At 45.0% G+C, this 144179-nt stretch overlaps 3 protein-coding genes across 3 annotated transcripts in view; 2 read left to right on the top strand and 1 right to left on the bottom strand.

Moving 5' to 3' along the window:
* TXNRD3 (thioredoxin reductase 3) overlaps nucleotides 1–12475 on the top strand; it is an 18226-nt gene extending 5751 nt beyond the window's left edge. The window contains exons 2-16 of the mRNA XM_080350809.1: nucleotides 1035–1095; nucleotides 2455–2564; nucleotides 2748–2861; nucleotides 3702–3774; nucleotides 4189–4308; nucleotides 4677–4819; nucleotides 6235–6350; nucleotides 6447–6672; nucleotides 6919–7011; nucleotides 7465–7541; nucleotides 8412–8568; nucleotides 8767–8874; nucleotides 9684–9779; nucleotides 10888–11022; nucleotides 11307–12475. Of these exons, the coding sequence (XP_080206935.1) occupies nucleotides 1035–1095; nucleotides 2455–2564; nucleotides 2748–2861; nucleotides 3702–3774; nucleotides 4189–4308; nucleotides 4677–4819; nucleotides 6235–6350; nucleotides 6447–6672; nucleotides 6919–7011; nucleotides 7465–7541; nucleotides 8412–8568; nucleotides 8767–8874; nucleotides 9684–9779; nucleotides 10888–11022; nucleotides 11307–11369 (1692 nt within the window). The 3' untranslated portion in view covers nucleotides 11370–12475. The remainder of the gene's footprint in view (nucleotides 1–1034; nucleotides 1096–2454; nucleotides 2565–2747; nucleotides 2862–3701; nucleotides 3775–4188; nucleotides 4309–4676; nucleotides 4820–6234; nucleotides 6351–6446; nucleotides 6673–6918; nucleotides 7012–7464; nucleotides 7542–8411; nucleotides 8569–8766; nucleotides 8875–9683; nucleotides 9780–10887; nucleotides 11023–11306) is intronic.
* Nucleotides 12476–71346: 58871 nt separating this feature from the next.
* On the top strand, nucleotides 71347–97590 carry CHST13 (carbohydrate sulfotransferase 13; the record flags this gene model as incomplete). Its single annotated transcript, XM_080350753.1, has 3 exons — nucleotides 71347–71446; nucleotides 94528–94610; nucleotides 96745–97590. Exons 1-3 carry the CDS (start codon nucleotides 71353–71355, stop codon nucleotides 97588–97590), a joined length of 1023 nt encoding a protein of 340 aa, XP_080206879.1. The 5' UTR covers nucleotides 71347–71352.
* A 7747-nt stretch (nucleotides 97591–105337) lies between these two features.
* SLC41A3 (solute carrier family 41 member 3) lies at nucleotides 105338–129379 on the bottom strand (the record flags this gene model as incomplete). The annotated part of the gene is made up of 10 exons (XM_080350780.1): nucleotides 105338–105523; nucleotides 107866–108014; nucleotides 108809–108943; nucleotides 110728–110807; nucleotides 111525–111669; nucleotides 114287–114433; nucleotides 116505–116649; nucleotides 117426–117497; nucleotides 118346–118453; nucleotides 129089–129379. The coding sequence occupies 10 exons, from the start codon at nucleotides 129377–129379 to the stop codon at nucleotides 105338–105340; spliced, it is 1458 nt and encodes a 485-aa protein (XP_080206906.1).
* Between the last annotated feature and the right edge of the window lie 14800 nt (nucleotides 129380–144179).

Genomic DNA, 144179 nt, shown 5'->3' with positions numbered 1-144179 from the left:
ACACTCTCAATATTTCACAAGCAAGATATGACTGATTTAGTAAAACAATGGCAAACAAGTTAGAACCACTCCTACCTGATCCTGGAGGCTGAGGCAGATGTTGTTAAACAGCAAACCAAAAATTAGAGCTGGGAAAAAAAAAAAAAGGCAAGAGATCATTTAGTCTTGTCCACTGGCTCAGAGTAGGAGAAGTTGTAGTTCAGGTACTTTTGACATGTACTTGGAAGCCGTTCACTGATGAAGATTGTCGTCTGCCTCTTCCAGTGTCCCGTTATTAGGAAAAGATTTTCCTGAAGTCTCATCTCAATCTCTTGTTGCAGTTCAAGAGTGTTAGTTCTTATTCCATCCACCACTTCTCTTTTTCCTTGAGGTAGTCAATTACTTATTTAAAGTTATTTTTTCCCCATCTTTATGTTCAACCCAACTCATTGACTCCTTATAGTAACTGTCTGCTTGTTCTAAAACTTTTCTGAAGCACAGCAACCAAAAGTGAAGGCAGGACTGGTAGGCATGAGCTGTTGTACTGCTGAGGACATGTGGACAGTATTACCCTTTCTGCAGCTTTTTATAATGCCTTTTTTTTTTTTTTTGCATTTGTTTTGCATATTATTCTTTATTCTTTTTCTGTTTCTTTTTTTAGTACTGTCAAGGAATCTGGCTGCAACTTTATGTTCTCAATGTTTTTCCATATGACAGTTACTCTCATTGCTTTTGGTATCTGTTGGGGATGGAGAAATCTGCAGCTAAGCAAACTGTATATAGAAACTTAAGAAGATGAAATTTGTACTGGAAGGCAGCTATGGTGTGGAATGCTTAATCTGAATGCTGTTAAATAGCCTGGTTTTAAGTGAGGAACATACAAAACATACAACTAGTGCCAAACTTTACCAAAGGCATGTAGAGCTAGACCCTCAAAGTGTAATAACTTAGACTTAAAAGTTACCTCTGTTTGTCCAACAAACAAGTTTTCCCCTGAGCTGTATGTCAGATCTTGTGAAAGCTTTGCACTGGCATTGTGTCCGTTTCTGTTGTAGGTGAAAGAACTCTTCCGTTCCATGCGTGTGGAGTACTATGCTTTGGAACTTGATGTAACTGGTAAGTAGAAAAAGAGAAAATCTATCACATGCTGCTTAATGTAACTAAAAATGGGCAACCATGCATGACTCTTCAAGCTGTCTTGAGCTAACTGGAGGATATAAACACAATTAAAATCAATTTTAATATATTCAGAGATAAAAGAAATTAGGCTTCAATGTGGATTTTAATACAGGATGTGTTTTTAATATAACTGAAGGTTTTTACTCTTTCTGTACAAATCATCAACTGGTAGAGGATGTGAGATCTGATTTCTCTCTGAGGAGCTCTGTCTTTTGGGGAAAAAACATGGTGTTTTTTCTACCACCTCAGGTTATTTTGTGGCTTTAAATGAATTGTTAATGTTTGACTTGGTATGTGGGTGACCTTCTTAGGGAAAGTTGCTGAGTCACTGGAAGGGTAAATTCCAGTACCTTGACTATTGCTAGTTTAAGGCTTTTATTTTTATAAAGCCCTACCTGCTTTAGTTTTAATGCTTGTCTAGTGCCTTATGTGTGTATGTACATGATGCATATAGTTTTTAATGAAGTTTTAAGAACAAGTAGTTCCTACCATAATTATTATTAACCTCTTAATTGCACTGTTGATAAACTACTGATTCTATATTATCAATTATTTTCTGTACAAAACTTCGTTACAAACGCTTTTTTGAAGTATTGGTGCTTAAGCAGTGCTTGGAAAAATGTGCTTATGTATTGGTCCAAAGCATCTCTTCTTATTTTTACTTTTATAAAAAAGTTGTTATACTGTGACCTCATTATAGCCCAAGATATGCTAAGTACAATGCACAGGCATTTTTTTCTGGAATTAGTCCTAATAAAGAAAGTATTTCCCTTACAATTGCTCTGATTATTGATACTAAATATGTATGTTATTGGAGTAAAAAGATTTAAGTCAAAATGACTACCATAAATTCTCATACCCACATTTACTGCTCAACAACTGTGAGATTCAAATTGAGCCAATGTGATTCAGATGACTGTGCACTTACATACTCCAAAACAAGTCTGTCTGATCTCGTGTGATACCTGCAAAGATTTTTTTTGTAGTAGTAGTAGTACCATGTGACACTCAGGAAGAGACTGATAAGAATTCAGGAAACACAGAGACTAAACTGTCTTCAACTTCACTCTGTCCTGTAGAATTATAGTGTGAAGCACCAATTTATCCTCTGGATTTAAGTGTGCTCTTTTGAGAAGTAGATTTTGAAGGCTTATGTTCAGGAAGTCTATAAATGAGATGCTTACAATTTTCTTGGCAAGCCTACAGTATATTACAGTCCAAACCTTAAATACTTCAGGTTGTTTTAAATCTCCCTTGAAAATTGTTCTGTAACATAACTGTTTGTTTTGTTCTTAGATGATGGACCCAGTATTCAGCAAGTCTTAGCAGAGCTAACTAATCAGAGGACAGTGCCTAATGTATTTGTGAATGGAATACATGTAGGTGGCTGTGATGCAACTTACAAGGTAACTTTTCTTTAAAAATCGGCTGAAAGTAGACAAGACTACTGAGTAAATTTGCTGTTTGCTCATAATTAAATTTTGTGTGACCTGGTAGACTGGGTGATCTAGGTCAAAAAAGGCAACATCATTCTGTTTTTGTTTGCTCAGAAATGTGTATGATAATTCGATTTTTTTTTCTTTTAATAGGCTTATCAGGATGGATCACTGCAGAAACTTCTTGGGGACAGCAAAGATGTAGAACCCTATGATTATGATCTCATTATTATTGGTGGTGGCTCAGGTGGACTTGCATGTTCCAAGGTATGACGTGAAAATTGCATTAAAGAACAGGTTGTACGTGAAACTTCTTAAAAATTAGTGTCTGTATTAACCACAATAGTATAAATCAGTCTATATTTTGATGATTATTGCTGTTCAACTTGTTAATTAATGACTCAGTAGTGGTCTAGTAATGTGCTCACTCAAGAGATCATGGTTTGTGTGCATTAGTTTCTAGCCAATGCCCATTCAGGTCTTGATCCTAATAATAGGTTTTCGGTTCCTGGCTGAGGGCAGAACCAAAAGTTTAAGTATCTCTTCTCATATGTAGTAGGCAGGCACTTTAACACTTCCAAACAGTAATCTGGAAAACCTAAAAGCTACTCTTGAAGTACTTCTGGCTGTGGAAGATTCAGGATCACAAGTCATCTAAAATGAAGTGCTTTCAGCTGTTGTCTCAAGGAATGGACTCACTTTTTAGTTCTCTTTCTAGTGTCTTTTTTAGAAATGGTGGTAGAGCTTGTGTACCTGTTACACAAATAGCTGTTTTTCACAGTGCCTCAGGACCTAAGATGCAGATTCAATTTTCTGTAATACCTGAGGGATTTGAACCCACACTTCACACCTCTCAGCCAGGTATCCTAACCATCAGTTTATGGTTTGGTCATGATAATGTTATTCTTGACAGCCTTGGCAATTGCTGTACAATGATAGTTAAGCATGCAACTTTCACTAGATACATACAAGAGAGGCAGGAGAAGATGACATAGTACTCACCCTTCTCATATAGCATATTGTATATTGTGAGCGTAAATGAGCACACAGGCTTTCTTGGTCAGGCAAATGCTCAGTAATGCTGACTCATCTCTCTGTATTTTATAGGAAGCTGCTACCTTGGGAAAGAAAGTAATGGTGTTAGATTACGTTGTTCCAACGCCTCTTGGAACCTCATGGGGTAAGTTCTGTTAACTTGTATTTTATGATGTTTGAGTTGTTGAGATACATATTGAGTTGTTAGATACTATGGATTTGTGTTCTTAGAAATTGTGGCTGAATTCCCATAATTCTAGGACATGGGATAACAAAGGAGTTGTTTTTCTTGGCTTTTCTGGACAGTTATTTCTGTGCATTGCTAACTCTCAGTTATTTGTCAAATGTTATTCTAGTTCTGTTCACTCTTAAATCATGTCCGGGTAATATGTGTATGTGTGTGTGTGTTTGCATTCTCATGTGTTGGGGTTTTTTGGAGGGACTTTTAGTTCTTCTACTTCTCTTTCATGGACGAATGATCTAGGCTACCTCTAGGACAGTGTGACTATGTGGCTATGCATGCCTCACACAGGTAATAACATGGTTCTTTCCATCTTAGGCCTTGGTGGCACATGTGTAAATGTAGGTTGCATTCCTAAGAAGCTAATGCATCAAGCAGCACTTCTGGGTCAGGCGCTCCAAGACTCGAGGAAATACGGGTGGCAGTATGAAGAACAAGGTTAGTGAGACCACAGACCAAAACGTTGTACAGATGAGACTGAGCTTAAGATCGTTCTGATACTTCGGACATAGTAAACTAGAGGGAGAGGTCAGTCGTTTTCTTGGGTGAATCAGAAGGCGTCCTCCTCTTTTGAGTCACAGAAACCCTTAGGATTGAAAGCTAATTGTGTTTTGTTCCCTATATCATCTGAATTAAATGAAAGATCTTCATATAGTAACAAGTTAGGTAAAGATTAATATGTATCCTCACTACTGATGATAATGATGTTTTCTTAGCATGATATGCAATGAATAAGGCTTTAATTTTTCTTTAAGGGTTCATTGCATTTTGATTTCCTTAATTATTAAAATAATGTCTTGTTTCAGTTAAACACAACTGGGAGGTCATGGTAGAGGCGATTCAAAACTACATTGGTTCTTTAAACTGGGGATATCGAGTGTCTTTAAGAGAGAAGTCTGTGACATACCTCAATTCTTATGGAGAATTCATTGAACCACACAAAATTAAGGTATGTGCTGTGTTTAAAACATTTTGTTGGGGGGGGAAAACTCATGTTCTAAAATGACCTCTTAAAATCCCACAAGGAAAGGGCTTCATCTTGACATTGCCAAATTCAGTCAACTGAAATTAAGAACTCATTTGTGAAATAAGTTATTCGTTGAGATTATAATTGTACTTTAGTACATGCCACAGTGTTTGCAGCCTTAGTAATTGTTATGTAAGACTAATGTGGATATCTGTAAACTTAAGTCTTGCTTGGATAGAGTAAGGTGATCTCAGTTGGTAACTTCATGACTGAGGTCAGCAGTCTGAGTCATGAGGGGGAGACAAAAAGAAAAGCTTCAGCTGTACGATTTTGCTGCTTGGAAAATCTTCATACTGAAGCATAAAAAGCATTGAAATTAAATTCAGATTAAGCACTTGCGTAACAGCACTGCTAGAACCTTATGCTGTATCAGCATAAGAATTAAACTGTCAGTTTTGCAAGACGAAACATGTGCTGCTAGTCTTGCTTTAAATTATCATATTGCAGCAGGGTTAACTTAGAAGAACTGCATATTCACACAACTGTTTGGTTCGGTGGGTGTAGTTGTCTGTTTTCAATATCAGTTTATGAAGGCTGAACTACATGTGTTTCAAGAAACTCACACTGAAACAAAAGTAGTACACTCAACTTGCCTCATCTACCAGCTATTCTAGTGTCCAGGTATGCAGGTCAGCCACTTAAGTGTCCTTAGTCTATAAATGAAGTATAACAGAAACTTTGAGCAGGAGGTTGGACGAGATGACCTCTTGAGAGCCCTGGATTACTTGATGACTATCAGAAGGAAGTTTCCCTTCTTCTGTGTTGGGAAATAACTAAAGAGCAAGAATAAAGGCTGGATTTTGAGAGAGACACATGGGCAAAATGAAATTACCCAAGACCAAGGTGCTCTAGATGTCAAATTAGTTTGAATTCATTTAAGGATGGGTCTGAGGCTCTCTGAAATCATGTAGATACTTTTTGGTTTTAATTTCTACATTAGTCTAAGAACCACTTGATGTTATTTTGTCACTAGCATTGTGTTTGCCACTTACTGGAAGTGGAAGGCAAAGGAGCCTTAATTTGTTGTGGCTTTTTACAGTTTGAAAGTTGAACGATCCAATCTAAACGAGTTGTTGAAATGAGCAGGATTCAAAGAATAAATGTTTTTAAGTGCTCTAACTAATGTGAGAAAAGCCTGGTAGTTTGTGGTTTAAACTTTTTATTCTTCAGTGACCCATATGACTTCTCTGAATGCATTAGTTCTTGTTTGAAACTGCTTGTTCTTGATTCTTAAATATATCCAACGTATTTAAGGGGAGCGCTACGTAACTTTTAAAAGTTCACCTTAAAACATGTACTTATGATAAAGACTTTTTTAACTGTGTTTATATAAACAGGCAACTAACAGGAAAGGACAAGTAACCTATCACACAGCAGAGACTTTTGTCCTGGCAACAGGAGAGAGGCCTAGATATCTGGGTATCCCTGGAGATAAAGAATACTGCATTACAAGGTGAGATGAAAAGGTGTAATAGGCTGACTTTTATCTGCTGTAGTGTAACAAACTTGTGTTGAAAGAACCTTGTAACTTACACTTCTTTCCTTTTAGTGATGACCTCTTCTCCCTGCCTTACTGCCCTGGCAAAACTCTGGTTGTGGGTGCTTCCTACGTGGCTCTAGAGTGTGCCGGATTTCTCGCTGGTCTGGGTCTAGATGTCACAGTGATGGTGCGTTCCATCCTCCTTCGGGGCTTTGACCAAGAAATGGCAGAAAAAGTAGGTGCTCACATGGAAACACACGGTGTAAAGTTCATCAAGAAGTTTGTACCTGTTCAGGCAAGTCCTTTCTTTGTTTCTTCTCTCCTTGCAAAATTACTTTAAACAGCACATGCAGAATGTACGTGCTCTCTGGGAAGGCTTTGGGGTCTGTACAAGAACAAATGTTTAATGAGATTAAGCTTTGTTTTTTGGTGTGGGTTTTTTTTACTGCTGAATGATAGATGAGTAGATCCAGGTTTGAAGTGACTGTGTAAGCGATCTCTGCTTCTTAAGGTTTTTCTAAGCATTTAAATATGTATGCAGGTTGAACAGCTGGAGGAAGGCATGCCAGGAAGACTCAAAGTGACAGCAAAGTCTACCGAGGGACCAGAAATCCATGAAGAAGAATATAACACTGTAAGCATTTCTTGATTTGAAATAATTGAATATAGCAGCACATGGAAATGTATTAAAATACTTTAAAAGTTATTCAGGAAAAAGGTAAAGGGAAGTCTTGCTTGAAAATTTGTTGCCATAAATTACTGGCAGAAAAAAATACATGAAAATTCAATATTCATGTTCAGTTGAGCCCTGTCAGCAGAATGGGTGAAACTTTACATGCCTGGAATTTAGTTCATGTGAACAGTGGTTTTGCTTTGATTTTTGTTCTGATATTAGTATTTTGCTGTTTGTTGCATCTCTGAAATAAGTTGCACATGAAGGAGCCTGAACTGTTGGTGGCTCTTTCAAAAAAAAGTCACTTCAGTTGCATGCTTCACCATTTTTTCAGAAAAAAAGACCAAAGGAAGTGTTACGCTGCTTATACTTTCCTCACATAAAATTATTGCATTTAATTTTGGATTTTTTTAGGTTTTGATAGCTGTTGGTCGTGATGCATGTACCAGAAATATTGGCTTAGATACAATTGGTGTCAAAATCAATGAGAAGTGAGTATTGCTCAACTCCCTTAGACCATGGAATGTGATGATATTTTTTAACCTCTTTAACAGTACCTAATGATACTGTTCCTTTTTTTTTTTTTAAATAATAACTTTCATAACTGGCAATTATGTGAACCTTTACTCAAATCCAGGACAGAATAGGTTTTAAAGTTGTCCATTAACTTTAATATGTATTTCATAAAAGAACTGTTCTGAATTATACCTACATGTTGGCCACTGTGCTTAAGGAATAGATTTCATATATTCACCTCATTTGCTTAGAAACTGCAGTTTAATATTGTTAAATTAAATGTTTTATTCAGCTCCTGTGGCAAGTTAATCTAGGGATTTAAAGAGGCAGCAAACTACTCACTTCTTACACATTTAACTTGTTCTTGTTTCTCCCTGGTGTCAGTGCAGAACTGGTGCAAAGGAAAAGGCAGGATTATGTTGTTCAAAAGAAAGCTACTGCAACCTGATTTTAATTTTTCTAATAACTTACTAAGCCAACTTACTTAAACGTGTGAATGATATTGCAGCTCTTTTTCCCCATAAGGGAAAATGTACGTTGCAAGCTGTATAATAGTAAAATAAAAGGTCGTAAGTCTAAAGATGTCTGAGTAACTTCATTGTGATCAAACACGTACTGTTGCTCAGGTCAAATCTGGCCCACTGAATAACAACTTCAGCCACAAGTCAGAGTTTGCTCTGAAGAGCTTGCAGGTGAAGTAGAAAAGGCATAAGCATATTTAATAAAATGTGCTCTGTAGTTAGAATTACATCTTTCTAGCAGAAATTCTCCCCTCTGTTTTTTGCTGAGCTCTGAGGAAGGTTATCGTACTGAACTCTCTTCTCTATTTTCTGTTTGTTTGAAAGGAATGGGAAAGTACCTGTAAACGATGAAGAGCAAACCAATGTGCCTTATGTTTATGCTATTGGGGATATATTGGAAGGAAAGCTCGAACTTACTCCAGTTGCTATTCAAGCAGGGAAGCTACTAGCCCGCAGGCTTTATGGTGGTAGTTCCACAAAGGTAAAGCTATAAGAACACAATTTCAACTTATTTCTGTTTTTTGCCTCAAAATCGCAATAGCACGAATTGATTTGTCCACTTGACTGTGGGCACTGCAAATGTTTTGTTAAAAAAAAAAATGTGCTTATACAGCTTTTCGTGTTATATACTGTATAGAAGTTGCATAGTCTAAATATAAATTTTGGTTTTTATTTTTAGTGTGACTATATCAATGTACCAACGACAGTGTTTACTCCTTTAGAGTATGGCTGCTGTGGGTTACCTGAAGAAAAAGCCATAGAAGAATATGGAAAGCAAAATCTGGAGGTGAGAGCACTCAAGACTTGTTCAACTTGTAGCTTGAAAATGTTGTTTTTTCTTGGCCTTGCCACTTTGCACTCAAAGCATAGCGTTAAAACGACATTACAAGGTTAACTGGGCAGGTCTTTGATCGTGGAAGTGCTGTCATCTGGTTAACAAGGTATTGGACTCCCAGAAATCTTCAGGAGGCCAAACGCGGGTTGCAGAACTATAGGTGTTTGTTGTCATGGATTAAAAGACTCATTACTGAAGTATATCAAACTCCTGTGGTGAACTGTCTATTTTCTGCTTATTCACTGTACTTGAATTCAGAATGAATTTCCTCCTGACCTTTTCTTGCGGCTATAGGAGTGTCGGGCATCACTTCCCTCTTTTATGGTTATTTCTGGCTTCTGCACTTCTCTAAAGGGTTTCATTAAAGCTGTTTGCATGCCTTGTGTTTAACTCCCTGCATCTTTCACACACACTGGGCATTTAGCTTCTGCAGTTAAATGTTTTGCAGAGTAGGTTTAAATGAAAAATAGCAATCAGATTTGTACTACTGAAGCACATCTCTTCCTGAAAGTATGATCTTAAAGGCTGTTTCTTATAGTTGTTGCTGTTTTAATCAAGGATTTGAGTCAAGTCATCCTTTACTGACTTTTGGAGGATGGATTGCTTGGGCTGGGGAGAGCAAAAGTCACTGTCTTGTTGAGTGTATGTTACAAAAATCTAGTGACTTAAAGGTCAAACCACCTATTTGTAAAGACATTGAGATTTGAATTGTGTCTGATTCAGTCAAATTCTGATGCTTTTTTTTCTTGTCATCCTCCCAGGTTTATCACAGTTTGTTCTGGCCACTTGAATGGACAGTACCAGGCAGAGATAACAATACTTGTTATGCAAAGATTATCTGCAATAAACGTGACAATGTAAGTAGCAAGCTGGAATGGATATGCTGGGTTTATTCTCGGAATTTCTTTTTAGACCAGCCAAAAGACTAGTATCTTTTATTTGGCCTGCCTGTGGCCAGCTTTACCTGTTCTGTGAACAGAAGTAGTTGTTTTAAGAAGTCTAATGAATTTGGAGAGAGCTGACTGTTTTGTTTTGATGTAACAGCTGTTTGAGCAAGTGGTACCTTTATACATTACGAAACATCATCCTGAGTTCAAATTTAAGGACAGATTTGTGAAGCAATTTGAGGTTTTTCTTCCAGGTGGATTTTGAGTAGCTGTACTATCTGTTGTCTTGCTTTAGGTTTTTGGACCTTGTTTTTGCCCTTTGCAGAGTGCAGAGTTTTCCGTGTTTAGTAGAAACTTGGAAAACATGTGGTCGGTCCTAGAAAATTCAGTAATGAGAATTTTTAGTCATCAGTAAAAATCAATGCAAATGTTGTCCAGTATTCTTCCCCAAAACCATCTGGGAGAAGAGACAAACAAAGAAAGATTTTTGGTGCTTAAAATTACTTCAGAGAGAAGCAATGTTATGATGAAACAGTGTTAAGCTAAGAGAAGGAAGCAAGCTTACTCTTTTCCTTACTGGCCCACCTAAGCTTTCTCAAAGACTACGGAAAGGCTCAAAGTTCTGCTTTTATTGGAGCCTTACTGGGTAGGAAAAGAAAACAAACAACACACACAGTGGAAGGAGGGACTTTATTTAGATTTCTGTGTGAAAGTGATTTTTTTTCTGGGATGCTGGGGAAGAATGTAAGGTAAACAGGGATTTAAATCACTGTTATTATGAGGAATTTGTATGCTATCTTGCAAATGACGGCCAGACTTGGCCTAGGACATCTGAAAGTATGGGAACATCCTGCAAAAATGTTTTAAAATGTTCTTTTACTCCTCTTGGTAAGCCAATTAATGAAACAAATTGAAACAAATCACACTGCTGTCTTTGGAGTAGTTTGTTTTTTTTAAAGACTCTGCTATTGACTTGCTTGTATAACATAAAATTTGTAGCGTAGTGGGAGTTACATACTAGAGCTTTTGGTAAACTTTACCTAGTACCAATTCCTGCTTTTTCTCACCTGTCTTAAAGAATCGCGTGATAGGATTTCATGTTCTTGGACCTAATGCTGGTGAAGTTACCCAAGGTTTTGCTGCTGCAATAAAATGTGGTCTCACCAAAGAATTACTTGATGAAACAATTGGTATCCATCCAACTTGTGGAGAGGTAAGGAGGGGACAACTTCATTTAAAACTTGCTTTTTTTTTTTACTTAGATGCAGGGAAAGAATACTACATTGTATTGCATGAGATATATTCAGTATTTGTTTAATTTCTAACCACAAGATACTAACGTGTAGTAGAAAATGTGTTAATTGTGCACTCCAACTTATTTTCCATTGTAACAGTTCAGAGAAATCTAGTGTTGTTACTTTACAAGAGGAGAGCAATAGTGACATGGATGAAAATACAGAGCAAGAGTAAATGAGCTGTTGTTTTGGTGTCTTACAGGTGTTCACTACAATGGATATTACAAAAGCTTCGGGACAAGACATCAGTCAAAGGGGCTGCTGAGGTTAAACCTGCTGCTTTACATGTTTTCATGTTGTGCACGCTTGGTTCTGTGGGAACCCTAATACATCCAGCTGCTTTGCAGCAAAATAAACCTCCGCATCAGTGCCACTGCATGTAGTGCAGCTGGGAGTGGTGCCTTGGTGAGGCTTCCTCAGTAAGTAGCGTTGCAAATGGAAACAGTAATACAGCAGGGAAATCTTGAACTGTAAATTCTGACTTTGCTTGGACTCAGCACTACGGTGCTTTTTTGACGTTCTGGCTCGGAACCTTATTTTGAGGTGAGCTATGACTGATGGCTGCCATGCAAGGTTGGGAGATCTCTTCATCCGGTCAATGGCTGAACTCCTCCTGAAGGAAATTCTTACATTGCACAAATTAAAGCTAATGCTTCTTGGCTCCATTGTTTTGTACAAATGCCTGAGATAGAGGACAAATGTGTAATTGAATGATTCTTGTCAGCAGTTTACAGTTGACTGATTTATCTTTTTTGATGCATTTTGTTTTACTTAATTGTATATTAATTTGAAGCAAGATGGCACAAATAGGATACAGTGTTGAGCACTGTGGTTCAAGCACTTGTCTCTCACCTCAACTAGTCTAAAACGTCAAAGAAATCTAAGACATGCATAGTTGTGTGATGTCAGGTGATACCATGTCTTTAAGATGAAAAATTCAGCTGTGGGCATCTTAGGGGTCAGGGTTGAAGAGCCTAAGTGGAAGACCTTGTCAATTTGCTCTTACTGTTTATATTCAGTGTTAATAATAGTCTCAAATCCGGTCTCAGCTCTGTAATGTGAAACAACACAACCCAGAAATGTCTGTACTCTCCTGTGGAGTATTGAGGTCTTAGAGGAGCAGGGTCTGAGAGGGATCTGTCCCACTAATACAGCAGGTGCCTACCCGTGATGGTAATAAGCGTTGTATAGAATTTCTCTTTGCAGCATGTGTTGCAGCAGAGAAGGATGACTCGGTGTGCTGTCATGCTTTGTGTAGCGTTGTGTACAGTCAGTACTCTGAAGCTTTCTTCCACCCCAGCATTCTCTGGGAGAGCTGTGCTTAAACTTGGCTTAGTTTTGTCCAAAGAGATGTTTTGAAAGACTCTTCTGAACATTGTATGATAGTAAATGAACAGTTTTTAACTATTTAATCTATGATGTACCATGGAATTTGAAGCTCAATAAACAATGTGTACAACACTTTGTGGTGTCTGACCTCGTGGCTTTATAGGCTGCAATTGAAAATTCACAGTTGCTCACTGAATCTGCTTTCAGCTGAAGATCTGTTTTTTTCTAGATCACTAATAATTATGGCATGATGTATCTAGACTGTAGCACTTGAAACAGTGGATAAACAGCAAAACTGTGTGGTTTTTCGGCTTATTGGTGAAATTTATACTTTCCAGGTCTAGGAGTAGTTATGATTATATTTACTGTAGACTTAGAAAACACTTAAGCCATCTACTAATTTGATGATTTCCACTTAGCATGAATTTTAATTGTATGTTGAGCACTGTAACCTGTCTTGAGTAACACTAGCAGCCAGGTGGCCTGTGTAAGAACTGTGGGGGCAAGTCTGAAACAATAGGGGCAGCTGAATATCCCATACTAAGCCTTGAAATGCCAGAATAAGACATGAAATATTTTTTCCTGTATAACCATACTATTTAATGCTTCAGATTCTCGCTGTTCCCCTTGGAGTGGCTTTTGACAAAGACTTGAAGTGTTTGCCTTTCTTCAACACATCTCAAATACTGGACAAAAACTCAAAGTTGTTTAGCTTTTATGGTTTTTTTTTCTCTAAACTGGAATTCTTTCATGTTGAAATCTGTGTGTGTCGAGCCTTCTCCAAATATTGGCAAGGGAAAAATTCCTGGATGTGCCTCAGAAGAGGTGGGAACAGCAGGGGAAGGAAAGGTCAAGTGTTTTAACTAAAAATAAACAGTGTGTCTAATGAAGCGAACCACTTTATTTGTGGATTTGCAGCACTATCTAATCTATTCTCAAGGTTTTAATTCAAGTAAATGAAGAGACAAGAACTCCTTAAATGAGCTTTATAATTGGCAGTACACAGTGAGTGTGTGTTATGCGAGTGTGTGATTGAACATCTTCAGCTCCATTAAAGTCTATGAACTCAGTTTAGAGCTGAGTTGTGTAGTTCTAGCGCTGCCTCTAAAAATAGCAACCATCCTTCAAGATAATTTCATTTCATGACAAAAATAGGAGCAATCCTGTGCTCTAAAGTGTTACAGTGACAAGGTGTTTGGGAGGCAGTCCTGATTGCTTGTTAACTGGAAGGCAGGACAGAAAATACCCTTTGTTTGTTTTGCAGAGCCTGTATCACTGGTCCCCTGGCGGCTTCTACTTCCTTTTGGACCAGCAAATACAACTTCGTCATGTTTGTGCCTGTATTGTGGTGCTTCCTCTGCAAAGGGAGATATTATCAGATTACCAAAACCAGTATGTGTGTCTGCAGCAGATGTATCTGGGTAGGGAAGAAAAGGACTGTCTTATTTAGAGATTCAAGTAGAGATAGCAGAGTTTGGAGGGGTTTTTTAAGCTATATTACTTTCTACTAAATTTTCTTTAAATAACTTGCCATTTTTATGATGCTTACAGTCTAAACATGCTGGTGGTGAAAATCTAAAGTTTACCTTTGATTTCTAAATAGGAAAAGTTGTCTTAAAAGAAAAAATCTTGAAATATTTCATTCATAATAAACTAAGTGTAGCTACATGTAAGTTGTAACTAAGTGGGCTGAGAACTGAGGTTTTCTGAACCTAAGAGTGTCTGGGCAAGAAACTCCCTTTAAGTAGCACTTCCAGTTTGCTTTTCACAGAGGCTGATGGTTGTGGGTAGATGCTGGCGTGGTTCACCAGCTTCTTGCCTCGTAAAAGTGTGACTCTGGGAAACCTGGCACTGACTTGCTGCCGTAATCTTCCCTTTGACATGCTCTGACTTGGGGCTTGCACGGTGTGCGTGGGTGGAGGGCAATTCAGAGCACTCCTGGGGTCTGAACTGTTGCAGATGGTGATTGAGTAGAAGTCATGGGTTGGCACTGTGCATCAGCAGGGTTAGGGAGCCCGTGCTGGCAAAGGTTGGGTGGAAGGAGGAGGAATGGTTGGGGGTTGGAAGGATTCGTTTAATTGGGGATTTTTCACCTACTGCTCTTTCTTTTTCTCCTTCACCTCAAGCAGGAAGAAAAATCATGGTAGAGCCTCTACCACCCTGTGGTTAAAACTGTATGCTGGGGTTATTTCACCCAGGTTTGTTGCCAGGTAATGTGTGCTCCTTCCATCCCATCGTTTCTGGGTGTAGGCAGTGATACCAGCGAGTGGACCGGGAAGCAAAGATTTTACTCTGCACTGTGCCCTCTATTTGCCGGCAGAACTTCCCTTGGCATGATTCACTCCGTTCCTCTACCTGTTTAACCCCCTTGACAAAGATTACTGCCTACCCTGCAGGATATCGTATCTGCCTAGTCTGTCTCCCCAGAAGGGGAGACCCCATACTTTCCATGGAGCAAACACCTCTACAAAACTCCCCTAATTATCTTCCCCTTCCTCTGGCACTTTCCATGCTTTTAATTGCAGCTGTCTTCTCCCCATTGCATTTCTAGTGCTCTTGAATGTTAATTTTATTGACCTTTGACAATCCCCTCCCTCCTGCCAGCCAAGGAACATGCTTTAGAAGGATTATTCCTCTTGAAGGTGATTAAAAGTGCTCCTTGATTGGCATCTCCCTAACATTCAAGGTCTCTGGGCCAGGGAGGTGGAGAAAAAAAACCCTTGGGAAACGGGCCAACTGCCTCCCACATTGGATGAAGCAACATGAACAGCCCCTTCCCTTCAGGCTCAGGTTTGTCTCTCCCCTTCAGTAAAGCAGTTGAGTTTCTAAATTAGGAAGCCTAAGATTCTGCTATTCATGTGTTCACGTCTGATTTAGTTCACATTTAATTTAATTCACGTTCTTCAGGTGCTTAAGTTCACCCCACTGACCCTGACCTCAATCAGGAGGAAATGCACACTTTGAAAACGTGTTTGTGTCTTGTCCTGGGCTTTTCTTATCTGGGCAGTGACAGTAAATGTTAGAACTTTGCTTTGTCTTGCACCTGCGGTGTGACTTCGGTGGTTACTTAACCTCTCTGAGGATAAGCACATATTGCATGAGAGGATTAGTAGCTGTTTGCACAGCATTTTAGAGTTATAAAATGAGATGTGTAATGTCACTGATGTGATGTGTTCGCGGATCTGTTTCTGGCTGATCACCAGCAGTTGTGTTCGGTCTTGTTGGGGGCCCTGTGAGAAACCAAATTCCTAGACTTCCCTGGTCTAGTTCTTATAAAAACAGTGAGGTAGGTTAACCTTGGCTGGCCAGGTGCCCACCAAGCTGCTCCTCAGCAGGACAAGGGAAGAAACTACAACAAAAATAGCTCATGGGTTGAGATAAGGACAGGGAGACCACTCACCAGTTACTGTCACTGGCTCAACTTGAAGAAAAACAATTTAACTCTTTGCCCATTGATAGTAGAGTAAGATGGTGAGAAATAAAAACAAAACTAAACCCACCTTCTTCCCCAGCTTAACTTTTCAGCTTTTTTGAGATTTAGTAACTGAAGGAAATGGAAGCAAGGAGGGCAAACCATAAGGCAAAGAATTGATTTAAATGCAGCTGTCATACAAAGCCTTTTGACTAGTCTCAGGAAGCCAGCAATACAATATGCAGCAGAGATGGGTTGGGTTTAGCTCTGGTCAGCATTGGGGCCTTTTAAACACAGTCTTAGTGGAGGAATTAGTGGAATTGCCCATTGCTGCCTCCTCTGGGGGAGGTGACTCCATGGGCTGAGTTACGGAGGGCTCACCCTGCTGCTTTTTCATTGCTTCTGTGCCGTAAGTAGATGATTAATGCCCTCATGATCAGAATAGATTTTCCAGTTAGCCCTAAAAATAGTTAACACACAGGTAAAAGCTTAATGATTTTCAAAGTGAAATCTAAAAATGTCAAGGTAAGTCTTACGCTAAATTGTTTTTTTATTCTTGTGGTTTCCTAAGTCATCTTTTATTAGAGTGATGATACTTTAAATGTATTCATTAATTATTACAACATGAAATATTTCACCTTTAATTTGAGGAGTTCTTACCTACTGGGAAGGAAACTAAGTCTAATACTCTTCATTGTTGATTTGTGTAACACTAAAATCACATCCCAGTTAGTTTTATGTCTTTGGAAAGAGAATGTTTCCAAATAATCAGGGAATATGAGGACTTGCCTAGGAAATCCACAGGATGTTACTATCTGAAGGACAGAATGTGTGTTTAAAATAGTGTTACAGCTTTCGGAGAGCTGTGGCTCAGATTAGATTATTTGGTTTCAAAGATCAAGTAAAAATTCTTAGGCAATTTTGTGCACTACAGCTATTTTTTGTGTGGTGATTTCAGAATATCACAGTGTACTCTGAGCCCTTTGGAATTCAGGAAGATGGGATAAATTATTAATGGAGGCATAAACAAGTTCTATTGCCATTATAGAAGGGTGTCAGGCCTTCTAAACCATTCTTTTACATATTCTGCTGTAGTTTGCACAGATCTGATCTTACCTGTGTTATTTTTAAATAAAATACAATTTGCACACCTGAACGTCTGTTGTACGAGCACAGCTTGCTGGCAGCATATTGAAACTTAGTGGTTTTTATTGAATGCCACATCTGCTATGAAAGCACAGGGAATACACTATTTCAGCTCGTTTCCACCTATTCTTTCTGTGCCTATTCATCATACTCTGGTTTTCTTCCAAGGACCCTGAAATGGGTATGTGCTAGTGTCCATGGGTCGCACTTTTCCATTTACCTCACATTGTTGAGGCAATGACACCATTTTACTGAGCTCCCATTCTTTTAGATTGATCTGCTTTAATTCTAAATGTATAATAACTGGAGCAGTGCCTGCTGTCATGGGCCAGATCATCACTGTATTCAGCTTCTCAAGAGTATCTGGGCAGAGGGACCTGTGTTGGAATCAATGATTCTCAGTCCATTTGTCTTCCCTCTAATTTTCAGATGTAAAGCTCCTGTGAGTATATGAGTACATGAAGCCAAACTGATATATGATGTTGACTTCTTATGAATATGGATGTTGCTAGAACCAGTCCTTCAGCTCCAGCTGCTGAACGGGTCAGATTCTTCTCCTTTGTATATTAACATTTGACCTTGCAAAAGTGCTGTTACAAAAGGACATCCAAGGTTCATGTTCTGGGACAATCGTGAGGTACAGAGCTGAGGCAGCAAAGGCATCTGGCTGCTCAAAAAATTGAACTTAGCGTGCCCTAACTTGAATATGTTTGTATTTTTCAATTATCTTCTCAAATGCTTATAATAAGGTGTCAATATTTTTAATTGCCTGTTATCTCCCACGAGTCTCTCCCATAAACTGATGCCTCTCAGATGTCTGAGGGAAAGTGTTCCTGATAAACTCAGGCTGGCCCAGACTTTGCATTTGCTAATAAGCAGGAACATCTGGTTGTTACTGCCTATATGAATGCTAAACACTTCATGATTTTGTTATGCTCTTCATCAGGAAAAGGAGTGTTGGACATTTTTAAGACTTCTTTAGAGGTTTAAAAAGCCAACATCAGCTTCTAATTTATTTTTTGTTTGTAATTACAAAAATTGTTTCCTTTATCTGGTGATTGGTCATCTTGATGTTCTCAGGAAAACAACTAGATGGAAGTATTCTTCATCTGCCTTGAGAATTAGCTCCTGTAATTTGATATTATTATTAAGAAGGATAAAATCCTGGAATAAAAAGGGCTGTTTGTATATGTCACAGGCATACATACACCTCCTTTTCCACCCAAATACTACTTTTTATGTTTATCTTTGAATCCTTGCATGGGGCAGTGAGATGATATCAACAGACACAATGCAGAAGTTCTACAGGTGCTGCTGAAGAGGTGAAACATTTGGTTGAATTTCAAGTGTCAGGAGGTGATTCATTAATGGAAAAATATTTATATAATGAACTAGTGAATTTCAGCATTAAAGGGGATATTTTTTTGAGGTGCTGTGACTCCTACAGTCAGATTTGGGTGCAAATGGGTTTTTATTAGACTCTGACCCCACTAAGTGTTTGGTGTCAAAGTGCCAGCAAGGTCTCCTGCCCTTCGTGAAGAACCTTGCTGTACTTGTTCATTTCTCCTAATCCCATGAAGGTTCACTTCTGGGTTTGTGTGGGCAGCGTCCTCTGGTCTCACAGCATCTTTCATTTCTGAAACCAAAGGAAAAAACCCTATTTCATTCAGATAAAACAGGAGTTTTCAGTGTGCTGCTCTTTTAAAGCTGCTCCTGTTCCAAATTTGGGAAAGAAAAATATTCCTTTTGTGGATGAAACACTTATTCACAGGCTCATTTTCATTAAGTGTTAGCAGAGCAGAACAATGTTTGGCTGAACAGAGATAATAAAAAGAAACCTAAATGTTTCATGTGATATATACAGTTAGAATCTGCAGTCTTTTAAGATTAATACATTATCTGGCTCCATGGCAAAGACTGGAGGCTTCTCCTACCCATGAATTCTAGCAGTAATATTCATTGGAGACAAGCAAGCAACACCAAAGCTGCATCCTACCCATCATTTAATCATTACTGCTGCTTTACTGATACAAAAGTTCGGTATAAAGAGGGGTCTCTCCCACTAAAAGACCTCCACATTAATTTGTGACTACTTGTGCTGAAGCTAAGATATGCAATGGGCTTTCCACAATAACAACAAAACAGTGGAGTAGAGGAGCTTGTATCTTATTTGCAGTGTATCTTTTTGGCAGTAAAAACAAAACTCTTCCCTTTCTGAAGCATATGTAACTCATAAAATCTGAAAATTGCTTTGAAGCATTGGCTAAGTACAGACCCATACTGTGTAATTGACTTTTTCAAGAAACCTCTGCATCATGTGCTTTAAGGTATGTACTAAGTGATTTAATAGGATGTGTCATTTTTAATTACTGTGGAAGAGCATTCATAAGTCTAAAAATGCAAGTCATGTCCTCATGGCATTACCGCTTCTAAAAGCGTTTTTATGTAACCTGCAGGAACTAGCACAGTAATTTTTTTATCCTCTAAGTGCATGGTAGTTTTACATTTTTGTGATCTGCAGGATGAGTTCAGTACATGATTCAAGGTAAATTAGCCTTAACTGAGCTCTCAGAAAAACTGCTGCCAGTTTCTGAGCTTAAATGGTCTAAAATTAGCTCATCCAGCTCTACAATACATCACTGTCTTTGGAGCGTTCCAGTTCTGTCCACTCTCTTAATATCATCTAATGCAGTATAGTCTGTAGTAACAAGAGAGGAAAAAGCCATGTCATTGTAATTGCCCCATCCATCCCACAGCTGCATCAGATTCCAGTGCCCAGCTGTAGCAAATAGTTGATTTTGGGGTTTTTTTTCCTGATCTTGAGTTCTCAGCAAATTATTAGAGTTTAAAAATGACACAAGAACTTCTTTATAGGAGAAGATGATTCGCTTTGAAAAAGTGTCATGTGCAGTTTGATCTGCAGTCTATCGTAACTGACGTTAGCTACCTCTGACAGTTGATTTCATCATTTTCTTTGCTGTGTCTGTGCTTTAGCCCCAGGCAGTGGAAGAATACTGATGTCTGACAGAGGAGAATCTGTTCTTGTTGCAGCATCCAAGCATTTGAAGGGTTTTATCCTATTCAGGGTTTGTCACCAATCCAGTCCACACAGCACAGGTGGCAAATCCAGCAGAGTGGCAGCACTGGGAGCTGCCAACAGGTTTGTGGATTTAATGGGAATTGCAAAACACTGAAACATCCTGTTCCAGAAAGGGACCTAACGCAGGTGCGGTTGGGTAGAGCTCTGAAATTTTGCATGGGTAGTAGATATGTCAAAGAAATGAAATGCATGAGAAAGATCTCACCAAATTAAGTTCTTAGCACTCATGAGAAGAAGTTCCAACTCTGGTCATCTTCAATGAGATTTGGTCTTTCATCATCTGTGACACTTCCATCCATGTTTGAAAGTTTCCAATAATTTCCAGGACTTGAAAACGTATAAAGTGTAGGCTGCTACCTGTGTAAGTGTCAGTTGGGGCAAGTTTTTAGCATCACGTGCATCAAAGCATTCCCTCTGTACTCAGACAAGATGCTGCAGCCCACCATCAGCCTGCTGTACAATAACCTCCATGGAACAATTCACTTCAGATACTGTGGGACTTCAGACCCTACACAGCAAGGTACTGCTTTTACTTCTGCCCTTGCTTGTTCCAAGTTCTGCCTTTAGTTACTGATGTGTCCTGTTCAGCTGTCCCTTTTTCTTATGTTGTTGATAGAGGAAAAACTAGTAATATTGATTTCTAGCTGAAACCAGGTTAGATGATTGTGTGGGTGTGTGGATATGTGAATGTAGATAATAACATGTATCTATATTGGTGCCTTACAGATTTTGGTGACTTCTGGTTGCAGCATCAGTATTGGTCCTCTTCCTTCTATAGAACCAAAAACCTAGAGGAGCCACAGAAAAGAAAACAGGAAGAGACTTCTGAAGTTGATTTGGTGCATCTTCATTTAAGGTAGGCACAAGTATCCTGAAAATGGTCTTGCTTGACCTATGTTTGGCCTTGAAAAGCTTCTGCTTCTGTTATTGATTTTATTTAAGCATGTATTGTAGGAAAGAGATTAGAAAAAGTTGCTAAGTAGAAGGAAGTAAGAAGTTTGAAGACATTGAAGGAGCATGTGGTAGAACAGGAGAAAGGGCTGCATTGCTGCTCTAATTCTGGCCAGGGAAGCAGTACTTCTGCTCGTGTGCTCAATGAGTTGCACAGTTTGCAGGTAAAGCATCAGCAGAGCAGTGAGCAGGTGTCATTTGTCCATAATGCCAAGGATTAGCTTGGATTAGCACTCCGGGGATGTTTGGTGCCAGGGTGCCTTGGCCAGCTGGTGTGCAGACACTGGGGATGGTGAGGTGATCCGCTCTGTTGCTTGTGCCTCTACACATGGTTCTTTCCCCCCACCCCTTTTTTTTTTTCCTTCACAGTATCAAACCTATAGATCAAGAGCTGGAGCGCTGAGCACCAGCCTGTCTTTCAAAGTCCAGTTTTCCCTTCAAAAAGCTGTTGTTCCTGTGCTTTGGCAAAGTACCTTCAGGAGTGCTACCAAGCAGGTAGAGGAGCACCTGATGTGTTATGGAATATCTAACCTATCCAACTGCATCTTTCATTCCCAAGGAACCAAAGGCATTCCACCAGTGTACAAACTTCTTTTTTAACGAACCATCAGAGGTAAAGAAACCTCTATCTCCTCCCCAGAGAATAAGTTGCCAGAGCAAACCAGAGCAGGTTGTTCTGCTCTCTCTGGTTCTCATAGTTCTGTTCCTGAGGTTCTGATATGCATCTGTGGGTGGCAGAATCGGAGTCAAATCCCTTTTCCACTGATTCAGAGAACAGACTGGAACCAGGAGCTGGCAGAAAAAAACCCTCACCAGTACATTTTTCAGTAATACAAGCTGTAGACTTCTCTAAGTCTTTCTAGGTAGAATTATTATCTATTTTCAACTTCGTTGTAGAATACTTCTATCATTACCAGGCCAGACTGAGAGAATAAGATGGTTTTTAATCTAGACATTAGGAATCAGGAAGCCTGACTCCATTCTTGACTAGCTTTGTAATGTTAGTCTTTTCACTTGCTTTTTTTTTTTTTCAGATTTTTAAATACAAGTGTTTTGACTCAGGTCAAATACCGTATTGAAGCCTGCTTAGGTGTCTGTCCCAAATCCTTGCTGAATATGGAGTTATTGACTAACATTTTAATGAAAGATAGGCAGGAGAGGGTAAGTAATCTAGGGTTTTGATGACCTGTGTGTCCTTAGTGAATTTTAGTAAGCTACTATTCTTCTGTGGTCAAAAACCTAAACTCTAATGTGAATCTAGCAAAAGTTAGGTAGGAAAGAAATAATGCAGCTGCTCAAATAGAAGAAACCAAAGGTGAATACTTGTAGCTTTGCCTTAGGAATAAAGTGGCAGAAAGTAGTAAAAGCTGTTTGGGAGTAGCATTTTAGAGGCAGTTTTGTTGTTCTAACTTCTACAGTAAATTAAAAACAAATATTATTAAAGTGTGGCTCTGTTACAATGCGCAATTAGTGAGATCTGCGCTTACTTCTCAGTAACTACTATATCTGCTAGATGTATTAATAAAAGGCATGCAGATTCAATCGTGGATTGTTAAATCTGACCAGTGTAGCTTGCAATGCATTGGGCACCAAGAGAAAATCCTGCTGGACCGATTTCATGCTGTAATCTTATCACGGCCATTCTCACTGCAATTCATACTCTGCCCTCAATAATAACCGTGCAGCACGACAAGTCTCAGAGGGTATGTAAAGGTGCATTAGAGGGCAATGGGGTTTAGCTCTGCATCTGAAAACTGCTTAAGAATTGTATTGATGGGAAGTGAGAAATTACAGAATATAAACTGGATTCTGTCAGAGCTGTAATGCTGTTTATAAGAAAAGCTTATTAAATCATCTGTTTTCACTAAAATGAGTGTGTAGAAGTGGATTGCAAGTACAGGGCAGATCTATTTCGTGGATTGTCATTTCTTTTTAGTAGTGGCTTGTTTTAAAATGTACTGCACAAGGCTCTACCTGTGAATTTCCTCTTCAGACACACCATTGATTTAAATATATTCCCCCAGAAAATGGTGAGAGAACTACCTATGTAGCAATAAAAAATAAATCCAGGATAATTCTTCCTTCTTATACACATGTACTCGTACGCATTTGTACTCATACATTCGGAGGTGTAATAATCCCTATTCAGTTGTCAGAGCTACTGGGAGGCTAGTCGTGGCCCCAGGCAGAGATTAAGGGGCAAGTGCATGGAATGACTCAGTGTGTTATCTAATGTGGATTTGTGGGGTCTCCGTGGGGCCCCAAGTAATTGTTATCTGACCCTTCCCTCTGCCGGAGATGGTATTAAATCCACAATCGATAAAGGAAGTTGCACCACAGCTTCAAATGAATAATGCAGCAATTTTGCAGCACTGCGTAGCTGTCGAGAACCACCAATTTGTTATGATCCAGTAGGTGAGCAGACGTTCCCGCGCTGCGTGGTGTTCTCACACGCTTGGCTGTGTGCACAGCTCCAGTTCACCTAAGTTTACTACATCCTCATGATGAGCTGAAGGTTGGAATTACTATGACTCTGCTGACTTACACATGGCTCTGGATGAATGGGTGTGACCCTGTTGGCATCCGAAAGGTAATGGGAGTTGCCTTGTGCAATCTGTGGGATCGTTGCGTGTGAAGAACTTTTTATAATATTCAAACCAAGAAGTCAGCCTGGAGAGGGCTGATCTCTTCAGGCATCGGGAAGCGCTTGCTTTCTGGTGCTGAGTACTCCTGAGCTGTGCTGTAGTAGGAGTCTGAGGTCTGAACATGAGTTATAGTCACAATTACTGACACTCAATTTCCCGGAGAAGTTTATGGAGAGAGAGAGAGAAAATCAGTGTCACAGGAAGAGTATGAGCATGCAGGAAATGAAGTGTCTGCCCAAAAGTTGTACTGAAGTTCGTAACAGAGCATAAAATTAAAACACTGAGGTGGAACTGAGGAGACTTTAACTAAAGCAAGATGCACATTTTTCAACTAAATTAGCAGTCAGTAAGAGATGTGGGCTTATCGAAACAACCATTTCCTAGGGGCATAGCGGCTGTATGGAAGTCTGTCAGGAAAAATCCTAAAATCCAAGATGGATTTCATCCAGGACGTGTGAAATGTGAGTTTACATTTTTGCTTTTCCTCTTTCAGACTGGGTGCTTGAATCGTGTTTCCTCATCCCAAATGGTGGAGAATTTTGGCCTTTCGCTGTTTCCAGGCACTGGCCGCATCACCTTTGCTTTTTAAAGGGACACACAAGTATCTTTGGAGTCATTGGGTTAATAAGGTAAAAATCCTTCCTTCTTCACCTTAACAACTCACACTCCTTTAAACACATAAATGAAAGAGTTTCATTGCACATGCTGCTTGTATTAGGAGAAAAAAAATCTATGCTTTGATGGCTAAAAATCATCTGTAATTAAGGCTAAATTTACTCATAGCCAATTTATTAGACTTATTTGTTCCTCTGAGAAGAATGTCTGTTCGATTTTTCTTTCCTCTCTCTGGTTTGCTGACCGTGGCAATGTTATATATTGTTATTAATGATAATAATACATGACAACGCTTCACTCGAGGCATGAGTAGACATCAGTGTGAAACCAAACCATCAAGCCAAAAAGGGTTTCAGGCATTTACCCAGCTCTCTATTGTTCTTTCTTGTGTGTTGTGTTGTTTTCCTCCTTGTTTTGTTTAAGTATTGAGTGTCCCAGGACTTGCAGTTTGTCTGCTGAGTCCGTTCCTACCCCAATGCTGTACCCAGTAGACCAGGCCGTGATTTTTATAGGGAAAAACACCTGACATAATGAAAGATCACTAAGTCCCTCCATTTGCGGTTCATCTAGTATCTCTGGAAATGCACAAAGACCGTGGCATTCTCTAACAACCGAAATACAAGAAGAGCTTTTCCCTGAGAAGGCATTCAGGCTATTTCAGTCAAAAACAACAACAAAAATTACACTTGGATTACATGGTTTCTGCCAAATGGAAAGTCTTAAGTGGTTAAATAACATTCTCCTCTAAAATGGGCTTATTACCATTATTAAAGGATTCTTGTGAAGGTTTTGCTGAACATTTCCAGTTTACCAGGTGATCAGCAGCAAGGGTTTTGAGGTTCATGGCTGCGTGTTTGGATGAAGTAATCGATGGATTACTGCTTAGTCTTTTCTAGGCAGATTCAAGGCCACTTTAATTGGAACCACAGCAGCCCAGAGCCAAAGCTGATACCTGGACCACCTTACCCTACTTCATCTGGATTCAGTACCAGCCTGCCCATGGCTATTGGGCTCCTTCAACTTGTCTGCAAAAGGGCTGGTGACACACAACACTGCAATACCTTGTATGAAGGAGGAGGAATTACACCACCACCCTTCTGGGACTCCTGGCTGTCAGCTAATATTCAGAAATACTTTAACTGCAGCAGGAATAAATGCACATCTGGGATTCTGAGAACGCTACTTTAATAATGATCCCATCTTCGTAAGTCCTTGAAGAGCTGAAGCTTTTTGGGCAGCTGTCAAATGCAGGTAATAAATAGTTGTTTAGTGCTTTGAAAATATACAAAGCAAAGCAAATGCTAAACACCGGTGACATTCTGGTACTCAAGTCACAAGACTGCCTAGAGAACTGCCAGTGAATTATAGTATATAAATACATAAGAGATAATTATAGTCTATAATTACCAACAGGAATTATTTAGGGTGGAACAAGGCAGGGCTTCCTAGGAGTAAATAGGTGGATTTAAGGAGAGGAGAAAACTTCCTTGAGAGAGAACTTCTGAAACTAACACATTTGACCAGAGAAATAGTGACTATATGGGAAGAAAAACTTCTGTATTAGCTGGCAACAAGTTAAATTTCCTAATTCTGGCATGGAAAGGATACCAAATAATTCCTAGAGCCACTGCATCCAAGGGCCAAATGTAGTGTTTCTAGTTGGAGATGCAGGCCACTTCTCAGTAATGGTTTTGCTCTTTGTAATACTTTAAGTCACTTAGACATCTGCAAGAAGTTTAGTGATGCATGAGGTGGGGAAAGGTTCGGTATTTAGGAACAGGCCCAGCTGCATTTCCAAGCCAGATTTCTCCATGCACAACAGCGTCAGAAGTTTGTTATCAAGCAAGTACATTACACTAATTTCTTTTATTTGTCCTCCTTATTGCTTTATTAGCAATTTCAGGACAATCTGTTTCAAACTAATTTTACCATTTTGCTGGATTAGCGATAGAACCATTATAATAAATCAGCTCAGGACATGGAAACGCTTGTGGTTTGATCTCCATTTGCACCTGGTGAGTGGATGCACAGTGGATGTACAGAAGCACTAGGGCTGTAGAAAAAATATAGCAACATCTGAACAGAAGGCATCCCTTATCTTCATGAGTTCCCTTAATTAGCTTGGCAGAGAATTAAATTGCATTCTCTGTGGAAAGAAGTTTCTGCTCGTTTATTCTTTGTTTTCTGAATCCTACTGAAGTCATACCATTTATGTAAATGTGGATTATTTTTTTCCCCTGAAGAGTCTTGAAGTGTTTAAGCTTAACGCAGGATGAGAGACGGGTCAGTGAGTTAAGAGGTTATTCCTGGGGAGAGGGAAGAATGTTTTTGTCTGTGACAACACAAATTCTGTATTTTATAATGAAGGAAAGAAGGTGGAGAAGGAGGCAAGAGACAATGAAAAAGAGAAGTGCGAGGATCATAGAACAGAAGGGGAAAAGCACAATGGTACATAAGGCCAGAGAAACAAGGTGCTAAATTCTAAATGGTAGAAAATGGCAAGTTGGACACAAACATATCTGCTCCTGGACAAGACAGTAAATTGGACATTGGTGCAAAAGAGAAGCGTTAAATCATCGTGTGCAGGATTGCAATGGAAAAGCGACCAAAGCACAGGCTGCCCCTGAGGGTGCGTAACCTGCAGAGGATAAAGACACAACTTGGGTTCCAATGGTCACATTCAGGTTAGTGATTCACTTGGTTCTCTTTTACAAAGTCACCTTAGAGCCACCTTTAAGTCCTTTGAATGTGATTGACAATGACTCTATTTGCTTTTTCCTTCTTGTAGACTGTGAAACTTTAATCAAAATTACTCTCAATATAATAAGTTTGCAAAAGCTGAATTCTTAATGGTTTTTTTTTCCCCAACACTTTTACAATCTGATCAATCTTTAATAATGAGAGCCAGCTGCAAAAAAATACCATTTTCTATTCAGACAATGCAATTTCATCAAAAATGAATCATCTTAAGTGAATACATTGATTTAGATTAAATTTGATGGGAAAATATAAAAATGAATAATTTTCCCTTATTTCTTTCTGGCTATGTTGAAATATTTTATATTGGCATTTTATTACTTTCATTTCAACTTCTATGATATTTACACTATTTTGATATGCCTATACTATTGCACATAAGAGTTCCAGTGCTTCCAACTCCGCATGTTTTTTATTTGCACTGAAAATAAATGTCAAAAAGTTGGAATTTCCCGCGGGATGAGAATTCCGCTTTCTGTTTACAATACAATGTGAAAAGAAATACGGTGCTCCAGAGTAAGTCTGACCTTAGGTCTAGAATGCCACTCAATCTAATATATGCATCAGAACTGTGTTATAAGATTTCAGAATGATCTATGCCAATCATATTTTCATTATTTCCTCACCAATATTGCCAGTGGTAATTCCTTGTGTGTTAATGCATTTTTTCTATCCGTCTAGATGCAACTTATATGAAATAAGCTACAAAGGAGTCTCCTTGGACCACGGTTTCCTGTTATTAAGAATTGTTCAGATATTTCATCTTTTTTGCTGAATTAAGTCCAGTGCTGATCGATGTATGATTTGGATAATCTCTAATATTGTCATTGACATTGATTTTACAAAATGTTCTGCAGTGTTGATGAGTTTTCAATCCACGTGGAGATAATTGCAAATATCCTTAGTACTTGCTCATAAAATACGATCTGAAAGCAGTCAATGAGATGGTGAGACTTTCTTTAAAACACCGGAATCAGTTAAAGTATTAGTAAGGGATTTCTTTGTTAAGCATATAACCAATCTACGTGTAAGAAAGACGGCTTCAGCTTGTATCGAGGAAGTAATTAATACATTAGCTGAAAGTTAACCTATGCAAATGGTGTTTGTGAAGGGAAACCAAACGCATTCAAAGTTGGTTCATCAGAAATATGCTGATATAAAATGTATTGATTTGATACTTTGTCTGTTGCAGAGAAACTTATGCAAACCCTGTGCAGAACCCTCTCGGAAACTTCCTATGGGAGGTGAACTTCTTGATTGAAATATCAAAGTTTAGCTGTCTTAATTGAGGTCAGAATACCCCATCTTAAAGATGTGGGTTTTGGTCTCTTAATAAGCTTCTCTCAAAACATTGGCAAGGATGGCAGGTAAGAGCCTTAAATTTTCGTATACATCAGTAGTCCTGCTGCATTCTCCTATATCTACCTGTTCTTCTGCTTATATTAATAGGATACACACGGAAACCAGCGGTGCAATGAATGTAAGCAGGCTGATACAAAGGAGAGATGGTAACCAGAGCTTCCATAATGTGCTGTACTACACTTTCTAAACCTAAAGCAACACACAGGGTAAATAATTTTGTTATCGGCAGAATCTGCTGGTGATCTGAAAAACAGGCTTTTTCTCGTTAGTTTCTCAAATACGGATTTAAGTTGCGTTTGCTGATGCCCGCTGGGGGGCACGTGCCTGCTGGAAGCTTCCAGAGCACCTTGTGCATCTTATTCCACCAGAAATGCTGTATTGAATCTGTTTGTAGAAACCCTGAGGGGAAAATGCTGATTAAAGCCTCTGAAGTTCTATCAGAAGCTATGCAGAAAAATAGCGTAAGTTTTTTGCCGCTTCTGTCATCTAATACAAAGTCAAACCTAAAAATGTTAAATGTATCTGTTTTTCTCTAATCAGAGCAGTCTTACCCTGTTTCTGTCTGCAGAGTAGCTGGCCTGCCTTCCAACAAAGAGCAATTATCGCTGAAAAACAATGTTTTTGGCCTTTTCTGGGCACAGGTTTTGTGTTCTACTCTTTATTTTGAATATTGCTTGCTTTGGACAACTCCATCATCTCTCTCCTCTATTCTTCCCCGCTGAGTGTGCTGGACTGAGCTGGATCCTGATCATGGCTGGTAAGAGTCAGGTCCGTTCTGCATTACGGATGCCATTAGACGATGGGATTTTGTGGGAACCCGCTCCTGGAAAATGTATTTACTAGATTACAAACGTGTTATCTTAGATTTTGTGCTATCTGACAGACTGATCCCGTAGTAAAAACACTGCAGGAAAGTCGGTTGGTAAAGATTTTGTGCTGTCAGCTTTTAATATCCTTAGTATTTCTTTTTCTAAGCAGAATATAGTAATATATGTTGCTGGTTTTCAGATGCAATATTTGAAAATGTTTTCAAGAAATTAAAAAACCATCTCTCACAAAAACCCAACGTGCCTTTAAATCCAGCTCATGCACTTTGTTTCACACAGAGCAAAATTTTGCAGCTAATATGAGCACATTTACTCATCTGGGGCTGTTTGCCAAACTGAACCATCCATTACATGACACACCATTGTATAGACAATCCGTGTTTGAACTGGCGTTTTGAGATTCCCCTTTGGGTTCTGTAAACAGAGACTTAACTGATGGTTTCAATGTTGTTTTCTTTGTCAGGAAGAGTTTAAAGCCCATCCTCTGCTGGGACGTGTCCCTCCTAATTGCGGCAGAGTTGTGTTGTCAATGTCATTGTCATGTGGCTGATGATTGTGGCAGCATTTTCAATGACAAGCTCTGTGCAAGGCAGAGAAGAAAAGCCCCTGCCCTCTGGAACCTGCTGTAGAAACAGATAAATGGATGTTGAGTATATAACCAGTGAGGCAGATCTTGCAGAGTAGTCATTTGTGGTTTCTAGAGGAAAGAATCTGCCTTGTAGGCTGATGGAATTACAGGTAAGGAGGTGGAGGATGCACCTAATGAAGGCAAAACCAGAGACATATGAGATGGACTGATGAGCATAAAGATGTGAACAGACAAATTCTGAGGCAGAGCATGTGGGTAAATATAACAGATACCTCATAGGCAGGCAGGGCAGAGACATAATGAGCTGGATTTGCTGCCAAAGATGGGAGGACGGGAGAGAAATTTGGGTCTGATTGCTGGTGGCTGGGCAGGGAGCGATTGGGACAGGGCGGTAATTATGCTCTTTGCAGAGAATTGCAAGCGTGGGATGGGGTTTGCTGAGAAAGTTGTGGGAAAAAAACAATGAAAACAACCAAAGGACAGACAAATATTTTAGCCACAAAATTCTGAAGGAATATTAGGCAGTTTAGAAAAAAATGTGGACAAAAAAACAAAAGGACGTGAGAATTACCAGCAGTGTGGATATGCCAAAAGGACGAATCGGAGGTTCTGAGACCATGCTGAGATCAGGAGCCTCAATGACAAGATAAATGCTTTATTTTTCTCACGCAAGCTGCCAGAAATAATAGTTACACTTAATTCCTGCTTTTCATTTGAACATATATTCAGGAGTTCTCAAAAGACACTCCTATGTCCAGAAACCACATTCCGAAAGTTCCTCTTCCATTCGGTAGAAGTAATTGTCCTCTTTTGTAACTTCTAAAAACATGTTTGGTCTCCTCTCGTATCTGCCTTTGGTACCTGAGTTCAGGGAACGCAGACGTTACTGAGCTGCTTGTGTTCTGGCGAGCTGAGTTCCGATTACAACACAGGGGATGGGCACCTCGTGTTGATAAGACTTTTCTGCAAGTCACCGTGAGGTAACGGGAAGCGTCTGTTTTAATGATCTGCGCTGTTTAAAGCTTTATTGTATTCAGCTGGGGTTCCTTTACAGCGGTTGATTTAAGTTCACAGGAAAGATGAATTTAAAAGACTCAGGGTTTGTTAGATGTGCTACATCTTGCCAGTCACCCTGCCAGAATTTTCCACTGGGTACCTTTTAGAGTTCTGCGTGCTCTAAATTTAATTGACTGAAGATGAGAAGCGTTATCAGGATCTGTCATTGCAGCCGCTCTTCATATGTTTCACTAGCTGGAATTGAGCAGTCACCGGGTTTGTTTCTGACCTGATTCACAGGGATGTAAAGCAGCAGTGATTTCACCGAAGAGGAAACAGTTTTAGCTGGTGAGAAAGCAGAATTGGGCTCAGCGCTGCTCCAGTAACACTCATTTACAGGCAAGCAGAAGAGTAGTCTGTTGTTAAAAGGCTAATTTTCAAGTATGTAGGAACAGAGGTACGTTACATAACCCATTCAGCTGATATAGCAAAGTAATTCATAACTTTATTTCACTGACTCTAAGATAATACTGAAAAGAAGAAAATTATCTGGGATTTAGAGCCCAGCCTCCTTTTAATACGTAATTGTCTCACCAAAGGCAAAGGTTTAAAGATCAAAACATGGACAGAGATGTATTTAACACCCCAAGTTACAAGAGCTGATAATATTAATTTGATGTATTGAAATATTATAAATCCAGTAGTATTATTTTAGTAAATTCATGTAAATTAATGTATATGTTGACGTCTGGATTTGTCTGTGCATTGATTTATCAGGAGTGTCTTGTTGATTAAATTCCCCTTACTGATAGCAAACAATTACTATTTCCTGTAACTGATTTAAAATGTGGTGGAGACTATTGTCAGCTGCCACTGTGCCAAGAGTTATAGTGCAGATTAATACAGACCAGAAGTTGATGTGCCTTATACTTGCTCCACCAGATCAATATGCGGAGTAAAACCATGACTTTCACCATGCTTGTAACAGCATCTCATCTGGGATACAAATGTACAGTATATTCCTGGCAGGACTTGGGGTTTTATGCATATGATTTGTTTTAATAGCTGACTTTGGGAGACCAGAAGGCGCTGTGATCATACTGGGAACGTGCAGGGAGAAACTGAGACTGTGATCCTGCCTCTGTTAAAATCGATTGAGATGTGTTGGGTCTCCCTCTAATCTGGGGCAATCTCAAAAATTCCTGGGAGTTTTCCTGCAAAATATGAGGCTGAAATGAGGAGTCCTGTGTGCATAGCCATTAGTCCTTTTAAGTCTTATAAGACAGACTGAGACACCTTAAAACAAAGCCCTCATCAGAGCAGAAATGTCCAGTTTCCTGTCAACACCCACAGTTAAGTAACTTGGGAGCATTTAAAACAATTGCTTGGATGGGAGACAAGAGCTGGAAGCGTCTTTGCTCTCCCAGTTAAAGAAAACTCCATGAAGTCACTGGAGAAGGACGAGAACAAACACGGTGCTTGTTTACAGACAAGCCAATAATTGTCCTCTGCCCTCACAAATTGGAGCGGTGGGAAGTGATTTACTGCTGAGGAAGAGCAATGGTCATGGTACGCCATGGCACGTTGCTTTTCCAAGTCAATTTTCAATATTATTGTATAAATATTATTAAGTGAATCACTGAAAGCAAAGGTTCAAATTAAGTTTTGGAGTTTTCTTCCTTAGTTATGTAGTTTCTTCCTAGTTACTTCAATACCTTTTACCTGACTGAGGTCAGTAAAAAGTTTAGTTGTATTTATAGGGTTGTTTCATCCAAAATCATGAAAGGTCTCTTATTTTCTCTTTGAATTTAGGCATATTTTCATCGTATAAGCATAATATCTTCTTACTGAGTTGTTTCTCCTTCTCAGGGTATTTCCATTTAACAGAGAAAATCCACGTTACAATCTACAAATTAGGTTTGTCAAAGTTTAGTCCAAATTCTGAAGACAAAGAATCAGACTTGCCTTCTGACACAACTTGTTCCTTGGGCCTCTGGCCTTGGTGTTTGCAGGAGGAAACACTAATTCTCAACCATCTCCAGAATGAAAGATTTCCAGCTCACTTCAGCTTTTTTGGGGCCTTTAAAAATGTGGTTTACTCTATTTTGTACTAATGATTTGTTGTGTTTTTTTTCACAAGAGTGCTTGCAGAAAGCAAAGTTTACCTAATAAACATGCAAATGTGTTCACAGAAAGGTTCGTGCCAGATATTTTTATGGGTGGCTGTTCTGCTGCTGATTGAGTAAATCACTGTGATTGCTTTAATTTTCTTCCTCTCTTCAAATTCGGGTGACCAGTGTTGGACAGAGAAGAACCGAGTGAGGGGAAGGTCACCAGCCCAACATCTACAGCTGGAAACATTAAAAGTCTCTCTGACTTATCTAATTTTAAATAGCCATTTGGAAGAAATGTAGCTTGATTCGTGAGTAATTAATAGGTTTTAAAACAAATATGTGGCTGTTGTAAAATAATGTTTTGGAGGGGTTTTGTGTGTGATATTTTTTTTCAGTTCTTTTGTTTGCAAGAAATTAGTGATTAAATTGTACAATAGTGAAGATTTACTGAAATGTGCTTCTCCATTTCAGGCTTAGTTTTATTTCTCACTTCTCTCAATAGCATCCTTCAGTCTCTTTCTTTCTCTGTCTTTCCCTCCCCTTGGTCTTTGAAGGAAATAATACCTGTGACACAGGACACTTCAAGCATACAGTCGTCTCTCTTCTAAATTTTGAGTAATAAGAAAAAGATCTAAAGATGTAATTGTGTTACCCTTCTCCACTGGCAACATTCAGTATTGATTTAATAGACTGAAGATGTGGAATGTGTGTGCTAGTGCTGCCCCCAGCATCACCTCCCTGGTCCTCAGGCTCTATCTCACCTTCCCTCTGCATTATGTGCGATGCAGCTTATTTAATCTCTGCAGATGTTTCTTTAGGAGCCCACATCTGGCTCCTGGACTGGGGCCAAACCATCCCTCATTTGTCCTGCTCCTCGGAACAAAGATTGAGAGCTCAAATTTAAATCTCGGGCTTCTGTTATGGTAGAGACAGAAATAAAGTGTATTTCAGAGCTGGTTCAGCTGGTCAGCTAGGAGAACACCACAGGTTACATCAGCTCCTGTAATATCCTCTACCACAAATTCCCCTCCCTCCCTCAAAGCGAGTCTTCGAATCTGTATTGCCTAACACAAAATTATCTTGTGAAGAACTGCAATATTAGGCCTGTATTCCCCAAAATTTTGAAGAAATTTGTTCAAATTCAACAGGACAAATCTAAATGCCGTTGGGAAAATAGAATTAGATTTTTACACTTTTGTAAAGCATCTTTTATCTGCAACGACACATGGCTCCTATTACATCTCTCAGCAATAGTGTTCACAGCAATGTTCGATTTGTATGTAATATGGAAGCTTAACGCAGGAAGCAAAAATTAAGAGCTATTTAGCTGGCAGAGCAGGTCAAAGACATCATTGCTGTGACTGACCTACAGACTATGTTTTAGTGAATAAAAATCAGTGTGGTGATGCTGCTTCTGTCAAAAGAAAAAGAACAAACGGAAAAGAAGGCTGAAAACCCTTTTCGTAAATATGAAGATAAATGCCTCCCGGACTTGCCTCAAGTGTCCACCTTTGCTACCTTGTGATGTGGTGGGGACATCTGTAGATCCAGCTTGCTAAGAGATTTTCATTTGAGTATCAGTTGCTGTGGAAACAGCATGAAGAGCAGATCAAATGGATGCCAGGACCACACGGGTTTCTCTAAGAACTCCACAAACGTGAACGATTGGTGGTGACCCAATTCCAAAAGGTTATCAACACAGATTTGCGCTGCAGCTGACTTAGCGTTGCCTTCTCCGTGGGTCTGGACCTCATTTCTGGTCCCCAGGGCTCCTCATGAACTAGCAGCCCTGGGCTTTCATCAGAAGGTCGTGGGCTTCCCACATCGGAAATGCTGGGGGATTAACAGAAGTGATGCAGTTTCATACTTGCATGTTTATCCTGCCTTCTCATTGTCAAGGGCTGGGCTGAGCTGAGCCTTGGGCTCTGTCAAAACGTTGAGTAATTATCACATGATAATCACACACTGCAATTTCTCCCAGGCTTAATCTGATTTCTGCACCGTAGTTGCTTACAACCCACTTAAATTCCACCCACGTGTAGTTTAACCAATGTAACTGATTAGATTCAATTTTCCATGGTCAGGGCTGTGTTATGTGTAAAATTCACCTGCAAATATTTGATCTCTACTGAGGTCTTTTTGGTTGGTTCTTTTGCATTTAAAACTGGCTTACTCGGTGCTTATGAATACCTGAGTTAAAATCATAATAGTGATCTGGCGCGTACTGTTTAGCAAAATCCTGAGTTTCCCTTAGTGTTTTGGAAGGTTTGGGTTTCTGTTTGGTTTTTGATTTCCCGAGAAAAGTGTGAAGGGAGTGTGTGCGTCGTGGTTTAGACGCAATTACATGGGCTGGGCCAGTCAGCGTTCCAGCTTTATCTGGGAAGGGGATGGAAGGCAACTCCTTAAACATTGCTTACTTCCATTCCTCTCAAAATACGTCCCAACATGTTGATTTGCTTAATCTTGATTCAATCTTGACTATGTTGAGGGGTTTTAGATAAATAATGCTATGTCAAAAGGTCTTGGAGTATTTGTGAAGACTCTCGGAACAGGCAGGACCTTGTTGTATATATAGTTGATGTGTGTCCCTTGCTCCCCGGGCTGGCACCAGCGTGTCGGCAGCTTCACAGCCCTACAGTGGGTACAAAAGTAGGTGTGGATCTTGGCTTAGAGGGGTTAAAGTCTGCCTTTTTTAAAAAATACATGTTATATTTGATTAAAAATACATTGGAAATCCATTCACAGATCTGAAGAAAGTTCTCCACTTTAAATTGCTGCATACTTAAATACTTTGGGGTAAAGTGTTAGGCAATTTATGCCCAGCCATGCCTACATGGGTGTCCATGTAGGTGTCAACTTGTCCTCTGGCCTTCAAGCCTATTGCTTCATGGCCTCACCACAAGGTGTTCAGCCCATGCAAATGGCAGGTGATTTTGGACTCCTCGCATTTTTTTTGTCCCTAATCAGCAAGTACAATTCTAAAAATGTCTCTGCCATGAGGCTTGGGAGTAAGTATCCACATCAATTATATCCTGTCAGCTTTGCCCACCACTTAAAGCAATTAAATCTGAGAACACGCCGGCTAAATTTACATGAAGCACATTTTTCCTTCGCATCCCTTGCTCGCAGATATTAGATTGTGTTGCAGCTGGAGATATAACGTTAGTGCAACGTAGGCATCAGAAAACACATTGTGCCTCCAGCGAGTGCCCTGGGCTGTTTGGGGAGGGCGGCCGCCCGGTTTCTCTGGTCACAGTCAGCAGATTTATCTGCCCATGTTGCTGAAACAAACCACAGTCCTCACCAGAGACGGGCTGAGCTCATCCATGAAGGAAGGGAAGCTTCAGAAGTGATTAATTTCTGCTTTGTGCTTTGAACATATAGATGAAGAGGAAAATACTTGGCAATAGATAGAAAGGCAGAGAGGAGCAGACCAAAAGAAACATCAAAGCTCTGAAAAAATCCCTGGAAGCGAGTGAGGAGACAAGGGCACTTATGGGACAAGGTCAGCGAGTGAGCTGGTAGGACAGGCCATTTACATCCTTCTGACTTGAAGGACCTGAAGAGGAGACTGAGGGGTGACCTCGTTAATGTTTACAGATATATAAAGGGTGAGTGTCAGGAGGATGGAGCCAAGCTCTTCTCGGTGACAACCAATGACAGGACAAGGGGCAATGGGTACAAACTGGAACACAAAAGGTTCCACTTAAATTTGAGAAGAAACTTCCCAGTGAGGGTGGCAGAGCCTGGCCCAGGCTGCCCAGGGGGGTTGTGGAGTCTCCTTCTGTGCAGACATTCCAACCCGCCTGGACACCTTCCTGTGTAACCTCATCTGGGTGTTCCTACTCCATGGGGGGATTGCACTGGATGAGCTTTCCAGGTCCCTTCCACCCCTGACATTTTGTGATTCTGTGATTTCATATGAATGCAGCAGGTCTGGGATGTGTTCTTGTGCTGGACTCAAAGCGTCATAACATCCACATCTTCTGATGGAAATGGCAAGAGTTGAGTGTAAGTTTAGTATTTCCAAAGAGTCAGAGCTCAACCTGTGACGTTAGGGTTTTAGGCAGCCTATTGGCTTTGTGCTGGCTCAAGATGCCACATTTTGTGTTTGTCACCCAGCTCAGCTCTCTCTGGATGTAGAGCCACAGCGTTTAAGTCCCCATGGTAAAATGCTGCCTCATCTTTGACTGAGACTGGCTTTGCTTTTCTAAGGTTAATCTAGTTGTTGCTTGCTGAAGTTGTTTAATGCCTTGCAAATGGAATAAAATTACCAGGTGATGGATTCTTCCTGCGGCAATGTGGCGAAAAATCATTCCCCAGAGAGGAATCCACACGTGGTGTCTGCATCACTTAAACCTCCATTCCCAACCTATCTGGAGGAGCTGCTGGGTCTGAGGTCTCCTGAGCCCCATCTAGTCTGGGATGAGTTGTATTCACAGGCAATTACTAAATCAGCATTAAGGTTGTTTCATAGATCCTCTTGATTCCTTGATCTTCCAGCACAAGCTGTTCAATGAAGCTCTAGGCTATTTAGGAGGATTTGCTGGCTGAGAGCCTTCTCGATAACACTCCTGTGCTTGTTACCTCACTGCTTTTGAAAGTATCTTGGAAGCTTTTAAAAATGATCTTTACATCTTGCTGTGCAGTTAAAGCTCTAAGTTTCTCACTAGCACATACAGATGTTTCACGGATATTCGCAACAGCTAGAAAATGGGAACGTGTAAAAACCCTTCTCATTATTAGCTGGTGGATCTTCCCTTTTCTTGGACTGTTTGGTACGTGTTTCCATCCTGCGCCACGCTGGTGGTGAACAGCACTCCAGCAAAGTGTATCCCTTGTAGAAAATGAGGATGATCTGAATTTCAATAAGATTCAGGTCTAGCTTTTTTGAATCACTTAATGCTGACCTTTCCGTGATGTTATAGAGCACTCCTCAAGTGGAGTAAATGCCCAGATAAATAACCATGCAGAGTTTATTAAATGTAAAAGACAAGGGAGGTTCATCATTTAGATCTAAGTCGGAGTTGAAAAAATCCATCTGATTCTTATATCTATTTGAATGTTTTCTTGGGTTTGATTTTATTTCAAAAATATCTTTGTGTTGACTTTTCCCCATTTTCTGAAGTGGTTGCTGTCTGTACACAACAGCGCTGGACTGGTTAGTGTGGAGAACCCAGGACAATTCACTCTTTTTGTACATTTGAACTGAACAAACTGCTGAGAAAAGAAAACAGCAGCATTATTTGGAGGAAAAATAATGCAGGAAAGGGTAAAGCAGGAATGGAGTGGGGTTCTTAGTCTGAAATCTTGGTTTGGAGCCCTGCAAGCTTATTCATACAGAGCGAGAGAGGCTTTAACCTTAATAGTGTCCCCTTTTACTGTGTTCATAGAATATTGCTCTTCTATCTTTACCACATTCATCCCTCTTAGAAAACCCATCTTAAAATACCAAAAGGGAGAAAAACCTGCTGTTGCTGGGCTCTCTGACACTGACTCCTACCTGGAAGGTTTTTGGGAAGTGAATGTAACATATGAACACCCAGAATAAGGCAGCTGAGTGCTCCATATAGCCTTGTATAGAGGAAATTAAATGGACAGAGGAATCGTACCATGGCAGTCCCCTGATACATCTTCACAGCATCCAGTGCTCTGTCATATTGCAGCTACTTGAGCTTTAACTAAAACCTCGGATGGACTTTTCTGTCTTGAGTTTGCCTAATTGCCCTTTGAACCTGTAGGAAACGCAGTTGAATTTGCGCTGCTGTGAAATACAAGGAGTTGAATTCCGAACGGGCTGCGTTCAGAAACACAAGAATCAGCTCAGAGGAAAGAAGAATTGATCCCAGCGGCTAAGCCTGCCACCATGTGCCAAATATAAAGAACAATCTTCTGCTGCAGGTGGAATTGCGTAAAGAACTTTGCGTGAAATCCATTGCAGGGGCACATGTTTTGCAAGAACAGCTATTATTCTGCACAAAAACTGGAAGATTTCACATCCTGATTTACTGAAGAGAGTTGCTTCCAAAGCAGAGGTTGATGCATATTGAAGAAAAGTGCACTTTTCATATTATGTGCACACAAAAAAATGCATGTATCGATTAGACTGTGCCTAGCTGGATTTGAATAGGGTTTTTCTTTATGTGAATATTTCCTTACAGATACTAGACCCAAGAGCACTGATTTATTTCTTGCCCATTCTCCTTCCAGCTGCCTCACTGCTTCATTGCTCCATGTACATCCCACTCACTACACACAAAACTAAACTGGAGAAGTAAATGATGCTTTCTTTGGGAAATTATCTACTTGTTTCTGTATTTTCTTAAAAATAATCCATATTTAAAGTTTTTCATGGAAACTTCAATTTTGATGAAGAAAATGAGAGAAATCTTCATGGAAGAAAATGCCTTTTGATCAATTACAGTTATGAGGTTTCATTTGTCACAGATCCTTTGTTCAGCCTCTAATATTTTTTCGAGGGATTATGGGAGAAAATTCTTACATGTATTTTTATAGCGTGAGGCACTAATAACTAAGATCTAGCAAAATAAAAGATTCAGAATACTTTTTCAGAAGGATGCTGTGGATGAAAGCAGTACACAAGATGAAATATGCATGTCTCCTGGAAAGCAGATGCCTTGTAAGCCTGGCATTTTACCTTTGCATTTATAGCGTGAAATATTTTCTTTGCTTATTCTGATATAAAAAGATGTAACACAACATACTCCTTACACTTTCTAGGGCAGCTGCTCTTGTGTATCATTTATGTCTCACCTAAACATCATATTTGAATTCCACTCACTGATATATTTTTTCCAGTGAGACTTTCACTGCTGTGAATAATTTTTTTAAGCGTGTTCACCGTACAGGTCAGGATGTGTGAGCTGGAATCTCACGCTTCTAAGTGCAGGATTGGGTGGGTTTCAAAGGCATTTGAGGGTTTTTTTATGAGCATCCTTCTTATAGGAATATTGATTTTTAAGCATCCTGAAATCCCACATTGGCACCATGCAGCCTGATCAGCACTACATCAGAAACCCTCATCATCATCATCATCATCATCATCATCATCCTCTTCCTATACTCGTCTCGCAGCAGCGAAGAGTAAAATCAGCTCAGGGATTACCCTTCTTCATGCAAAGGAATTATTGTGACAGTTGATTTGAATAATCGCTGGGGCCAGCGCTTGCAGGCAACAGGGATTTGGAAACTCCTAGGGTTGGAATCTCCCTGCATTCTCCCTTCGTCACCGTGCGCTTGGAGACGCGGCCTGAGGAACAGGTTTGTATGAAACCGTGGTGATCGCTGTACAAAGTGCAGCCGTGTGTCACGCGTGTCCTCCCCCAGCCCCGCACCCGCTGGCTCGGGAGCAGGAATACTGATGAATCATGTTTGCTTTGGCAACCTCTTGCTCAAGTGCCTCCTCAAAGCTCTTCTTGGCTGAGCTTGGGTGCCTTTGGACCCGCAGGTGGGACCAGAGCTTCCTCCTGCTTTTCTCTGCTCCTGGTGACATCTACTGGTAGAACCACCTCAGTTTGTGCATTTGCTGCTGCAGAAGGTAGCGAAGATATACATCAAGTTCAATATGTGTACCTAAATGCAGTGCAGAATTTATTAGTGTAAATGTTTCTATATTTGTTCGGGTTATTCTGTGATTTGTAGCAGGAAGGCAAGGCCCTTGATGGTATTGAAATGAGAGCAGAATAAATCACTGCAGTAGGTTTTATAGGCAGCACTTCAGCTGAGCTATGAATAAGTGAGATTGCGCTATCGATGCCTCGAAGGCTTTTTTGTGGTTTTGTTTCGTTTGCTTATTCTGTTTTCCTTGCACAAAGGATCTTTCGGTAGGTGGTGTCACACCATCAGAGGTTACTGAAAGCCAGACTCACCATGGGAATCGGAGCTGGTACTTTTTGTTTAGAATCGATGCTTTCTGGCTTTGACATGTCACAGGCTGGTTCAGGGAACAGGGGTAAGACATGCTTTTCTTTCTGGTAATGGCCATCTGTGCTTTGTTTCTTTTTTAGGTGCTTGACATTGACCATGAGGCCTCCAGAACACACCACGCAAAGAACAAGAAATTATAAGTTGAGAAGGAGTAAGAAAAATAATTTTTAATATTTTTTTTTAGAAAAATAAAAATAGGTATTTAAGGGTGATAGCCCTGTCCATGTAATTAGCGATGATATGTTTACTCTGGTCTATGATTCAGAAGCAAAAGGCACTGCAACTATAATGGTTTAGCTTTGAATTCTTGCGCCTGCAGGTGTTTTGGCTTCACCCAGGGTTAAGTTCTCTGCTCGCCCATCTCTCGTCTTTCCTGTGTAAACTTGCACAAGGTACTGTATGGCTCGCTTAGCATTTGTGAGACATTTTGAGGTGCGGAAAACATTTTCTTGCCGATATTAAAACACTTGATTGAAGACGCAGCATGAAAGTTGCCCGAATTCTCTGTGCCTCGCTCCTGTAAGGCCTGAGCTCACTGAGGACATTCATTGACAGAGCAGGAAAATCAGAGGCGGATTCAAAGTGCTTTCTAAATGCGATACCCCCTCTGCTCAAGAGCTGAACTCAGGCTCGCTTGGTTCTTCTGAATGCAGCATCAATACGCACACAATTAAGCACAAGAGACCGGTCTTGTGATAAGTTCTTATTGATCCTGTTCTGAAGCCTCGAAAAAGAACAGAAAAGGCTTCCAAGATAGAAAGCGCTTCAGTGCGGGATGGGAAAGGACATCCCCAGTGGTTTGTACTTTTAATAAATCCCTACAAGAGTCCTAAAGATGGCAGCTGAGATAAAGTACTGCTAAGCACAGCAGAAAGGGAGATAAGAAAGTTAAGCCCCTCTGTATTCAGAGGTAAATTCGAAATAGTCAAGCGCATTGATGGCCTGTTGAGAACTGGAGCTAAGATAGACCTCTGAATATTGGAACGCACATTTAGGGCCATAAGCAAGAAATGATCCTGTGGCGAATAAAAACGGGATTGTACAATAATCATAGAGTCCTGGAAGATAAATTAAGATTGCAAGAAAAAGTTTGGTTTGTTTTCCTGTATTTTTACTTTTGGCTTTCCAACAAGCAGACATAAAAACCCAACGCAGATTTGGGATTTTGAGGGCACATGAGGTGTAAAGATCTCTTAGATTCTGTTCGGTCTCATTTATAATTGTAATAATAAGTAATTTAGATATGATTGAATACAAATATACTGACACCTAGCTATTAAGCAGGATGTTGCTATGCTTACAATGTCAGTTCATTATACAATGTATGCTTAAACTAGTCTTTTAATTATGGCTTAGAAGATTATGTGCAGGAAGTTCACTAAACCGGGAAGTACTGGTTCCAGAAAGACACAAAACAAATAAGAGTGTCCTCAGCCCTGCAAGTATTTACTGTGGTAAATGTAGGTGGTTTTCCATGGAAATGTTTTCAGTTTGTCACCATTGTGCTTCTATATGAGGCAAAAAAGCCCCTGATGCACTTAGACTACAGTTGGACAATGGAAGGAAGATATTGCTAAAGAAAATTCATGAATGATGACAAAATAGGAGAAACTCACCTTAAACTGCTGCTTTACTGGAATGTGTCTCTTGAAATGAAGTTGCACTGGAAAAGGATTTGAAGGTTTTGATATTATACCTCTTAAAAAGACTCATGTTTGTATGTGAATTTTTTTATATATCTCTCCTACAGATTTCCTGAAATTGTCTGTTCCGATGGAATACAGAAAAGAGGGGACCCTGAGAAATGCTCATGACAAGCAGAGGATTCCTGTGATCCACATGGACTATTCAATCCTTGGGTAGGTATTTTCCAGCATTGTTATCTACTCGGTATAATTTATAGGGAATGACACGTTTGTCGCTGTGCTGAGACTCTAATGACCCGTAGCAGGATAAATGATACTGTACTCTTGCACAACAGTTTCCTTGAAATATGTTTATTTTCCTGTGCATGCAGGCTAAGATCACAGGATGGTTCAAGACATCGAGACTGTCTTGTGAGCGCATTTGGCTGTTCCTGCGGGCAAGGTCAGCTATTTCTGTCAAATTTACACATAAAATAGTAGGCTAAAGGATTCATTTTCCCAGCGCAATTTGTAGGAAAACAAGTGAATCATCTCTTGATAGATACGTTAAAGGTGAACGAGAAAACTTTTTGTAATTAACTTAACTACAGTGCCTGTCTACACTGGCTGTCCCCAAATTTAGGAAGATTGCAGACCTGGGCACATGGGCACTGACCCGTGTTGTGTGATGGCTGAGTCCAAGTGTTTGCCTGAGTTATCTCACTTGTGTTCACTGTCCTTTCTCCCTGCCACAAGTATTTACCTTGCTCTTCCTTCCTTTCATTTCTACAGGTGATTCCTTGCCACTCTCTGATAGTTTCCCTGTTGTCCTCTTGCCCCTATGAATAATCCAGCAGCAGGACTGCGCTGATAAAGCTCTTTCCCAGCGCAGGTTGATCCCGAGAGGATCAGGTACCCCACAGCAGGAGAATCTGAGCTCCCTCTCCAGTGACACTGGTGACACCGACTGACCACAGCGTCACACTAAGGTACCTTGGAAACCAGCTTATAAAAAACTACAACGAACTACTGTTAGGTTTAGTACCAACAAACATCATCCTGAAATACCGATCTCCAGGTTGGGTGCAGAGGATGCTGCTGTTAATACATCTGTGGCCACTGTTCACTTGGCTGAAAGATCAGCATCTTGAAAGGCTGTAGCAATTGCCACCACAGAGCTGAGGGCACTAATTTTCCTGGGATTTGGCAGATGATTTTCCTGCAGTGCTGCCCAGCAGCCGGCAGGGGGGGCACAGGCTTTGCTGGTGTATGTGAATGGTTGCACAGGCCTGATGCTGAACACCAGGCTTGAGGTTTGTTGGGTTCAGTGGACATAAAGCAGCAGCTTGGGGATTAAAGTTGCCGGAGTAAAACACTAGAAAATGGAGGAGTTTTTAGGACTGCACTCAAAAGCAAAGCTCTGGCTTGCAGAGGTAAGAAATAGGGGAGAATAGAACAGCAGGGAACTGAAGAGAAGCAAATGTCAGGTAGCTGTAACTGCTGCTATTTCTGAAATGGTCTGGGGCAGAAATTAATTTGTGATGTTAGGCTGTAGAGATTTCAGCTTAAAATATATGTGTATTTTATATGTTAACAGCAAGGACCTGGCAAAATCCAATAGAAAAACTGGGTTTGAACATAAGGTGAAACTTAGGCATTTACATTCAGATAAACTAAGATAAAATCCATTGAAATCCTCTAACAGAGTTACTATGAGTTTATTCGGCTGTAATTGTGAACAGCGTCATCTCCAGTCCATGGGCAAGCTGTGAAAGACTCAGTCTGAGTTTCGGCACATACAAGAGTCACAGTGATACCCGGTTCCTTGCAGGAGGTTGTAGTTCCAGGTTGATAAAACACATAATCATGACATGATAAACCTTAGAACAACACTGTTCTGGTATTCACGAAGAATTTGTTCCTCCCCTAAGCTGGTGCCTGGCTTGGGTGCAGTCAGTGCACATCTCTCTTTAGGAGCACACAGTATTAATAAAAGGGGCATTCAGATATTTGGAAAACTCCACGACTGCCCAGAAATATTTGCTCTGAGACAGGATGGCTATTAATTTATCAAGTATGTCACTAGGTTAGCATGTTTATCTGCTCCAAATGAACTGAAATTGGTTGGTTTGTTGTTCATCAAATTTCATCCTCTGGATGTACTCCCCAGAATACCCTGCAGTGAAGGTCTGTGCTCACACACGTGGTCAACATCATGTCCTAAATAGCAATAGACTTGGGCTCTTCCCCAGAGAAATAACAGTGGAGTCTTTCACTAACTACACAACAGCAACAGGTCCTAAATATTTGTGTCCAGCATGACACACGCTGTGTCTGGGCTGTTCTCAGCTACTGGGATGAAAGTCAATAATGAAATTGCTACAATAGCCAAGGGCTTTATCAGTCAGGGGCATCCAGAAAACACTTCCCCTCTGCCCTCATCCCCCACACCTGAGAATACATACATATATATATATATATATATATACACTAATCTTAAAACCTTCTGATAATTCACACAAAAGTTTTGCCTGTCAGAATCAGGCCCCATTAAAAATTACTCATGTCCCAAAGACTGTCATCTTCCCCAACCCCCAATATTTTTCAGGCGAAGAAAGGCATTAACATCCCATTTTCAGTTCCCAGTGCCATGACGCTAGTCCTGACGTTGCTGCTGGTGCTATAAAAGCAGCTCGGTCTCCCTCAGGTTTGGAGCCTAGTCGTTGGGAACAGTAAGTAAAAGCTCTTCTCGAAGTCAGGTAAGGTCCTTCCTTCTCAGCTCACTTTTAATTATAACTGCTACCACCTTCCTTTCTTTGTGAGGGCTGCAAATCCAGTTGGGGATCTGGCGAGCTGATCTCTGACAATATCAAATGTTTTAAGAACTCTTAATCGAAGGCAGCCCATGAAAGCACCCCGGGGAGCGCTTTATTCTCTGTGTTTAAAAGGACATGAAAGTACAATAGTTCTCTTTATACGGGTACAAAGCAGCCAATTGATCTTGTCAGTTTAATAAATAATACAATTGCTTCCATCAGACACTGTTAATAGACTCCTGTCTGGACTAATGTCGTACAGAATTGTACAAGTACAGAAATGCTATCTACCTCTGTCTGCCCTGGATTAACCACCTCCCCCTTTATCACCTAGAGGCAAAGCTTCCAGCAGTCGGCCCTGAAGGGCATCGGGTCCCCTGATCTTCATCTCTTCATCTCTTTCTTCATTTTAATGTGTGTTCTTGGAAGAGACGAGCTAATTTCCTGGTGCATCTGTTGTCTGGCTGGTTCCGAGTATTTGTACAGAGTCAAAGCTTGAGAATGTAAACTAGGCAGCAGATTTGGGGTTGGGGTTTTGTTGTTGTTGTTTATTTTCTGTTCATGCACTACCTACATGGTCTCAAGGTGCAAAATTTGGACCATGCTTTTCAAACATTGCAAAGGTGCAGGGGAGCTTGGATGCAGCTTTTTTACGTGGGGCAATATGAATACAAGGAGCAGATATCAGCAAAATTGATCCAAGGATTTGGTTCGAGGAGCTCACAGCTCAGGGCTCTGGGTTGTTTCTGGTGTGGTGCCAGAATAACCAGCACATGCCCTTCCATGGATTCCTCACTCAGCAGTTTAAGCACCCTTGAGGTTTTGCATTATCAGCACTGCTCTTTAGGTGAGCATTAGATGGGGTACAGACACGACAGTGTCCATTGGGAGAGTGCTGGTAACGTTAGGAGTAGATCTAAAAATGTTAATGGTTTTGGTTTGTTTTCTGGCTTCTTTCCTCTGCCATGACATGAAGTGGTTTTGCAGCTGATGTATGTGATAAAGTCAGGAACAGAATGTATTTGTCATCGCGAATAGGTTTCCAGGGTTTTCAGGACCAGAATGTTACGCTTTGAAAATAGTTAATTTTACAGCAGTTATGGATTTTACCTTTTTTCATATTTCTGCCTATATATCTACCTAAATAAATGTTTATAGCTACATGGGTGTTTTATAGATATAAAACCATAAAAATATAGGTATGTTTTATATATATATGTGCACATATATGTATTAAACTCATCTTCACTGTCAGAGTCCCCACAGGTTGTTTCCCCAGATGATGAGAGACCCGACATGCATCTGGGAGTGGTGCTGAGCTCTCCAGCTCGGCTGGCAGAGGAGATATTGCGGTGAGTGAAAAGCTGACACATCCCCTTCCTTGTGTTTGCAAGAAAAACACCTCTGATCTTAATGCTGGAATCAGTTATTCAATCACTAATATATAGTAATATGCTAATAACATTTTTCAATCTATAATAACCCCAGTGAATAATGCAATGAACAAAAAAGTTAAAAGAGCTGCTGAAAAGTTATTTAGACCTCTATACCTTGGGTTTTTTTCCCTGCTGTAAAAGGTAGGTAATAACAGTGCCAGAATTCAAAGGGACATTTGAAGGATAAATGCATAATTTGCATTGAGCTGCTCAGGTATTTGGGGTACTGGGATAATATATGAAGCTAAGAGATTTTTATCTAAGCAGAGGGACATTCTGGTTGCTTGATGGGGTCCTACAGCAACAGGAGAAGTCAACAGGGATTCTTCTGGATCAGTGCAGAAAGCAATTCTTGGGAATTGAATGCTTGATCCCCAAAGCCTTTTTCCCTGAATCCCTGTGTGATCAAGTCTGTGCTTACACAGATATTGCTTTTGAATTGTTGTTGCACTGCTTGCAGAGAAAATACACTGCTGCCCTTCTACTTGGAGATGAAAAATGCTTTTTATTTTACATTCAAAGACTAATTGATATCCAGACTTCTTAACTAGTTTTAGATATAACTCCAGAAAGAAAAATCAGTCCTTTAAATAATAAAATGCTTGTACTGAAAATCAGTTTTCTTTGCTCCCGCATCCATTTTGAATTGAGGCTACTGTGTTTGAAGGTTAAGACCTAATAATGTTTCTAAAGTCACAACGGGTATTTGAAAGGCAGCTCTGTGCTCTTCTTTGAGTGCTATTGATGCTTTCAGCTGTGGCATGAAAGACCTAGAACTCTGATCTCTGGTTTTGGCAAGTCAAGTCGTTCAATTCAATTTCAGAACTGTGCAGCTGTGAAGCTTTACAGTTTTTGATGTTTAAAAAGGGCAGGGATTATTTCTGTTCCCTGTGATTTGCGAGCAACCGCTGCTTCTGTCAGCAAACCCAGGAAGAAACCTGTCTGTCTGATGTGCACCGACTGCTACTGATACCTGCGCAAACACCTGAGTAGACATTACACATCTGGCTGGAATCTCTGAGATCAAAGCACTCTGTGATGCTCTGCTGCCCTTTGAACAGCATTTAATTGGCCATGGGACCACCATGTTTTAGGACCTGGGACTGAGCTTCACAGTTCACAGTGTGAACTTTGGGTTGTCATATGCAGGGACAGGAGATGGACTTGATGATCCTTGTGGGTCCCCTCAAACTTAAGGCATTCTATGATTCTCTGATGGACTGCGTGAAGTTCTGTGGTGTGCACTGTTACTCAGTAGCTCTCTGTGACTCGTGACGAGGATGCTGGTGCTTGAGGGTGTTTATTGACTATATGGTGCAAAAAGCTGCTTAGGTCCTTCATAGACAGACCTGAGATCCAGGTGATGATCTCAGAGCCTGGGTAGGTGTTGGATGGATGAGTGGCAGGGAGATGAGTGCCCTAGACTGCCAGGGGACATCAGGACACCGATAGCACTCTGCACTCGATGGCTGTGAGGAAGGTGAGGAGGAGGGAAGGTGGGACGTGGGCAGACGTGCGCTATGGAGGGGAGAAAGCAAAGTCATCCCGCCGAGTGTCACTTCTGAGCAGAGGACTCTGCTAAGGCTCCATTCAACAGCATGCTGCAAGCCTGCTGCTTGCAGCCAAGTCTAAAGGCACCAAGATGTCAGTGCCTTGCAAGATTAAACTCTTTGATTCCAATCTCTTTAGCTAGAAAGCATGTTGTTTTATCTAATGCTTGTCTCTGTCTGTTTTAGGCTGTGGCCCCTGCTGAGAAAAGGTATGCATAATGAAATGATTAAATCATGCGTTTTCAAATAATCAAAGTCATGCTGTTTCAGCTATGCAGAAATCCTGTTCCTCTTATGAGGCATCTAGCCAGATTCAGAATTTCTTTTGGATTTTTTATTTCTTAGAAGGACTATGAATAAAAAAGAGAATCTGGTTAAGGCCAGTTCTGCTTTCCTGGATGCCCAGGGCCAGATATGATCACATTCATATTCTTCTAGTGTCACTGCAGACGGAAAATAACTTTGCAGTCTGATTTTATGCTCTAAAGAAAATCATTCACACTGTGACAGCACTTCAAAATATTTCAATCCTTATTCTGTATATGCTGCTGGCTATGACTGCAGTGCAGAAAAAACCTGTTTCACTGAATCAGTAGTTATGGGAAGGGGTAAAGTTTCCAAATCACTCCTTTCCATCTTGATTTTGTAACTAATCCCTTGTCCCCTGCTGTACCTCCACTTTGACATGTGTCCCCTGTAACTCCGCACTACCGCAAGCTTTGGCGTCCTTGACACACATAGTTGCTCAACACTGCTTTAATATTGTGCATGGTAAGGTCAGATGGCGCTATATAAACTGCTACATATAGAATTGCCCCCTGACTGTGGGAAATCTCCCAGGGAAATGCACCCTGGAGCTGGCAGTGAATCAGAAAGACCCTCATGGTCACAGTCCAGAGACTCTACCATCCACCAAGGAAAGGGCGCTTCTTAAAAGGATGCTGTCAAGGCTGATTGACCTAACGTGAAACCTTGTGCGCTTTCTTGAGTGATGGGCAATGAACGTGTTGCCACATTCTGCTGTTTGGGATTAGTTGTAGGATCGTGTGAGAAAGCAACTGGAAACAAACAGGGATGTTGTCTGCAAGGAGGACTCTGACCTCCCGAGGTCATGGATGTGACAGTGAACTGATGGAGGTTAATAGGCTTATTTTAATGAAGAGACTGTTTTTACAGGGGAGGTGGCACAGCAAATAACATGGAGCTGCACCGTAAGACACTCTTATAGGTTAATTTTAGCAGATCCTAAATACAGCCTCGGGGAGAAAAGCAGTGAACAAGTCCCTCCCTCACAGTGCCACATTTAGGAAACCGAATGACAATTGCAGTATATCTAAGAAGGCAGAGAAATTTAATTGAATAGCAAAATATCAGTTCTACATTTCAAAGAAAGAGAGGAATTATCTTTTTTGGGCCAAGCAGAAGAATTTAACTTTGACAAAAGGAGTTATAAGAACTCTGCTTTTCCCATAATGGAAACTGTCATCATCAGTCTCATTTTTATTACAGGAGTGCAGTTCCCCACCTCGAAACCGAAACGTCTCAGACCAAATGACAGTTGTAGTTTCCGAGAGCCACGTTTCAGTGCTGCAGTGACAGGGATAGAGACCGTACAGCTGCGCCACTGGGATGCCACCCCTGCTCTGCAGATCGCATGTTGAAGACAAGGGGATGATCAGACAGAAGGAGTTACTCCAGCAGAAAGCATTAATCATGGACACTGAAAATGGTAAACCCGAGTAGCTATAAGCAGACAGCAGATGGAGGTGGAAAAGAAGGAAATAATCAGATTCTGAATTAAGACAGAGACAGCTTAGACGGCTGCTTTCATTTGCATTCATCTAGTAAAATGAATTTGCTAGTTTTACTCTAGATATGGATTTCCTCAGATGACAAAGCCAAAAAGGCTAAAAAACTCCCCCAAACAAATCAAAATGCCCAGCGTAGCAGCAGTGCAGAACAAACCCAGCATTCAAAATGCAAAGAGCAATTTCTTCTCTCCAGATGAACAGAGATGGATGATTATGCCCATTGCCTTCAGCTTTAAAATACTGATGCAGAGCTTGGCACTCTTCTCTTCTGCTCAGCCCAGTGTGGCTCTTTGGGACAGGACATGATGCTGCCAAAGGAAAACTCACCTTGACAGAAGAACTTGCAGCTATTCAGACCTCTCATGCGGAGCACAAACCTTTTCCCAACGAGGAGTTAATGTCACCAGGGCCCACGTTGTGCCTCTTCCTTGCAGATTTCTGCCTCATTTCCTTGGCTGCTTCACCTCCTTACTTGAACCTAAAGCTTTAACCAGCAGCCAAGAGCTGTGTGGGGTTGAGAGTCTTCAGTGCAATCTATTTGAAAAATGCCTATAACTAAAAGGTGTGAAGCCTTTAGCAGTCAAGAGTAGAACGGCTTTGTGTAAATAACAGATTATACCAGTCCATATTGATTTTTCTTGCCTGAGCAATTCCTGGATCAAATGTGCTCTTTCTACAAGTCAGAAGGTGGTATTTCGAACTGCACTCGCTCCAAACTCTGAAGAGCTAAAACCAAAGCTTTTCTTTCTCTGCTCCATCACTGCGGTAAGTAAAAACCTTACCATGAAGACACACCTTATCGTCTTGTTTCTGATCCGTAAAGCTTACTTTTTAAATAAGGAAAAAGCTTCCCAGCTCTATAAACTGAGCATGGCTATGAAGAGCAATTGCACACCAAAGACATAGTTGGGGGCAGCAATTCTCCTCTTAATTGCTCTGATGTATCGTGTCACCTGCTCCCAATCTCTGACCTACAGACTCAAGGGGACAGGAGCACATGAGGTCTGTCCTCTCCTCATCAAGATCCCTCTGCTCAGATCAGACAGCAGCAGACTTGTTCCTACAATGTTGAGAAGAAACACAGAGCACAGTGGAGGAAGAGATGAAAACACCCAAGCCCTTGGGATCAGACCAGCTCAATGACAAATGGGTACCTGTGTTCTTTATGCCCTGGTGGGTGTTTGGATTTAATAATAGAATTATAGAATCATTTTGGTCAGAAGAGATCCTAAAGATCATCAAGTCCAACCACAACCCAAATCTAGCACTAAACCATGTCCCTAAGAACCTCATCTGTATGTCTTTTAAATATCCCTGGGGATGGTGGCTCCACCACTTCCCTGGGCAGCCTGTTCCAATGCCTGACGACTCTTTCCATGAATAAATGTTTCTTAATATCCAATCTAAACCTTCCTTGGTGCAGCTTGAGGCCATTTCCTCTCATCCTATCACTTGTTTTTTGGGAGAATACACCAACACCCTCCATGCTGCAACCTCCCTTCAGGTAGTTGTTTGCCCGTCCTCAAGGCCTGCCAAGGAGATCCTGCTGCTTCTGCCAAGTGATGGGTGGCTGACGTGGCTTGTTGGAGATCTGCTGGCAAAGCCACCAGCAGTGATGCCTTCAGGTCTGTGCGGAGGTTTGGGATGAAAGGAGACCTGGAGTGGGCCCCACAACAAACTTGTAGTAGCATTGCCTCACGTAACGTTGTGCAGCCAAGACGACAGATTTCAGGAGGTGAATGAATTTCACATTTATTCATGAGCGCACTCTGGAAGGATTCTTAACAGCTTTTTTACTAACAATGACAAAATTGGCGTTTCAAAATACGGAAAAGATACCAAATACCAAAGGGACATCCTATTGAGGGAGAGGAAATCAAGTTGATTTGACTCCAGAAATCAAAATTGAATACTTTGAATATTTCTCTCTGTACAACTGATATATTTTTTATTTTTTCCAAACAAAAAGTAGACTTCCATTGCCTTTTCTTTAAAAAAAATAATAATTCAATATCTTAGTCATTAAGGTGGAGTGAATGTTGCTGACTTCTCAGACTTTCCTGAGAAAACAAGCTTACCAACAAAGAGGTGATGGTGACCAGACCTGGGCTAATAAAGCTCTAATAAGGTACAACATGTTGTCTGAAAGTAGGTCAGAGCCCAGCCCACTTCTTTATCCGACTTTAACCTCAAGTCCATGTATTGGAGTGGTGGAACAGAGCTCTGTGACTCCCAAATTGCCATCACCGGCAGGGTCATTGATCAGCCTTAAATGTCCAGGCCCAGGAGTAGAATCATCCTGAAACCCTTTAATGGGAAGGAAACTCATTCCTCTGTATGAAGTACAGCTTAACAGCACGGGGTGTTTTCCTTCTGCACTGCATCTCCCCTTTGAGCTCCCTCCTTCCCAGCAAGAACCATGGGAGGACACTTGCATCCCTTTTTTTCCTGATTCTTGCCAGTATGAGACACATCCTAGATACCAGGTTAGACCTGAATACCAGCCATCCTATATCTGCAGGAAAAAAAAAGGCACTGGGTGGTTATTTCCCCTGTCTCCCTTATGTATGTTTTGCCCTTCACATTCAAACAGAGCACTTGATCTTTCTTAGACAATTTATCTCTCTCATTCTTTCCTTTTATAGCTTCCCACAGCAAGGCCCCAAAAGTTATCTAATAAACATGGATGTTATGCCATCCTCCCACAAGAACTCTAAATATCATACAGGAAACATCGCCTCATAAACGATATAATTACTGCAGAGATGAAAACCAGCACTCCTGGAAACACACGGTGAGTTGCTCTTCATCTTGTCATACAAATTATTTCCATTCTTTTCCTTGAGTGCTTTGTTTTGTCTTGCTTTGCTTTTCAGGCTCTTGTTTTTTCCTCATCGCTTGTGATCATATGCAAGAAATGTGTATCTCCAGGCACAGAAATGTAAAGTGCAATCGTTCTGAGCTGCCACGGGAATGCAGGTCCACCCAGTTCATTTTTGCCCATTGTACTGGGTGGAGCGGCTCCACAGACACACTTTTATACACACCCTTTCTTTTTTGGTACTGTTAATTACTTTTAAGCTACCCTTCAGGTTGGTAGCATAGCTTATTACTGTGGAAAATGAGCAGTTTCTCTCCTTTTGTGGTGACTAGTAAGTTATGAAAAGCTTTTTAGCTTGATTTATTCTGACTTCTGCCATGTCTTGCTGATTTATCCATTATGCTCTAAAATAGGGCCAATTAAACCCAGCAGTTAAACCAGACAGAAAGACACACATTTCCCTCCCCAAAAGGTATTTTTTGAAACAAAAAGACACGTTTTAAGCCAGTAAACTGTACATTTTGCTTTGAACTAAGGACAGCACCGTGCAATTACCATTGACTCCGTTGTCATGGGCACGTTGCATTATCACTTTGCTTTGTTATTACACTCAGTCAAAGCAGAGAAACACAAAGGCGAAGGCTGCTCCGAGGACGGGATTGCTGAACGCCGTATTTTAATCATCTGCCTTGTTCACATGAGCCGAAACAGCCGCAGCCCAAGCGGAGAGCGCTTGTTGGCCAACCCAAACACAGCTGTTGTAGCCCATTTTGAAGTCTACCAGCCTTTCCGCCGTCCCTTTTCAGAGATTAAGCTTAATCTCCTGTACGCGAGGTTTATGTCACCTCACTCACGGACAGTTTCACTGATAGCCTTGGAAGTTTGTTAGTTTTTTTCCTCATCCTTTGTGGTTTTGGCAGGGAAACAACTTTAATAGAAACATACGCGGGCAAAAAAAGCAGGATAGTGTAAAACCTGTGTGGTTCTGCCACACAGCCAGGGAATTCAGCAGCTTCTGGAGAGAAATGCAAACTGATATTTTGGTATGGAATCCAAATCAGGTAAACCCGACCATTCTGCGTGATTTGAGCCAACAGGCACATGAACAAAACAGGAGCTGTGTTTTAATCTGAGTTTTTATTTCCCTTTTTTTTCAGCTTGCTCTGAGATCCTATTGAAATGAAAGTGTGGGAGGAGGCAGTTGTCTAATCCGTATGGATCAAAATGTCATAAAATACTGAGTTTCACCAGCCTGCCTCTTCCAAGGCCTCATCTGCGTCGTGCGAAAGCCAAATCAGGGATGGAAGTAACTCTGCCCCACTGCCAAGAAACTCATCGCGTTGGTTGATCCAGAAGGGCTCCCATACCAAAGATAGCCTCTGGCGTGTGGGTAACGTTTTGGGGCTGCTTTTAGAAGAGAACTGCTCCAAGAGAAGCGGAATGTCTGTCTTCAGGTCTGTGATTATTGTAAAAGCCTGGATTTGAGCTTTTTCTTTCACTGCCTGCGTGTCACAGCACTTTTGTAATGACCACTGGTTGCTGCCTCAGTTGAATAAGTTCCCCAGACTAACCAGAAAACAAGAGAAACCCTCCACCCTTGGTTCTTTTTCATTTTATAATTATCTGCTGTTTCTCTAGAGTTGCTCTTTTATCCTTATGTGTTGCTCTTGTCTGGATGTGCCCAGTGCCTTGCAATTAAAACCAAACAGCTCTGTACAGTTCACAATCTAAGATCACACGCTGCAAACTCTTGCTCATTAGAGCAAGCCCAAGGAAACGAATGAGCCTGTTTCACATCAGGTCTGCTTGCTTGGTGAAGTTTAGTAATTTCTGACCTTTAGTTCCATGTTTTAAAACATCAGCAAAATGTTCTGTGACTCACTGTTAATAGTATAATTGCTAATGTGGTGAAGCTCTTAAAAATAAGTCCAAATATGTTTATATAACCGTCAGAAAACTTGCATTCCCAAAGTAAGGGAATGGTTGTACTTTTAACAACACTTGTGTTTTGGCCTGGAGGTGTCCCATGTGCTGTGCCAAAAAGTAATAATTAAAGGGACATGGTCAACATAAAACTAAATTTACTGAAATTTCTTAACCTGTGCTGCTTGGAAATGCACTGGGGTTTCAAAGTGAAAAGTGTTAAGTTTGTTTTGCACCACTTAGGCTCTTTGTTCTTTCTGCAGTGCTCCATTTTAAGTATAAAATCTGTTTTTTCTGGTTTCACCTCTAGTTCGTGTTCGATCACTCCGTGTTTCTGTGCTGTATGTGTTCTGAATTTAAAAGACATCTGCTTCACTTCAGCTGTATCCCCCACTGTCAGTCTTTGCTTCCTCCTGTTATATGCATGCTAAAATATTGCTGGCATGAATATGCAAGGAAAGTACATGCAAAGCCAGCACCGCAGATAATTGCTGATCCTTTTAAAGTGTCCAAACCTCTCATGAGGTCTTTGATGCAGAGGCTGTTAAGCAAGACAGACTAAGGTTTGACTGTTCTCTTTGCAAGCAACAAGAGCAAGCATCTGCAATTACTTTATGAAAACAACCACTGGTGAGAATTACAAATCAATAAGTGCAATGTGCTCGTTATACTTTATTTTAATGAAACCCTGCTTCACGCAGCGCTTGGAGTTTCTCAGCTGCCTTGTTAGGTCCCTGGCATCAAGACATGGTGACAAAGGAGCCAGGCACCTCCTCCGCAATTGGCATCACGGGGCAGATGCTGCAAGCATGGTGAGTAATTCACCAGAAATCACAATTCATTTGGTAGCCAAGTGATTGTGAGTAAAACTGAGATCTGCATTTAAATTAAAAGGAGAAAAAAAAGGATAAAAATGCATAACACCAAGTGCACAAGGCAGTGTGACGCTCTTGCCAATATCAGATCGGGTCAGACAGAGGCTGAGCTGGGTGAGGGTGCAATGCACAGATGTGCCCTGTGCAGATGTTGGAACTTTTCATGCCGAGAGAGCCGTGGATGGAGCGGGGGGAGCTGATTCCTGCCACTGTATTTGTGCACAGAGGGCTCCGAACCACAGGGCTGGGCACGGTGCCACGGTCCCGCAGCCCTGCGGCTTCTGGCCTGCAGCCGGGCTTGCATCTGGCCAGCCAGAAACCCAGCCAGAGGAATGAATTCAGATCCATCTGCACCCACAGCCCGTTACCGCTCAGGGTGCAGTTGGAGGTTACAGCTCAAACAATCCTTTTTCCAGGAACAATGCCCTGGGCAAGGCCTGTCTGATCCAGAAGATTTGATGTTCTCAAGAAAAAAAGTAAAACAACAACCCACAACCTTCTTTACTTCAAAGCCAGGACTTTCCTCCACTTATAGGGGTTCTAACAAGAAGATCTTGTGATCTGACATGGTCAGTCATAGCCCAGAGGCTGTGCAATAGCCCGCTCTGTCAGTGAACTCCTTGTAACAGGTCCAGAGACTGGGGAAAACAGCCAAAAAGCAACATGCCAGCAGAAAGTGTATGGTCAGCTTGAATAATGGATATACTTGAGAAAACCATGGTCCGCTCGTAAGGATTGCTCAGGCTGAGGGGAGGATCCGTGCACCACATCGGTCTCTACCAGGGAGCCATCCCTTTCCCTGTGATGGCAGTGGGGAGGAGATAACCCAGATAAGGCCAGTGCACATTTCCTAAGATTTAAAAAGAGCATCGTGAAATAATTACTAGAAAGTTTAGGTCGTGCAAATGTTCGGTTGGGTCAAATGCCAATGGAAAGCACTCTGTGAGAACCAGGCCTGACTGTCTGATGTGTCTAGCAGTCAGCACGCTCTGCAATCAGCAGATTAATGACCTCCAGAGAAACGTCCCCACCTCCGACAATCTACTCGAGATTTCAGCGATACATCTTTGGATGCGGTTCCTCTGAGCTTGTCGTGATCAACCAGCTGGCACGTATTATGCAGGACATTTGGGGGAATTCATTACAGCCACAGTGCTGATGAGCGGGCGGCTGGGAGATGACCCCACCAAAGTGGACCTGCTGGGGGATAAATCCATCTCCCAAGGGGTGGGTGCTTTGCCATACATGCCTTATACCTCTTCAGATGTTGGGTTTGGTTTTTGGTTTTGTGTGTGTGTGTGTTTTTTGTTTGGTTTGGTTTTTGTTTTTAAATCTCAGCCTTGGTTTGGAATTCTTCAGGGTATCTAATTAGCTGTATTTTTTTTTCGTCTAGGATTACTTGGCTCCTTTTCAGTTGATGCTTCCCATGCACAAAGAGGGAAGTGTGCTCTTCTGTACTAGGGCTTTTACATATAGTCCTTCCCTTAAATGAAAAGAAGAGGGAGTTTGTCTGCACTGCATTTTGGAGGGGTGGGGGAGCCTAAAATGCCCACAAGGTTCAAGGATGAATTTAGACAAAATTACAGGCACACGCAGGCGGTGTTTTTGGGAGCACATGGTGCCTTTGTGGATCTGAGAAGATGTGGCAGTTTAGTGTGGCATCGGCACAGCTGCCCAGGGCGCGGTGGGAGATGCTCTTTGAAGAGCATCCACAGATAGACGTTGACTTCGTACTGAAAATGGCATTATTCCCCATGCCAGTCAGCAGTGACCTGAGCAGGTTTGGATGTAAATACCCTGGTATAATAGCAGCAGCAGACCTGGTCTCCTGTTGCAGCGGGCACACTTGGGAAAGGGCGGTTTTGGGGGTTAGAGCATTCCCGGCATGGGGAGAAAGCTCAGTGCATCTCTGCACAATGCTCCTGCTCTCGCAGTGAAGGCGCGCGCCCCAGGAAAATGCCTCATTTTCCTGAAATGGAGCCAGTTTCTCTGCAACACTTCATTTCTAATGTCCAAATGCACATCCCAGCAGGCTCCCCTGTGTGCTGCCGTCAACAGCAAAACCACCGTGAGAGTTTGTTTGGATTGAATTGCACGTCTGCACAAAGGGGACCCTGCTGAAATGACAAACCCCCAGGCTATGTATCCATGCTCATGTTTTGATGCACTGATAATATAGTATTTCCTGGGGCAATTTGAAGCGAAGTGACAGGTTTACCCTTTACTCTGAAAGTGAACTTAAAGTGAACTTAACGCTTTGAGGTGTATAAGTAAAAGAATTTGAATGGAAGAACAACAACAAAAAAGATTAGTAGTTAAAGGTATCTTGCAGGTGATAAGTTGGCAGGAGTCTAGTTGGTTTAATATTAACACCCAGAAAGCATAAGGGGGGCTGTAAGTTAACCATGAGAGACCATTAACTTCCATCCCTGTTCACCTATGGAAAATTATTTTCTTCCCATTCTTCTGTTTTCTCTCACCTTTGAATATAATCAAATGTAACTCAGCTTTTCAATTCAGTGAAACCTTTTGATCTTGCCTGTGTATGAAACACTTCATACCACAGTATGGCATTTCATAGTAAATTAAATTAACTCTTCTGCATACTCCTGAACTGTGAGAGACTCTCAATAAATAAAAGAAATCTGCAAATAAAGAGAATTTAGTAGAAGGCTGAATGCTTTCCATTCACCTCAGAGACGTGCGGATCAGTGTTACCCTCACATGCCTGTGTAGGTACCTGTGTAGGTACCTGTGCAGGTTCAGCCAGATGCCTGACTTCTCTGCACATCTCTTTTTCTCCTTCAAAGCAAAACCTTCTGTCTTCTGAAAACATCATGGAGACAGCGGCTGCAGCTCATCCAGCTGCTCCAGGCAGCCCCGCACCCCTTCCCACCCACACCCTGCGCTGCACCAGGACTCCTCACCCTCCCAGGCAATTCTGCAGGTCAGTCAAACAGCCAGAAAAACCCTCCAGGTTCGTGATACTCACACGGGATGGGTGTTCAGCACAAGCCAAGAGCAGGCTGCTTTCAATGGCAGCGTGCAAGCTTTGCGGGACGGGGGTTTCCCCGTGGGTTTCATTTCAGAGGGATCCTCTGTCACAACCTATGTGTGTGTGTTAGACATTTCAGAGCCTGTGTTTGAAACCGTTTGTCTTCCTGCAACGTGTGATAGCTACCGCTCTAACAGGGTGCAGGACAGGTAGGGATCACCTGCCGACACCAGCACCCTCAAAAACGTGACATCTGCTCATCCTCAGTCTGACCTGCAGCATGGAGCACGTGGCTCTGCTGCACACCAGCCTTCCAGGGAGCCCGGTTTGATAATAAACCTGGGTGTCCTACAGGATGTTCTCTAAATGGGAGTTAGGAGGTTGATTAATTTATTGGAGTAAACGGCTTGGAATCAAGTTATGTAGATCCTCTGTTTTCCTCTGCCACTGACTCATTCTTCTATCACAGGCAAGTCAATTCACCTTGATGCAAGGATTAGTGAGAATGTGCCTCCAGGATAAAAGTCTGTCTCATGCCTTTCTAATAATGGCTCTGTTTACTTTCTACTTTGTATGTGTTCACTTGTTGTGGAATTATGGCTTTCCTGTTTGGAAGAGGATAGTGTGGATTAGAAGTCCATGTGACAAGAGCCAAATGTGCAACAGAGCGTTTAAAATGGTAGCAAACGTGTAATTGGTTAAAGAGTTAAATGGAAAGGAACCTGTGGCTACTGGTAGGGCACAAAGCTCCACGTTCTCACCTCATCAACACACAGAAGTGTTTATGGGGCTCCTACAAAGCTTTCAAGATTCATTGTGTGCTTGGCTGTGTACATTTTATCATAAAGAGCCGTAAATGTGTCTTGTTCCCCATGGCATTAACTTGTCTGGCAACGTGGCCTCTTCTGAATCAAATGTTTTTATAGTGACATCTCTAAAACCCTTTCAGAGCTTGCCGTGAAGCATTGAGACCCACTTTCCAAAGCAGAAGCTGCTGACACCCCTGGGCCGGTGGGCTTTTCTCCTGCCTGTGCTGGCTTTGGGAAGTTGTGCTGAAGGTGTGAGCAGAGCTCTGCATTCCCAGCTGCTGCCCCTCTGGTTTTACAGAGGACGCCTGCAATGTGGGAGACTGGGAACAGAGCTGGTCAGGGAGTGGGGCTTTGGGGGACTGCTGTTTCTTTAATGAGATGCTTGGGGGGATGCTCTTTCGCAAATCTTTTTGATGTTCTTGAATAGAAGTCTGATCCCAAAGGGTACTGCCCTGCAAACATCCATCCCAGTGAGTCTTCAGGGTTCTTTATGTTTGATGTTACTTCGACAATTCACCTGTCTTGCCTGGGTAATAGCTGTAATATTCCCCTAGAATCTGGTGGAAGGATTGAAATTCAAAACCCAGGATGCTGTCATTATACTAATCTCTTTTTATGCAACTGTCAATCCAACTTGTAGGCTGGGGCACCCACTGTGTGCTCCTGCAAACCACTGCTTTCCATCATCTCCTCTTCTAACCTCAGGTTCCTATACAGCTCTGCCTACATCTTTATACAAACTATACCCACCCCTTCATCCTCAAGTTTCTAATGCAGAGAAGCCACAGCACCTGTCTACTGACCCAGCGGTGTCCCCTGATGTCTCCACTCCTCACCTCTGTGTTGGAATGGGTAATAAAAATGCTGCTCATTTCATCTTTATTAGGCTTTTCAAAAGGACTTGGAAAATGAGATGCTGTCTATCTGAGGCAGTTTCAAAATTCATGAGCTCAGTTAACTGCATGGATTAGAAATCACCTGGAGGGCTTTTTTTTTTTTATCTGTGAAAATTTAAATTCAGCAACCAGTGTTTCCTCTGCAAGAGAGGGTGAAATTACCACTTCTCGACTCCAAGGAAAAAGCTGCTTTCCCTGACTTCCTTACAATGCTTTAGGTGTTAGTGATTAACAGTACCAGCCTTCATTTCTGTCTTTGTCATCCCAATACTAGATATTGTGTGTATGGTAAGTGATGCAGGTACACCACCTATTGTTAAAATAGACCAGCACTTCCAGCAATAATAATTTCATTTCAGCTGCTTATAGTTTTGCCAAATTGCAACTATTTGCATTGAAACTTCTCAAGCAGAGAGTGTCTGCTTCATGCTGATTAATTTGCTCTAAATTTCAGCAAAAATGTTTCAGCTGTACTATGGCCAAGATTGACGAGATGTGCTATTGAATGTTGTCCTTACTACTTACTGTGTTGTGGCAGAGGTTTTTCTCCTTTTTGTAAAAGGAATTCTACCACCCACACGTGTTGGACTTGAAACTTGTCATGTCTTGGATGTGCTTTCTGGTGTTGGGCAGAGCTGTCCTGAGAGCCAGTATGAAACCAGTGGTAAAATCACAGCCTGTTTCGTGGCCTCCTGTCACAGTCTGTCTCCTGGATAATTTGCTATCCCTGCTCCTGTCCTCTCTCCCACCATCCAAATCAAGTAGCTCACTGTCCCCTCTCCCTCTCTTCACCAAATCCACGCAGGGTCTCGTTTCCCATTCCCTCTGTGGCTGAACCCGTGTGAATCTGCCCTTGGCTCCTGAACTGGAGGATAGTGGTCCAAGAGCATCTCATGTGCTCAGATGTACCTTTTTGCCCTCCCTGAAGTCAGCAAATGGATCTTTCACCTATTTTCATTGGTTGTACGAGCCTGGACAACCACGCTCGGAACATCTTTCAGTTTTTACAGCCACCAAAACTGGGAGCTGATGTTCCCTTTCCCTGGCTGCCAGGTCCATCTTTGCCTCAGTGTTCTGGCACCTGCCTCTACCCAGGTGTGTGTAGGGGTCCTGGGAACTGGGATAATTCAGGTGCTGATTTGGTACCAACTCCTGTACTGTCAGAAATGGCACCTTCTGCATCTGGAGGGGGTTTGGACACTGATCTGCTGGGAAACGCTCGTGCTAACTGGGTTTCTTCAGGTTGATGGTTAATTTTGCTGCCAATATTATTGAGGGTAGATGGGTGGAAGGGCTTTTTGGATAAGGAGAAAAATAGTTCTCTAAAGCTATGTAAGGAAAGATTCCCACCCCCCCCTATTTTGGACTTAATATGATTTAAAGTTGGCAAGGAAGGTTTGATATGGGAGAACAGAGGTATTCACATCTGTCACTGCAACTAAAGGGCTTTATCTGAGCACAGCCCAGAAAGTCAGGTGCATTTGCTTTCACTGCTCTTGGATCTTTCAGCAAAGTACTGTTTCTAAAGCATTTGGTTCCCCAGCAGGATTTCCAGCTCTGGTTTCCATGAGATTAATTGTTTCAAAAACTGGAGTGGATGGAAAGTTTTGTTGGTTATGTCCATATAGAAAAACCACCACTTCTCTGTGCAGAAAAAGCTGATACTTTTAGCACTGCCATGTGTTCCTGAACAGTCTAATATTTCACTCAGCTGTTACGTATTCTTATTTTACTCAGCCATTATTTAACAAATTAAGGAAGCACATGAAGTGATTCTATGTTGCTGTTGATTTCCTTTTCCTTGATAACCTTCTCATAGTAATTTTTTTTAAGGTTCACTGTCACATTCACAAAAGTCAACACGCAGTTGCAGATCAGACTTCTTGGAACTCAGGTATTTGAGACACCATCCAAAAGGAGATGTTGCTTTGTGTTATTCATTGCCATTCCTAGCCTGGGTCACAAAGGCTGGGATTTAGGATTAGGTTTCTCTTTACTGTGCACTTGTCCTGACTGACTGCAGAACACATTGCTGAGACTCCAGCTGAGAATGGTTTTCTTTTCTTGGCTTCTGCACAGGCCAATTAAGATTTCATTGGAAAATGTTAACTAGTGAAGTGTATCCCTTCTTTAGAGAAAGCTGTAGCAACCACATAACTATAAATTCCTGTGTAGTCAATCAGTGGCTCACGAGATCCGTGGAGCCGTGCCTGCTTTGTCAGGCTTTGGAAATCTCGAGAGCAGGTCCTGGAAAGCCAGCATCAGCCTTGACTCGCATGGCCGCCTGATTTAGCACCATGAATCTCTGTTGGGCTCTGCAGGAATAGTTTGCTTGGCTACAAACCAACTACCAGAGGAAATATAGCTAAGAAAGCAGAATAGGAGAGGACAGCAAAGCCATATATACTGCACTGCAGTGTGGATGAGAATTAACTGTCAGGGTAACACAGCTTTATTACTTTTTTTTTCCCCCAATTCCTAATCTTTTCCTTGCATGGCGCCAGAGTTTATACTCTGGGCCAGCCATATTTCTAGATAATGTGTAATCACGGTTCCCTCTCATTGATTATCTCACTGCTCAGTTCCAGCTGCTTTGCTGGGCAGCAGGAAGCTTTTCCACATGGCCTGTGGGCATCATTAAAAAGCAACACGAGCCTGGTGCTTTCAGCCCAGAGGGATTTGATCCCTGTTCAGCACAGGGCTGATGCACAGAGCAGCCGCTGGATCTCACCAGCTTCGTGGTGCGAAGTTGGGGTCAGAACAGGCGCCTCAGCCTCCCCACACCATGCAAGCTTGGATGGGGGCCATGGCGCAGCGCTCCCCTAATTTATATTTCATTCAGAGCATGTCCTTCTCTACCACCCCTGCAATTTGAGCAGCACTTTTTAATTTCCTCATTATTTATTATGTATTCTTAGTCTTGCTTTGATAAAACCAGGAGGCTGAGGGTGGCTTTACTGCCCCATCTCATTATTTGGGAGAAGCCTTGGAAGGACTGGAGGGCTGTAGGACTGAACTGCTGGGCAGGGGCATCTCAGGGCATAAGCCAAGAGAGGCTGACTGAAGCACTTTGTTCAAGCTCCTCCACTCTGTTAGCTCCAGGATGTGAAACAGAAATAGAACAGAGCAAGCTTCAGTGCAGTTCTCATTGCTTCAGGTTTGAAACATTGAAAAATATGCCTGAGCTACCTTGGGCTGTGTCTGGCTGGTGTTTCCTGAACATGCCCCCATTGAAAGAGATAATAATGTTTTGTTTAAACTCATTTCTGAAGTTAGAAACCCAATTTCTTTTCAAGACTGCCCAGCTCACTGAATTGAACCCCTGCACAGCAGCGCATTCAGTTGCTGCTGTAAACGGCTACTGCTGCTTTTTTGCTGTAGCTTTAACCACAGAAATAACAGAAAAACAAAACAAACAATCAAATGAAACGAAAAAAACAAACAAAACCCACCAAAACCCAAACCTTATTATTTGTCTCTTTGGTTTTTTATTTTCTGTTTTTCTTTTCAATGACACTGGCTGCACTGTTAGTTGGAAAGGAGGTTTGGGGAAGGCATATGACTGCGCTTTCTTCCTCAGCTGAGAAGAGGCATTTGAATTCTCTCTGGCTTTGCTGAAATGACACTATTGCTGAGAACATCTGTAGAAAAGAATCAGCTTTTTCTCTCCCCGCTCTCACTGAAAGCAAACTTCAGAGAAGGTCAAGCTCATAGGTCTTTCTGTGGATTATTTTAGCCACGCTGAAAAGGGTAGAACCCATCTCATTGCAACCAGCTGCAAATACAGCAACTGCTTTAAAAGTACAGGAGCTACCTGCCATCAATATATGGATTTGGTAGCAGCCAGGCAGTTATTTAACATTTTTGGCAGTGCTAATGTTACTGCCCAAGAGTGCTGAGAGAAGTCTGGCCATGCCCTGAGCAGTGCAATATATCATCAGTAACTCAGCCAGCAAGACCATCTGTGCTTCAACAGGAGGTCACCCTGTAGGTCAGGCTTGTACCCATGGCAGATCGGATGGGCATGTTCTCTCTGGGCTGCACCTAACGCGATCATCTTAAAGGTCTCATCCAACCTAAATGGTTCTACAATTCTTAAAGCATTTGGAAACTGAGACGCACAGGTTTATGTTTCTGGGAACACATGATGCAGAAACTCGTGAATCATCACTCCATGGTTAATACTTGCAAGAAGAGGTGAAGGCATTACCTGCAAACCTTTGATCTAAGTTGCTTGGGCTGCAGTCTGCAGGGCTACTGCGGCTGTTTCTCCTGAATTAATTGTGGTAGTAATAGGAGCTCCAGCTGCAAATCCAATGCCCTGTCTCCTTCTGTCTTTGATGGACTCTGCAAACACTGGACCAAAGTCCTCATTTGAAAGATTTCTTTATAAAAGCGAGGAGCCAGCCGGCTCGGCTTTCTCTGCGGAGACTTGGAATGTGCTTTCTCCACTCCATCCTAAGCTGATTTGGTAACTTGCCAGGACAAAACTTCTTGCAAAAGACACCTCTGGATTGAGTTTCTGGAGGTGGCAGACACCATGCCTCCTAGATCTGGCTCCTAGACATTCTGGGTAGGTGGTTGTCTGGTTTTAGCAGTGCTGGGGTTTACTAATGCAGACATAATTCAATTAGGGCACCCAGAGGATTGGAGAAAAGCCTTTATTATTTTTACTCTAAATAAAAATAGTATCTCAGGCTTCCTAGAAGAGTGAAAACACAGAGAGTCATGGACGATTGCTGGACAAAGAATACTTATATGCTTTTTCAGCCAGGGTTTCCATGTAACCAGAACTGTTTAGATTGGATTTGACCAGGCCTGTCATGTCTAGGCAATTAGTTCTCTATACTTAAAATTGCAGTAACAAACCTGGGTTTGACTTTATGGCAGTACATGCAGGGTACACCCTCACAAATGCTATTTAGAGGATGATGATTATTACTTTAATCGTACCCCTTCGGTAAACAAGAAACTCCGTTTTAGTCATGAGGGAATGTTTCAGCAGTGCTAAAGGGATTTAAGAATCCGAAGACTCATCTAAACATGGTCAGTGAGGGCAGTACCTAAGCCACACGAGTTTCTTTGAAAACATCACTCCATTCATTGCCTTCTTTCATTCTCCTCTTCCTCCAGGACCAGGTTGTTTCATCGTAGGGACCCTCAGCGATGTCAGTATTTCTGGATGATCTGATTATTCTGCCAAGATACGAGGTCTGGAGAGGAGAAGGGACAGACCTGACCAGGCTTCCCTGATGCAAGAGGGCAAGAACACAGCAGACATCCGTCCCTGCCTGTAACACAAGGTTTTAAGGAGAAAGAGAACATTCTCAGCGTGCTCATTCTGTGGTTCAGGAGACTTTTATAGCACTGCTCTGACCACTGATGGCAACTTATGTTGGTTTTCTTTTTACAGACTGGTTTTTCTTTCCCTTTGTATTTGGAGCCACTTCAGATGGATGCGTGTATAACAGCAGCAAAGTGAACGCTGCAGGGAAGAAGCACTTTCCAGCACACAAACCCCTGCTGAGAAGCTGCTTCATCTGGCCATGGGCATTTCTCACCCAATACACCCCCTCACTCTACTCTCAGGAACAAATTTGCTTTTGCTGAGACCGAGGGAGTTGGAGAATGAAACACCCCAGATCACAATCTTGTGCTCATTGCTGCTGTGCTAAGAAAGGGAACTTTCCAGACAAGGTACTTAAACTAAGGTCTCTTTCTCTTGTTCTATATCTTGGCCATGGGCTGCTTGGACATAAAAGATCACAAGACCAGATCATTTGGTCCTGGGGTTCTGGTCATGATCAAGTCAATGTAAATAGATTGAAGTCCAGGAAAGAGGAAGATCTTAAGGAATGAGAGGGACAAATTCCCACTTACAGAGGGAAGCTTGAAACACGTTTTTCTTGCAAGACCTATTTGTGCTTGAAATGCTCTGACTCCTCTTTCCCAGCCACCATAACCAGACTGTAAAAAAGAGCACTGAGTATACAAGTCCCTGCTCTGTGTAAAGCCTTGCTCGCAAGAGATCTATGTGACACAGTAGAAAAATTACCTCTCCCCATCCCCTTACGAATTGTGTTCCCTTGCCATGCAGAAGTTGTGTTGAGTCATTTGCTGTGCATTGATGTACATTAGGCAGGACCACAGCGGTAATTTGCTCCAGGGCATCCAGGGTTCCCTTTGGGTGGAAAGATCATTAGCTGGCTCCCACCTCAGCCCTGCAGCAACACTGCAGCATCCCCTTATCTTTGTGCAACATGTAGCTGTTACGGGGATGGCAGACAGAGCTGAGCGGTTGCAGCCGGTGCTTTGGGCAGAAGGGAGAGAGGCTGCAGCTTTATGCTGGGAATGTGCAGGAAAAGAGCAGAGCACGAAGCAAACGCTGACCGCCGGAGCCTCGCGCTCCTGCTGGGAGTTTTGACAGGTTTGCTGCTCTTGTCGGAAGAAATGGCCATTCCCAACGCTGCGCTAAGATCAAGGGCAATTGGCTTTCTAGTGTGCGTCTGTAAATCACATCCTTTCCTCATGCGAGCCTCTAAATCAGACATCAGCAGAGAACAAGCTCCCAGAGGGTGACAGTGAATAAACTAATGAAATATAAATGCCCGGTACAAAAGGCAAACACAGTCCCTAGTTGCCACCACTGAGTAAATGGTTGATGGGAGTTTCCACCATACCAACAGCTTTTGATGCAAGCGTTGCTGGCAGAGAGTAGCCCTCAGAGCCTGTAATTTGGTTCGCTCCCATCACTGCTGGTCTTTCTAAAAGCAAACAGCTGCTGCTTTTTTTTTGTCCTTTCTTTTTTTTTTTTTTTAATTTTTTTTTTATTTCTTGTGGCAGCAAGAAAGTTAAATGAATGATTTCTTGAACTCTATTTTGACAGAGGCCAGCATTTCACAATGAGAAGTGAGAGCTCAGCTTTTAATTCTTGGTCTCTAGGAAGATTTCCCAGAAGATCAGGAGATAATTGCAGAAAGATCTCTGGGAAGTGATTACCATTTTGTTTGGGAATGGGAAGATCACCAAGCTATGCAATTAGCCAGGTTACAATATTAACTACTCAGGACCAGATGCTATTTGCACTATCCTAAACCTTAGTACTTTTTTCCCTGACAAGGCACATGAACCTGCATAATTTTAGGCAACATACACTGTCATACCCACCAAGCCAGTGTGATTTCCCAGGGTGTGAAGTAGCTTTTGAATCAGCTGCTTGTTCCCTGCCCTGTCCCTCTGAGACCAAGGAGATTCCTCAAGGCATCGGTGCTACTTCATATGAACAAGTGGCAAAATCTGGTCACAGATTTAAAAGATCCACCAAGCATCTTGTTTTATTATAGGTACTTTTAATTCTCCAGTTACGTCTCCAGAGGTATTGAATGTAAATTCTACCTTTTATCCAACCTGCTTCTGTTATATACTGAGCCTGCAAGTATTTACTCCAGTACTTAATGGTGAAAAGTCCACCCCAGCGTGATTCTCTGCTGCTGTTGTGTATCAGTGCAAAGTGGGCATAAACACTAGTGTTTTAATGGAATAATATTTGAAAACTCACATTCTGCAGGTGAAAAGGACTATAGGAGATGGTGGAAAGTCAATGTACTGCCTGAGAAAGCAAGTATTCCAGCTTGGTGCTATTAGCAGAATTAACCTTTCCTTGTTAATACAAAAACGTGACAGAACCAGGTGCACATTATATATGCCATAACATTTAAAACAAAGCACTGAGCATCAGGATACACCAGGGCCTGTAGAAATCCTGGAGGGAGGGTGATGTCTGATGCAGTGCTTAGAAAACAGAGAGGGAGAACCCCCAGCAATCTCTGTGAATAGCTCCCCAGATGTTGGTTTCTGAAGAAAGCCTGTAGTACATCAGTGTAGTTCCCTACATATCTGCCCAAGCCCTTGCCGGTTTGGTAAAATTTGGGGGCTCCGGCTGCAAACACATTGTGTACTGGTGCCTGGCCACCAGCAGATGGAGGTCTCACCAGCATAAGGCCAGGGCAAAACTATGTCTATGGCATTCCAGCTCCAGAATGAAATAACCGGGTGCTAAATTAAAATATCCTCTAGAAAGGCTCCTTTTCACAGCAGCTGGAAAACCTGGTTTTGAGGAGGAATTCAATGGACTCCTCAGTTTCCAGTGTTTAATTTCCATTCAACATGATCATCAGACCAAAGCTTGGGGTTAATCTCGCTCGGTGGCACCGAGGTCCTGGGAAACAGCAAGGCATTTGGGAGAAACCTGCTGGGAAGACAGTAACGAGCACTGCTAACGAGCAGGGAGGGAATCAAGCATGCATTGCACTGAAGGCAGCGCATCTTTCTGCAGGCAAAAAGCACCCCCTCTTCACTCACAAATCAGATGCAGTCCCAGGCCTCAGCAGGAACAAATAGTTTTCGACCATACCATGTTATTTTGACCATTATTCTTGGTTATCAGCCTTGCCTTTACAGTCATAAATAGCTTCTCCATGATCTGAACTCCATGGTATGGACAGGCAGCATGGTGGCAGGGAAGGAGCCATTGCCAGTCTCTAGCAAATCCTAATTTCTCAGTTCTTCCAGTTAACCTGGCAAAGCAGCAGATTTAGAAAGCCAGGCTCAACGCTTGCCGGCAGAAAACCACCACGCTTATTTCACATGTGCCGCTGACCACTCGTATTTTCATGTGTGCGTCGCACCTCAGTTGTTCTCCAGTCAAACCAGTGGGGCTTGGAGATGGACGGATGGACTTTTCCAATGCAGACTGAATCTGATTTCCCTTAGAAATAGGCTTGGAATAATAGTTCTGGAGTCTGAGAGCTTAAGTTTAATCCCCTGTGCTTCTGGGGTGACCTCTCTTCCCAGGTAAGCACCAGGCACTGTTTTCTGCCTCATGGGCTGGGGTTGCTCTTTCTTTTCTGTATGGTGAGGATGCAGGGAAGGGGAACGGTACAAGACATCAACATGTGGGACCTGGGTGGTTTCTCATGCACAGAACTAGGCAACAGCAAAGCCCTGACCTCCCAGCAGCTGGTGTCATTGTCCCCTGACAGCTCTTACCATAATGTACCTCTTTCCCCTTGAAAATGGGTTTGTCCTTCTAAAAAGAATGTTTTAATGTGGAACCAACCTCATTTGCAGATGAATCCAAGTAGGAATCCTATAAAATCTTCATGATGCGCTTCCCTTTACCTCATCTAGCCCTGCAGATGTGAACAGCGCGTTCACCTCGGACTGTCGAAGACTGGCCATGCATATCTGATGTGATCACAGATGGCCCCGGCCCTGCCCTGCGGGTATGAAACACAGACAGCAGTCAGCAGGACTCAACAGGTCAGTGTCTGAGCTTCAACTGCGACATTTTACTGTATTTTCTTTAAAGGAAATATCCAACTATGGGTGAAGTTGGGTCATTGTACTGGTTTTATTTCTCCTGCTGGATCCAGAGAAGTTGAGCTAAGAGGATGATTATTTTCCTTAGCTCCTGTGAGAGCCTTGGTCCAGATTTTCCAGTGTTCAAGTACTAGAAGATACAAATAGTGAAAAACTCACCTACTGTCCGAGTGCACCTTCCAGCTCCTGGAAAACTACTGGAAGGAGGTTCCCACTGCACAAGCTGGATATGCCAGTTGTGGTCTCATTTCTGTCGCCACTCCCTACACCAGGGCTGTCAAACTCATAGGCGTAATTATATTTATATAGCCCTAAAATTACATTTGGCCCTTTGAAGGCAACTGCAAGGCTGATGTGGCCTCTGGTGAAAATGAGTTTGCTCTAGAGCATCCAACAGGGACTTTAAAGAGCTGTGTAATTTCATGGTCATAGCTCAACTTGGCCTGCAAGGTGCTGCTCAGGTTTTTATTTCATTCCAGCTTCATTCACTGCAATTAATTCCTTCTCCTGATTTACTCTGCCCTAAATGAGCGCAGAATGAAGGTCAGCATATACACACAGGCAGGCTTGCTTTGTCATTTTTAGTGGCTCCTCCTTGAGCTGTTCTTTTTTTAAAGCTAAGCATTTTGGGGATGAAGAGAGAAGCAGTGATTGACTTGTCAGTGGGAATCCGGCTGTCTTTCTAATTTGGCAAGTGGCCTCTGCGTAGATCTCGAGTGTTTTACAGAGTTGGGTCAACAGCATCGCTGCTCTTTCAAAACCAGGGCAACAGAAGCTCAGAGCTTTTTTTTTGCCTGCAATTACAGAGCCTGGATGTTAGAGGACGCGGTAAGAGAGCTTTGCGCTCTTGCTTTCCAAAATCACGCAGAGATCAGTGGAAAATTATGTCCTCCTTCTATGTAACGCCATTGCTTGAGTTTGAATTACTCAGAAGCATTATTGCTTTCAGTTAAAGACTGCATGGCCAGGGGGATAGCCAAAAAAAGAAAAAAAAAAAAAAGAAAAAAAAAGGTATATTTTAAGGCTACGAAACTTTGTGATGCTTCTCAACTGCTGAACGTGCTGCGAAAAGTCCTCAGGAAACTCCGCCAGCACATCAGTAACTCTTCCCTTCCCCTGCGAGGAGTTCTAAAGCCACCTCGGCAGTTCGGTGGGGAAGCGCGTACTGCCGAGCGCAGGCAGGGAGCGGACACAGCCCCGGGCGAGGACACCCCCAACCCCCGGGGCCGCACCCCCAGCCCCTCCCGCTGCCCCCGCCGCTCGGCGGGGCTGGATGGGGCGAGTCGCGTTGCGGGCGCCCAGCGGCAGCCCCGGCGCTGCGGGGCACTCGGGGGGCCAAGTTCCCCTTCCCGCGGCCGAGCCGCTCCGCTGTCACTTCCTGCCGGCGCCGGCGGGGCGAGGCGGCCCCGGGGCCGCGGAGCGGGGCGGGGCGCGGAGCGGCGCCCGGGGCGGTGCGGGGCCGGCGGGCGCTCGGCGGGCCCTGGCCGCGGGGCGCTGCCGCCGCCGAGCCGCGGCGGAGGATGCGGCGGAGCCGGGCGGCGCGGCTGGGGCTGGCCGCCTGCCTGGGCTCGTTCCTGCTGCTCGTCTTCTACTTCCAGAGCAGCCTCCACCCAGGTGGGTCTGCCGCGACCTCGGCGCTTCTCGGCGGGTCCCCCGGCCGGTCCGCGGGGCGGCTGGCGGCACGGAGCGGGTCGGGTGCGGGCACCGCGGGCAGCCCCTGTGCCGCCTCCTAAAATCACTTCGGTGTCGGTGGGAGCCGGTCTGGTGCGGAGGGGCCGTTCGGCGGGGGGGTTGAAGTTGGGGTCAGCCGGTGAACCCGCCCGGAGGTCGCACATTTTCTCGGCTGGGACCGTTGAACTTCGCTGTTGTGTGTGCTTGCAACGTGTAACCGATTTACCGGCTCAGCGCGGCCGTTTTGCAATGAAATTGAGATTTCATTTTTCAAGCAGGCTGCTTTTGGGTCACTGTCCCGCTCCGTGTCCCCGCGTTCAATGAAAGCAGGACATGAAACTGGGTCCAGCATCGTGCGGTCCTGCGGGGGTCGGGACAGACAAAGGAGCCGCTCTGTTCCACAAATGCCTATTTCACACCCACAATCACTAAAAGTCCTGGAGAATGTGGTTGAGTTGCTCAAGGGACCTCTTTAGCGTATGCCGTTAGAAATATCTGCCACATTGGGAAACAATTCAGCATTAACAGAACTGAAATATAAACAGTTTTCTACTGGAGGGGTTATTTATCTCCCTGTCTGCTTTCTGTTCTTTTGGGGAAATTAGCTCTTCTTTCCTAAGAGACGTTATTGGGTAATTCCTGTAGTTCTAACAATGTATTAATGTGTTCTGATTACAGCGGCAATCCATCAATGGGGCCTTTAAAGTGCATCTTAACATTCAGAAGACTGATTTGACTGAGATGTTAGTGGAATTTTATCAGTGCGGACTCAATGAAATGTGCTTCTCCTTTAATAGGGGCTGCTTCATCACTTTAATGTGTTTTTTTTCCTAAAAATAATTTTTTAAAAAGTCTTAACTTGTTGGCTGAATAAGATTGAAGAGGAGTTGTGTTTTGGCAAGCATTTGGTATTTCTATAAGAGCATGTGAAGTCTGTCAAATGAATTATTGTAATCCCAGAAGACCACAATCAGTATTGTATTCTTTAGTAACTTTTTTTAATAAACTATATATGCATCTTTATTTTAGCATTGGGACTGTTCAGTAGAAAGTGCAGCACTGAATTGGTGCCAGTCTCCAGGGCTCTTAAAAGAGAGAGGATTGCGTTTATACACGGGATTCGCTTTCTAGTATTTGACTGGAAAACGTGGCTCTTTTCAGGACTCTGGTTTTCAAAAGGAGACTTCGATGTGTCTGAGTCAGCAGAACTTTCTGTGCTTACTTGGTTTTAATCCCTTGCATGATCTCAACAGTTTCACAGAGAGTTCCCGTCAGGTCAGAGCAAACCAGGTGACAGTAATGGCAAAGGCATCTCATGACGGGTTTAGGGGGTTTTGGGTTTGGAACGCTTCCTTGAGAGGTGCTGGCCAGCTGAGGCTTGGGAATGCCCTGAATAGGCTGCAAATTGGTTTCCTTCATATGGGGCAGGTGTGATTTTTGAAAGGTCCTGTAGAAGGTGATTGATCTGGGGTAGCGATGCTTAACTGGTGGTGTTTGTCGCTCCGGGGCAGCCCATTTGTGAGGGTGGTGAACAGCCGCTGCAGATTTGCCACTCAAGGTTCACAAAAGAGGTAAATTGAAGTGATATTGATGTTCTCTAAAATCTGGTTATTTTCTAGCTACATAGTTGTTTTCCTGTGGCCAGCCTTCATTGTTTTTTTCTCCATTTCTTTCACTTATTGTTACTCAGTTTACAGTTTTTGCTTTCCTCTCTAGTTTTGCGAGAAACTCACTAGCAGAGGAAAGGTCATTACCATATACAGAAAAGAAACAAGCTAAAAATGCCTTCTTTTTTTTTATCCCAAAGGAAAGCAAACTGAAGCAAACTACTTGAATTTTAGAAGTTACAAGTTATAATAATAGGTAAATAATTTGAAGACAAAAGTGTAATCTATAAGGTGATGGTTGCCTTGAGGTTATTTGGAGTTCATTTGGTTTCTATATAATAATGAAGAAAAACACTAGAAAAAGCAACAGTGCTGCAAGTTCCTCTTGGGAGTGGTTAGATCCTTCTCTCCCTCTTTAGGAGGATTCAGCAGGTCGCCTTTCCTGGGCCACCCACAGTCCGTGATGTGTAACATGCTGAATCAATCCTTTCTAACAGCACATCGAGATTGAACCATCCTGTGACCAGGACAAGCGGTACAACCTGGGAAGAAAGCTGATATAACTAGAAACCTTTTAAGTTTGAGAGCGCTAAGGGCTCACTCGTCTGGAGGAGCAGGAATTAACTCCTCCGTTTGCATTTCCCACTTCTAATGCCATCCGGTTGGTCGAGCGCTGGAGCGGTTTGCACTGAGCTCCGTGGCTGTGCTGAAATAAAGATTTCTTGTTCTACCCTAGGAACACCCACATGCCAGCATGTGCTGAAATAACTCTGTTCCTAAGCGCTGCCGAGTTGGTTATTTTGGTGCTGGGCTGAATTTGCTTGTACTGAAGTCGGTGGCAGAATCCCCCATTGTACCTCCTGGAGGCAGAGATGGGCTTGGGTGTGTTTGCCAACCTCACGGGCACTTGGGAGAGGAAAGTCTCGGTGCTCCCCAGGGAGAGCATCCGTATGACGGTTTGAGTGTGCACGGACTTCATACCCCTGGTTGCCTTGCTTTGGCTTTCCTTGCCTTTGGCTGGACCAGCAAGCGGTGACGGGGACTGCAGTCCTTGTCCCTGGCTGTGCGGTGCAGCTGCAGCATGTGGACCGTCCCCTGTTCGCTCTGAGACAGTAATGACCTGTCTGTCCTGTTGGTTTCAGCTGTCTCACTCCAGAATTACAGATACGTGGCCAGGAGTAGAATATCCGCATTGCAGGGAGCTGTTATAGTGGTGCTGAGCACACTGCCAGGTGGAGTTTGCGAGGACTGTGGTAGTGGGCAGTTACGGGGTTTGGCTGGAGCCGTCATCTTTCAGCATCTCCAGGCTCTCCTGCGTTTTGCCTGGTGATGTGGGCAGGTACGCTCAGCTCCCGGGCAAACCTGCGATCTCAGCTTGGTGCTGGGAGGGATGTGGTCCATCAGGGGGACTTGGCTCTACTGGTATTGACCCACAGCCATCCAGGAGATCCTGCCTGGCCTTGGCATGATTGTCATCCACCTTCTGAGTTGGTCTTGCTCTGCTGTTCTTCCAGGGATGGTGCATCGTTAGTGGTGGCTATGCTGCCTTCTGCACACCGTGCATTTTCTGCATATCGAGGTAGGAATAAGCAGTGGGGCTCTCTGTCCGTTGTCTCGTCTGACTGCGGTCATAGCGAGTCTAGACTGGCACGGTGGTAAATGCTGGAGGCTGCTGATCCTTGACTACATCAAAGCTTTGGTCACTGCTGTTCTTAGGGGAACCGCACAGTTTTTATCACCAGCGGTGGAGCTGGGGATGACTGTGCTGGTGCAGATGTGGGGTGGGGAGAAGGGAGGACATCTGGAGGAGGCAGAGGGAGGTCAGTGGCAGGTGGTAAGGCCCTGTGTTCATCTGCATCTGTGGTTTCTGCAGACTTTAATTAAACGTGCTGTGGGGCCACCCCAATGGTAAGGTCTTTTGGGGAAACCATGAGTAAGTAACTTGTACTGACATTCAGAGAGCTGGCAATTTTCAGGCCGCTAGTGAGGGGCCAGAGGGATGCGTGCATGGACTTGTAGTCTCCTAAGCAGTTAAAAAGCAGCTCCTCTGTCCTAAATGAACATATTTCCTAATGAGAGGCGACCGGGTGCTATATGAAACGTTTTACATAACATTCCCCCTCTCAAGGCTTCCATCTCTGGGCAGTGCTATTTGATAATAAGTCCTCTTGCAGGCCAGGGAACGATCCCCGAAGTATTTGAAAGGAGAGGAACCTTTGGGAGCCTGAGGAAAGGAGAGAGGGGAAGATAATTTAGTCTGATCCCAGGAAACCGTTGCATAAGAGCTGGGCTGTTCTTTCCTTGCCCTGTCCTTCCTGTATCAGGTCCAGTGACCTGTGCATGCTGGAGGTGGCTAGGTGGGACAGAGGGCATGGCAGAGGGATGGGGAGTGCTCCGCTTCCAGTTGTTTCCAGTTTGTTCCAGCAACGAATCACCTTTTCCAATAAGAAGGAAAACCCCTCAATCTCAAAATGCTGCTTCATTTCTCCTCTGGTTCTGTTTGACTGAAGCATCCAGACGTTGCTTCTTACATCTTTTTAGCAGCAGTTGCCTAAGGCTGGTTCCTGTACCCCCATGTCCTTTCACAACCTGCTTTTAGCGTGAGTTGTAGGACTTGCATGAGGCTTTGTGCTTTAGACATACTCACCCTTTGATCTGGCTCTTTCACGAGACATAGCAGAACCAGCATCATAGTAGTGCCCAAGTTGTGATACCACTCCAGAAAGGTTTGCGAGCAGCAAAGCAGCAAGATCCCTTTCTCCATCCTTATCTGCTGCTGCATCAAGCAGCTGGATCTCCTCTGGGCACTGACAGAGCAAAACCCCCTCCAGCCGCTCCTGGAGCTGAGATACCACTTCACCAGCCCAAGAGAAGAGGATGAGGATGTTGCAGGAGCATGAGCAGCAATGCCAGAAGCTTCACCACCACACGTAACTCATATCGCAGGCAGGAAACTGTGTCTCATCATTCTGGTGTGGTTAGATGTGGTGGAAACAGAAGATACCCATTGCCACCATACTCTGCCAACTTTGGGATGGTTTCTGTTGCCCAGCCCAGCATCTCTCAGCACCAGCAGGTCATGGAGAAGCTCTTGCTTCTGATCTATGCAAGTCTGTCCTTTCAAGTTTTCTGAGCTGTGCATCCAAAGTCTGGAGTTGCTCTTGTGAACTGTCAGTCAGCTCTTACTTGTCCTTCAAGATTTTTCCCTTCGGGGGGGACAAATTATTATGCAGTGATAGAGATTATAGAATTTGTAAGTGATTTGACTGAGGTCTCGCAGAGTACCAGTCTCTGAACCTACAAATGCACCTGGACCTCAGTGAATGGAGATACACACTTAGATATGAGCAGACCCTAAGAAACCAGGGATTTTTTTTCAGAACAGGAAAGAGCTTATTTTAGACCTCAGTTCCTCCCCATTGTTTAAAGGTATTTTCAGGCTGAAATTCAGGCGCTGCCTTGGGACGTGGACGCGGTTCGGCTTTCTGAGCCCGGGTGATGTTTGCAGCTGGCTGACACATGTCCTCAGCCTTCCAGATAACGAGGGCGACGCTGCCCTTGCCCTGGCTAGCGCTGCAAGCATGGCCAGGGTTGTGAAATCTAAGACACCCTCTGAGATAGCATTGTTGTTTGGTTTTTGGGTTTTTTTTTCTGTTTTGGGGTTTTTTTGTTTGCTTTTGTCATGGGGCAGTTTTCCCTGGCTCAGATTCCTACTCTCAGTGCTCTGAAGCCCAGGATGCAGCCTTTGAGGAGCCAGAGCTCAAAGTACAGCGATGTTTATCAGCCAAGGCGTTGGGCAACTTGGGCTGGAAAACCCTCAGCTCTACCTTTTTTGAAGAAGACATGAAGTGCTGTACCCTGACCTGTCGTGGTGGAAAAGTCTGCCCCATCCAGTGCTGAAAGCAGGGCAGTAATGAAGCCCATCTGCTCCCGAGGGCCAGGCTTTTCACAAGGAATTCTTCTTCTAGTCTTTCTTGGCTTTCTATGGTTTCCTGAGAATCTCTGATATGTGTGAGGAGGGGAAAGGAGGGGGCTTAGTGTGCTGGGAGTTAACTCTGTGCCTGCAGGAGAGATTCACATCCTGGTCGCTCTGTTGGGTAGATCCAGCCCTTGCTGGCCCCGCATCCCTCTGGCATCCCAGCCCGGCTGTTTGGCTGCACATTGTACCTGCATTTCCTGCTTTGTTCCCACTCCCCAAACCCCAACACTCCTATTTATCCTACAAAAAGGCACATGGTTTAGTGCCAGAGTTAGGTTAATGGTTGGACTTGATGATCTTGAGGGTCTCTTCCAACCAAATGATTCTATGATTCCGTGATTTGAAGGACTCCACAGAAGCATCTCCCGGGAGCGGTAGGACCTCCGCCTGTGTGTCGGTGCAGGAAGGATGTTCTGGTGGTTGTGAGGAAGGTCTGAGGCTGGGAGATGAGTGCTCACACAGTGGCCAGGGCACTCCTGGGGGTGCTGGGGCTTATTATGTGCTGCATTTTCTTTGCTTCCCACAAACATCTAAATGGAGAGCAGGACAAACTCTCCATCCTAATCCGAGTGCAAACACAGCTGTCTCTTCCAGGACTGGCTATCAGAAGCCAGGAAACTACAAAGGCATTAGGTGCTTAACTCCCATTGCTCCCCCTTGGAGCTGAGGACCCAAATAAGAGCTTAACTCTTCTTAACCTCTGCAGTGCCAAGGAGTGAACATCAAGGCTTTGAGGCAGAGCTGAGCAATCGCCCAAAACTTTCCTTGTTAAAAGGCGGTTAAAGACTAGTGGTGATCTGAGAGGGAGGGAGCATGTCACTGAGTAGCCCTGGGGTGACCATCGCCATGGTCCTGCCTTCGCTTCAAGGCTTGCACTGGTGCTGAGAAAAGAGACAAATGGAGCTACCCTAAGACCTGGGGGGATTTTTTTCCCCTCAGTAAAATAATTGGTGGGTGAAGGGGAGTGACTGCTATCCGTGGAGACTTGAGCCCTGTATTCCCAGCCTGTACTGTCGAGGTCAGAGCAATCTGCACTTTCCCGTACATGTACCTGCACCTGCGGAGTTTGTGCTGCTGTAAACTGGGACACCCCATCTCTGTCTCCTCTCTGGATCTGCAGCTTTGGGACAGGTCTATATTCAACTACGAGCCCTCTACAATTTCCCCACTGTTTCACATGGATCTTCTAATTTTTCTCTTCAAATACAACCACCCTCTTGGCAATAAAATGGTTTCAGCAGGGCCGGATGGTGGGAGGTGTTGCTAAATGTGATACCTACACATGCTGCTGCCCTGTGCAGATCTCCCCCTTCCCTGATGCTCATCTCCAGATGCCAGGATCATTGCTTCATCACCAGCTGCCATGGTTTATTCTGGCCAGCCCAGTTTTTGCTCTGTTGCAGGTTTGCACCCAATGTAATTCCTGTAAAGTCAGTTGTAGAGCTCTGATAAATAGGGTCCAACCTCCAAGTATGTCCTTTGCGGGAGGCAGCACAGTCGGTTTCAGCAGCCACCAGTGCCTGTTCTCCTGTGCATGAAGCCAAGGAGACCCAGCAGCCAGATGAACCTGCAGCGACTAATAGCCTTGACTACCACCCCACCATTTAACAGCCCCCACATTTCCTCCCCGTCTCGCCGGGCTGAACCTGGCAGAGCGCAGTGTTGTCCTGAAGTGTGCTTTCAAGGGATGTTGTTCAACCTACAGTCTGAGCCCCGCAGACAGGACAGCGATTGCAAAAAGCAAACACACCACACTGCCCTGTGCACACACGCTCCCCTGCACTTGGCAAATACATCTCAGCGGCAGCCCCGGCATCGCTGTGACTCGCCCTGGGCAGCCGCCTAGAAAATGGCCTTTCAGTAGGAAGAGTTTGCGAGCAGCTGTGCGAGAGCCCTGCGTGGGGTCTGGACCCCAGCTGTGCCATTGGAGATCCGTGTTGAAGCTGGTGCTGTCCCTTTGCCCACCCAGCCTGGTGGCACCTGTGGATGTGGGGACATCTTTACGCTGGCTTGCCAGTGTCAGGGAAGCTGAGCTCTCCACAACTGTTTTTTTGGACACTGTTGAGCAGGTTTCGTTTTTCCCAGGCCCTTTGCAGCAGCCCTTACTGGAGTGAACATGCTTTCAGAAGATCCCTGCCTCGTAACCCTTTCCAGCTCCCACCTTTTGCAGGGTTGGAGGCAAAGATCTGTAGAAGCCTGAATTTTGTTTCTAGATGGACCAGATCTTTTTTTGCCTCAGAGAAGGAATTCCAAATCTGTTCAGCTTGCGCAAATCCACTCCCTTGAGCTCCATGGGATGGCACTGAGCAGATTTAGCTTTAGGGCACTGAGGTGTCCCACCCTGAGCCAGTCAGTGGGGAATTCCTGCAGCCCGGCAGAGGAACAGCCTGGCTGCCCTGCCTGCTCCTGTTTTCCCCATAGTGCTTCATATTTGGATGAGCTTTCATTAGATAAAAGATTTATAAATTTATGAGCAGGCAGACTGATGGGAATTTGGCTGGGCAGAGCTGGGAGTTGGTCTCTCATGAGAGAAGCAGGCAGTTTTTCTCCCGCTGGTTGGTACTGCAGCAGCTCTGTCACCCTCGGGTTCAGCAGCGACATCCATGGCCGAGGTGTCGTGTCACCTTCTACCTATGCTTGAAAGCGTGGCCGCGTAACCCACATCCTTTGGCAGCTCCGTGCTGAGGTGAAAATCACTGTTCTGTATTAAGAATGGTCAAGAACCTGGTTTTGAGGGTGCGACTCCATCTGGATTCAGTGTCTGCCTACTTTTGCTGTCCCGGTTGTACACGCTGTCCCCGGTCCTTCCCTGCACAGTGGTGAGAGCTTCTTGCACCTACAGCTGGACTCTCCGAGCACCAGCCGTTCCCAGCCCCATGGGTAGCCCAACCTGGCTCCTTCAAGCCCTGTCTGCCTCCCTCTCTGTTAGCGTGTCCTGCTTTCTCTCCACCTTATCAACGATCCTCCCTGATGCATTGGGGCAATGAAAAACAAATGCATTCAGTGTTCCCAGCGGTGCCGCTCCGCCTGATGGCTGTCACCAAACCCTCGTGGGGGTGTGTCGCATTCCGAAGCTGTTTCTGCAGCTGGGAGATGCTGCAAACTGCCCTGCCCCAGGTCCGAGTTTGGTGTCATGCTTGGGTGAATCTGTTACGTGGCCATGTAAACAAACCATGGCTGAGCACAGGTGCTGAGACCTGCTGTGCTGAAGAAGCACCCGATTCTGGTGAGACCCAGCTTTTTCATAACGGGACTTAATTTTCATGGACTCCCCCAGAGCATCATCCAGCTGGACTTGAAGCTGCTTTCTCCCCAGAACATCTGTTCTGAAGGTGTCACTGTCTCTGTGGTGGCTCAAGTGGCAGATCCGCAAGCCTCTAGCTTGGGCAGGCATTTGCAGCTCTACCCATGGTGTGTACGCATGGAGGAGACATGCTGGTGAACGTTTTGGACCTGCACGGTAATTAATGCATAGGGCATGTTGTGACCTGTGGGTCCCTTCCCACCCTGTGTCACCTCTGTGGTATGGGGGGATGCTGAGGCCACAAGTCCTGGCTTCTTGTCACAGCAGTGCTCACAGCTTATTCTTCTCTTTGTAAATGCCACTTGATTAATAGCCCTCCATCTCTTGGCTGCTCTCCCAGCCTTTTCAGGGAGCGAGCAGTGGGTTTAGAGCTGTCCCTTGGAGTGGTCCCTGCACTGCCTGGGGATTTGCAGCCTCATCGCTAACGTGAAGCCTGATCCAAACCTAACCCACGCCTGCTCTCTGGACGGGTGTTGCTTCACTAGGCAGTGTTGACACGAGGTTCAAAGGTGATGTTTGTTTGGAGCCGCCGGGTGTGGGTATCTCTGGGACTGGCTCCCCAGTTCCAGAGGGCTTTCTTCAATGGGAAATTAGTACAACGTGACTGGAGGTCAGAAGCTCCTAAGCCATTCCCCATCGCCGTGCCCTGCAAGCGTGTGGCTCTGCCCAGCTCCCTGGCCGCAGGGGAGTCTCTGCACAGTCGTGTTTCTCCGCGGCACGGGAAGGCGGCGAGTTCAGTCCTGCACACATCTGCAGAGCCGGGCTGTTCCTTTTGGCAAGGGTGCAGGGGGAGCATATTCACAGCTGGGTCTTTTCCAAGTTTACTCCTGGCAGTATCGGAGAGATTGATTTCCCTTTAGCTTAATAGGAACAGCAGACACAGGCACTCTGAGACTGACGTGACGCTGGTGGAGTTTTGCTTCAGTTGCCTATGAGCAGCCGCTGCTGGGTGGGTGTAGATGCAAGAGTCCTTGTTCTCTTCTTCCTGAGGACTCCATTAGACTTGGTCATTCCCTGTAAAATGGAAGGAGATGTCTTTAGAGCATTTGCTGCTAACAGCCATTCTCAGGGCTTGGCCAGCAGCAGGGAGATAAATCCAAAAAGGACTCAGATGAGGTGCGCCCTGTGATGCTATATTTATTGCATCTCAGTGCTGCAATGATACTGGAGATGTTTGTACCTCCTGTTCAATGTGCTGGCTCTTTGGTGGCTTCAGGAGATGCCCACTACTAGCAGCAGAAGGAGGTACAAGGAGCGATGCAATGATAAGCTATGTGCTAGAGATGGTTTTCATAGCCTCCAGCAGGCTGTAATTAGCTCCTGTCCTCCTCTGCAAGCTCATGCATCTCTTCCACATGTTGTAAAGCCTCTTGCTCTGTATCTTGGGGCAGTGAGTCTCGCAGGTTGACTACCTGTGGTCACACAGAAGAGCAGGACACAGACCCTCAGCTGCTGAGAGCAGAGGGGTGAGAACTGTGAATCAAAGCTGGGGTTGGATGGCTGTGTCCACCGTGGTGCGTTAGGACTGTTTTGCTGAATGTGCATTTTTTTCCCAAGATCTGCTCATTGAGGCTTTCATCAGTTCCAGATGCGCAAAGCTGACAAGATGGCTTGATGCATATTCAGCAGGCAAGTTGTTGAGCCGCATGACCTTAGAGAGACTTCATTTTTTCTTGTGTTAGTGTAAGTAGCCTACGTGCGGAGGGCACAAACAGCATCTGCCTGAACCAGACCTGACTTCAGCAAAGTTTTGAGCAGATCCAGCCTCTTCCCCTAGCTCCCTGGGCTGCTGTGGCCTCAGCAGCTGCACTGAAGGCAGCAGGCTGGTGCAGATGGGCTCATGTCTGGGTAGATCCATGTGGCTGAGCCCAAGAGGTTTTTCTGCACCTATGGCTTGCCTGAGCCTGCCCCAGCGATGGGAGCCTGCAGGGCTGTGGGTGTGCAGGGGAGAGATGGGGCTCTGGGGCAGCTTTGCCAGTTGAAAATCAGCCCCTGTGCATCCCGGCAGGGAGCTCTGCCTTGGCACTGCCAGCGCAAGCCCTTCTGCTGCAATTCCTGTTGAGCAGCAGACTGGAAAGGAGGGGTTTATTGACAAGGAATGGAAATGCTGGCAGTTCAGGCTTGCATTATATATGCAAGCAGCCAGCCAGGGCCAGCAGAGCGACAGGCGTAATAGGGAAGAGAAATTGCTCCTGGAAAGCTTCTAGCTTGGCTTGTGAGAGGACTTAACCATTTGAAAACAGAAGGTTGCATGGTACTTAAGCACAGATATTCTATTTGCTCACATAGGCCATATTCCTGCTGGGTAGCGTTAATTTTCTGGTTCCTGTAAAGATCTCAATCGCAATCCTTGTGACAGCGGAGAGCAAGTCACACTGCTCTGGTGAAATACATCCCCTCACCTCAAATGCCTGTGATCCTTCTATTAAACCTTCTTGATATCTGCCTCAGGCTGGTTCCAGGTGACCAGAGTCTCCTGCCAGCACAGGGACATGTGGGTTTAGGTGGAACAACTGAATGGGACGGAGTGTCCAGAGCAGCTGCCTTTGGCGCTGGTCCTGCTCTGATCCCCAGAGACGATGCTGTGGCATTTGGCTGGTTGTGTGAAGCAGCTGGATTCTTTCTTTCCCTCTCTGCATGATTTATTGTGAGGTAATCCTATAGCTGTCACCCTTTTCCATCACTTGATTAGAGTTTCCCTGGCTGATCCTTGACTCAAGTTGACTAAACTGGAATAAGAAAGCCTGCACTGAAGAACAGAGCTGTCATTGTCTCTGGGGAGGAGGGAGCCACACAGCCAAGGGCCAGCTGTGCCCACCCCTGTGCCCAAGTGGGGACACCATGGTGGTCCAAGAGGTGCCAGCAGTGAGAAATGAAGAAAAATGACCTTCAGGAACATGAAGGCAAAGTAAGAAAGCAGGAGTCAAGAGAGGAAAGAGCTTCCACGAGGCTTTACAGAAAACAGGGAGCTTCCGTATGTAATTTTAGTATCTTAATGGCAATGGTAATAACTTCTTCCTAAGTAAACCTTCCAGGATCTCGAGCATCAGGAGTAATGCTCTGGTGGTTTTAAAGCATCTCCAGCAGCCAGATCTCTGAATCATAAGTCGCTTCTGGAACCAGCAACTCCCAGCGCTCCCCAAACAGGAGTCACCCAGGTGAAGCCTGGGCAGACCAGGGATTTCAGGTTTCAGAGTCTCTTCCAGGCAGTTTTAAAGGCTCACCAGTCTCCTGATAGAGAAGAAATAAAAAAGGCAAAAAATAAAGTTAGAAAGATACTTATTCTCCTGCCCAGTGCATGTGACGTGCAGCAGAAATCTGCAATAGTGCAGGATGTTCAGGCTCAGTCTCATGTTAGGAGTTTACTGTTCTTTTTGTAGCAGCTTAAAAAAATACATACATCTGAAAACACCCTCCTCAAACCTCCCATCCGCCTTTGTGGCTGCTGTCGGAGCAGTTGTGTACGGCATATGGAAGGCGGAGCTGGCTGCAAACTCGTTAATGCTAAATCATCTCGCAGCTCCAGCGCTAACTGCAGAGTGCTGAGTTTGCACTGCAAACACGAAGCTCTGTGGGCTGGCTTTGTCATCCAGGCACGAGAAGCAAAACACACACACCAGTCCATTGTCTCTTTGGACACCAAGGGCTCCAGCAGCCTGCTGGGAAGGGACCGGGGATGGGGGCTGGCAGGGGGTCACGATGGCTTTGGAGGGCTGGTAACACTCGCACGCCTGGGACAGTGAATTCAGTGCTGTGCCTTCCCGTTCCTGTGAAATCTGTAAGAGGATTAATAGAAGCAGACAGTGTAGATGACGTTGTCAGCAGTGCCTGCCGTGTTTCTTTGGAGCGCTTTCAGCAGAGATCCCTCTTTTTTTAGTGGTTTGGAGAATCATAGAATGTTCTGAGTTGGAAGGGACACACAAGGATTATCAAGTCTGGCTCCTTCTCTGCACAGGACAACCCCAAAATTCACACCTTGTGAATCTCAGGGTGTTGTCTAAATGTTTCTCGAATCCTGTCAGGCTTGTGGCTGTGACACCTCCCTGGGGAGCCTGTTCCAGTGTCCAGCACCCCCTGGGTGAAGAACCTTTTCCTTATGTCCAACCTGAACCTTCCCTGGCACATCTTCCTGCCATTCCCTTGGATCCTGTCATCAGGTGGAAAAATCCAAATGGCTCTGAATATTGGACCGCTGTTTAGAACACCATGGGGCACACAGGCTCTGGTATGACAGTGGTTGGTGTCATGCAGTGTCCTGTCTCCAGCCATGGTCTTTGCCAAGAGCATATTAGACCCCAAGGAGTGAGGATGAAGAAGCTGCCCATTGGAGGGGTACTTTCAGCACCCTTTCAGTTGAGGAGGGGATGGCGATGTGAAATCGGTCTTATTGTCACATTTCTGTAGTCGTGGCAGTGCCAGCACCATGTGTGACCTATCAGAAGGCCCTACCGCGGTGTGATTCTTGGTTAGGATCTTGGTCAAGACATGTTTGAGCTAGAAGAGAAGGTTCTGAAGAGTCAGTGACGATGGGGACAATGAGCAGGGGCCTGCGGTTGGGAAGGGGTCAGGTCAGCTGCAGAGCTGCCGCCTCTGTCTCGTCAGCTGCTCAGGAGGCGTTTGCCGTCGTTCCCTGGCACAGTGGCATTGCCTCCCCTACAAAGGTTGCCACAGCATTTGGGAGGCTGGACTGAGGCATTTTTCTATGAAAGTCAATGTGTCTGTGTTGAGCTGGATCCAGAAGGAGAAACCTGGAATCTGGTGGCACTTTGTGCTGGAGGCCAAATGCCCCGTATCTGCCATCTGCTGTTTAATTGCATCTGGCGTGAGTCATTGAGCATGGAATGTTTATGGGTAGGTGACAGTCACGAATGAGGGACATCGCATCCCTGCACTGAGGGATTAGGGAGCATCCGGCTGCCTTTTGCCATTAGGTGGGCAACGGTGTGGGTGCATTTAAAACGCTTGGTGCTCCTGGGCTGTCCTCACTCCTGTCTGCCCTCGGATTTCTGTGTGCGAGGGTACCTTGCTGGGAGTATTTTGCACTTTGTAGGTGGCATAAGTGCCCCAATATCAGAGAGGTGATGCAGCTCTGCTGCTGCTCCATCCCCTGGTGCAGCGTGCACAGGGTCCTCAACAGCAGATATCTATGTACAGACATCGGGGATCTCACACACGGGTGGAGGAAGGTGTGCCTGGATTTTTGGTCTGTTTCAGTTCCCTAGAGCTGTATGTTTCTACCCCCAGACATTCACCACAACCGCTGCTGCTTCTGGCAGGCTCAGCCGTTCCCTGTCTGGCTGGAACAAGAGCAGGACCTGTACTCACCCCTCTGCGTGGCTCTTCTTCCATCACTTTCCATAAAGAACAGTTTAGGATCTTTGTCCACGCCCTGAATTAACATTTCCCAGAGGCATCGTGCCCCTTTGTCCCTCTGTCGCGCATGGACCACTGCCTTCCAGCCAGGCACATCCCAACAAGAGTGAATGATTTTTCCTGTTAAAAGCAGCGCGCTCTGTCGAATTATCCCATGTAAAACAGTGACTCATTGTCCCCTCTTTGGAGTGTGTTTCTTGGCTAGAGGGAGATGGTCATTAGTGCCAGGGAGTCTGGCTGCTGTTACCATCCCATTGTGCCACGCAGCCCTGGTACTATGGAGTAGCTGCAAGGTGTTGATTGCTGCGGACAAGGGTATTATTTTTAGGGGATGATACCTCCCATCACCTCCTTCCCAGAAGAAGTCATCTTGGACATCGGGGAGAGCCCATGCACACATTGTAGCAGGGCAGTCAGGAGGTCCCCAGTATCTTCAGACCTCTGTGTGTGCAGGAACTGTGTGGTTTGAGGATGGAAATGCTGCAGAAGGGTTTGTCCTGGGGGATAGTACCTGTGGAGTGTGTGCATTTGGTGGAAGGAGGCTGGAAAACATTGATTTCCCTCTTGTCTAGAAGGTTTGTACAGCTGGGCTTCCTCAGAAGTGAGGACTGTGACCTCAGGTCACTGCTCGTGGTTCCTCTTCTGAGGAATGTGGCTGGGAAGGAGGTACTGGGGATGCTTCATCAGCAGAGACGTGGGCTGAAAATGGGTGTTTGGGATGGGGTGCAGCCTTCTTCCCTCCTCTGCACCCCTCCCTCATCTTCCCCTGAAATGGTACTTTATTGCAGCAGCTAAAACATCACTTCCAGGTGACCGTTGTGTCTGCGGTGCTGCAAAACCACCTTCTCCCATATGCAGATGCGTGCAGGTTCATCCGTCCAAGCTGATGGGAGAGGAGATTTGTCTTTGGCTGCCGCAGCTTGTCGTGCCTGTTGTATGTGTGCTATTCTCTACGTAAACCTCCTCATGTGCGTGTCCTTTCTTGCCTCGCTCAGGTTTGCCTCCGAGCTGCTTTTATTTGTGGTTTTTCCCTTAGCTTTGTGGGTAACCTCCTCACAAGGCATCTCTGTTTAGCCCTCTGCAATTCCTAAGTGCTGGGAGGTGAGGGGAGCCGGGGGGGGGTTAATTATTTGGTTTGGCTGTTTCAGAAGAGCTGGGGGGGATGGTAGAAAATGTGCAGCAGTGGGAAAAAGCCTGAGCTAAGCTTTCAAGCATCCTTGTGCTGCTGGGACGCGGTTCTGTCTGATCCAGCCAAGCTCAAGTCACTCGGTTGGTTTAGTTTCTGCTGAATGAAACAGATGAATGCAGGAAAGCAGATGGTCGCTTACTTGGTCATCTTCTCCATCAAACAACAGTCACTACCTTCAGCCATGTTAAGTTGGTGGGTCTGGAACTTGTCGTAGGATTATGGTGTTTGGGTTCCCACATCACCTCAGTTTGAAAAGTATCTTTTTTTTAAAAAAAGAAAAGGAAACAAACAAACCCTTGTGCTTAGACGGGGATGGAGGGAATGTATTATCCACCAGTACAAGCCCAAACATGAAAGCTGGAGCTTCCAGACTTGAACTTCGCTTCGTTGAGACCAGTTCTGTTCAGTCCCGTAGCTCTGATCCTTCCAGGCAGGGCTGCTCCTCACGCAGACCATGGGCCACTGCCCAGGGCTTCGGCTGCTGCTTCCATGTGGGATTTCTTGGCTTCTGTGCCCTGGACCATCCTCACACAGTCCAAGTGTCCAGCCGCCAAGCGGGCAGTGTGTCTCAGGCTTTGCTGTCAAACCGGGAGGGAAAGCTGAGCTCAGACGGCAGGAAATGTCTGGATCCATCACTGCTGCTCTCAAGCTCTGTTTTTTTTTTTTCTTATTTTCTCTCTCTCTTTTATTTCTCCCCTCTTGGATGTTAAAATCAAAAATTGGACCCATTCAGCAGGCAGTGGCTCTGGCTAGTTTGACTTCGAATAATGCAGTCTCAATATCCTCTCTTAAATTAGATGTCAGGATCCTTCTCCTTGTCTCTTGGGCGCAGTTGTTTTAATAGCGAGGAGGCTGTCGTCACCGAGCAGGGCTGATTTCTGCAGTCAGGGTCAAGTGAGCCATCACTGGTACAACCAACACATTTGCTGGTCACCCACAACAGGTGCTGGAGAAAAGTCAAAAAGAGCAAAGTCTGGAAGAGCTCATTGCTGTGCCCGCTAAGAGATCCTGGTCCTGATTTCTGGCTCTTCCAGTGACTGACTTTAAGCAAGTGCCGATCCCTTTATGCTATAGAGCTCCGTGTGTTGTTTCCCCTTTTAATATAAAGGGGTAATATTGTTCTTACTTGTTTCCCACTGTAATCTCTTCTTTATCGTACAAATACAGTTCGGCTGCACATCTGTGCACATGCCATGTGTGCCAGGCAATCAGTTCATGTCACCCCAATATTTTCCTATGTTTAACATCTGTTGTGATGTGGTGAATTCACACAAATGTGGTGGATTCATACACACCCCTTCCCTCAAGAATTTTCTTTCGTTCTGAGGGTGAGCATCTCTCTGATGCCCCCAGGACGGGCTGCCCTGAGAGCTCTTCCCATAGTACAACCCAGCACCCATCCCACTCACCTGATGCCCCCAGGACGGGCTGCCCTGAGAGCTCTTCCCATAGTACAACTCAGCACCCATCCCACTCACCCACCGGGACTCGCAGGCTGTAATTAACACCCAGACTAAGCATTTTGGCACCACAGTTATTTTTTTCTCTTTTTTTAGGTTGTGAGCAGACACAACAGGAAGCAAAGCTGGGGCTGTGAGACAGCGGTGGGGTCAGGATTAGCTCCTTGGTGCCTCTGGGCTGCGGACTCACGTGCAAACACGCTCTGTCTCTTCGCTTTCCTTGGCTGGAGACCACTGCATCTCCAGGCTTTAACCCTCTCCAGTGTTTCGTATTGGAGACCACAAGTGGAGCTTTTGGCTCCTTGTGGCCCCCAGGGTCCAGCCTAGAAAATGCTCCATCCTCCAGGCCAAGAAGGGTTGGGATTCCTGCTGCATCTCAGCCAGACTCCCACTGATATGGGCTTTCCAAACCTCTTCCTCTTTGGCACCTGAGCAACGAGGATGGTTGGGCTTGATGATCTCGAGGGTCTCTTCCAGTCAAAATGATTCTATGTCCGTTCCCAGGAGACAATTGCGTCCCAGCGCAGCCCATACGTACATCCAGCCCTTGCAGCCTCCCATGGGGCAGCAGGTCCTGGGATGGCCCCGTCACCTCGCAGCTCTGGATCTGCCTTGGTCCCAGGAGAGCAGAGCTGTCAGTGCTGCAGGTGAAGGTCGCCGGTGCTATGGATAATAGTATTCATGCTTTTATTTTTCTTTTTGCTGCTATGGCAAATACCTCACCTGAAACGCTTCAGGACTTCATTTGCCTTTTTTTATGACTGTCACAGTGGCAGCTGATAGCCCAGAACTAATGCATCTGGGACCTCCTGCCACTTCTAGCAGCAAAGTAGCAGAAACTGCTGAATTCCAACATTGTGAAATTAAATTCTGTTGAATTTCCACTCCCCTGATCCAGGACAAAGCTTTAGTTTCCCTGTTTGGTTTTTCCGTCTCTCCCAGCCTGGCAGCTTTTCTCAATGCTTTGTCCATCATCAGCATCTATTTTTATGTCAACTAATTCCCAAAGTACTGATCCCAAAGCCTACCTTGGAGATATTTTACCAGAAATGCCTTGTGTTTCCCATTTAAATGCCACCTGCTTTCCAGTCGCTTGTGCCCCTTACAGTTCGCCTCTTAAACTTCATTTTCTCTGAAGTACTTATTTCCTGTGGTATGTCCTATCGCATGCATTACATATATCTAGGTAAAGATCTACCACATATGCTTGGTCTACAGAAATGGCTTATTTTATTCACAGATGAGGTTGTATGGGTATAAGCTGCACTTAGTGAATGCCATGTAGATTTTATTCCCCTATGCAGTTGCGCCCACATGTTTTAATTGTTTTCTTTCCTTCAGACTGTTTTTTAAAGTGTTGGTAATGCTGATGTCAGCCTCGCAGGCTTGTCGCTGCCTGAATCCTGTCTCCTGGCCAGACTCTTCAATTCAGGCCCTGGATTTGCTGTTGTGGTTGCAGAGAACCTCCCTTATAATTAAGAGCCTCTACAGCCAAAACAGCAAATTCTTTCACTGGTGCTTCCAGAAGTCTGGGAAGGGCATGATCCAGTCTTTCCCTCACCTCACACATGTCTGTCTGTCTTTGCAATCAACTAGTACATCTAAATATTCACAGCTTTAAAACCTATTCCCTTTTCCAAAGAGAGCTGGCGAGTGGCTGGAAGTGGTATCGATGTCACAGTGCTCCGGTTTTGGTGGGACAGCACTAAAATCTGGGCTGGCAGGGAAAAGGAGGGAGGAAGCGTGTTGCCTTTTTGAGCTCCAAAGGAAAAACTGAAAGCAGAGGAGACTCCAAAATGAGCCTGAGCTCCATTTCAGGCTCATCTCGGTGATTCTGTCTATGTTATTGCCTTAGCATGGAGTTTTCGGTCCCTTGCTCTGCGTCACTCCTGTTGCCTTGTCTCGTGCTTTGAAGCTGCAGGGGATTTGTATTACAAATATACACTGTCTTGATACTTGCTGTCCAAATGGTGATCCAGCGGTTGCCAAGGGTTGACATTTTCTCCCCATTAGAAACTCAATATACCTTGGCTAAGTGACCTCCCTGTTTTCAGATGCAATTGTGGCAATGCTGAATTTCCGAGGATTACCATTGCATGTGGTGGAATCTGGGAACCTCAGTAACAAGCTATGAAGTCAGGAGGAAAGGCAGGGTGTGAAGATCTTGGCAGCCCCCCATGATGGAGGATCTTGCTGTACTCAGGGCCATGGTACCAAAACGCAGCATGAACCATTAATTTACTCTGATGCTACTCCCTCCTTAACACTGCTGTATATTTCAGTATTCCTTGGCCTTATCAAACTTCTTAGAGTCCCAGGAGCATCCCAGAGATAGGTGAACCAGTGGTACATGGGATGTGGTGATGGACTTGCTCTCAGCAGGAACAGGTAGAAGAAGAGGGATGTCTAAGTGCCATTGCCCACCTGTCCCCTTCCTCCCTCCTCACAGTCCAGGCTTCATCCCGGGTCTGATGGAAGAAACAGACAGATCAAGAATCGAGCCTTTCCCCAACTCCGCCTGCATGTTTGGTTTTTAATTTCCAGCTGTACAGCTCAGCCAGCTGTGGGGTCTCTTGAGCTCGGCTTTCCTAAGGTGGACTGTTACCCTCTTGGAGTAGGCGGTGAAGGTGAGGGCAGGATGAGGAGAGACCGCAGGATGAGAGCGTGTTGTGGAATGGCACAATGGGACAGCTGGGGTGGAGCAGATGTGGGTTTGTGTCCAAGGGATGGCCAAGCTGTGTTCATAGAGAGTGTCCGTGAGGACTCGGGGTCTGGTGACCAGGGGAGGCCAGGGAGGGGAGTGCATCAGCTGAGATGTTGTAGGTGCTGGGGCTGATGGATGGCGAAAGAGGCATGGCCAGAGCTTGAGGTCATGGGGCAGAGCTGCGTTAGGTGGCAAAGCCAGGTTTGAGGGGGGCTGGACTCGGTTAAATCGCTGGCTGCAGCTTTCCACTGGCTCTGGCAGGACACAGCAGCCCTGGTTTGCCTACTGCTGTGATGGCCAATGCTGTTGTGCTGGGTGATCCCAGATGCTTTAGGGATGCTTTGGCCACAGACAGCCAGGACTTGTCTCCACGTGCAGCCGCTCCGACCCCAGCCCTGCAGAGGACAGATGCTTTGGTCCCAGGGGGCACACAGATCGGCTGCTGCCCCCTGCACGCACCGGTAACAGTGTGATGCTGTGCTGAGCTGCACACGGCTGCAGCTGTTGCATCTCCCTCACTGCTGCAGGGTTTAACATTGGCCTCAAAAGCCATCCCCATGGCCCAGCCAGGAGCCCTTTGCTTTTCCGCTTGGGACAGCGAGTGTAGCGCGAGCAGACAGTTTCTGAGCCTGAGAGAGGAGGCTTCCTGCAGCTGGACGCTTGTTAAAACCCTGCTGTCGGGCCAGACCTTTGCTTTTGCTCTGAAAGGTTTGGCGACCGCCCCGGGCAGGGAATGGTGTCGTGGTGTCGGAGAGCACAAGCTGTCGAGATGCGGTGAGTGTGTAGTGCTGGCGTCTCCCCCTGCCAGCTCAGCGCTCCCCAGCTCCACCAGCCGCACGGGAGCCGCCTGGCAGCTTTTTCCCTTGTGTTTTTTTTTCTTCCTCCTTTTTATTTATTTATTTTTTATTCTGGAACTCTGTACAGCACAAGCATAGAGTGGATCCTAGGGGGTGTGCTGCTATCCAGAGGAGATGGCTTGTTCTCTGCCAGACCTTGCGTTGGGGAAAGGCTGGAGGAAATCCATTTTGCAACGTTTCTGCTGGGGCTGCTGGTGACAGCCACATGAGGTGCAGCATCCCTGGCCAGGCTTGTTCCCCTGCCACAGCAGCACCAAAAGGCGCAGCCCAGAGCGGTCAGAGCACAGATCTGTCCTGCCTGACCTCTGCTCGCTCCCTGCTTTACTGCAGATTTGCTTTTTGTTCACCCCAAAGAGCCTCCTGCCAAGCCAGCTCGCTCCTCCGGGGCTGTGACCTGACCCTGTGCCGAGCGCTGCCGCCTTTCCCAGGGAATGCATTTCCATGTGCCCCTGCATTTGCATTTCTAGCAGCTTCAGGTCAGCCTGAACCACCCAGGGTTTGCTTATGTCACTTGTAAGAAAGGTTCTGGTTGATGCACGTGTTAATCTCGAAAACAAACGCCTCCACGTTGCTTTTACTAAATATAGGACAAGTGTATGCTGTGGTTCAGGGTGCTCGCAGGCAGCCCATGGCAGGGTCACACTCTTAAATCGAACAGGAGTTTATGAGCCCCAGCCAGGAAAGGGACTGGAGTTTAATGCTCTCTGCTTGCAGATTGGAGCTGCAGTGAGTCAGGTTTTCAAGGTCGATCTAATTCCCTGTCGTTTGCAGAGGGATGAGCCTGGAAATGTGAAACAGGGCTCCTCTGGGATGAGCATCTCAGCCCAGCACTGCGTACGTTGGATCTTCCGTTTGTCTCTCGTTAGCACAGATGCTGTTTCACCCTCCTGTGGGGTAACTGATACAGGGCATTGAGGAAGAAACTGTACCTTCTCGTTAGGTCACATCTCAATCAGTCCAGTGCTGCAGGAAGTCTCATTTCCCGCAAATGCACAAGCATACAGGCATTGCTGATGAAATCTGGTGAGGCCAGGCAGTCATTTCCCCTAATTACAGCTCCAAGAATGAACAGTATTTAGCTTTGACCCTGGTGGCTTTGCGCTTTTGGAGCAGTTTTTATTTAAGAAAAATATAACTACAGAAAAATGAAGATAGGATTTGGATTTTTTCCTTCTGGTTATTTTGGTTAAAAATATGCCACCTGAGGCTTGTATAACAGATTTGGTTTTATTTGGTGATGGTCAGTGAATGAAAAGCTCCAGAGCCCCAAACAGTCATGCAAAAAGCTTCTGTGTTAGAAACCTTCCTGTTGCCAGAAATGGATTGTGAGAGATGTTTTTCCCCCCACCACATATGTCCTTCTGACATTTTAGAAGGTCCCTGTAGGACCAGGAATTGGGAGGGCTGGAAGAACCTCCCAGGCCATGATCTCTTGAACAATAAGAAACATCCTCGTTCATTTTAAATGTCACAGTGTGATTTCTTCCATGGAATCCAACACTAGGGCTGCACAACCTAATGGTTAGAAACCTTCTTGTATGACAACTGTTGTGGCATTGTCTGCTAATGGGGAGGGTCAGATATGAGAAGCAGAGGGTGGGTGAGAGGTGGGACACCTGCTCGGTGGTGTTACTGCAAGCAAGAGCCTGTGTCCATGTTGTAGCTGGCTCCACAGATTAGGTTTGGGTTATCCACGTGTTTCTGCCCACACTGTGCTGGAAACGGGTCCCTGGGGCTGAGGGATGGCAGCTGAAGCAGATGCTTCATAGCCTGGAAATGGTTGCATCCCTTCATAATTTATGAGCATCAGAACTTGAGCATCAGTCACCAACTGGGTGTCTGGCACCGCATTTGTTGCTGGCAAGATCCAGCCTCAGGTTTGGTGCTGCAGCAAATAATCCTCCAACATCAAACCAGATAATCTATGTGGCAGGGAAGGGGTGAGGACTGTCATCAGCTTCAAAACTCGAGGAGATGTTGCTGTTTAGAAAGGAAAAAAAAACCAAGGAAATATAGTAAATAAGAACTTGAAACGACTTACCACAGTCAGATGACTAATTTGTCTATTAATTACTGTGTCCCTGAGCCTGGCAATGCAAACTCCAAGCTCGTGGGGGCTCAGCGCAGAGCTGTCACTGCTGGATCTGCTCCTCGGCACTGCCGAGCCCCAATGCCATCTCGTCCCTTGACCCGGTGCTGGTGGGGGTCCTGTCACCTCTGGGGTCATTCCCTCGCCAATGCAGCCAGCACACAGGGGCACTTCCCAAATGCACGCAGATCAAACTGTTCCCAGGTGCTTTTGAAATGGTAACAACCTTTATTTATGGTCTTTTATTTGTTTAAAGGTTAGGTCAGGATCTTTTGAACCCCAGCTACAGGCTTTGTTTAAAAATAAGGGGGAGGGACAAGAATTGCTCCAGCATCTTCCCCCAGAGCCAAATGGATTTGTCTCTTCTCAGGGGACGTTGCCTCATTGCAACTTGGGCATCTCCAGAGGGCGTGAGGGAAGCTGCCATTCCAACCCTGCTGATTTTTCTCACTCTTTTTGCAGCTGCAGAAGACAGGGCTATGAGATCCACCTGGCAGGGGAAGGCCGGTCGCAGCCCACTCCAGGCCCTGTACGAGAGCGACCAGGTAAGGGGACATGGAGAGGGAAATGGGGGTGAAGAGGGAGTGGGGCGCTGGGGGTTGACCCCTTCTTCCACCCCTCTGGTGTGCAGGGTGCTGTGCCATCTCCCACCACCCTCAAGGTCCTGAACCTCTGTGTCCAAAAGATAAGACCAAATTGCTTTAGGGAGTAATTGTTGATAAATAAATCTGCTTATAGTCCTTGCTGGGACTTGGGCAAATGGTTTCATTGCTGGTGGGCTGAGCCATAGCTGGGCAAACCCAGGAGATTTCGCTGTCTGAATATTTCAAAGCCAACTCTGGGTCATCATAGGAAGGGAAGAGCATCATTGCTGCACTTTCTGAGCTAATAATTTATAGATGCGTCTATATTGGAAGCTATATAGAAACATTGACATATGTATATGTGTATATATATATATATATAAAAACCTCTAGCAGGGATGTTACGATACGAAAAGGGTTGATGGTTTTAAATTAAAAGAGAGGAGATTCAGGCTGGACATGAGGACGGGGCTCTGAGTAACCTGATCTGGGTGCAGATGTCCCTGCTCATGGCAGAGGTTGGACTGGATGGGCTTTAAAGTCCCTCCAGCCCGAACTGTTCTATGATTATATGATAGGACAAGTGGAAATGGCCTCAAGTTGTGCCAGGGGAGGTTTAAACTGGATATTAGGAAAAAAATTATTCCTGGAAAGGGTTGTCAGGCATTGGAACAGGCTGCCCAGGGCAGTGGTGGAGTCACCATCCCTGGAGGGGTTTAAAAGGCGTTTAGATGAGGTTCTTAGGGACATGGTTTAGTGCTAGAGTTAGGTTATGGTTGGACTTGCTGATCCTGAGGGTCTCTTCCAACCAAAATGATTCTATGATGCCAGCAAACCCTATCTCTGCTGGAATGTTGTGCTGATACTTAACTTCTCTGGCTTTTAAAGAAAAGGAAATGTAGGGAGCAATTCTGCTTTACAAAGCCCCGTCATCTCCACAGAGATGCCTCTCCCAGCCTCTGATGCCTCCCCAAACCCCTTATGGGCCTCCAGGGTGAGGCAAAGGTGCACCTGAAGCTTGGCAAAGGGTGTCCTTTGTCATGGAGAAGCAATGACAACAGCAAAGCTGTAGGGACCAAGGAGGTGGCCTGCCCTTGCGCTTCATCCTGAGGCTGCAGAGACATTTGCTGTGATGTCCTGTGACACCAGTGGGACTGTCTTCACAACCCCAAAGTGGAAGCCACCCTCATCTTGTGACACAGAGGTCATTGCTCCAGGTTGGAGCAACAGCTCCGTGGGGTCAGAGCTCCCCCAGGTTAACAAACAGGCGGCGAAGTCTTTAGCGGTTGTGGGCTGGATGAGGCTGTTGGAGATTCCCAGCAGTGACCTCAGGGCTGAACACGAAACCTCCCAACCAACCCTCCTGAGGGACTGAGTGGGCAGGAGGAGGAAGGGACCTTCCCCTTCTGAGTTCCTGGAAATGAGTTCCTTCCCCAGATGTTTTAATGACATTTTGGGATTTCTGATGAAAGCCGTGACAGAAAAGGCCACATCCCCAAGTCTGGAGGGGGGTTCAGCTGCGGCAAAGGTCAGGGGACTCTGGGCTCCTAGGAAGCCAATGCAGCAGCTGCCAGGCCTTGGCACAAGGATCAAAAGAGATAAAGAAAAAGGACCTCCCCGTGGGCAAAAGAGACTGAGACCAGAGCTGAGGCATCAGACTGCAGTGTGTGGAAAAATAATCCCTCAGAAGAAGAAACCCAAAGCTCTTGGGAAGGGCCCGGAGAGGTCAGACCACACATGCCCCTCAGGACTGGTGTAAGGGAGACCTTTAGCTCTGTATGTGTGGGTGCTATAACAAATATTTGGTTACTGACCCTCTTTACAGCTCCTGTTCTTCCCTTATCCCCTTTGACTTGGCTTCTCATCTGGCTCCTTATCACATTTTGTTCTGTGTTTTGCCCTCAGCAGGTCCAAGGATTAAATGCACAAAAGTTGAGTTCAAAGTCAGTGAACTGACTAAAAATCTCACTTGCGTGAGTGCCAAACCCAGGAAAGAGGAGGGGATGGGGACAGTTGTGGACCAAGTGTTTTTTGTAGGCCACGATCAGCTTGGGCAAGATGGTAACCATGTCTTTTTTCCTCTCTGTCTCCCCAGTTTGAGCAGTCGTCACTGCAGGCGGTTCACCAGCAGAGACGGGAGCTGTTGAGCAACATCTGCAACCGTTACACCCGCAAGCGGCGTCTCCTGCGGCCGGATGACTTGCGGCACTTGGTGGTGGATGACACGCATGGGCTGCTCTACTGCTACGTGCCCAAAGTGGCCTGCACTAACTGGAAGCGGGTGATGATGGTCCTGACGGGGCAAGGCAAGTACCGAGACCCACTGGAAATCCCCGCCAACGAGGCTCATGTCTCATCCAACCTGCGCACCCTCTCAGAGTACAGCATCCCCGAGATCAACCACCGCCTGCGCAGCTACCTCAAGTTCATCTTTGTGCGGGAGCCCTTCGAGCGCCTGGTCTCAGCATACCGCAACAAGTTCACCCGCAGCTACAATACAGCCTTTCACAAGCGCTACGGGACAAAGATCATCCGGCGGCACCGGCAGGAGCCCAGCGACAAGGCCCTGGAGCGCGGGGACGACGTGCGCTTCGAGGAGTTTGTCTACTACCTGTTGGATCCACGGACTCAGCGGGAGGAGCCCTTCAACGAGCACTGGGAGCGGGTGCACTCGCTCTGCCACCCCTGCATCGTCCACTACGACGTGGTGGGCAAGTACGAGACCTTGGCTGAAGATGCGAACTACATCCTCCAGTTGGTTGGGGCTGACACAAGTGTCAAGTTCCCATCTTCATCCAAGACCACCAGGACGACAGACGACATGACGGCCCAGTTCTTCCAGGACATTAGCCCCTTCTACCAAAGAAGACTTTTTAATTTATACAAAATGGACTACTTGCTCTTCAATTACTCCATCCCCTCGTACCTTCGCATCCGATGAGACAGGGGCTGGGGGGAGAGGCGCGGGAGAGCTGGGTAACTCTCTTCTTGCCAGAACTCCTCTCCTCCCACCCTGTGCTCATCTCTTGGTTGACTTCTCCCCTATGCCTTCCCCATTACGTTTTGCTCCACATGCTGATGCCTTGGTCATGCACGGTCTGGAGGGAGGACACCTCAACACACTGGGGATGGAGCTTTTCCTTCCCTTTCCCTCCCACCCTTCAATATCTACAGGGGATGGTGGTGGGACTGGACACTGCTGGACAGGAGGGCTTGTCTTAGCTATGGACTTTCTTTTAGCTAAGAGACACCTCTGTAGATCCAAATCTAAAGGCTCTTTTTTTCGGGCAGGATCCCTTCAGGTCTTTCTCCTCCTTACAGGGCTGTTTGGGGGTGGCTGTGGTGTGTTGGGCAGGGTGGAGCATGTCAGAGACTTGCATAGAACCAGAAATAAAGCAATAATTAATTTAATGTAAGATTTTGCTTTTGTTTAAAATTGCTCCCCTCTTTTCACCTTGTTCTTGTGCCTCCTTCCCCATCACTATGGAAGGCAGTGGTGGTATTACTGTGACCGTGCATTTCTCCCTGACAAAGCCTGGAGGGCTTTTCTGTTCCTCTCTTTCCACATGCTGGTGGTTGGGATGCAAAATACTCCAAAGAGAGAGAGGAGGTATGAGCTGATAGACACAGAGCTTTCTGCTGAACTACAACAGCAGAGCAGGCAGTGCAGGTGCCTACACATCTCTGAATTTCTGCTCAAATCCAATAAATCCAGGCCCCACACCTCCTGGATTTTAAGACAGGGTGGTAATTGGTTTCGCAAAGCTGTATATAGGTGACTGCGCAGTTCAAATCACGTCCTCACAGTGTTCTGGCTGGCAGGACCCAGAGGCAGCGCTGGCTCGTTGTCCCAGCACCTCGTGCTGCTCTGCCGGTGCCTCTCACGTCGCACGGGGGGACAAAGAAAGGTCCTGGGGCAGGTTGGGGTTGTAAAGCGCTTGGGTGAGCACCGTGCTGGGATGTGTGAGGTCATTGTGGTGAGGAAAAGGCGATGCTGGACTGGGAAGGACAGAGAAGAAGAGAACGTGTGTGCAGGAGAGAAAAATGAGAATAAAAATGGGGACAGAGACACCTAGAGGAAAATTTCCCTTTGGCTGGCTGGCTGGCTCTGGACAATTCATTCCTTGAAGAAGAAAAGGGGAGGAGGGGGCAAAACACAAAAGAAAATGACAAATCCAGCCCTAGGATTTTAAATTAAAACCAGTCCAAGGAGCTGTATTTTTTTAAAAACCATATTTCAGACTTTCCTTTTTTTCTGTTCAGCTTTGGCTCAGTGGCTGCCTTTGTAAATAAACACACTAGTAATAGAATTTGCTGTAGAGTGTATCTGCTGGCTCGGCTGCAAACACTTGACTTATTAGTGCAATACAATGGGAGTTTTTATAAAAACCCCAGTGCTCTCAGGCTCCTTTAAAAAGAATGTTTTCATCTAACAGCTTTCGGCTGTTATATCTTAACCTTTTTCCTCTCTGCCTCTGCTCGGCACCTCTACGCTGACACTTCTCCTTGGTTGCTCTGTTTGGAGATTGGGTTTAGCAAAGCCGTGAACAAAAAGAAAAGTAAATAAAATTGGTGGTGATCCTGGCAGTCTGACTGATTCTCCCAATCTCGACTGGAGATCTCGCAGAAATGGCCTTTCTTGTGCTGTGTTAGTATCTCCCTGTCTAGCTGAAACTCAAAAGCACAAAGACAGATTATATGATGTAACAAATTTCATTGGTAGCATTCAGGCTTGGAGTGCATTCCTCCCACTTTCTCAGGAATCTCGCATTGCCTGCTTAGCATTGCCTCTGCTTGCAAAAAATCATTGTTTGAGTCACCACAAGCTCTTTTCATTGCTCTTGGTCATGAATCATAATTTGGGGTCAGATTCAGCGAGACAAAGGGATGGATTTTTTTTGGATGGATTTCTTTTCCTAAGTACTGCTCGCTGCAGGTAGCTCTTAAAGCTGATGGCACAGTGAGTCGCAAGGAGAAATACACAGACTCTTTAACCATTGTCTGTGGATGTTTAGGCAATATCTGGCTGGCCAGGAGCCCCTTTGCGCTCTCTTTGGAATGAAAGCAAAAGAATGGCACACTCTGGGCTTTGTCCTTTAGCCAACTGGTTTCTAACCTTTCCTGCCATGGTGGCAATTGGGAGACGATCCCGGTCGTCACGGCTGTCAACCAACATCCCCATCAGACCTGAGCCAATGGCCCAAGCAGCAAAGCCAGGGTCTGCTGGGATTTGGACTATAACAGGGTGTCTTCTGCGTCACATAGGACCTTTAGAAATACCCACCTTTGGGATTTTTCTAAAAAATAATAATAATAAAAATCCACCAGCCACAATCCAACCCATTTAGGTCATACCGTTGGCTTTCTCCCTGCCTAAATAACCACTTTCTGAAGCAAAACCTGCCCATGCAAAGAGAAAATGGCCACTTTGTATTTTTGAAGCTACTGCCTTCAGCCTGGGCTGGAGCTTTCGGGGCCTGGCAGCGCTTTGCCCGGGCCAAGAGCAGCGGGACCATAAACCACCGCAGGACTGGAGCAAAACGGAGTTATGAGGACACCGTGTGACTGCTGATCCTAACTACAGGCATTTTAATTTCCTCTATGACTTCAAGTGCTCCTGGTTGCTTTTTTTTGGTGTGCGTGCGTGTGTGTGGGGGTTGGTTGGTTGTTTTCCTTTTTTAAACTGTTCCACTGCATCTCCTTTTCTTGCTAGAAGAAAAAAAAATCAAGGTAACCTAGGTTACCTCTAAGATGTAATTAGATTTGGGTTTCTCCTCTATTTGGGACTGGGAATGCGGTAGCGCCTAATGTGCAACAAGGGCTTGAAAAGAAGCCCGGGGACATCCCCCCAAGAGGATGGCACAGGGTGCCGTCCCCTCCGCCATGCTCGAGCACCCCGCTGGGACTGTTTCCAGCAGGAAGATGGTGTCTGGTGATGAAGGGCATGAATGCACTACTTAAATCCTAAATGGGACCAAAACACAGCCCTATTTCTTAGTGGCAATGGGGATTTGGTGCAGCTGCCCTGCGGGGCCACATACCGTGTCCTGCGCTGCGTTTTGGCCAAGGTTTGATGATGAGCAGAGGTGACGACTCTTCTCAAGCATCCCTGTGACCATCGAGGTGAAGAAAGGACCAACCATCCTACCCGGAACGAGCACGGCTGCTGTCACCTGGAGAAAGAGCAAAGGGATAAACCTCAAGGACAGCAGGGACATTGCTACCTGTGCATGGACTTCTTTTGGTGCCCTTAAATACAAGCCTTACACTGCCAAAACAACCCCAAGTTGGTATTTCTGCAGCGTCACCCCAGCTCAGCAACGGGAGCCTAAAGACAAATGGAAAAATCCAAGTTAGACGTGACGATTGCACGCGGCTCAGCCTCAGGGAAGGAATAACCTTGCAAACTCTATTTAAACCCTCCCTTCCTCACCCCCCTCAGTCAAGTGCTATTAAAATAAACAAAAGAAACTAACTAAATAAATAAATGAACAAACCGTGACTGTTGCTATATGAAGTAGCATTCAGACTTCTGAGTTGCTGAGTGTCCCCAGTCCCATTGGAGGCTTCTGGTACCACAGGGGTCCCATCCTGTTCTCAGTCTCCAGGGCTTGGGGACAAGCAGCTCTGAGGGAGCCAGATCGGCCCTGGGGTTCGGTGCAAGGCTGGGGAGCTGCTGTGGAGCCGTCACATCTCCAGGGACACAAAAAGCAAATAAGAACAGTCTTACTTTTATATGTGCATGTGTGCACACATATACAACATAAATAATTCTTACATTATCATATATAAAATAGAAATATTGCAAATAATTGAAATACAGGTGATAATACATGCATTATATGTATGTATAAAGCATTCATTGTAAGAATGATTAAACAGTGTTTTATACTTACATATTATATGTTTAATAGAGTGATTATATTTGTATATAACTGTAATACTTAATAGCCATTTGGTTTATGCAGGTCTACATATGCTCACGTGTGTGCAACATCATATTTACATAAACACGTGTGCATTCCCAGACAAGAGGTGGCATCTTCCCTTCCTGCAGCGTTGAGCTTTGCAACAGTCCAACGTGGCTAAAACTGAGCCTGTCCCTTCGTGCGAGTTCCACCGACAGCTTTGCTGGCTCCAGCCTTCGGGCACTTTGCTGTGGGTATTTCACACTACGGAGCTGCTGGCCCCATCCCTGGTGGCCCATGTGAAGCTGTTGACTTTCTCCTTCCAGTGGAAGAAAACTGAGCTTCAGCAATAGGGAGGTTTCCTTCCAGAGCTTGCTGTGTGCTGCAGATTGGGTTGTTTACCAGCTGGAGGATTAAATAGACTTTCACTGAAGGGAAAAAAAAAAATATGTAAGTGTTTTCAAGTATGTCTTGGAAGCAATGTCTCGCTTGAAGGAGGCTTTTCAGACTTGCTTGTATTTGCTGGCTGGCACTTCACTTGTCTCTGGTAAGGATGCTGCATCTCACACAAAGTAAGAGTTTCTGGAAAAATACTGTATTAGGATGGAGGCAGTGAAGAGAAAATAGAGGGGAGGGAAATAAATGCTATGACTGTTCCTGAGAACAATCTGCTCCCGTCTCTCCCTGTGGCTGGTGACAGCCCCTTCTTTGCCTGCAGAGAAACACTCCTCTGCATCCAGGAATGAGGGAGCCCCTGACTGACCCTCCTCCCATTGCAGGAGGGGAACGATGCCTGGACAACTTGGTGGCTTCTCAGGCTAGACATGGAGAAACTTTTTTACACTGTGGTTGCTGAAACACTGGCCCAGGGAGGTGGTGGATGCCCCATCCCTGGAGACATCCCAGGCCAGGCTGGACTGGGCTCTGAGCAACCTGAGCTGGTGAAGATGTCCCTGCTTATGGCAGGGACACTGGGGGAGCTGAGAAGGTCCCTCCCAACCCCAACTATTCTGTGATTCTTGCCTTGCTGGGATGAGGACTGAGCTCAGTGCCACCACTGGGAGGGCTTCTTGGAGGAGCAGGTTCAGGTGGAGTTACAGGAACGCTAATCCAAACCATGCTCCATAAACCTTTGTTAGCAAAGGCCCTTTTTCTTGCACAGGGAAAGAAAGGAGGAAACAGTAAACAGGCTGAAAGCCAAATAACTAGCCTTTCGCTGCCCTTAAAAAAAAATCCCCTTTTATTGAAACCATTTCCTTTGGTTATATCATTTCTCTCGAGCCTGCAAGCAATTTTCAGTCTTAAGTGCATTCCCTGCACTAAGTTCACGGGCAGGAGGCTGACGCGTGGCTGCCCACCATGGGGTACCCTGGAGAACAGCATGTCCCTCTGTGCCCTGTGTGACCCCCCCACATCAGCTCACAGCCCCAACACCTCCTGCAAGGGGGAACCCCCAAACCCAGCATGGGTGAGGTACAGCACAGGTCACCCTGGCCCAGCTGGGTCCCACAAGTAGGACACAGATGGCATCCATTACCTGTTCCCATCTGTGTACTCTGTCAGTAGTGACAAGGAGAACAAGCCAAACTCTGCCCAGAAATCCCCCGATGAAAGGAAGCAACAGTACTCGGGTTTTGTTGCAATCACATGGCAGAGGAGCAACTGTGGGTTGGACACTCGGAGCTGAGGCTGAAGCCATTAAAAAAGGAAAAAAAAAGAGTTTCACATGTCTGGGACCCCATACAGGGCTGGAGTAACCTCAGCAGCTTGGCCTTAGGACCAGCCCTGCCTTAGGTCCAGCCTTACCTTAGGACCAGCCTTACCTGATTCACACCAGCAGCAAAAGCACCAAGGTCCGGAGAGGACATCTCCAATGCAGTGAGGACATGCAGCGAGGAAGAGAAAAGAGAGTCTTGAGGCCGGAGGAGTTATTTTCCAGGAGTTATGTGCCAGGACTGCAGGAGCCAGTGCCAAACTGGTGCTAATAAAGGTTTACAAAATAAAACGCTAAGCTCAAGTTATTCAAATATATACTTATGTATCTCCTAACGCAGCCCCCTCTCAAACTGGGACCGGCAATCAGACGTTTGGTTTGCTTTCCCCACCAGCCCCCTCAGCTGCTGCTGCTGCAATAATCCCCCGCGGGTGCTGGGGGCTGAGGGCGGCGCAGCCGAGCGGAGCTGAGAGCACACGGGCTGCAGCGAGAGATAAAACAGGGCCCAAGACGAGGGGGAGCGTGTGCCTCGAATGCTGAAATCTCCCCACTAAGAAGCTGGTGTGCGCATCCTCTTCGGCTCAGCCAGCGTGAGATAATTTATCTGTCGTAACAGAAAAGGAAGAGCAGAGCAGGCTTGGAGAGGAGGAAGGTGACAGCTTATTTTTTTTTCAGGGAGGGTTTTTCCCCAAGCCTGGTGGCCCAACTTTTCCTGGTAGGGACCTTCAGCCACATGTCGATCCTGCGCAGGGGCCTCAGCTTTGCAGCAGCTCTGGGAGATCAGAGCAGCACCAGGAGCAGAGAAACACCTAAGGCCAGCAGGCACCCAACACAGCTCTATAAGTGTTTAACAGTGTCCTCAACTCCTGATTCTTCGGCATCTTATCTGGAGAACCCCGCTTCTTTGATTTCAGTGAGAACTGGCTGCTTTCAGCCCCACAAGCCTCCTTAACGTGTTCCTGGTAGCACGGAATAGCCACCTTGGAGTGAGGACCTAAGGAACTCTTTGCCAAATCCTCATGCCAAACCCTCACCCAGCCCAGCACGGTCCTTACGCACACATGAAGATCGTAGACTCATTGCAGAGCAATTGTTAATTAGCGGGTGGCGACTGTGGGAGAAAGTAGGGGCTTTAATGCTAACCTGAAACATATGGGCTGCAGAAGGCTACTCCTGGTTAGGAAACACTGATTTTCCTGAAGCCCTGTTAAAACTATCCTGTCCAACCATGAATGAGTGAGAAAGAAGTGAGCAAGAAGTTCTACCTGACAAGCTCATACTAGAAACAGGCAGAGCCATGGCAAGAAAAAAACACCCCAAATCTACAGCATTACCTTTTTTTTTTTTTTAACCACTTTATTTGTGCGTGTTGTTTCTATAAACATTTTAGCTACTGGACGTTCCATAAACCGTAAAAACAAACCTTCCTATGCCGAAAATGCAATCAATCCAGCCTGTTGGTCAGACAGCAGTGATGCTGCCAGCACAGGTGGGTGGTATCCCTAGATAACCTCCTGCTGGGCACAAGCCAGCGAGGAGCTCACTGCGTCAGATCCTGAGTTGTCTGAGCGATGGAGACAAGTTTAAAGACCTGGTTGCTGCCCTCGTGCAGGGATGTGACAGGAGAGAAAAGGGGGTGAATAAAGAACTTCTCCTGATGGAAAGTCAGAGTCCGATGGAGAGGTTGTGACATCCTCTTGCAGGATCGGATGCAGTGACCTCGGCTTTGGAGCAGCCTCGCAGGCTGTCGGTGCTTGAAACCCATCAAAATGCTCATTCATTACAAATGGCCCAAACGCTCCTTAACGCCTTGTTTGTCGGGCGCAGTTGTGAGCAGCGGGCACTGCTTCAAAACGGCTTGCTGACTTGCGAGGGTGCAAGTCTGTGGGTGCTGATTCCTCAGGGTGGGCAAGCCCAGCTGTAAGGCACGGTGGAGAGATGGGGCGCAGGGGCAGCAGGGGGGGGCCTAATCCAGCCGGGTGACCCAGCACTCATCACCAGGGTACCCCGTTGTCCCAGAGGAAAGCACCGTGTCGCACGAATGACGCGGAGCAGCACTTGGTCTCTCAGTTGCCCAGGTTCATGTCTGCGCCGTGGACGAGCCAGACCAGGCGGAAACAGACGGCCAGGAATCCGGTGCCCAGGAGGTCGCCCAGGGCAGTGAGGTAGGGGATGGAGAAATTATCGGGGTCCAGCGCCTTCCTCCACATCAGGCGCACAATTAGGTCAGCCACGTAGAGCAGGATTCCCACCTGGGCAGAGGCAAGAAAACAACAGACGGAAATCACTGTTTCTCTGCGGGATGGAGCTGCTGGGATGGGTGTAGTTGGTTCAGACTCTCGGGTGCTGCATCGCCCACGGTGCCACGGCCACACGCTTGGGGGCCACACCTGGACTGCCAACCAGCATCACACAGCACACAATGGGACCCCGGCCGCACCAAAAGCATCTCTCCAAGCTACAGTTCCCACTTGCCACGCCATGAATGGGAGCACACCCATTCACTCCAGCAGAAACAGGGCTGCTGTGAATATGCAGGCGGCCCCACGGGATAAGCTGGTAGCCAGATTTTTTTCTCTTTATCCTTCTTTCCTTTCCATTAGAAATTCAGATCACATCTACTTCGCTTTTCTTAAAAGTCTCAGTGGACAACTGGAGTTTGAGGCAGTTTTTACATCAAAGTTATCCCAAGCAGCACTGACATATAAAAAAAAAGACAAAATAATTTCTTTTCTTTTTTCATCTCAACAGTTTTTAAATCTTTGTTGTGATTTCTTTTAATTCCTATTTCATTCCTGATTCTGATAAACAGATGGAGGAAAAAATACTTCGGTTAAAGATTAAAGGCTGTCTAGTTAATTGAATTAAGAAGGAAGAGAGAGTTTGCACCCCACATCTGTGGTCCCTCCATGGGAAATGGCAGCACAACAGGAACCAAAGCCAGAGGCAGCATTTCTAAAGGTGAAAACTGCAAGTTGCGTGGGGGGAAGAGGGAGGAGGAGAGATGTAGGACATAAATTAAATAACAGAATTGCAGAAACTAAAACTGCATGGAAACTCAACGGGTTTTCCTCTGCCTCGATACAGGATCAAATTATGCCCACATCTTTCCTGAAGGTTGTTTGTTTAACCTTTGCTAATCCACCCCCAAAAGATGGAGATGCCACACTCTAAGCAATCAGTCCTACGGCTTTGGGTTTTTTGTTTGTTCGTTTGTTTGGTTTTTTTCTGTTCTTGTTTTTCCCAAGAACTAATATAAATCTACCTTCTGCCATTTGAAACCCCTGATTTCATGTTTCATCCCTAGCAACCACGGAGAAAATGTTATTCTGTGCCTCCATACAGAAACTTGGTCCTTTAAAGGCTGTTAACCAGCTTTTTCTCAAGCCTCTCTTCTTTGGACTAGCTAACCCCAGTCCATTCAATCATTCCTCCTAGGTCATGTTTTCTAGGCCTCTGATCTTTCTCTCTGGGCTTCCTCCAGCTGACCCAAACTTCCCCCTCTCTTTCTTTCTGTCTTTCTTTACAAAGTATAATGGAGAGGAAGAAAGAACCAGGCTGAGCATATTCTCCTCTGCTGGCCTCCATGGGAAACTTTCGGGGTCAGCGGTGTTGCTGGGATTCTGCTCTTTACATTGTCATTTATTCTGCGTATTTTCACGCTTGGCTCTGGTTGAGGAGTTACCTCTGTGCATAGAGAGAAGAAGAAATGTTTTCCTTTACAACTATGGCTGTGCTGCTGGGCTCAGGGCTGTGCAAAGGTCGAGAAAAGACGATTGTTTACACATGCAAGGAATTCACCCGCAGACACGAGGCTGCTTGTAAGGCAAAGGAAGAAGTCAGCTACCTCACCCTCAAATTAATGAATCACTGATTTAAAAGGGCAAGTGAACTTAGAGCCTCTGGGAGTTCAAGCAACAGCCGCACGCATTTCTGGGTGAGACAACAAAGTTTACAGGGCAGGCAAATCAGTGAAAGGGGAACAGGCAGAAAAAACGGGGTGAACTGCCCATTGTCTACCCAGAACTTTTACTTTTGAAGATTAACTTCTCAGGCCTGGGTTCTCCCTTTGCTTTTGACCCATACGACCCTGCTGAGAGGGATCCCTGGGTCTTTAGCATGATATGTGAAACTGGTTTTCAAAATGAGTGAGGAAACCTGCTGGCTGGGTTTCACAGCCTCTCACTTGCACCTTACTGGGACGACCAGTGACAGTCTAGAAATACTTGGGATTTAGGAACTCAAGGAGTGAACACTTTAAAACAAGAGAGACAGCAAGAGACATCTCCTCGCTAAGTGTGTCTCCGCACACATATTGCTGCTCAGCGGACCATGATAACTTCTTCATCTCACCTGACCCCTCACTCACCCTTGACAGCAGCCATGCTCAATGTGGGAAACCAGACCCTGGTAATTTGGGTGAAGTAGGATTGGACCCACAGAAGATACATGATGCTGGGTAGGAAGCGTGCCTGAAATGACTGGAAACGTGGGCAGATGCTAGAAGTTTTACCATGACTCCTGTTTAGCCTGAGGACTGCTTTGTTTTCATGTTATCTGCGAGACTCCTTTTGGCTGAGAGTTCGGGGTTTACCTGCAGCAAAGCAGCAGTCAGATAGAACATCACAAAGGTGAAGGACAGAGACGTGTGGCCTCCCTGCAGCAGATGGATGGTGTAGAGGAACACCAGGTGCCCTGGGACAACCAGGAGGAACAGGACTCGGGCTGACTTGGAATTCACCTCTGTGGAGGACAGAAACAGCAATGACAGCGGCTGCAGATGGTGCGGGGATGACAGGATACAGCTGCGTATTTTCATGCTGGTACATAGACTTGGGGCTGTCCCCTCCCACCAACCACATTGCTAATGCCTTTTCTAGATCACGCAGCAATCTGGAGCATCTGCAGTCATCAACTCAGCAGCTTTGCCTAGCACTGAAACTACGTGCCAAAGACGAGCTCCACGCTGATCCACTCTTCTTCCAAACACCCCTCTCAGCTGCTCTCTGCCTCCCACTGCTTCTGCTCTGCCTTGCTGCAACCCACCTTCCCAGTTTTTAGTTTGCTTTAGCAGTAACTCCCAGCCTAGCAGGGAAAATCAAGAGGAATATGGAATCTAAAAAGAAAACAGGCCCAAACACAGTTTTGTAGATGCTTCGCTTTATCCATTGCAGAAGACGGAGGTACTGCTGATTTTCAGCAAGGTTCACTCCTCTGTCCACAAGTGATGGCTCTAGGCTGGCAATGGTTAAAATGACTTTCTATTAGATCAAATCTGAGATCCTTTTTCAATTACTTTCTTTAGTGCTCCCTGAAGGCCAGTTTCTTTGCACACCAGTGAGCAACTACACCACAAGCTTATTTTTCAAGCTGCCCACTGCAAAGATGCTTCCTCTCCAACATGAGCATCTTCCCTGTAAGGGGGAAAGGGAGTTCTGGCTTTAAAACCCACCTAGTCCTTTGTCAACCAGGCTTGATAAAGGAGCTATCTGTGATGACAGGCCTTGAGACATGGACACCAAGGGTTCAAGGTCTACCTGATGAGAAGAATGTGGTGCATGGGTTGGGCCAATTCTGCCTCATCTTGTACGGCAAAACTCCAGGCATGCTCCAGAAGTGCAGGAATGTGGAAATACGGCTGGCCTGGATGGCGACCAGATTCCCTCCAACACCTGTGAGGACAAAACAGAGTAAACCTGTAAAAAACCTTCACTGTAGCAGGAAGCATCAGCCTAAAACCCAGCCCAAGGTGAGTCCATCTGCATTCACTTACAAGCTCATCGGGAGCAGCAGTGAGAAGAAGAGAAAACCTGACCCCACATGTCATGGTGATGACGTGCTGTTCGCTTGGCAGGAACAGCTCATAAAAGGAAGGCTCTAGTGATCGTCTCCTTCTGACTGCTTTATAGGAAACATGTTCCCTTGCTTCCCAGCGCCAGCTGTAAATGCCACGTGGCCTCTGCAGATGATGTAACTGCACCTGGTTTGACACAGTCTGGGAGTAACACCTGGGAAAGCAGCAGAGGCAACGGGAGATGCTGCTCATGGCCACTTCTTGGATTTATTCACCCAGAGAGACATTATTGTTTAAAAGACAACAAACATCACAGAGAGTGATTATATGTCTGTCTGAAGGCACCTAACACACTCGTTAAATGAAAAGGAATCATGTGAGAATGAATCAGAGCCCAAATACGTTAGATAATTAAAAGGCAATTAATTCCTTCCAAACTGATTAATTCTAGCAAGCATGAAAAAGCAGCTATGTTTTCCAGCAGAAAACAGAGGGATGACGATCTATGGAGCCAATCTCCACCACCCTGAGAGTAGAAATGCCACAGAAAAGGTAACTGCAAGCCACATCCTACAGGCTTCTCATGTTTTCCCTTCCTCGAAGAAGGAAACGCTCCATCATTACATGTGAGATTTGCCAGAGCAGAATCAAAGTGAAAGTATTCTATTAAGACTAACTCAACGCAGGACAAATAAGAGCTTTCTGAATCATGCGCTGCCACTCTGCAGGACTCCCCTACACCTGCCAAGTGAAGAACTACCTGTGCAGACCCAGAGCACTGTGAAACTGCCACCAGCTCTGCCAAACCGATCACCTGCCCCCACACAGCGAAGTCTGGGTCAATCATTGTTCAACTCAATTGCTGTTGACGTACTCTCCTAATCAGGCCCATTGAGTAACCATGCTGGAAAGAGTCTGTCAGCAAGGTGGCTGCCTTTATGCAGATCTGGTAAGGTGACAGCTGGGTGACACCCTCTGACAATGCAAGAGGACACCACGTTTTGAGGATTGCATCAGGCCAAGCCTGCCCTAGGATCGTGGGCTTCCCCTGGAATGAGCCTGGCCTGCAAGAATATTGAAATAGCAGAAAAATAACCCAGTGGATCCTCAGTGATGCCAGGATCCCCAGCAGTTTGTACTGGTGTGTGTGTATAAAGTACTGTGAGGTTTCAAACAAATACAAACATACACACATGAGATACTGATATATATATTAAAAATGCTTATATATAATCTTTTAATATATATACACACACACCTATAATCTTAATAAATTTATCATCAATCTGCATAGAGGATGATTGCACAGCTCAAATTGCTAAGTGGAGAGAGACAGGGAAAATAGATTTATTGTGACATCCTTAGTAGGCTTGATGTTATGAAATGAAAGGTGTCAACGTAGCTCTCAGAGACAACTATCAGATGCTGTTAACCTTTCCCACAGCTCTGCCAGTATTTTTCAGCCCTGCCTGTATTTTGCTCCAAAGACACTTCAAGATACAAGTAGAGATGTAATGGGGACCAGTAGCTTCACTTCCACTCATGATGGGAGCAGGGACTTGAACACAAACCCCTGTGCAGGGGCAACAGTGGATACCATAACCCTTGGGGAGGAGGGGACGTATAAATAAAGGATGTATATAACCCCCCTGCCCAACCTACCGTTAATCACAGGTGTGAAAACGGCCATGCCTTCAAAGTTTGGATCAGTTACAGTTTTGTCCAAGATGAGCCCACCGATGCTGTTAAAAAAGAACAGGCAATGAGGATCAACCTCCCTTCCCAAAGCAATTCCTACACTGTGCAAACAGCACACTGAGATGAGTTACTGCTTCTTCCCCATCGCCAGGGCTGGACTGTCCCCCATTTACTCCTTTTACAGCTCAGTTTTCACAAACAGATCACATTACAGTTTTTGTTATTGGCATAATGAGATCAGGGAGGCCTCTTTGCCCACCCTTGAGTGAAACTGATAATATCCAAGGAAACTTTATCATCCTTCCCAAAAGTTTTGCTACATTTCTATACTGGTCTTAGCAGTTTTTTTAATTCTGTCCCAGATCTCAGTTAGGTCTGAAAGATGAAGTGCAGGTAGAATGAACTACCTGGCTCTACATTCACTGGTTTTCTGTCTTTAGAGCTGGATTAAAATCGGGTTGATGTTTAACTAGTTGTAATGGTCTTCATCTCCCTTTTTGGCTTCCTGGCTTGCACCCACACAGTGCATGGATGTGAGAGTGAGACTTAAAATGATGACAGATGTGCATTTCCAGCCATTTTGGGGGCTCTTTATCTGCTATCTCACAGCCTATTGCAGGCCCACCAAGAGCTGAGAAGCTCTGGAAAAATACCTTTCTGCTGGCCCTTCCAGTCTCGCTTTTGATGGGTTTCTAAAGGAGCGTGTTGTCCCTCTGCAGCGTGCACACGCGTGTGGGCTCAGGAGCAGTTCCTCAGTTTACCTGCTGATGCTCATTGCAACAATGACCGGCTGCCATCCAGACTTCAGGACTTCGGCAAGGGAAGGACTTTGCTTGGCGATAGCAACCCAGAGGGGGATCATGACAATGAAGACAACACAGATCAGAGGAGAAAGGTATTTCATATCTGGCAAGGAAAAGAAATTTTGAATTAAATGTCCCTGGCTTCACAGGCTGCCAAAATCATATTGTACCAAGTCTGGAAGAAAGGCAGCAGGGCTCTCCCTCAGGCTGAGTTATGTTAGCAGAAAAACCACATGAACCAAGATATTCCCCACACAACCACCTCACTCCACCGCAGAAATCCATCATTAACCCCTGAAACTCCCTGCTAGAGGATGTTATTGGAAAACCAGCAGGATTCAAAGCAAGTTATATTTGAAGATGAGCAACTCTCCAATTCCGCCTCCAACTAAGCAAGACAAAAAGTTACAAGATTTCTGGCTTTAGGGTACAAATCAAACAGCAGGGCAAGGGGGAAACTCCTGTGTGCAAGATGTATCACACTTGCGACAGACACCTCACGCCTTCACCTAAAACAAAAGGTAATAGGAACTTTTGGTGACAAGCTAGCAGAATTGCTGAGCAGCTGGTCTGCTCTGTAGGAACAAATGCTCTCTTGCATATATAAGCCAGTTAAGATCCAGGGTTTCTTTCGTGCAAGCTTACATGTGTTTCCATTAAGTGCTTTTTCCATTCAGTAGGGGCATAACCTTGAAGTGACCTTTGAAAGCAAAGGAATTAAAAAATAAGTAGACGTGCAGCACTAGAAGAAAATAAACATGACTCAGAAGCATGAGAAACACCTTGAAGCAATGGGGACGATGCCAACCCTTTTGATATAAAAATGCTTCTTCAACAAAGCTCTCCATCTGGTCTCTGTGTTGGGGCCAAAGCCAGCGGGTTGTAATGCAGATTTTGCAGGTAATCTGGGAGATGAAGCAGGCTCAAAGTTTGCATTTTTCAAAATGACATTACGGGAGCCTCAGGCTACCTGGATGAGATGGCACTGATGCGATGATGTGTTCCATGAAGCAAGGGCTCTCACACAAAGAGGTGCACGCTTTACACGCAGCTTTAGTCAGCACTGAAATGCAACCACTTCTGGGTGTAAATAGCTGCTGTTTTGTCAGGGCACTTTACCACCTGAAGTCATTTCACACAGATGGGTTGTATGACAAGACTTAGTTGCTGTACTGGATCTCCCACCTCCACTCCTTGTTGTTTTGGGCAATTAATTCCTTCTTAAATAATGCAGACACAGAGCACTGGAGTCTATCAAACCTTATGAAATCCCACAGAAAGATTCCTGGTAGGATGAATGGACTTCAGTCTCCTCATTCCAGTTCTGCAACATTCCCCCGCACAGAGCCCATAAACAAGCTGTAACCCAGTTGGTATCTCCACTGCCCAGAACTGGGAAGGAACAGGGTTGATTTTTAAAGAACTGAAAATCTTCACTGGCAAAAGGGTATTCCACAGGAGATGGTGCTGCATCAGGTGGCACACAGTACTCCAAACTTTACAGATGCACCGGTGGTTTTGACTGAGACATTTTGATAGGACTCAGAACTTACCACAGCATGGCCTGGCCCTTACAACACACTGGGGAGGGAAATGGACTTATTCAACCAGCATCAACAGTGCCTTCCTCCTCCCTGCTTCACTTCATGCTCTCAATGACTGGGTGTTTGTGTACTGAGCATTTTCCATCTCAAAGGGCTATTTAAACTGCTCTGAAAACATCCCAGACGGTCTCTGCTCATAATCATAGAGGTTCTCATGTGGTTCTGGCATATGTTCCTTGGAAGATATTATCAGAGACGTAGCGACTGAGAGACCAACTAACTTTACAGAAGCAGGTGTGATGGCGTAATGGAAAAAGCCTATTAAAAAAAATGCACCTCTGAAGCTCATGGAGGGCTGGACCAAAGTGATTTGTGGGCCTCTCCCTGCAACATGTGCTCCTCCGCTTCCTCACTTGCTGGCATATGGAACGAGTTATGCAAACTGACAACAGCTGCCTCGCTGCTTCTGCTCACAGTCTGAACTAACAGTTTGGGTTTCAAATGGCATTGAGTTTGCTGGATCTTCTTGTTTTCCTATTTCTGTTCTAGGTTAGCCTCATGGTAAATAGCCAAGCACTTTACAAGCAGCAATCAGGCATATATCACCAAGCTGAACGTGTTTTGAGCTTTTCGGTGTGAACAGGTACCCAAGTCTTTGCCAACCATCAGCACAGCTAAAACTGCAGCCACAACTGCTACTCAAGAGTCCTGTGAGCATCAAACAATGCAGCCCTGCCTCCCTCCCTCCAAGACGATACCTCGTTCATTCATGACTCTCCACATGAGAAGATACAAGAACATTTTACAAATGCCAAAACCCTGGAATAACTTTGTGAGGAAGGACCTGCTATTACCCATGCACAGAAAGTGGTTATGCTTGGCTAGCGACAAATGCAGGAACAGAGTCAGTGTCACATGTGTCAGCCTTCTGTTCCAAAGCTATGCAACACACTATGGTGATTTCTTTGCCAAAGCCCAGTTGTGTTTCTTAGGCTGTGCCTTCCAGTTTGCTACTAAAAGAGAGCCTAGAAAAAACCTCTTTGGTCATTTTTCTACTGCGGTGGCATGACAGCCTCCATTCTGAAACACCCCAGAAATGGCTTAAGCACCTTGCAACAATTTCACCAGGATTGGTCCCTCCCTTGCTGAGCTGCAAATCCCCGTGAAACACTGTACCTATGTATTTGAAGAGTGTGCTGCTGATTCCCGCCAGCAGCGAAAGGGTTATCAAGTCTCCCAGGCTTGCTGCTATGGGTGTGGCGACATTGTCTGGATTGATCCCAACTTTCCTTGCTCCGATGATCACTCCAATCATCACCAGACCTAGAGAAGACAGAGAGCAGGCATCAGAGAATGCACCCTGCTGCATTTCACCTCCAAACTGCTGTTGCGATTCCCAGAGCAATGCGGGTTCTGCGAAAAGCGAGAAGCCCATTGCCCAAAGCAGTATCACACAGCCGGAGATCGGACATCCCCAGGAATTTATCCTCTTGCTTTCACCAGCCTGAAGGGCATGACTCTGCCCTTCTGAACTGCACCAAGGGCCCAGAGGCACACGAGCAAATTCCAGGGATCAAAGGAGATACCAGCAGGCAGCCCAAATGTAGAAGCTCCCTCCTGAGCAGCCTAATCTTTGCTGCCTTGAAGCAGGACCAGGCACGGAGCACACTCAGAGATAAGCACACAGCAGGCATGAGGCAGCCCCCTGGTGCCATCTCCTGCTCTAGATTCCACAGCACAAAGATATTTTCCATATTAGACCAAAATTTCTCTGAGTTTGAACCACCAAGAAGGATTCAGCTTCCTTACAGTACCCTGAATTAGCCTTTGGGCCGGCCATCAGACTGATCCCTCGCATCCAGGAGTCTTTGGGGCTGCTTTAAATTGCACAGGATATACATTGATGCTGTGAGCAGCTCCAGAGTGGAAGGGTTATGGAGGTGACACACATCACCTCTCTTCCCCTGTGCTTTGAGCTGCACCTGGAAAATTCAGCTGCTTTCCAGCATTGTTGGAAAAGAGGGGAGTTTTGCTTGACCAGCTAAGTTAAGAAGGACAAACGCCAAACTCTGATGAACATGTAGAAATCCCTTGGCCATCAGATCTTTCAAAAGGCCTGTGGAAAAGCGACCTGGAATAAACCCTGCTGCAAGGGCAGCCTTGAGACAAGACACATGACATCTCTTCCAAGTCCTTCTATGGCTGGCAGCGCATTACAAAGGAAACCTGAGAAATGGTGTCTCTCTCCAGCTCACAACTCTCTGTGCCTGTTCACCCAGGCCCACCAAGCCAAGCGTGCACAGGAGCACTGGCTCCCCCCTAAGAAATGCCACGTGTGCACCTTCCCTGCTACAACATCCCTTTTACAGAAACGCATCCTCAGACAACATGGCATTCTCTATAAAAACCCTCCCAGACACCCACGCTTCCCTCCCTGGTCATAAAACCAGCAGCTTCCCATTGTGCACACCCACACAGAGGCTGCCTGTGGCCATGTCCAGGGAAGAAACTAATGCCCCCTGAAAGCCTGGGCTGGTACAGCAGCAAAGCCTCCCTGTATCACGCCGAGCAGGGAGATTGAAGGGAAGGGTTTAATGAAAGCTGCGCTGCTGTTTTTCTCTCTTAACAACTGCATCTTCCCATGTTTTCCATCAAAGGCATCTACAATCACCCTTTGACTCCAGCTTCAGGATATGCACTTGCTCTAACTTATCCCTTTCATTTAGAAAACCTGCTGTATCCAACTCTGCCAGCCCTCTCTATTCAGGGTGTCATGCTGCCCTCGTATGGCAGATTTACAAACTGATCATCTCCAAGCAACACAGAGCAGCTAGTACCTGTCCACCCCATCATGTTTCCATTGCACGGGGAACAGCCAGGGCTGTGGAGAACCTGGCTCAGAGTTCCTGCAGGGAAGCCACAGTGCTGCTCATGATCCTCCGCAGGGTACCAGGTGACATGAGTCCATCTCCAGCGTGCTCTGGAGCCGTCTGCTACCAGATTCATAACAACCCTGCTCTGGGCAGGGTGTCAGCTCACTCTCCCCTAGGAAAGGGCCAGTGTTGATGGCCAATGCGTCACCCAACACAAATGGAGAAGGAGTGTGTGTACACCCACGCATAGCATGTGGCATTTTCCATGTGTCAGGTGAAGTGGGACATTTTGATCGCTGCCGTGGATGCCAAGAGCCCAGCGAACAACAGATCATGCAAGAAGAGAAGCAAAGGCAGGATGCAGAGGGGGTGAAAGCAGCCAAAACAAGACTAATTCTCCCTGCACCTCTCCTCCCTGTGCCAGACCAAAGGGATGTCAGCTGGGCTTCCCTGGCAGAAGGGATAGTTTTTTTCCACAGCCCAGTGCTGCACGTTTAATGTGAGGAAGGAAGACAACTCACCGAGAGAAAGTGCAGCTATGAAGGCCGTGGTCACGCTGCTGGCACACAGCACGGCAGCCTGGCTCAGCTCCACCGAGCCCTTGGAGATGGCTCCCAGGATCACAGCAGCAACAGCAGCCAGAAGTCCCACCACGGTGGCCTGGACCTGGGGGCCAAAAGACAGCTGGTGAGCAGCCATCTGCCCCTGCTCCCAGGCACTCGCGGCTCCACGCGAGTGCAGCGTTGCCACACAGCTAGGAGGGCAAAGCCTTGCAGGGATGCTGAGTGCTTATGGATTTAAGAAGCATCCCTGTAAAGGATCCCAACAAAATGTGGAGAAAAAGTCTAGAGGCCTGCAAAGGGCAGATAACATTTCAGCAAAGGACAATGAGTCCATCAGCAAATGTATAGCCCCGGTCAACACAAAAATGGGCTCCTCATCAACACAGCACTCCTAGCAAGCTGAAAGCTGTGGAAGGCGATAAGGGGAAGCACAAAAACATGTCGCAAGCCCTGTAGCCTTGCCATGTGCAACCGCTAGGCTGGTTGCTGGGTTTTAACAGGCAGAAATAGCTACAAGAGGCACATTTCTCCTTTCCTGCACAAGGCTGATGCCCAAACACTGCCAGTAAACGACAGGCTTTATTTAGGGGCTGTTGTGAAACAGGGATTGTGCTGGAGCTCCCCCTGCAAAAGGAGGGGTTTTCATTTTTTCAGCTTGTCCACAAAGGCAATGAATGTCTAGATGTGTTTTGCAGCTAAACTGCAAGCTCTGAGGCCACACAGAGCTTTATTGGAGATCAAGTCCTGGGCTCTGCTTGGCTCTGTTGAGAGCACCTGCCCCAAATTAGCAGCTCCATATCCAACGCTGCTGGGAACAGATGCTGTGGGGCTGCAGCACTGGAAAAGAGCCTTTTTGCTCTCCCAGCTGAAGCGACTCACCTGGATAAGGGCTAAATTGCAGGTGGCCATTTTCCATTGCTTCTGGGCATCATCCATCTGTCCGGTGTTAGCCTAGGAGCCAAGAGAGACACCCTGAAAACCTGTTCCTGTGGAATGGAGCAGCTGTTGAAGGCAGTTTCACCTGGTCCCTGTGGGAAAGAGGTCACTAAAGCCAGAGAGAAGCGAGCACAGGTCAGCATCTCCCAGCCTTCCCTGCATTTCCTTTTTGACACATCTCCATTGTGCTCTGACCCAGCGTCCCGGGGACATGAGAGGCTCACATGGAGGTACTATAGGTATTGCAGAGGCATTGCAGAGCACCCAGCTGCAAGTGGAGTGGGCACAACCCGCACATCCCACATAGACCCAAAACTGAAAAAATTAAACCATTTTTCCTCTTTTGTTCCTCCTAAATCACTCAGTTAAGCACCAGTTTCTCCCAAGATGTGCAATACAAACAGCCCAAAATAAACAGAACTGCTTATGGGGATAGGAGAGATCAAATCCAGAGTAGCAAAAGCTACTGCAGGTCCCAAGGAGCCTTGGTGTCCTCCCAAGGTGGGATTGCTGGGAAGCCCTGGGTCTCTCAAGGGCCAATATCCACCGCAAAGCAATCCAAAACTGAAGCTGACAGCTGTGGAGCCCTGGCTTTGTCTCCTTCATGTGTCACAGGGCCCCAGATATCAGCAACTGGCCACCCAGGGATTAATTCACCTTCAAAGCACAGATGGAAATTCTCTGTTCCAGTTACAAAATGAGGACACACACATTATTTTAACACTCACACACCACTAGTTTCTACTTAGCAGAAAAGGGCACAGCTCATACACACAGTGTGGTTATATAAAAGCAGAATTTCCTGATGTCTCCTGCTAATCCCCACCATCCTCACACACACAAACCACCTTGTTAACACTCACAGCAGTGGAGAGCCTGGATGCCAGTGTCATCTCGAGATTACCCTTCAGGCCAACCAAGGCAGGAACCAGGATAAAAACTTCTGTAATTGTCCGAAACACATCCCAGTGCTGGAACAGAACAAAGGCAATGACCTCAGTTTGTTAAGATGTTACTTCAAAGATGAATGGGTTCCCATCTCGCCACCTGCTCTACAGGTGTCTGATTTACACATGGGGGCAGATGCTGCCCTGGCCTGGCTGCGTTTTGGGAGCAAAGCAATTTCTAGCTTGCAATATTCCTTCTGATTTCATGCACAGCAAAGCACTATCCTAACAAGGAATGAACCTTCTTCCTGAGGGCAGCAGAAGATTTTGGAAAGCCACAAATTAAAATGTGCCTTTAGCATCGGCCAAGAACAACATGAAAAATAATTAGTTCGCAAGCCAAACGAAATACAGCGTGCTCTCCATCCTTTGTACTGACAACAGATACAGGAACACCTATCGCTATCCAGACTCCTAAGAACAAACACAAAGATCTGGAAACGATCTAAGAACAAAAAGTTGCGTCTGTCTTTTTTTTACCCAACTTCTAAGCATCTAAGACTGGTGGTGGGAGGGAAGGAGACTTTTGTATCTTTTCTCCACAGGCAGTTCCCAAATCTTCCTGTTACCAAGCATGCTGCCAGCACAGCTGGAAAAAGGATTTTGAATTAAGATATCCCATAAGCCTGAACTGCTGGGCCAGTATCTTGATTATTGTTGCTCCTCTGAAGCTGAACTGTATGAAGCTGTTGAATCAGCTGCAACACTAGAAATCATCTGAAACCGTAAAAAACTTTGTTGATTAACATGTCTTCTCTATTTCATCTACCATACAGCGCCTTGGAACATAATTCATTCACCTCCTGTGCATTCAACGATGTTGGCAAAGTCCCATTGTAGTCAGAGAGGCTCACAATAGGATGAAATCACAGAATGGAGCAGCTCACCCTGAAGTAAAACCAACAAGCTCCACATCTAAGAGCAGAATACAAGAAAAAAAGAAGCATCTCCAATGAGTCAGACCAAAGGTCCATCTAACCTATCCTTAGCTCCACCAGTAGTCCAATTCAGGTGTATAAAACAACAATCTACAAGTACGACAAGTAGATGGGATAAGTCTCCTGTGTATTTCCCAGCCTATGACTGTCTGTCACAGGGTACTGAGCTGCAGGGCTGGTGTTTCTACACATGAGTGTTCAAAGGATTTATCTTTCAGGGACTCATCCAATCTCCCCTTTCCAACCCATGTGCCAACCTGTGGCAATAATTTCCATAGTTTAGCTACACGTCGCGTGAAGGATCAACTTGTTCGCTAATTCTAACTTGTCACTGGCTAGTATTGTGTGACAGTGCAAAATTCTGGCACTAGAGGATGAAGCAAACAGGTCCCTGCCCGCCTTCTCTGCATCCACTGGGATTCTGTAAACCTGAAAATCCAGGAGGTTGGACAGACTTGGTAAATGTCGACGCGTTCAGCTGTCAGGCTGCTGGGAAATATATATATGGGGTGTTTTCTTTCCTTTGGGAAAGGCAGCGGGGTGGCTGTCGGCTGGGGAGACCTCAGAGCTCCATTCTGCGTCAGGAGGAGCGACAGCCCTGAGCACGCAGCGCAGGACACGCCAGAGGTGCAGATAACAGGCAAAACGTTATTATCAACGTAAAAAGGCACATTTCCTGGCAGTGGTGACCTGGAAACAAACACGTTTCAAAATGCTGAGGTTACTCTTGAGTAAATAACAGACAACATGAGAACAGTCACCCTATTTGACGCACTACAGTTTTGTTTGAATTTGCTAACATGGAACTTAAAAACCTGAGAAAATCTAGGGGCAGACACCTCTTTTAAAGATTCAAATTCCCCTCTCTCCTCTCTCTTTAATTAAGATTAAAGATCCAAACACATCTTCGACACCTTCAAAAGAAAGAGAAGAAAAAACAGACTTTATAGTCACACTGTAAAAAACCAAATCATTTAAAAGACACAGATGTGCAAACACTCATATTTAAGACCTTGCATATTTTGCACATAAAAAGCCATAAATAAAAAGTAACAAAAAAACCGAACTATTTGTTTGGTTGCTTGTTTGGTTTTCATGTTTTATCTGTGCATGTTACCTTTTGCAGGTCTCGAGCCATCATAACAGAAGTTTCAGCGTATGAAGTATGATTTTTTGGGACTCTGCCTCACATATAATTACACTGAAAGGCTTTGAACAATTAATAATCACACAGCTTTACTAATAAAAAAGCTGACTTAATTGCCTCCATTTGAGTCTCATTAGTGACTCACCAAGAGCCTAAGGACAGATTCATAATGATTTATACTGTGGTAGCCAGGACTCCATTGTGTTAGAGACTGCAGAAATACAGAATAAACACGATGCCTGTGCCATTGCCTTGCACAGGAGCAGGTGAACGTGACAGCGCAGGAGCTGCCTGAATGACGACAGTAGGATTAAGTCTGAAGGAACAGAAACATTGCCTGCAGCACTGCAAACCCACACAGGGACACTCAGCCAGAAAGACTCTTCCTCACACCATGTCCCCATAACGGAGTTGCAGCCCTAATGCTCAGCTCTGTGGAAACTTGGTTACCCCGTGATCCACAGCAACTTGTTCCTGTGTCAGCATGAGGTCCTCCAGAGGAGCAGATGCTATGATGTCCTATGACAGTGTCCCCAGCCGCAGTCCACCCCGCTGTCCCTCCTTACACTGTCTTCAAAGTCCCAACCATGTCCCGTTACCTCTCCAGGGCATTCATCCTGCCATAGCAGTAGCTGAGAAACCTCCGAGGTTTTCATTCCCCTGAACAAGTCAATAGAGATCAAAAAATCCTGGACTACAAAACGCAAGCCAATTCAAAATCCTTTTTCAGTGCTAATCATCTCATAGGCTTTTATCAAAAAAGGACAGGCATACCATATATCTGCGACTTTTATTTGGACTGTGTCCCACTGCGGCGGTGTGGAAGGGGAAAATGAAAGGGAAACTTTCCTCCTGAATTCTCTGGTTTGAAATCTGATCGTGCAGCTTCAATCTGATTCTTCGACTCGCTGCAAAAGAGTGGGCCAAACACTGGCAGGGCCTGCAAGGTCTCCAGCAATGCCAGCCAGCCCAGAATCCAGGTCAACCAGCTGGCCAAGGAAGCAGAAATGTCCAGCAGGAAAAGACCCGTGTGGTGCTACCAGCCCTTAGGAAAGACTGCATCGTCTGCACAAGCGAGAGGAGAAGATGGCACACTGGTGTTTCCTTGGGCATCCTTTTATTACAGTATGAGAGACCCAGATTTGAGCCTTAGAGTCAATTGTGCTAGACAACAGTAACATGAACAACTCTTGGTTTCATCCCAGGGCAGATCAGAAACTGCTAATATCCTGAAAAGTTTGATAGGACACAAACAAGCAATCTCCACTTTGTTCTCCTGTATACAACACCACCAGCCCTGCAAACAAGAGGTCCAGCTGGACTCCCAGCATAGAGCCACATTATTTCAAGATATTTTGTATATGATAAAACAAGGGTAGCACTGTTAAACTCACATGTGTGCTCTAGACACCATCCTTGAGCTTGCCTGTTTATCTCCCTGTCAAAGGCAGACACAGTTTCCTAAGAATGTTTTGCAAACTACAAACACGGAAAAATGTTTCTCAGTCAGACCATCCCCTGAAAAACGGGCAAATCACAGACTCCTTGACTAGAAAAACCTGTAGTTTCAGCAGTGTGAGCCCTCGTGATTACCAATATGTGTCTTCTGGAGAGCCCAGGTACCACTTTTAGTTGGGCAGGACTGTAAGTTTCCAGCTCTCACGCTTGCAGGAAGAAAAGCAGAAAATAAGCAGCTCAAAGACAAAAAAGCACAGAAGAATAATCCAGACTTTTAAAGGTTAAGATCTCTGGACTGTTCCAGCCACTGGTTTTGTTTTTAAATAGGGGGTTGCAGCTATCATGGCAGCTCACCTCACTAACACCTCCCCTTTGCCAGTTGTGACTCTCAATGCACCAGCTCCCTCCTCTGGGAGCTGAACCCACTGACAGTTTCTATTTCAAGTCAGTTAGAAACACCTTCACCAAAAAATACACTTCCTATTATTGTGCTTCATGCATGACCCCATCTCTAAGTGTCTAGTGAACAAATACACAACGTAGACTGCACTCTGGTATTTAAAGGACACGTGCAATGTGGGTTTACATGGTTTGTGTTTCCCACCAGTTCGGATACAATTACACTGTTGAACAAAGCTCGATTCTTAGCAAGTGCGTTTGATTCCTTTTAGACAAAGACCTATTCACCTGCCAAGGGTATGGACTGGCTATATACTATGTCTTTATCCTCCTCTGAGATACCTGGCCAAAGATAACTGCTAACTATTAACATAACATCTTGGGTAGTTTGAGAACTTCTGTAATGCTGCAAGACAGGTCTGTATCTAAGCACAGCACAAGGTGGAGATGACAAACACAGCATAGCAACAGCGTGTGCCGCTCCAGTTAACCCTTCTTTGATATTCCTCGTCTTCCCTTTAATTCAAGTCTCTGCCTTCTTTGTTTCTTCCAATACAAGAAAAAACAGCGAGGTATTGTCTTTCCAAACACTCAAGTATCCATTTTTAGCTCCTGCTGTGGTACTAATGCCAGAGAATCCAATGAGCTCAGAGTGCAGGACATATCCTTTGGAAACTCTGCCAGCCTTTTGATTTGTAAATCCACTGGCATGAGATACCCAAACTAGATTAAATTTTGCATTTCTATTTGTGCCACTGGTACAAAGGAAACACACACAGGATAGATTCTGGTTGTGGGCACAATGGTGTAAATCCAGCAGCACTCCTTGGAAATCAATGGAAGTTGTTCCAAATTTACACCCCCCTCAGAATCTGGCCAAGAAGCACTCAGTTTGTAGGCAATGCTAATCTTTTTATGCTGGCATGCCGCTCACCACAGTATCTAAATGCCTTCTAGAACAAAGATTACATTAGGTTGTTTGCAAAGAAATGAAAGCATAAACTTGCCTCTAAGTGAGACAGGTGGTTAATATCAACCCTGACCTAGATCATCTTATCAGCAATTCTTGAAGGAAAGAAATAATACCATGCAACACAGGAATATGCCACAGTCTGACCCCAGTTTCTTCATGCCAGTCATAACCCAAGTGTTTAGGTAGATGCAGCACAGGGAGCGCCCAGCCTAGTGCATTGAGGGCAGCATTAGGCAGCCTGTCTAAAAGCCACTATCCCACTTTACAAGGAGCCCGTGTGCTGATCTAAAGAAGGTTGATAGTGTCTCTCTAGCAGAGGAGAAGCCGACAGCCATCTGGCTGACTGGCTGCCAGGACCACACACTTTAAAAACAAAACCACACAAATGCTCAAGGTCAGTGAAGTAGCCCACCCTCTCACGATAAAGTTGCCTAAACAGATGTACCTACTTGAAAAACATCCATCAAGAGGCCGGCAGCCACCATGCCCAAGCCAGCCAGAAGGAAAGGCACGAAAATCTGGGAGGCAATGGAGAACGAAGTCTCTGGGAGAAATCCACTGGCTGACCTGGTCAACTTGCAGGTGAAACCTCTCAACTTCTTGCCATGGAAGCACAGTTCCAATTGTAACTGGGTGACCACCATGGTCAAACACCATTACCCCATGCTCAGCAGGGCAAAGTGGGGGAGATCAGGACATCAAACAGATCCTCCTGGTAGCTCTCTCCAAAGTCAAAAGAATGTTTTTCCTCAAACTATAGCAACGATGCCAAATTGCTTCAGCTTCTCCTCCTCCTAGGAGCACGTCCAGAGGGCTGCAGCAAGGGTATCCTCCAAAACGGATTCAGCTGGGTTGAGCCCAGGTGGCAGGAAACTTGACGGACACTATTTCTCCGAGTTATATCCAGGGGGGAATTAAAAAAGAGAAACGAAGATTGCGGAGGTGTCTGTGGACGAATAGAAATAAGCCCACGCCCCATTCAGCTCCCACCACCTCGATAAAAACCAGTAAGACCTGCTCAGGCTACAGCACTGAAAGAGTGACAGGTCATGCAAGAATCCCTCAGCATGCTCAAAGGCACTAGTGTCCTTTCTCCTCAGGTTACATTTCTTGTCAGACCGCAGCTCGCCTTTGATACGATGGTTTAATATGTAAGCCTGCTGTGAACCGGCCCCACTTTCCTTACTCCCACCATAAGCAACGTTGAACTTTTCTCACTGTCCCAAGGCCGAGGAGGTGGGGAGTTAACAACCAGGATCCGTTTTGCTCTCCTTCAAGGTGAAGAAAGGTCAAGGAAAACATGAGGCCACGTTTCTCCCAGCTGACGATATCACGCAGGTCTCATCCCCAGGCAAGTGACACAGCTCGGCCGGTTGGTGAGAGAAGATCTGTCCTGCTAGACCCCAGCCCCTCTCCTCCCCTCCGTGGTCTCCATGGGATGCAAGGATCTCTGTGCCAGCTGTACCTCTGAATGACTGGCTTTCAGGGGAAAAAAAAAATCCAGAGAACCAGCCAATAAGCTTCAAAAGTGAACACCCTTATCTGCTGTCATCACTTCAACTTTCTGCTAGTTTGCAAAGGCCAAGATAAGAGTCATAGCGAGAGCTTATTTAAGGTAGCTCCGTAATCTCACTACACGGCAGGCGAGAGAGAGAAAGGGTGAAGTTTCCATGCTGTGAGCTGGTCTCCTTGCTACCCTAAAGAGAAACACTCTGCTTCTGCACATTGCCAGGCAAATTCTGTGTTTGAGAGAGGGGGTCTCACCCCAGGTTCTCCCTGGTCAAACAACTGACAATAGCTCAAGAAACAGAGATGCATCACGGCCACATACAGCCCAAGAATTCGTATCCTGCTCAGTGAATTGTATTCTTCATCTCAAAGTCAGGCATGCAGGGAAGGGAGTCAGGGTATTCTTTTGGGGATCCTTCTTGATAATTAATTTGGGCAAAATAATTGGACCAAAGGATCAAACAGCTTTAAAAGCACAATTTTGGATGGAAGGTCATGGGATCAGTTTAGCACATCAGCAACTGAGCTTTTCCCCTGTTCAACCACAGGTTCAAATCCAGCCATGTCCCAGTGAAGGTAAACAAGTCAAAGCAAGTATTCATTGGTAGACACGAAACACTCAGGTTTCTCAGTCTAGTTCAAATTCAATGCCTAAATTACATTGCCTTACTAACACTTTTTGTACCTGTCAACCCCTTCTCTGACACTCTTTTCAGAGAGACATAAAGATTAATGGCTTGTGGACTCTGTCCTTGTGACAGGGTCCCCAGCTTGGAGCTTAAATGCACTGGTAGGGCTGGACAGAACAAGACATGCTTTTGCCTTGCAGACAAGCAGGGAACTGAGGAAGCTCTCAGCCATTTGGACAGCATGTTTCTTTTGGTCTGGATTCACCCAAGCCAAAGCACGAAGCCTAACGGGCTGAGAAGGCACAACGGATCTTTCCGCAAGCGTGGCGGGGTGGAAAACCAGGCCTAGCTGCAGGTGGGAGACTCTGTCCTTCGCTCCTTTCTAGGTCGGTATTTTGGTCCAGCTCCCGAAGCTTCTCCACTCCCAGCTGGCTTGGTGTGACAATGGTCCGGTTAGCTACAGCTAACGGGAGAACTTTTCAGCTAATCTAACTGGGAAAAATAAAAAGCTCACAACAGCTGGAAGAGGAAGGTTAATAAAACCCCTGTAATAACTACACATGACCAACCTCTTTATGCCAGCCAGGAACTGAGAAGTGATAGCATGAGGGTGCAGTTCTGGTTAGGAACTCACAGAGGCTTCAAGGAAATAAAGGACAATCTCTGAATAACTACCATGAGTTTTCAAAGATCTGATAATGTGTGTACCTAGTCCTATACGTCATTATATCTGCCAACTGGATTGCCAAGAGGAAGAAACATTAATGTAAAGGAAATATTAATAAGCCTGAATGACTCAAATGCCATTAACAAACACAGTAGCAAGACATCCTGTACTAAAGCATCAGCCTGCAGGGTTTATGAGTTCTATCACGCTTCAGCTCTCTCTGTTTCTAAGCAAGCACCATAAAAAGCCCTCAACCGATGAGTCAGTATGCAGAGAAGGTAATTGGTTCAGGTGACCTGTGTGTGTACACTGGATCATTTCATTATGCATTTAAGGAGCCTCTGATAAAAATCTGCACCATATTTGTCAGCAAAGAGATGCATCATATTTTCCTGGCAAAGGGATATACCACAATTGTCCTCAAAGAGATGCGTCAGGTTTGAGAAGAAAGAGAGCACTGCTGAACAGCAGGAAAAAGATTATAACTAGCTGGGGAAAATCCCTAAAAACACCTCATGGCTGCCCCACTCATCATGGTAAAACCCAGGCAGGTACCCTGCTGCCCTTCTCTGCTCGCAAATACACCGTATCCCTGTGCTTGCAAACCATCCAACAGGTAGCATTGACCTGGAGGAGCCAAAGCACAAACAGCCTCTTTGGTGGGCCATGACCCTGACCTAGGGCTTCCATCTGCTGCCACAGTACAACAAAAAAGAACAGAATGATGACAAGTGTCAAAGAATACAGTTTTAGATGTATCTTATCATCCCTGTAAAGAAGGGATAGAGATACCAGTGAGTGCTCTTACTCCAGCATTAGCAACAGACAGCACAATTTGGACACCTTAGGTCCGTGGGAGGATGATGCTTTTCAGGGACCACAAATCCTAGTTGTTGGAGTGCTATCACCCCTGACTCTGCTACCTGTCTGTCACATCAGGCTGTGTATTTCTCCTGGTTTTTAACCTCACTCCTTTCTTCCCTGCTTTAGGAAAGAACAGAGAAAAAAGCTTATGCTGAGAGACTGAGAGCAAGCAGATGGAGAGCATCTGTGTCCCAAAGCCTCGCAGCATCTCCTGTTGCCCCACAGAAACAGCAGCAGAGGCCAGAACTGGCTTAGAAAGGAAGGGCAGCTCCTAGAAGCAGCAAGTCCATGATGAGACATGCTCCAGTGGTTCATCATCATGCACAAAAAGTCACTGTGCTAACTGCTAAAGGTCTGCTTTTGCTATGAGATGTTGCATTGGTTATTGCCCAGGCTCTAAGCACTAACGTGAAAGCTCTTTATTTGCATAAAACAGAAAGCAGACTTTGGCAATTTCAGAGTGGTAGGAGGTTTGCTTTGCATTCTGTTTATATTAGTGGCCCAGTCCTTCCCAGAAAAAAAAATACTCTAAGGGAAGAATATTGAAAGAAAAGCAACCTTCCAGCATCATAAACCCATCTCCAACTTATTTCACACTTTAATATCTCACAGTAAGAGGTAACACGCATTTCACGTCAGAAATTCATAGGAATGGACAGCTCTGAACAGTCTGAAAAGTAAAAGTGGCTGCTCAAGACTCTCAGAATGACATTTATGGATCCAAAAAGTACTTTGCCACCAGGTTCTGGATTTGCCTTGGTGTTTTCTGATCTGACTAGATATTGCTGGTTATTGAGTACATGCTAAGGTCAGTTAAGGATACTGTGTCACTCATAAGCCTTTCTAGCTCTTCACGCTCAGGGAGATCAGCCCAAGGCTAACAGCAGAAGAACAAAGCTCCAGATTTGTGAAAGCTGTCAGTGCAAGCACAGTAGTGTCAGTGTCACTGCATCAGATAGACCAGGGCAGTCTGACCCAAGAGCCAGCTAGACAAATAACAAGGGTTAACAAAAAGGCACACAATAGTGAGAGTCACCTAGAGTGCAAAGACAGAGCAATTTATAACCTGGAAACTAACTGCAGCTTTAAACTGTCTGAAATTAATGTTTATAAATATATAAAAGGTGAGTGCCATGAGGATGGAGCCAGGCTCTTCTCGTTGGCAAACAATGATAGGACAAGGGGCAATGGGATCAAGCTGGAACACAAGAGGTTCCACTTAAATTTGAGAAGAAACTTCTTCTCAGTAAGGGTGACAGAGCACTGGAACAGGCTGCCCAGGGGGGTTGTGGAGTCTCCTTCTCTGGAGACATTCAAGACCCACCTGGACATGTTCCTGTGCAACCTCACTTAGGCGTTCCTGCTCCAGCAGGGGGATTGGACTAGATGATCTTTGAGGTCCCTTCCAATCCAGAACATACTGTGAACATACTGTGAACATTAGGTGCTCACCACTACCTTGAGGCTGTGTATTGCTGCACCACCAGAAGAAAGGTCCCATCCTGGCTGGCACAGAATCAGATGGGATTGAAAGAAGACCTGAGAATTTGAGTCATCTGCTGCAAGGCCTTAGAAAAGGATGTGGTGACCAGGCCAGGCTGAGCTGGTTGTACGAAGCATTAACAGAGCTGGGCTGGCTGGCTCCCTGTGCAATGAAACAGAGGATGCAGGACTTTCCAGGGCTACATCCAGAAGTGCTAAAGCTGCATATACTGCAGGAAAGCACTATGCCACCACACTCCTTGGGGCTGGAAGTCAACAACCCTTGTCCCAGGAGCAAAGTGAGATCTTTGCACAGGACTGTGCCTTCCTACATAGATACCTCAGGTCCTTCATGTGCTCTTTGGTATAATTTTATCTTTTATCTCCCGAGGATTAAATGGCCCAGATAAACAGCACGCACTATCTCCTGAGAGCTGCACGAAAGTATATAATAGCTGACTTTGAAGGGCGTGTTGGCATATGAAACTGCTGCAAACCCTCCTTTACTTTGCTATCCCCAAAACAAATCCCCAGCCTTTGAAGAAAAGTCCCCCAGCTATCCCATTCCAGGTAGATCAGATCCTTTCCCTTACCTGAACGTAATCCAAAACCATGCCTGCCAAGACCATGCCAAGCCCAGCTAGGAGGTATGGCAGAAGCACTTGCAGGCAAATCGCGACAGCTGACTCTTCCCGTGACTTTGCCATGGCCGCTTTCCCCTCAGCCACCAGCTTCTGCTGTGCCGGCGAAGGGACATCCTCTGCCTCCTGACTGCCAAGTCGGTTCTCTCTGTGTTTACCCTTGCTCTTTGCTTTGTGCCTGGATCGCTCGCCATTCCTAGTCCTGCCCTCTTTTTTCCTCTGCCGAACTTCCTCACCTTTCATGGTGGCTTTCTTAAATCACAAAGACTTCCTGAAAAACAAAGTCAGAAACAATGAGGTAACTAAAGGAGACATTGGATGGGTCAGAAACGGGAAACCCTTTGGTATTTTGTCCGTTCCACTAACTTGAAGGCAAATCACCACCTACTCCCAAAACCCTAGATGTTCTGCTGACCCAAAACAGTAGTACTTTGTTTACCTTCAACTTTATAGAGCATCAAATCAACCTCCCTTTCTGCAACTGCATCTGTCTTCCCAGACCTATGTTCATGCTGGAGTACTTGCTGTGCACCCTGGCTCCCACCCCGAGAACACCTAGAAGGATGCGGACAGTGCTGCATACAGCCTGAATTCTGGACTCACCAGCTCTCCCACTGCAAGTCATGAAAACTGAGGAGCCCAGCAGAATCCAGACCTTTTCAGGATTTGACCTCTAGCCATAAAATGGGAGCAGTTCACATCCTGCAGTCCAGCAAAGGGTACAATTCACACCTAGCATAGTACAGCTAGCTGTCCGTCAAGAACAAGATAATTCTTTAATCTTCTTTCTAATCTGGATGCTTTTTCTTCCTGTTGTGCTTTAGTTGACACGCATGCACTATGTGACTCATCCATCTACACAGAAGTTGCCACAACCCCACAGCAGCTTGTAAGAAAAAAAATAAACATGCAAAATTGTTACCAGTTACCCTTTACCTGCCATTTCATTGCTTGCTCTAAGTGTCATTCATCCTGCCTGCCCCAAATCTTTCCCCATCACCTCCTGCCAGCACTCATCCAGGTTAAACACTGGCAGATGTTCTCTGATGCTCTCATTTTCAGGATGGATCCCTAACGTCCTAAGCCCCTGCACTACAACAGGAAGGACCAATCCTCTTCTTGCCCAACATCTGGGGAGCAAAAGAAACAGCCAGGAGGCCCCAATAACAGCTGTAGGGAGGGAGGAAGAACGGACAAAACAAAGTCCCCCTTTAGGGGAGGAGGAAACCCGGCCCCCCCTGCCAGCGCTTACCGACTCCTTGCCCTGCCCGGGGCTCTGCCCGCAGGGCCACGGCCACAGCTGGGACGATGCAAACGTGGGAAGTGCCCACCACATCTGGGGCGCGGCGGCGCGGCTCGGAGCCCGCCCTGCGCCGAGGACGCGGGTTCGAGCCCGGCCCCCGGCGGCGGAGGCGGTGCGGAGCCGTGAGTGACAGCTGCCGGGCCGGCCCTGCGGGTGTACCGAGAAAACAGCCGGGCCGCTCTCTGCAGGCTGGAAACTGCTGCAACCCCCGCTATGCCATCATTTATTTATTATTTATTATTATTGTTGTTGTTATTATTATTATTATACCTCTTCCTGTCCCCCAGCAGCCAGAGCAGACAGCTTGGGGATGGAGGGAGAGAGAGGCTGGGGGGCTCTAAGCAAGGATGGCTCCTGCTTGGGCTATAGCCCCGCTGGAGGCAGATGCTCGGGGTACCCAGGGTGCCAGGGTACGTCTTGCTGCCCCACTGGGACAAGCCCAAGCCTCTGGTTCCCCTGCCACCCCCTGGCAGACCTTATCAGAAAGGATGACAACTTTCAGCATAGGCTGAGTGAACAGAAGCCTGCAAATTTGAGTTGAGGAAAGACATTTCCTCTATGTATGGTTTGTGTTTTGCTTTTTCTTATTTTGGCATTTGCAAGTACTTTTTGTGTAAAAGCCTGCCTCCACTGCAATGACAGCGAAACTCCCCTTAACTTGATGCTTTCCCCCCTTCCCATATCAAATCAGCACGTTAGAAGTGTGATTGCAGCATCCGTCACATTCAAGCACATAAATCCCATTAAGCACTCAAGTAACGGTACTCATGCAAGGCTCCTGGATCATGCAGCTCAAATTACCAGAACAATTGAGGATATTAAATCATACCTCAGTACCAGAGCAATCTTATATCCTGCTGAAGTCTCTCAGATGCCAATGCTGCGCTAAATGGCTTTTACTGATAAAATGGTGTCTCTGGGCCTGCGAGCTCTGGCTCAAGCAGGGCACACCAAAGGGAGCTGAAGGTTTTTGTGACAGTAACGAAACGCTGCAGCTGGTGTGTGTTGACGGTGCACGATAACTGCTGAATGTCAGGGCTGTAATGGCGAGGCTTAAATTTCAGCTCACTTGGTGTGATTTTATGTCTTCGCTTTGCAACTGACTCTTCCCTGGGAACAGTCAGAAGATGGTGTTTTCCTGGGAGAAAAAAGAGGGGAAGGGATACAGATTAAAAAGTAGCAACCTTGCCAAGACAATTTTAGACCTGTTAAATGTATTCTGCTATCACTTTACCACTGATCTTCACAGAGAAATATCTACAGAGCAAGCGGAAAGTCTCCTAGGGAGCTTGACCGACAAGGGTATTTCAGTTCCAGCTCAGGAATGTCACCGTTCTACAAGGGATCCAACCATCAGCTCCAACAGGCGCTCCCAGCACCTGCCAGACCTCACTCTGTGTGCAGGGGGAGACGTAACCATCTCACGTACCACCTCCCCATGTCCCAGTCTGAAATCCCTGCTGTGTCCCCAGCAGGTGTGTATTTGAGAAGGCCGACTGACTTTCAGCAGTGGCACAAACCCGCATTTTTGCAGAAGCGCAGCAACGGTGTTTAGATAGATCCTGGACTTTGATTGCAAACAGAGCTCCTGTGACTCTAGATAGGAGAGTTCAGCTGCTCAACACCGTCTGGAAAGTGCTTGTTGGCATGAAGCTGAGCAGCTTCGTGCTAAAATGTTTTATCTCCCCACTGAGCCCAAATTCACGTGTGCTGCTTTTCTCTGCTGTCCCACAGACGTGCAGGGAGTAGCAGCAGTTACAATGGCATTTGAGGACTCATTGCACTCATTTCTGTTTCTCTGCACAGTGCTTTTAAAGACTGTTTCCTCCAGTAGGAAAAAAAGAATAAGTGTGTTGTCCCTTCCTCTCCTTCATGTTGCTTTGCTCCTGGAATTTTTTGCAACAACTGTTCCCTTCAGCCAAGCATTTAACAGCTTTTTTCCAGTATTTTGCCTGGAGATATAACTTTTTTTTCTTCCCACAGTTTCCCTGTCATAAAATGACATTTCTTCAATGACTGGGGACCACTGTAGACATTTTTCAGATATAAAGCTTGATTTACAACTTCAGTTAGCCCTGGCAACAGCCCTAGTTTGACTGCTGGGCCACACGAGTTCCCAGGTCACCAGTGGGGCTGTATTAAGGCTGTGGAGGCTGCTCCACGGGTCACTGGGCTGTGGCCCCATCATGGGAGATGCCTCTGGACACCCAAGGGCTGCCATGCAGGACTGCATAAAGAAACATGCAATCGCTAACCTTTCTCCTCCATAAGACAGTGTTAGCTAGTGTGGCTTAGAAGTATTATTTGGAGATCTGCGTGTAGAAACAGGCAGTGCAAATCTGATATATGATAGATACTTACTGCCTTATAAATCTGGGGTTTTAGAGACAAAAAATACAGTTGGGCAAGAGGGAGAAGGAGACATCTTTCCTTCAAATATTATTTATTATAATTTATATACTATTAATTTAGAATATGTTTTATAGCTATAATTTATTATAAAATTATTGTTTATTAAATAGTATAAATATTATTTTATATTATTATCAGAACAAATAGTTTTCATATAGTTTATTTTATTCTAGTCTTCATCTCCTCCTCTTCCCGTATCAAAGTTCTTGGAAGTGTAGATGTTTTGTGTGCACCAGTGGTACTTGGCAAAATTAAAAGTGCCACCTCCTATCTACTTTCTCTCATTACCTCTTCTTGCCATGGGCACCCACCTCTCAATTGCCATTGCCCTTGGGACAGATGTTAAGCCAGGTTACAACCACAGACTTTTACTCAGGTTTCACATACGGAAATAACCCAGCATAGGGCAGCACAAGCATCATGAAGATCTGTTCTTTGTAGTGGGACACCTCGACTTGCAGCACAACAGGCCTTTGTTGAACTGTTCTATAGAGAAATAAAGCCAGCCCAAATCACCATGCTTCCTCAGCACTCTTAGGGGCTGATGAGAACTATTTGCACAGGCTCTCCCACATACTAGACCCTCAAGGACAAGATTGCATGAGGCCTTTCCACTTCCCATCTGCCATTAGATGGCAGCAACTGAATGTGAAATGAGGACGTGCAGTTCTGCAAGTCCTATTTATCCCGTGGCTTGTGCAGGGATTTCAAGCTTTTCACTTCTAGGTCAATGGTTCAAATCTGGCCCAGGTCAGGAGGGGCCAGAGATCTTTATAATCCGACAGCTGCTCAGCATCCTGCACAAGAGCAGTTTGTGGGTTTCCGTTTCTGATCTTGTGGACGAGTGCCCATCTCATCACTGGCACTAATTGGCACTTGTGCTTGACGCACCAACAAAGAAGAGGCGGAAGATGCTCCAAAAAGACTGAATTCTCCGCCTTGCAGTCCAGACAATTCGACAAAAGAGAGCCCTCATCGCTGCGCACAAGCCTGCCCTCTGTAATGAAGCCAGAAGAATGTGCTGGCCCTGTTCCTCCTGTAAGCGAATTAACTGCCCAAAATGATCTCATTCCGGAGAGGAGGGTGACAGTTGGGGTCTTTCAGCAGATAAAATTAATTTGTTATTAATTTGGGATATGATATTCAGATAGACTAGTGATGGCGCAATGAAATCCCATCAAACGTGTTGTAACATCTAATGTTATTTACAGCCTCTATAACTGTAGGGACAAACTCCATCCAGAACTGCCTTACAAGGTGACCTAATTTGGAAAAGAAAACAGATACAGAATTTTCTCACATTAGAAGACACCTCTCCGTGACTCCTTCCCTTACAAATTTGAAATCCTATGAGGGACTGAAGCAACTGATACTCTCCAGAGAAACCCGTGAGATAAGAAATGAGCCGAGCAAGCATGTGATTGTGATATAGTTCAAGCCTGTGTGTGTATCACTCAGCTTGTTAGGATTTGAGGAGCATGTCGCTACGTAAATCCCTTTGGGCAGCTGGGCACCCCTCCAATGCACAGATTTCCCTCGCTGCTAATGAATCAGCCTCTTTTTGCTAACTTACCTCCAAAGCTCGTTTACTTGGAAACCAAGGGAGCTTAGGGAACAGGGTTCTCTCCGTGCATAACAATGACCTATTTTAGATACTTTTCCTCACGTGGTCATGGACAAGGGGCAGCGAGAGTGTTTCTATCCAAGAGGCATTTCCTGGAATCAGTCCTAAACAATGCCGGGCCATTTCCATTTTGAGACCTGACATTTCATGGTGCCAATGCCTTCACACAGCAGAAAATACCAGTGTGAGCCAGGGATGGGATCCAGCTGTCTCATTCCACGGATGTGCACCCAGGCCCTCTGCGTACGTGGTGATTATTCTCACAAACGGGCCCATTCCCACAGAAACTGATAACACAGAACGGGAACACTTCACAACGCTCCTAGAGCAGGATGGTAAATAAGACCAAGGGCATGTTTTCCATATCTGGGTATATTTACATTGCTTGGCTTTCCCAGGTATTACAAGCAATATAATCCATTCTTCCCCACCAAGCCCTGTGCTGCTAGACTGCTACCCACATGGAATTAGTGGCATAGCTCTGTATGACTGCAGGAAAGACTCACCTGGTACCCCAACAGGGAATGCTTGAAAATAGGAAATGTTCCACATGCCATCTTGTCTCTGAGATGTAGGCTGCTTCCTGAGAGCGAGAAGAAGCCAAACACATCATGGCTTTCCCACAGTTAGTGTCCTGAGGCAAAACAAAAGGAACAAACATGTTATAATGCACTAATTTTTGTATCATACTTAAACCCCCAAACTCACCACCCTGAGTACAAGGCTCAGCTCTCAGACTGGAACCCTGTGGTTTGTGCTCATCTGTGGTTGATACCATGCAAGGCCAAGAAGGACCATTTTCCCATGTGAGTCAAAGGATACAGCATGTCTTTAAATTAAGTCCTGGTTGAGCTGCAGTATTCCTGTTAGATAAGTACTTGATCTACAAAAAAACCCAACCACACAAACAACAACCAGTGATGGGAGAGAATCACCACAAGGGTTAAGAACTCATCCACTATGCCCTTCTTCATGAGGCTGAATTTGACCAGTTTGAGCTTCCAGCCCCTGAACGTAGTTACATCTTTCTGTCTATAGAAGCTCATTTCCAAACTGCCCTTTCCCTCCTTGTGGTTCTCCTTGAGTCCCTCATCTTTGGGGAAGCAGATTAGCTCCCACTCACTCATGTGGCTCTCCTCAATGTCACCCCAATTAACTAACATCTGCCCATAAACTGTCAAAGCAACTGGATAGCAGGTAAATTTGAAGGGATTTGTTTTTTTCTTAAATAAATGTTCACTGCTGCTAATTACCCAGTTATTTTCATTGATGAGTCACCTCTAGGCTGCTCTGTTATTCTGACTAACACCACTTTATCAGCTCTCTGAAGCAGTGATTCGTGGCACAGCCTTCTTCCCATTGTCCTGGAACAACCCTGTTCTTTGCTGCTTCTGCAGGGTCTGTTTCTCACCATCACCGACAGCTGAGGCTACTGAGTAAGAAGGTGAGAAATAATAAAATAAATCAGTTTTCCTAGCTACCAAGTAGTTACTCAATCTGCTTCATCTCCCAGATTTACTCATGGCAACATCAAATATGCTCTGTTCAGCTAATACAATTTTTATTATTAAAAAGGGAGTCATCTTCCTGACCCCCGAAAATTCAATAGGATAACATGAAGAATGAGTCGCCTCAGCATGCTTAATTTAATATAACCACACCTTTGCTAAGAAACAAGATGGCTGTAAGAGGAGCATCGTTTCTGCCATTCAGTTTTGCTGGGGAATGATACCTCAAAGTAAGGCAGTGATCCTTTCACTACGTGTTTTTTGTAGCTGATAAAATAAACCATCTTTCAAAACCACTCAGCGTTGCAGAAGGTTGGGCACCACTGAATATGTTCAAAGCCATATCATTGCCCCCAAGGAAGAGGAATAAAACTCATCTGGCATCCTTTCCCCATAGATAAATGTCTCTTACTTAAGAGGAATTAAATTTAGATAGTTATTCCTTAGGGCACAGCTATGCTGAAGTGAAAATTAAGTGACTCACAAACGATCATTTTGAAACATCTTTCTGGTTTGTTAGGATATTTCCTAAGGCAACTGTTTCACTCTTGCCTTTTGCTGATCTATATTACGAATCTTTGCATTTGATTTCTTACCTGTTTGCTGCTGCAAATAACAGTAAACATTCCTGTCTGAACTTTTTCCAGAAAAGCTGAATCTTTCTGGAGAAAGGGTCTGGGAAGTCCGAGCAATATTGTTTAGCAAAACAAGGTATACAGGTCTAAATAGCAGAGGGAATTAGTCAAGAGAAGAAGAAACCGCTTCACTCCCAAGTTACCAACTATGGTTGTATCCAGCCCAGTGATGGCTGGGAATCATTAGAAGCTCAGGATTGCCTGTGGCATCTGGAATAAGTTGTTGGTCTCAGTCCCACACTGCATCAGCTCTTTTGGGGGATGCACACTTCAAAGTAGGTTTGTCTAAGTATTTCCCGTGGCTGGGAAGTCACTACCTGCACCCAGCCAGGCACCACGGTAGCTGTGATGCCCATGTGCAAACAGCTGGATGCAGACAACAGCTGGATGCAGATGCCTTGCTCACAGCTGCTTCTGGAGCTGCCCTGCCTGACAACACAGTGTCTCTGGAATCAGTCTTCTGCCCCCATAGCAAAAGGGCACAAAACACTGTGAGAGAAGAGCTGTCAACGATGGGTGCAGACTGAAGGAATAAAGCTTGTTACGAAGAAAATGTCCTGGCTCCAGCCTGGGTAAATTACATTGTTCAAATTTTCAATTCCATTGCTTCTTCAAAAGGTACGCAGTGCTGATCTCTCCACCCTGGTGCAACCTGCTGTGCCAGGCTGTGACAAAGCGCTGCTGTAACATTCAGTCCCAGACACGGGTACATTCCAGGAGCAGGGGATGCTATTTCTGTGTGTTTCCTTCTACCCAGACCAGCTGAGCTTGTTTTGAACCCTTCTATTTGTGAAAGACTTTGGGGATACTTGGCTAAAAATTATACACAGATCTCCCTTTACAACTTGGGTTGTGTTCCCCTGTGGTACATCTGAAGAAAATGAGATACCAGGAGTTCTGTTTAACTTAGGCAAAGCTACAGAGCGCTCCATGCAGAAAAACAACATTTAAATTGTTTAAACTCTGTAGCCCCCTTCCATTATTCCCTGACCTCTTCTTGTCCAGTTCCTTCTCCTTAATAATGAGGAACATCTTTCCAGGCTCAGACTCTCAGATCTCATCCTGACACTGTGAGACCAGATACTCTGTGAAACTAGCTTAGAAATGTTATTACATGCAAGTACATAAATGTAACATTACAACACCAAATACCAATATCATTCTAGGAAATCTTGGCTTTTTTTCATTTGTAGCCTGGATAAGGGGAAAAGACAGTATGTTCTTGCATGTCACCACTCATTTTGTGCATGGAAACACTGGGCTCCTGAATGCAAGAAGTGCATGTGTCGGTCAAAAGCCTGCCCAGGGCTATACAGACCATGTGCTGCCTCTAAGTCTCATACCAACACACTGAGAGGAGCCACCACATGCCTTGGCTTTTCAGGAATCCACACCCTCAACATCACTCAAACCTCCCTGTGCCTCCGACCACAAGCAGAACTCTTGCTTCCCTCTATTAGCACCGAGTGGTTTCTATTAGATTCAAAGCCCTTCTGATTCAGAAGCAATGAGAAGTCGCAGCACAAGATATACACTAAAATCGCTATTTAAATTGTTTATTGAAAGCTCTGCTAGGACCCTGAAGGCTATTGGCACTGCCGCACTCTTCAGAGGCAGCATGGTCCAGCTGTTGGGAAAGCAAGTTTGGAGGAGGCAAGGCAAGGCTCACATTGACATGTGCTGCTAGTCTGGGCAGCACTTCAGCCTCCAGTGTCTCAGTCTTCTCATTTATGCTACCAGGATAATTACAATTAACAATGGAAGATGTTCTGTGGTAAAGCTTTCTCAAACACTTGGGTGAAAGAAGCTGCAGACACACGACAGATTGCATTTATGGATTTTTAGTCCATTAGTAGCTAGCTGCTGCCACAAATAGGACCTAAAACAGCTTTGATATCTTAAGGAGAGCTCTATTTATGTATCTGTGTGCTAAGCAAAAAAACCCAGAGTCCTTGAAATGACAGACGAAGAGGTTTCTCTGCTTGGAGATCCTGGCTAATGACAAGAACCATCCTGCTGAGCATCGTGCATTTAATAATCCCCTGTGCCAGCAGAGAGAGACGCTGGTGAATGGACCCTGCGCTGCCTGGAAACTCTGAGCTGGCAGCAAAGCGGTTCAGAGTAACAAGAACCATAATAGGTATGTGGGCCCCAAGCTTTCCATATTTGTGACGGGCTGTTTGGAGGCTGCGGCAGCGACGTTAGCAGCACGTTACATCTTGTGATCTGTTCTGTAATAATAAGCCTGAACAGACGTTGACATTAAGACCAGGGGGAAATGGTTTGCAGCGTGCGGTCAGGGATGAAGGTAATAATTTAATGAGCTTTTGGAGAATTTGCACCCTCCCAGAAAACTCTTGGCTGTGAATGAGCATTAAAACAACTTCCTTCCCGTCTATAACACCAGGGGACTATCACTCCGACTGAACAAATACCAGGTCACAAAACTGAAAACACAAAACAAGAGAGAGTCTTGCACAGGTATGAAAAGATCTTGCTGACACTCTCCTTACTTTTTAAAATCACTATATAATCAAATAGTTTTCATTAACTTGAGCTGGTTGGGCCCTTCAAAAGTCCTCTGAAGCTTTTTCAAGCAAACTAGCTTAAAAAAAAAGGTTAATGCTTCAACATTACTTCCACAAACAGAGCGCCTCCTAAAACATCTCTTTAATGCTGCAGACAGTCACTGTCTTGTTCCTGCCAAAATCTACCTACAGCTATGGCTGCGGATGTACCAGAAGCCTCCCTTCTCCTCTCTTGTCCGCTTAAACACCTTTTGGGAATTTTTGGTTTATTTTGTTGTCCGTTAATACACTAGTTTAATTATCTATGCTGAAATGCTAAACGAGCATCCAGAAAGACACAGGAAATTGCACTTCAGCTTAGCAAGAGCTTCCAGACTACAGAGATGATGAAGCATTAGGCCAGTACGCCTCCAATAATGGAGATCTTTGAAGGCATAAACATCTACACACAAGTAGCTGCAGCCAAAGATGGATGAGATGGCTTTCAAAGTTCCTTTCCTACTCCACAATCAGCTAACTAGCTATGATAAATATTGACTAGTTACCTCCTGAAAGTAATAAACTGTCAATACTGGGAGATACATCCTTGGGTATTCTGTAAATCGCAGTTAATTTCTCATTCTTGGACACTCAGTTGAGTTGCTCTGGTTTACTGAGCACATCAGCTGAGCTACATAAATCTCTGCTTTTCACAGATAAGTGGGAAAATGTGAGTTGTAAGCACTGTTAACCCAGCGTAACTGGACTAATGTCTAAAGCTTCTGACTGCGTAGGTCAAAATTGAAACAGGCTGGATCAAACCCATTAAACATTAGGCAGGTAAAAGAGTCAGCGGGCAATTCACCCAATCCATCTTAAACACTTCTCTTCAGATGGGACCCACTTAAAGTGCTTATCTTTGCTGACTATGGAAGGAATGTGCCTTAAACATCAACTTTTAAGAGGCAGTAATTAGACAATATGAATCTTAGGAAAAATCTTCAGCACTAAACAAAGCATCACTGCCCATCTCTGCTCATATGCGAGGAAGGCTTTGTCACAAACCACAGCCACCAAGTGGTTTCTGGCTTCAGCGAAGCCTGCGGCTGTGGAGCAAGTTTGGTTTCCTCTCATCTGGCTAACAACTGTTTTGGTGTAACTACTCATCTCAGTGCTGCAGCGTTTCACAGCAACACTGGGAGAGCTGCTCCAGCAAAACCTGACCAGCATTTGCCTGCATTAAAACCTTAATCCTGGAAGTTCACACAATAAGTGCCTCGGCTCACCGGGTCTGGCGCGTGTGCCAATGGACACTGCCCAAGGAGACGCTGAAATCTGAGTGTTAAGTATTCATTTCCCCATGCTCACAATGTTATAGCCAATGATCCTTTTAAAGTAAGGAAAAGGTAAAGCATACAATGAAGTATACTGATACGGCTTGGTAGAGTTTGCCAGCATGAAATAAATATAGGTCACTGACTCTTCCTTGTCCCCTTGCTGTTTTGCTTGCCAGTATCTGCCCAACATCCTGCCCTGTTCCAGCCAGCAGAAAGTTCTCTGTCTGCCTCTGCCTAGTGGCCTGAGGCCTTTTTCTGTTCAGTGCAGAGGGCAATGCTTTGCATTTACTCTTCAGTGCATCCCTGTGGAGCACCTACTAGAGCGTGGACTGGACTGGAGCAATCCCAAAGTGCCCCTTGCACCATCTGCAGCTCAACACCAACAGGAGGCTATTCTAGATATATCAGAGCCTGGTTTAGATGACTTGAAATAGCCTTCTAAATCTCAGTAAAGTCTAGCTTCATCCATCCCCTTTCCTTCCTTTAACAGGCCATTTGCACTGATTTCTTGAGCTGTAGTCAATTCACAGCCATCTCCTCTCTGAAACTCTACTGCTGTTTGCTGCTTCTTTTCCCTTCTCCTCCCAACAGGGTGTGTAGCATAAAATGATCATGTTATAGCTGAGTCCTGAGCACTCTGGCTGGGGGCAGAAGGATGTCATGGCTTCATGGCAATTACTATAATCAGAGAGACTCATGGTAATTTAAATTAAGACCATTGTAAAAGATATCCTCATAGCTCCCATACAAATAGAGGACTTGCTCCAGGAAGTTTTGGATGTGATTCCCCAGCCTATGTTATGCAGGTCAGAGGATTTGGTCATAACGGTCCCTTCTGGCCTCAACATCTAATAATCTATGAATCATTTCATTTAGTCCCATGATCTGGTCTCCATTATGTCACTAGCGTTTTCCAAAACAAAGCAAGGGGCCCTATCTTCTCTTGCAGAATGGAAGGAACAGAAAATCAAGGCAAGACCATCAAATAGTGGAGAGGCAGTCACAAGCCTGTTATCAAGTACATCTCATTATCCAAAGACAACTGGTGGTTTTTTTTCCAGTACTGGAGTGAATTTCTTCAGCTCAAGTGCCAGTTTGTAGTTAATGTCACTTCCTGAATAGCTGTGACCTTGCAGCAATGTTGGGTTGATGTGTCTAAATGACAGACTTGGAGGAAGCCTGTTGTATACATTGAGGCCAGCAGCTGTGGTTTATAGTAAAGTGTGTCACATGTATAATTAATTCTCTGTGGACACAGCCATGAGTTCTGTTGACAAATCACAAGGAATGGGAGCTCACGGGCACTCAGACTCACTTGATACTTAATCTCCACGCAGCTCCTTACACCTGAATGTGTGAAATAAATCACAGATGTATGCATCTATAGAGTGTCTAGCACAAGTCAGATTCTCCCTGACATTCTATCAATAAGCCCTTTTAACACGGTAATTTAAGAAGGAAAAGTCATTCCTTGGGAGTGATTAATCTGGTCATTACCCCAATATGCAAAGTATGTCTTCCTTTACATTTCCTTGGGGAAAGCTGGACTTGAAGCTGGAGTGACACAGAGGTGCTCCTGTCTGCCACCTTCCTTTTGGGATCTTGTCCCAACCAGCAAATATTAAGAAACAAAGCTTTGCAATACTACTGTAAGGTAGGTCGTAATGATCCAGAACTTAAAAGAAACTCAGTCTGGAAGCTGCCTTATTTGCTGGTGCTTTCAGACACCAAATCATTCAGGACCCTGAAGTGAAAACACAGAACAGAGGTAGTTCTGGACATGGTGCTGGGCTGCCCATGCTCCTAGACATCCCTTCTACACTGGTTCTGTGTCTTACAAAGGCATTGTGTGTACTGGTGCCTATGGGCAGAGATAGGTGCGCTCTCTCTTTGCCCATCCTTGTGCCATAGGGCAGGGACTACTAGTCCTGACACAGCGCTCTGCTAATGCATCCACATGGCACCAGGACCAGCTTGGGTCTGGCCAGCTGGGCCTCTGGGATCATGGAAAGCAGAGCTTAGCTATGCCTGTTCCCATCTGCACCTGGAAAAGGGAGGAGGCTAAAGATTACAACAGAGACCTTGTGATGTGCACATCATTCCACATGAAACGCTTTAGCTATTGCGTGGACTGCCCATCTTTCCCTCCTCGAACTAGGGAGCAGAAACACGCACCACTAAAAGCCCTTAGAGCTTCTCAGCTATATATGAAGTCTTACTGGCCATCCCCATAGGCAAACCACCTGGCTGGGGAGTTCATTAAATCCTGGGAGCCTTTTGGACATCTCCTAAACATTTTCAAATATCACAAAACATGAGAAATTGAAACAAAATTCTAAATGCTGGTTATTCAGGTTGCACCACAACGCCAGCCCGGCTCTAGGAAAGTCATGCTTTGCCTGCTCTACAGAGATACTTCAGAGATGCTCCTCTGGAGGCACAGGCACTAAGAAGCATGAAATAAGACACTTATAAGCGGTAACTCAATTCCGTCTTCATCAGTAACAGGGAATTAATGGCTAATGGTATTTTACCTAACTGTAATTACACATTAAGCATAGTAATGAATGAAGCTGAGAAACACGAGCGGCTTCTTATGCAAAATTATCCAAATTACACCGTCCTTTTGCTTTCCTAAATAGTCGATCAGCGACCTCATGAAAAAGGCCTGTAATACAAGGGATTTCTGCATTTTACTGCTTCTGCAGATATCCCAAGAAAGGCAGCATGCTTTCCCCAGAAGCTTAGGGGTGCGTTTGAAGCCAAGTTTATCTTTTTGCAGCTGAATCAGCTGTCTGGGCCAGTAGTTGGGACAGCCTATCCTATCACAGGGTAAGAAACACGAAGTCTGACCTTAAAGTTGACTGACAAAAAGGGAATTGCTTGTTCTACTCACAACACCAGCATAAGCTGAGGTTTAAATAGCATGTGCATGTTAAGCTTATATGCAACTTGATTGGCATCGAAATGAACAGCAGTTGACCGAACATGTTTCTTGGGGTAACCTGCTTGGCCAGGTAATAAGTCCTATATACAACTCATTTAAAGTATATTAAGTTTGCAGAACCTTAAGTTAGTGCTGATTAATGTCCATCAGAAGCATCTCTCTGATGCAGTCCTCCTCCTGCTTTCCCCATAGAGGTTCAGGTACCACTGAAAATAACCAACCTATTTACCTCCTGACCTGTTTATCACCTCCTCTCGAAGGCTGTACGGGCAGGATGTCACCTCTCTGTACCCATGATTAATGGTGCGGGAGCATAATGTGGATATACCTCTTTCCTGGAGAGATTCAGAGGCCTGACACCAGCAAATACGACTGTGGGTTCCACCAAGTGTCACAGTGCAATTAGGGAATCTCTTCTCTGCAGAGACAGCAATATGCCCTTGGCAATTCTCCCACCACTGATTTCCTAATAGCAAACCAGCATTAATCAGAACATCGCTTATATTTTCTGTCACCAGCATTATGGCCCAAAACATGGTGTCACCCACACTCTCCAGGAATAGCTAGAAAATGACCCAATTAATTAAAACACAGGCTGGATTATAGGGTGGTAAGAAAGGAATTGGGTGGGTTGGTCCCAAGTTCCCAAACTCTAAACTAGTTGGAGTGGTAGTACCAGGGAAGTGGAGCTCAGGGTGTTGAGAGAGAAAAGAACAAGCCTCTGACTATGTCCAGTAAGTAGCTACAACTTGACAACTCTCATTAGTGCC

This window comes from Nesoenas mayeri (genome assembly GCF_963082525.1).
Source record: "Nesoenas mayeri genome assembly, chromosome: 10".
NCBI lineage: Eukaryota > Metazoa > Chordata > Aves > Columbiformes > Columbidae > Nesoenas > Nesoenas mayeri.
This window is presented reverse-complemented; position numbering and strand designations above follow the sequence as displayed.